A 124,929-nucleotide genomic window follows, 5' to 3' on the forward strand; every position below is an offset into this window, starting at 1 on the left:
TTAATGAATGTTAGAAAAATGATGGAATGAAGTTATATGGCTTTAGCAGAAATGTTATAAGGAATTAGGTACAGACAGATTGTAAATGTATTAAAGGGAAAAAACAAGGTTAGAATATGTTAAGATAAATTACAGGGCAGAAAACAGAGGAAGATGGAAAGGAATTGCTGAAACAGTTAATTGAAGTGGAATACAAAAAGGGAGGTGTGAGGAGGTTGCAGAAACAAGTGAATGAAAGTTATGATATCGAAATTAATGGATGTGTTTTTAATTGTTTTTGTTTTGTTTGGTAGATTAAATGTTTTAGGGTTTGGGGTCTGTGGTGTTTTTGTTTTTGTTTTGTATTGTATTGTCTTGTTTCATTCTTTTTCTTTCCTTTTGTAATCTTTAAACTGCTAATAAATATTTTTTTAAAAGGGGAAAAAAAGATAATATGTGCAAGCTGGTTGGGAAAGAAGCATCCTCTGAAGGTTCTCAAAAGAGAGTCTTCCTTTTTATCTTACATGGGACCATGCGTACCACCGCGAGCAATCCTGTTCTTCAGAGTTAGAGACAAGGAGCAATCTTAGGAAGCTTGACAAGTTAGAGACAAGTAGCACTCTTAGGTCTTAACAAGAAGGTCCTTGTTCCAAGCATATGGAATGTCCCGACAATCACATCCACCTGCCAGCATGGAGGTCTCTGCACATCTCTCTGCCGGAACAGTAGCTTTGCTGGACTAGTGTGTGTTGCTAAGAGCTATCTGGAGGTAGAAGACGGATATTGATTGGGACTTATAGAATTGCAGAGTTGGAAGGGACCCCAAGGGCCATCTAGTCTAACCCCTTTCTCTCTCTCTCTCCCTCCCTGCAATGGATATATAATACCTACCTCTGCACTTGCTTCTGAATGCCTCCTCCTCATGTTCAGTTGTAAATAAAAAGGTGGCTGGCTGCATCATCCTGTCCAAAGGCTCCTTCGTACTTGTATGGGTGACTGGGGAAGGACCGTAGCTCAGTAATAGAACTTTTGCATGGAGAAGGTCACAGGTTCAATCCCTGGCATCTCCAGGCAATGCTGGGAATGTCTCTTGTGTCTGAAACATTGGAGAGCTGCTGCCAGTCAGTGTGGACAATTTTGTAAACGGCGTGTGAAAATGCCTATCCATCCTGGGGACTTAATTTTTTTTAAAAAAACATTTTTTATTATTAACAAACACTACATAAAATGAGCATCAAAAGCAAAGAACAGAAAGGTAGAAGTTACTGGGCTGTATTCAGCAAAATGGTCCTGGACCTTAGATTTGGCTCAGGAGTAGATGGGCAGCTAGTGCAAGTGGAAGGTCCTTGTGTGAACAGGATGAACTCACAGGATCCTACAGTAATGTCTAGCAACAGTCTGATGTTCTTCCCCCATCCTGCACCCACAAAGCATCACCTTTGTACAGTGGATGAGTGCAGGGCTCAGGTAGGCAGCTGTTCTTCAAGAACAAGTACAGTACCCAACTTAGTCTTTCCTATATGCAAAGAAAGAACTTAGAAAGATGACCACTCTGTCTTGCCAGAGTGGCACATGCATTGGTTTTCTCCTGCTTGGACAACTGCAATGCGCTCCACGTGGGGCTACCTTTGAAGGTGACTTGGAAACTGCAACTAATCCAGAATGAGGCAGCTAGACTGGTGATGGGGAGCAGACACCGGGACCATATAACACCGGTCCTCAAGGATCTTCACTGGCTCCCAGTACGTTTCCGAGCACAATTCAAAGTGTTGGTGCTGACCTTTTAAACCAGGCATAGGCAAACTCGGCCCTCCAGATGTTTTGGGACTACAGCTCCCATCATCCCTGTCCACTGGTCCTGTTAGCTAGGGATGATGGAAGTTGTAGTCCCAAAACATCTGGAGGGCCGAGTTTGCCTATGCCTGTTTTAAACCCTAAACAGTTTTGGCCCAGTATACCTCAAGGAGCATCTCCACCTCCATCATTCAACCCAGACACTGAGGTCCTCCTCCGAGGGTCTTGTGTTGGTTCCCTCACTGTGAGAAGCGAAGTTACAGGGAATCAGGCAGAGGGCCTTCTTGGTAGTGGCACCTGCCCTGTGAAACACCCTCCCTTCAGATGTTAAGGAGATAAAGAATTACACAACTTTTAGAAGACATCTGAAGGCAGCCCTGTATCAAGAGGTTATTGTCTGATATTTTTATTATATTTTAAAGATATGCTATAAGCTGCCCAGAGTGACTGGGGAAACCCAGCCAGATGTGTGAGGTACAAATATAATAATAATAATAATAATAATAATAATAATAATAATAATATCCTGAGACTGACTCTCTCTCCTCCTGGGGTGGGGGGTAAGGAAGCTGTGCTTGGTTATGTGCTGTACCCATGGAGGAAATGAGGATTTATTCCCACTTCCTGCGTGCAGCTGTGTGGCAGAAGAATGTAAAGCTCTTCCTTGCTGGAGATCTTCCAGCAAAGGCTGGGCAGCCATCTGTAAGGATTTGGGAATGCTCAATCCATCTGTGCCAACCTGGTGCCCTCCAGAGTTTTTAGACTACAACTGCCACTAGCCCTATCTTGAGGGCACTACGTTGGCACAAGCTGCTGTAGCTTCCATGGGGAGAGGCAGTATAGTGCAGTGGTTAGTGTGCTGGAATGAGACCTGGAAGACTAGGGTTCAAATCCCCACCCAGCCATGAAACTCACTGGATGACCTCAGGTCAGTCGCTGCTTCTCAGCCTGACCTCCCTCACAGGGTTAATTGAGGAGAACCACGTATGCCACCTGGAGCAACTTGAAGGGAAAAAGGTGGGATTAAAAATGCAATAAATGCATTAAATTTTCTACACTAAGAAGTAGGGATGGGGAGTTGGCCTATAAGGCACTTCTTCAGCTTTGGGTGAAGAGTGGCTGGGGAAACCCAGCCAAATGGGCGGGGTATAAATAATAAAATTATTATTATTATTACTTTGTAACTCTCTGTTCCTTAGCATTCATCCTTTGCTTCTTCTCCAAGCGGCCATCCAGAATCTGGACCCGTTTTGTCTCACCAGGAAATCCAACGGGATCATCAAATCGCTGGGTGAAAACAAAGGCAAAAAAGAAAACCAAACACCCAAATTCCTCCCAAGTGTTTAGGAATGGGGAGGAGGTGTGACCATGCCTCATTCCTTTCTCCCTCTCGCTCCTCCCCTTCCCCAGACGAAGAGCTGTCAAATTGGGGGAGGAGGGGGGATTCTTGTGGTTCAGGATGTGGCTGGATGTGGGATCGCCTTCCAGGTAGGCGAGCGAGCAAATTGTCCGCTCGGAATGGGGAATTATGTCATTGCCGCGGAGGGACGCCTTCCAAGAGCGCTTCCTCCGCTGGCTGATTGACAGGCCTCGCATGCGAGAGGAGCCTATATAAAGCAGGCGAGCCGAGCGCCGCTTTGAAAGGCAGCCCGGCTAAGAGGCGAAGCGGGGTTTTTTGCGCGCACCTCCGCGGCCGAGGACTTGCTGAGTTGGCTTCGCGCTCTCGCCACGGGACTTTGGGAACTCGCCGCCTGCTTGGAGTTGCATTGGGAAGCGGCAGCTCTCAAGAGCATCGCGGGGGATTTGCATGCCAGGTAACGACCCTGGGACCAGTGGGGACAGGTTGGAGCCGGATTGTGGGTGGATGGGTGGAGATCAACAGAGGGACGCCCCCGAGAGACCCAGGCAGCACCACCTCCAAGGACTGAAAGGAGACTTGCTCCCTAGGGTCGTCCTAATAATAAAGAAAATGGGCTGGAGCCAAATCAAGGGGGCGCGATCGCAGGACCTAAGTCCCGTTGATTTCAAAGGAGATTAAGCGCAAGCATCCTACGTATGCAGTTTTCCAACCTAGATGGGTGCCTAGGACCGGAGCCTAAGGCTGCAATCCTAACTGCGCTTACCTGGGAGTAAGGGCCGTTGAATTCAGCGGGTGGTTGCAACTAAATTTTACTCAGAGTAGGCTCATTGAAATGAATGGACCTAACTCAAACGTGAATTTCAGTGCGTCTGTTTTGAGTAAATCGTATGGGAATGCCATTCAATAGAATGGGACAATTAAGATTGCACTGGACCCAATTCTTGTCTTTTCAACCCCTTTCCTTGGGCAGTTTCTCCGATTTTTTTCCCATTCATTCCCTAATTCTTCCTTGTAAAGAAAGCTTTTTTTAAAACTTGGGCTCAAAAAGGGCATAGATCTTTAGGATGAAGAAAGGGCACCATCCACCCCTGGGAAGTTTTCCTGTGCAAGCCCCGATGTCAGGAATGGCAGCTGGGAACACACACAAAAAAGTAAATGCTCACAGCAGCTTGACAGGACAGGGGCCAATGTATAGTCTGATCAATATCTAGTGCATTGTATGGTGCAACCCTAGATAGCTTCCAAAAAAAGTGTTCAAGGCCAAGATGCAGCAACTCCTTTGGGGCACAAGGAAGTTCTCATGTACAAACTCCTGCAAGAGTGATGGGAACTCTTTCTTTTCACTGGAGTTTAAGCAGGACAGCAGAACTTCCTAAGGGGAACCTGGCCTTTGTCACTCTATATAGCATCACTGGAGACTTTCTGTGTCTAGGGATGGCACTGATTTTCTTATGATAAGGGCATGGGTTGATAAGGTGACTTCAAAGTACGGTGCGATCCTTGTAGCCCATAGCCCGTACAATCCAACCATAATTAAGCAGAGGTATTAATTATGTGCACAACCCCACTTCTGGAAATATTCACCTTGCACAAAAATACCCAGTTTTGGTGTCTTTGGGAAAGTGCAGCAAATAATGATGCAAGCTGTGGATGGGGGAGATTTACCCAGAAACAAATTCCACCTAGTTCAATGGGACACCTAGTGAATCTATTCTGGATTGCAGCTGCAAACCTATAATTTTGGCTGGGGCAGGTCGTGAGATTTAAATTTGCATCTCTTCAAGAAGTTTGGATGTATAGAAATCATCAAGAAATGTATCCAGCAGAGGGCTAGGTCTACTCTCCTGAGTCCATTCAGACACAGGACAGATGTGTAGCCCATTCCTGTGCTTGTTTACTCAGACGTAAATCCCACTGACTTTTCTAAGATCTGGGCTGCAGTTCTAATAGTGTCTACTCAGAAGTAAATGCTGCCGACTACAATGAGGTTTACTCCCAGGTAACTGGAGTTTGGAGTGCAGATTGGATTGGAGATGCACCATCATTTCATCCTGATGTAACACAATTGGTATAGAGAAGCAGGCTGTCTCTGTCTTTCCAGCAGTAAGAGAGTATGTATGTGTGAATGAGTGTGACTGAGACAGGGAGAGACTGGAATTTGCTATTGTAGCTTAATATATAAGTTAAATTACATGTGAAATGCTGCTGGAAATGCCATTATCTTTCAAGAATGTAGCTCTACGGCTTGCCAAAAGTGGATTTAAGAGATGCAATAACTAGTAGACTATCTGAGAGCCCAGACGTCTCATGGAAAACTTTTGAAGACAATTCTGGTTGTATCATATATATTTCCTTGAATTTATTAGGAAGGATATTAAACACTTGAGCCTCCCCCCTCCCCCTCCCCGTGCATTTAAAGTGTGTGCTTTCACTAATGTTATCATAATCAAGTCAGGATCAAGCATCTGGGTTCTCACACATATAGAGGCATTGTCAGAAGTAACAAATGTCCTGTTTGCAGGGTATACCAGGATTCATAAAAAATGCCTCAATGATGGGTTGATTTTTAATCTTTGTCTACCACACAACAGTGAAAGTTTTCTGGTTTGCAAGTTAAAAAATACAACAGTGAAACATAAATATAGAATGAAGGACGATTTAGAAATAGGTGACATAAACAATAAAATAGCATCTGACAGAACCAACATTTGCTTTCAAAATAGTTGTTTCTGTTGTAAGCTTGTGGGAGACATGGGAAAATTTAAAAACAGACAAAAGTATCAACAATTTGCACATCTTGCTTTGTTCCTAGGCATTATGCAGGACAGGAGCTGGCTGTTGTGGCTGACGATCTTGCTAGCTTTGTGGATTTTCTCAGAGGCTCAAGGTAGGTCTTTAAATATCTGTAGCATTGAGGCCAAGTATTTCCAGAGTGGACTAAAGCTCTGGCAACCATAGTCTGATGCTTAAAAGGAGCTTGGCTTCTGCTCACTCACTTGGCTTGGTCTTGAGAATAATTGCTCAATTATTTCTTTCCACAGCATGCCTGAAATATGAAACTAGCCTGCATAGATAATATACCTTACTATAAATGCATCAAGGAAAGTGGAGGGATATGTATGTAGATCAAATTGAGGGTTGGCATCAATTGGTCAACTTAATCTGTGGTGTAAAGACCTCCCCCCTCTAGAGCACCAACTACTTAGTTAATCTGTGGTGTAAAGACCTCCCCCCTCTAGAGCACCAACTACTTAGTTGGCTAAAATGTATTTATATTTTGGTTCTCCTTGTTGGAAATTAGGATTCAGCTAGCAAGCTGAAAAACTACAAAAAAATGCTTTGTTATTATTGTTTGTTGCATTGATACCCTACTATTCCCTAAGAATATTCAGAGCAGCTTATATATGGCATCCCTATGGCATCCAGGTTCTCACTTTGGATATTTGCAGACAGTTTGATCTGAAATTTTATTGGACTGGATCCAGAGAAGAATCCTACACAGCCAGTGGGGTTTCCTGGCTCCCTTCCAACTACAGTAGGGTTTCCTGCACCCCTCTTGCCCACTCTATTGTATCACCTCTGCTCCCCAAAATCAATCCTGAGAGTTGAGGCACATGATGGGGTCTGGGAGTCTGCAGCAACACATAGAAATTAGGAGAATTTGTTGGGGCAGTCATGCACAAGTAGAAATGTATATTTCAACTTGAGCAAGGCATCTCTGGATCTAAGCCATTCAGTTTCATGAAGGATATTTTCCACACATTTTCCAAGAAGCAGTACCAAGTAGATGGAGTCACTGAATTTGGTGTTTCGTGCCAAATGAACAGCCATTATTCACATCCCATTAGGAAGAAGTAATAGGCAAAGACACATAAGAGCCACCATTTTCAGATTGCCAGCATCTCAATTGGATGGGGGCTTCAATGGTAGGACTCATAAGATTGCCTATATGTGGTCCCTGGTTCAATCTCAGATAGACGGGCTAGGAGAGAATCTTCTACAAGTCCCTTAAGAGGACTGTCAGGCTAGGTGGACTGCCAAGTTTGATTGATCACTCATCTGCATGGACTGCTACTACTGTTTCTCTATAATGTTAGATGGTTCCCTGAGCATGCATCCACCCTAAGCATCAGATCATTTTCTTCATCATTTAAGTCAGTGTGGCTCATTGGAAGTGTGTTGGATTTTGATCAGGGAGACTCAAGTGTCCATTTCCATTTAGCTGGCTGGCCTTGAACAAATTAACTCCATCTGTGAAAATTGGAGTATCTGTGACCTGCCTTATAAAGTGAGGGTGATAACCCCATGCCTTACATTTCTTTGTTAATCATGTTCCTTCATGTTGTTGCCTTCGCAGATGACGGCAAAGAGGACGAGTCCACTTTTGACTTGCTGCAAATAAGCAACATAAACAGGAAGACAATTGGAGCAAAAGTATTTCGGGGCAACAATTCCAGCCTCCCAGCATACCGCTTCATCCGGTTTGATCACATACCTCCGGTTAACTCAGAGAAATTAAAGCAGATTATTAAACTGATCCAGCGAAACGAGGGCTTCCTTCTTGTAGCCACCTTCAGGCAGGACAGGCTGGCCAAGGGCACCCTCTTGGCACTGGAAGGCCCTGGCACCGCTCAGCGCCAGTTTGAGATTGTTTCCAATGGCCGAGAAAATTCGCTCGAACTTTCCTATTGGGTAGATGGCTTCCGGAAGAAGTATCTTTTGGAAGACGTGGACCTAGCCGATTCACTATGGAAGAACATCACAGTACAAGTAGCTGGGGAAAACTACAGTCTCTATGTTGGTTGCGACCTCATTGACAGTGTGAGCCTGGAGGAGCCTTTCTATGAAAACCTGAAAGCAGAGAAAAGTAGAATGTATGTGACAAAAGGATCTGCCAGAGAAACTCACTTTCGGGTAGGTAACCTACAACACCCGTGAGGTCAATGACGTGCAGTTCAACCCCTATGCGTATCTACCCAGAGGTTGTAATGAATTCAGTGAGGCTTCCTCCGAGGTTGGTGTGAATAAGACTGTAGCCTTAGAATGCGATCCTGACAGAAGGCAGCCCACATAGTAGCCCCACTGAGACTTTTGTCTTGGACTGTACAATGGGAAGGGTGGCAGATTTGCGCAGCAGAGGGATAAATCTGTGGGCACGGGAAGAATGTGGTGAAATGGTGGCTGCTCTGCCTCAGACAGCAGAATGTCTTGTGCTTGTCCTGGATCCTGTTTATGTGGATGAAAATCCAATTGAACTCAGTGGGTCTTAGTTTGCCTTTTGTATGCTTAGCAATATAAACTCTTAGACCAGAATTAGAGGGGATTCAATTGGCACTTTTGGAGAACTAGCTTCTCCCTTGACTTTGGTGCAATGACAGTGCTGTCCTCTTTCTGACAACACACATACTTAGTCTAATTGTAAATAGATGCAGGAATATTTGTCCCAAGTGAGGAAGGGGTATCTCTGTTTGATTCATCTTCGCTCTGTGCCAAGGTCACAGAAGTGAAAATGGAGATGTTTTCCATAAAGGTGGGTGAGCGCTATGCAACAAGTCTCTTCAGCTGTTTGTCCAGAAGCCACTCCAAGATGGGAGGAGGAGCTGTCTAAAACCCTGACACTTTTTGGCCCACTTGCTATATCCAAACCTCTGAATGTCCACCAAGAGTTGTAGATTGGCAGCATGGAAGCCATATAGGCTTCAGTCCTCTACACACTTACCAGGGAACAAGCTCCATTAAAGTCAGTGAGGCTCGCTCCTGAGGAGAAGTGTATAGAATTGCATTGGCAGCTTCTGTTAAGATTTGCTGCTCTAACATCTACACCACACTGGCTGTCATGTCTGGGGTAGCATGGGGGAATGACTCAATAATATCAGCCACACATTTTGTTAGCTACACTTGTGAGGAGAGGAGGGAGACACGGGGTTGCTGTTTTTGGCAGGAAACCATTGTTCTGCACTGCATCTTGTTCTGGCCTCAATGGCAAATGTCATGGTCAGGTAAAAATAAACCTGACCATGGCCACTCTATCTTTTGGCTATTAGAATGCTACCTTTGCTTTTTGTTCAACTGGATGATTCCTCAGAGCATGAGCCAAGAGCTCCACTTTCTGATGGCTAAAGAATTAACTTAACCACATGCAGTAGGGGCCGGTGTTCGTTGGGATGGCAAGGTGGAACCAATGACAGATGGAGCCAGCAAATTCTGGTTGTGTTCCTCTCTTTTGCTTTTCCCTGATGAAATTTTCCAAGGCCAACACTGAGGGGCAGTGGGAGGAGGCTGACAGGCAGTGTCATCCCATGGCCTGGATGTAAGGAAGGAAGCAAACAGGTGGGGGCTGGCTGAAGACAGACTGAAGCTGGTGGGGCAGTGGCTACTTTGTCCTAACATGCCAACCTCCACTGCTCACCTGAATTAACCAGAGTTCAGGTGGATAGGTGGATGGTTTGGAGTGCTTTTACTGAAGCTCACTGGCTGATGCTCACTGGCTGCTGAACACTGGGATTTGGTTTTCATGTGACACTAAGCCAATCCATGTGGGTTCCCACAGCAAAAGTCATGACTGTTGCACTCTTCCAGTTCTGCTGCTGCCTTGTTACTCAGGACCAAGTCAAAGTTTGGCATAGCATTGCATTCAAATCTGGGCTCATGGTTTGTCTCACTTCAGGCAAATTATGAGTTGTAAACAAGGTTTGTTCTTCGTTTATTGCCTTTGGTTTGACTGGAGCAAAGGTGTCATCTTGAGGAGGCCCGTGTCTGATGTTTTTCAATTTTTTTATGTGTTGTAAGCTGCCCAGAGTGGCTGGGGAAACTGACAATTAGAACTTCTGGCAATGCTGAAGAGAGCTGGTGGAATATTTCATCCCATGCTGAGAAATTACTGCCCTGAGCCAACATATTAGCTACAAACAATAGTATTTATTCTAGCAATTTGGATATGTGGTCACTGTGCCCCTGTGCAGGGATGGAGGACCTATTCGGATTGTCTGTGCTTGAAGACTGGTGGAATCTGATGGAATCCTGAATGCTCTGGGGGATTGTGTCATCGAGTACTGTCCAGCAGAGCTTTTCTGGGTGGTGGAACTTTTGGAGCCCTTGTAAACCTACCTTGAAAAGCTGCAAAGCACTTTGAGGGCAAAGTCACACACATTTGGTCTGACCTTGACACCACTGTTAATGCAATCTGCTGGAGGCATCTAGAGCACTGTCTTGGCTGGTTTGAGACATGGGAACATGGATAAGGAATTTGAGTCTTTGGCCAATACATCCCCTTTCCAAAGACCCTCATTGGACCCTAAAGACACAACTGTCAATTAGTAGCAACTATCCTGGTTTTGGACAAGTTGCTGGAGAGGGTGGAGGCTGAGCAACTGCAGGCGTGCTTGGAGGAAGCCACTTATCTTGATCCAATTCCATTATGCTTCAGGCTTTGTTTTAGCAGTGAAGTAGCTTTTGGCCACCTGGATTGACAAGGGGAGGACAAGGGGAGTACAACCATATTGATGCTCCTCAAATCTCACAATGGCTTGTGACCATAGTCTCCTCCTGAACTGACTCTGTGAGTTGGGAGTAGGAGGTGGGGTTTTTCAGTGGTTTCTCTGGTTTCAGATATTACTATTAGCATTAGGGATCCATAGGAAACTTTTCAAAGCAGTCATTAGAAGATTTGAGGGAAAGTGTCATCACTATGCAGATGACAGATTTCTCCTTGACATTGGCCTCAGATGAAGCTGTGAAGATGCTTGACCAGTGTCTGAAGGCAGCACTAGGTTGGATGAGGGCCAACAAACTAAAGCTGAATTCTGACAAGACAGAAAGGTCCCAGGTTCAGGAATTAGGAAGGTGGCCTGTTCTGTAGGGGGTTGCATTCACTCTGAAGGACCAGGTGCAAAGTCTGAAGGAACTATTGGATTCAAGTCTGAAACTTGAGTTCCAGGTGATCACAGTGACAAGGAGTGCTTTTTTCCAGCTATGACTACTTCACCAGCTATGGCTCTTCCTGCACAGGGATTTCCTGGTCACAGGGACCCATGCTCTAGTAACCTCCTGTTTAGATTCCTGTAATTCACTGTATGTGGGGTTGCCCTTGAACATGTTCCAAATACTGAAACGCTGCAGCCAGATTTTCGAGGTGTCTGTGTGAGTTCATGATACAGTTGTTCTTAAACACTTGCACTGGTTGCTGATTAGACACTGGGCCAAATTCATGGTTTTAGACTTGATGTAAAAATCCCTAACTGACTTTGGACCCATCTACCTGAAAAAATGCAAGGTTTAAGGTTGTCTCTGGCAGTCCTGTTAGCAGAATTATATTTAAGGGAGGCTCATAGTTTGCAAGAGGGTCTTTTCAGCAAAGGCACCCTGACTGTGGAATACCCCCCCCCCCACGACGTGTGGCTGGCACCATGGTTTTCATTGCCAGCTAGAATCCTTTTTCTTCTGCCAGGCCTGTGGGTAATGTGACATCTGACCTGTTTTGATGACAGCGTTTGATTGGTTGTTATGCAGGACTTTTTTTTTTTGCTTCATTTCTCTGTTTAATTATGTGGTGATCAGCCCTGGGGTCTGCTGAAGAAGGGTGGAATATATGGTATTTAAATGAATAAAACAAACAAACAATTTATGCATGATTAAATTCAGTCAAGGTTGAAGAAGTTCTGAAGGAGGTGGGAAGTAAACTAATGATCTGCTGTTACCTTAAATGATACAAACATTTTGTGTGTGTGTGTCTTCTTTGCAGGGTCTCCTCCAAAATATTCATTTAGTTTTTGGAACATCAATAGAGGATGTCTTGCGCAGCAAAGGATGCCTGAGGAGCCAGTCCGGTAAGAAGAAGAAAAAATGCCATTCTTATTGCTCGCAGTAATTTGAGGGAGTGGCCACACATACCAGTTTCTATTGGCTCCTTCCGATAATATGCAGAATGAAGAAACCAATTAAAATCTGTACTGACAGAGAGTTCTGCAAAGGCTCAGTTTCATGCTGCTGTCAGATGAGCTTCACCAACTGGGGCGACAACCAATCACGTCTACAGATGACCTCTGTGATGGAGCTTAGGATGGGTTTAGACCAGGCATCCCCAAACTCGGCCCTCCAGATGTTTTGGGACTACAATTCCCATCATCCCTGACCACTGGTCCTGTTAGCTAGGAATGATGGGAGTTGTAGTCCCCAAACATCTGGAGGGCTGAGTTTGGGGATGCCTGGTTTAGGCTGTCTCTAAGGTACAATGGACCTAAATTGTTCAGGGCTTTGTATCTCCTTTGTACTATAAAGAATGATATTGCCAGGTGACTCTTTTGTATGAATGCTGATCTTTAAAGAAGCATCATTTATCCTTGACACACATATACAAGAGAGGATTTTAGGTCCAAACATCTCCCCAGACATGTTATTTATTACTTATTTTAAAAGGCTAAAGCTTCCCCCCTTTTTTGCCTCTCTCTTAAGACACAAAGCCTGAGACAAGTGAACGTAAACATTTGTGATCAAATGTGAAGTATTTGGTGAGCTGCATTGAAAGGCCGGGTTCTACTTTTCAATATGAATAAATAAAATTGCTCATTAGTAGTAGCATTTCCACTTGGAACCATTTTGACTTTCAGAGTAAATCGTGTTTACTACCAGGGGAAAAAAACCAGAAAGTGGAAAGATGCAAGGCTCCCATCATAGGCTGGTCCCAGATGTTGCCTTTCACTTCCACAGGCTGTCTGCCCTTATTGCTTCTGCCATAGCTTGTGCCAACAAAGCTACTGCACTGACTTTAGTAATCTTAAAAACATTCAGTTCAAAATCTGAAATTAATGATCTCAAAAGTGTCACATGTGGGACTTACATAATTTTTCATGGCAAGAATACGTCTTTTCATTGAGTCAAGATGACACTCAAACAAGTGGCATTTCATGATAAATTACTTTATTGTGCTGTGTTGCATTTTTAGAGTTTCCGGTCTACAGCCAAGATATTTAAAGTTCTTAGCTCTGGAAACAATTCATTATAAACTTTTGGAAAATGTTTACTTAACTGTTGTCACCATGTTTAGATTGATTAGCTCCATTAGCTGCAATTAATCATTTCCCTGCCCAAAGTTTTTTGTTGATTCTTTAGCTGTATTTCTATGTCTTTGTTTATTTTCAGATCTAATATGCAGTTCTGCCCTTTATAATATTATTTGCTGTCCTGGAATCATTCCTGATTTACATTAATACATCAAGTCAGATCATGACCTTCTTCGATTATTTTTGTTACCGTGCCATTGATAGTACAAGCAAAGGAATAGAGTGACAGATTTATGAGCAAGTTTTAAGGGCCACCCTCGAGTGGGCTCCTCCCTTTGTTGTAATACTGAAAAATAGAATGGCTTTGGCAGGGTTTGCATGACATGGTAAGCCAAACTATGGCCACATGGATGTGTAGGCTCCTCAAGAGAAGCTCTCAGCTGCTTTGCTCCTTCCTGGTCTTTTTTGTTCCTCATCCCACACTGTGATAAACTAAGCCGTGGTATGGCATCCTGTGTTGTCTGAACCAGGACTTGTGGTTAAGCTCTCTCCTAACTAAGTCCAAGGTATCATCAAGGTTTATTCTTAGCTGCAGCTCATGGGTTGCAAGGAGAGAGCTAAACTATGAGCCTGGGTTTGCCCAACATGCTAAGCCAAACCTTGTTTTAGCTCAGCAAAGTGCAGGGCTAAAAAAGACCAGGGATCAGCAAGGTAGCTATGAGCTCTTCTCTGGGAGACCACACTTTTGTGTGGTCCTGGTAATCCTTACTGCGAATGAGGCCTTTATAATGCAATGCCATTTGGTAAATGAGTTTGTATTCTGTTCACCACCACTAAACATATGGCTGCTTTAGTATTTCTTGAGGGTACCTAAGGAACATTAGTTTTAGTGAAAATATGTGAGGTATGATGCACAGATCAAGCCTACATGCTTACTCAGAAGTAGATCCCAGTGGGTGGAAGCCAATATAGTGCTAAGTCTCTCCTTCCGTCAGGGCAAAGATTTCTCCTTGGAAAGTGGGATGTTTCTTGCTTTCCTCCCCCTGTTTTCCCCTAAATTTGTTCTAGGGGTTCCCCTCTGGAGCAAGCATTTGGGGAAAGCATGGGACACGCTGGGGGGAGGAGAATGCAGAAAGTCTTGTTACACAAATGGAGATCCTTGCACTGATGGGACACAGCAGTTATATACCACACACCAATTTCAGTAGGACGTCCTCTCTGGTACATATGCATAGCATCTACCTGACATCATAGAATGGGGATGGCCATGCTTGCCTGTGGCCTATGAAGTATTCAATGCCCTCAACCTGATGAGTGGTAGGAGCGCAGCTTGCTCCAATAGCACAGCAGGGGTGGCTTGCCAGATGTGGTTGGACTCCAGCTCCCATAATCTCTGGTCATTGGCTATGTTGCCTGGAGCTGATGGGAGTTGGAGTCCAGCAACACCTGGAAGTCCAGCAACATCTGAAGGTCCACAAGTTCCTGATCCCTGATTTTATTTCTGCTTGTGATTTAGTATATAGTATGCTGTACCTGATGATGTGCACTCCATTTACAGCCGAATTGTGCCAATTTTATTGTAGGGTCTCTCCACTCCTGAGGGGGTTAGTTTGTGCAGCAGAATAAACTTTCAGCCCCCAAACTGCTCTCTGCAGTGGCTCCCAAGAATGTGGGAAATCACCACCTCAACAATAAAAGATGAGCTCCTATAAGTCATACTGAAAGTTGCCCAAAATCATAATGATGTAAAGGTATCAGAGTATTGTCTTGCATATCTACAATGAGATGCATGTCATCTGAATTTGCACTATTTTTAAATATGTGGCTGAGATGCCAAGAGGATGACAGTAACACAGCTCCGTGCGTGCAAAGGAAATGCTTGCTACTCTTTCCCCATTCAGTGATCTGGTTTTGGCCAAGAAACATAACAACTAGGGGAGGAAGCGTCCCTGAGTTTACAGTCTGGTTATGTTGTCAGTACATGCTCTTTTGGCATAAGCACTGTGCCAGCAGCAAGTATGCTTTGACTGACGTATATTGCTGCTTGCAAAAGCATCTGCTGCAAATGCGTCTGCTTAGAAAAAGCTATGCTGCTTGGGCTTCTTCATTCCCTTCAGACACACATTTAAAATAAATTGTGCTGGGTAGGGCTATGCTGAACCTTTACTTCCTTGATTTTGGAAGCCAGAAAGTAGTGCTCGGAGAGAATAACATTCCCTGAAAAAAGAACCTTGCAAGGAAAAGCCTATGCACATTTACTCAGAATTAAGTTGCACTTGGTTTAATGGGCCTTACTCGCAACTAAAGGTGTATAGGGTTGCAGTCTTAATTCATCCTTTTTCGTGGCTTCTTGCCACTGCTTATATCTATAGCTATTGCTTTCAATTAATCAAGCCAAAATGTTCCTCTTATCAGCACTGTGTTCTTATAATTCTTTGGGACTAAAATGTCAACAAGCATTCAACCCATTCTTGCCACCGTGCCAGAGTGATCATGAAACCCTGGGAACATGTGATACTACATCATCATCATCATCATCATCATCATCATATTTGTATACAACCCTTTATCCATAGATCTCAGGGTGGTTCACAACATAAAATTACAATATAAAAACCACAAAATACATAATAAAAATAAGAACAAAAGCAAACTAATAATCCCCCTTCCCACAACACATTTAAAAGGGCATCAGATGTCAAACAGTTAGACTTAAGCTTTTAAGTGGATAGTATTTAACATTGCATATGTTCAATTGCCCTGTCCTGTGTTCCTAAAAGACTTTTCCATTGCCTCTAAACCTGCAGACCTCTTTGAGAGCTGGAATCTAAACTGTGAAAAGGAATGACTATAATTGGAAGGGGCCGACATCCAATCCTTCTGTTATACCCTTGAGTATAATTTGGCATCAAACTTGTTCCAAGAGAGATACAGTTACAATCCACCTTTAGTACCAATGTATAATTTGAGCCAAAAGTTGTAATCAGGGAAAAGCTGTTGCATATACGTAATGGGTTTTATTTTACTTCCTCCCTTCCAGCTGAAGTGAACACAATCAACGAGAGCACCGAGATCCTTCACCTTCCTTCTGTCATGACAGAGTATGTTGGTGAAAACACAGAGAAAAAGGCAGAATTCTGTGATCGCTCTTGTGAAGAGCTGGGGTCTATGTTTACGGAACTCACTGGACTGCGTATTGTTGTCAACAGCTTAACAGAAAAGTTAGAAAAAGTGGTAGGTATCCGGGCAGGGGTACCTTTACCTTTTATCACAAGTGTATTCTGCTCTAGATGTCTGCTCATTCATTTGCAGCGATTGCTCCTCAAGATCAGCAACAACAAATGAACAGTCAAGTCACTGGCACTACAATAAATCCTTTGTTTGGGTATCTACCAGACATTGATAAAGAGAACACTTATACATGTTGGAAACATACCAAAATATTGTATGAAAATTGTCTGAGAATAGTGGGATGGTGTATTAGTTCTGATGTCACCTCAGGAGATTCCCATGTTATGGGAGGACACACTAGGTAGAAAATTCTGAGTGCTGTGAAAGGGTGGAGTGGCTTGTGTTCTAGGTTCTAGCCATCCAGCCATGCCCTTCTCAAGGATGTTCCATTCCATTCTCTCTCCCTCAGCTTTCCCTTCTCCCCCCACCCAACAATCAGTTAGCAATCTTCAGCCAGTTAGCCTGCTGGGGCTTTGAGTGTGTTTGTGTGCTGCTCAACACACAAGTTGAAAGACATTGCAAGGTGTACCAATGTACACAGGTAGATCTCAGCCATGCAAGGAGGGGGACCTTCATTGGGCAGGGTCCCTGTTCACGAGAAGGAGCTCTACCAGTTTACATCTGTAGGCGGAGAGAACTCCTGTCATCTGTTGAACAAGCAGACATCCATAGAGCATGGCAATGATGAGTTAGACTGCTGGGCTCCGCAACCGGCTTCCATATGTTTTTTCAGCACATGGAATGATTCGTGTGAACCACATTAAGGACAGCCTTGATGCTGCTTTGTCGTGGGAGACAGCTGGATGATATTTTGTTCCAGTTGCCAGAGAAAGGATGAACACACAGGCCCCAGGGTTTGGGGGGCGGGGAGAGAAAGGGTGGAGAGAGAGGGTGACAATTGAGAGGACTAGATTTGCCTCCGTGCTCAAATGGTGTGGTTAGGTTAGTGCCAGGTGATTTGGCACCATCTAGATACCTGTGTGACACTGGCAAAACTGCCCTCTCCACCACATGCAGGGTACTGTTGCACTTGCTGGTGCAACTATTGCATTACAGCAACTGCATTTAGGAGTCTGATTACTGGGATGCAGGGACTTGCTGGTAGGTAGCTGTGCCTTCTGGGACAATGTCACAGGGGCAGATGAGGGAAGGATAAGTGACCCCCCTACCCAGTTCCATGCCTACCCATCTCCTGGAAAACCGTAGTCCCTGGAAAGGCTCTTGGTGGCTAATCCTTAAAGTATTTGTGTGTTGCACATACTACCACTGCCAGGGGTGACATGTCCCATTTTGCCACTTGAGGTGACATGGAACGTGCCTGCTGCACTGCGCCACTGCCACTGGCAGAGAAGCAGCATCGACATCAGCATCAATATCCAGCGAGATCTCATGAGAGTTCACTGAAAATCACCAGATCTCTTGTGCTCTGTGAAATCTTGCAAGCTTTTGGTGAGATCTCACAGCAAATCAGCACTGATGCTGCACACCACTTCTCTGCCAGCGGTGGAAGTGGTGGGGCAGGTGGGGTGCCTTCAGGGGCTCCCACCTTTTGAGGTGGCTGCTTCACCCTACCTCACGAAGTCATCAGGCCAGCCCTGATCATTGCACGGTGTTAATGCATATGCAGGCACCCTGGTAAATCATATAGAAAATACATGAATGTGCCTTGTTTGTCATTGCCTGTCTTTTGTTAATAATAATAATAATAATAATAATAATAATAATAATTTATTATTTATACCCCGCCCATCTGGCTGGGCCTCCCCAGCCACTCTGGGCGGCTTCCAAAAGAATATTAAAATACTATGATACATCAAACATTAAAAGCATCCCTTTGTTCCATTGTCTGCTTTAGTCTGTGTTATGAATCAACTTCACATATTTGAAAAAGTCCTGAAGTAGTCTAGCACATGTCTCAAGAGTGAAATCATCTTTCAATTTGAGGAAGATGAGTGATACTCTACAATCTCTTCAGTAGAATTTATGGAGATCTGTGTAAGTGCTGCAAGCCCAGATTGTAACATTAGCTGGGACGTTTGCGCCCAGAGGAACAGTGCACTCACTGAATTGTTTGCTTCTTTTCTGGCTCAGTTTAGCTGGGTGAAAGAAGGAATCTGTTCTGAGCAGCTTAGCTTCCTATGCTGAGGGTTAGTGAGAGTTTCACCCTTCCCTGACTATGGTGCATTGCAAAAAGGCCAACTCATTGCTACCTGTTTCATTGTACAGTCTGAGGTGAATGAGAAAATTGTGTCGGAACTGCTTGGCCCCAACAAAACACTCAAGAACCAGTCGGCTTGTTGGCAAGATGGCCGTGAGTTTATGAATAATTCACATTGGGTTGTGGACAGCTGCACGAAATGTCACTGCCAGGTAAGGCATCAATGAATCATTTACCCTTCCCCACCCAATCACACGGAGTTTTTTTTCAGCTGCATCCAATCAAGTGTACATTGGTACTTTGGTTCCCAAAATCAATCCATTCTGGAAGTCTGTTTGACTTTCAAAACGTTCGCAAACCATCGCCCCAAAACGTTCGCAAACCAAGGCGCAAATTCTGATTGACTGTTTGGCCCCGGAAACAATGCCAACAGCTGAAATAGACATTTGGCTTCCAAAAAACTTTTGTAAATTGGAACACTTACTGGGTTTGCGACATCCAGGAGCCGATTTGTTCAGGAGCCAAGCTGTTCGGGAACCAAGGTACCACTGTAATGGGTTATTTTAATAGGCATCTATCTCTTTCTGTTGGGCTTTGCACTGCCCTATAATTTCAATTTATTATTATTATTTATTTGGCAGGTTGCCTTTGCTAAACTGTTATGATGGACAGCCACATATTCTTGGGGTTGAATCAATGGATTGCCACTCATGCAGACTGCCACTCACGCAATGGGATTTCCCCTTCCTCTTCCATAACCCTCCAGAGCAGATTTTGGAGGAATGTAAGGAGCTGCAGAGTGGCGAAGAAGGGCAATTCCCATTGTGTGGATGGAAATCTGCTCACCTCACCCCAAGTTGAATTCCTTGGCCTTTAGTAGCCAGGGCCGTCCTCTCTCCCTCATGCTGCACCACTAACTAAATCTGGCGTCATCAACCCTAATGGGGATGCAGCTGTATAGTTTGGCCCACCTGCTGTCACTGATGCAAAACTACAAGCTTTATTATTGATCGACTAGAGGGTGTTATAGCCCGTTCTTCTGTGTGACATCTCATATTGTCAGCTGCATAAGTCTCTGATGGAAAATAGCATGGTGCCAGTTGCACTTTTTGATGTGCATTTTTTGTCAGTAAGGTAAACTTAGGTACTCAAGCCTAATTCCTGCAATGAACATTTTGCCTTGCAGAGGGTTGGCCTGGAGAACCCTTGGATCCCTCCCAACTCTGCAATTCTATGATTATATTACTTTTTCCTTCATTTGAAGAATGTCCTGCCAAAAGATAGGGTATTTAGATTGACTGATATTGGAGTAATGGTTCCATGTGTTTTTCCCCCCCTTTGCCCATACAGAACTCTAAAACGATATGCAATAAAATCACATGCCCAGCTGTTCACTGTGTCAGCCCCACTTTTATTGATGGCGAGTGCTGCCCTGTCTGCTCTCACTGTAAGTATGGCATGCAAGGATAGCTTATTGTTAAAAGCTTGCATAGTAGGGAAGTCTCAGCTTGAATACCTCTTGCTGGGTCTACAAAGAGCAAGGCTGCAGATGATTCCAGCTAGACTTCCTTTGTCAGTGTTGCACACTCAACTAGCTATACACTATGTGCTGTTACTGCTTGGGTGATTCCTGAATGTTTTGCCATCTGCATCATTTTCTTCATTTGAGGAAACTACTGCAGGGAATAACATATGACAGAAGGAGGAGCAGGAGAGGTGCAAGATTCTGACTTCTGGGATGATTGCCATTTTGCTAAGGCAGGGACCCTGTGACCCTCCAGTTATTGCTGAACTGCAACTCCCATCAGCCTCAGCCAGCATGGCCAGGAGTCAGGGCTGATGGGAGCTGTAGTCCACATTGAAGTGATCATCTTCACACAGGGATTTCCCACTTCAGTTTTTACAAGGGGAAGAGGTTGCCGGTTTACTGCTGTGTGATGCTCACGTTCCATGTGAACAAACCAAGTATATCAGTGAGAAGCCTTGAGAAACTACCTTTCTCTCAGAGAAGAGAGATTTGCATGTGGAGAGCAAATTTTCAAATGGGACACTTAAAAAGAAGATGTTATTGAAGTAAATCAAACAAAAATAACAGAGGTACAAAAAAGCAACACAGTATATCAGAGAAACTTACTATTAAGTTGGTAGAGTACTTAAGACCATTAGGAAATCTACATATCACATTGCACTGTGCAGAGGGAGTCCTTTGTGTCTATCTTGGTTGTATATAAAATAAATTCCCACCAAACCACATAGAATTTTTCCAGGGTCCATCAAGCCTTTGGCAACATGTAATTTATGAGTTGTTTTCCCCCCAGTTAATGCTAAAATCCATGTATTATTATACTAAAGCGAATATCACAAGTCCTGTAAGGATTTCCATTTGGGGGCAACTGAGGTTTTGGCAGCCACTAGTAGCCACGTCAAGAGGTCCTGAGAGCTGAAACCTTTCAAATTGTTTGCCCCATAGATTTTGTAAACAAAGTGGCAGTGAGGCTGGAATGTGATGTTTGAGTATTTTGGTCATTTCTTGACAATTGTCCAGAATTTGAATACTTGTGAGCAGCCCCAACACAGAACACTATTGGAGCACATAGCTCTATAGACCAAATGGACAATATGCTTTGATAGTGATGTGTAAGTCAAACAATGCCAACAATAATAATGTGCAGCTAGTTGGGCTGTGTCTATTCAGTGCTTCAGGCTGTATATGGGCTTAAGCTTTGAAGAGTTAACCCAACAGATGCATTGGTTCACCTGTTTATTTTGGCTTATTTTTTGGCTCCCTAATGTATCTGCAAATTCCAGCAGGCTTTTACATGTGAACAAGACCGTTCAGGGCACCTCTATGATTCTTCTGATTTGCAGCTGACGACAGTGAAGAAGGCTGGTCACCCTGGTCTGAATGGACAGAATGCTCTGTCACTTGTGGATCTGGAACCCAGCAACGAGGAAGGTCATGCGATGTCACCAGCAATACCTGCCGAGGGCCCTCCATTCAAACAAGAACCTGTTCCCTCGGGAAATGCGACAATCGCAGTGAGTGTTTGTAATGTCAAGCTTTTATCTTTGTAATTTCTCCTTTGCTTCTCAAACAAACAAATGCTACTCACCTGGAATCAATCTTGTATGCAAAAGAAACACATCCACGCATGAAAGAGCTTGTGTGACATTTTTTTTTAGATTCATCAGATGTTTAGATGTGACCTGAACTACTCTCCTTACCCACAAGTCAAAGAGGTAGATAATAGATAATTGACAGGTGAGGACACCTCTCTTTGTGTCCCACATAGGACTATTCAGCTATGGTTAGCATATGGGGGCAGTAAACATATGGCCACTTTGACATTGATAGACATGGCTGAAAGTTGGTGTGAACTGTCAGATAATCACAGCTTCTAGTGGTATTTGTACTGCAGATACAGTTTTCCTTACGTTGCTAGGCATTAAAGGGGAATTTCCATTAGAGCCTTTGAGGATTTAGGGACAGGGCCTTGAACTGTGATTCTTTTTCTCTCCTTGATCAGTACGGCAAGATGGCGGCTGGAGCCACTGGTCCCCTTGGTCTTCCTGTTCTGTGACCTGCGGGGTAGGCAACATAACTCGCATACGTCTCTGCAATTCCCCCATCCCACAGATGGGTGGGAAAGGCTGCAAAGGAAGTGGAAGGGAAACAAAAGAATGTGAAGGAGTCCCATGTCCGAGTAAGTGTTTTGGTTTGCATTCAGCCTCTGATAAGGCTGCAGTCTAGATGTCAACATTACTCAAGCTGAAATAACCTAACCTATACATTTGGGATCAGCAACTGGGGCTCTGTTAGTCTGAATCCACATCTACTTGGCCCTTCAGATAAAGTGATAAAAAGTATGCAAGCCATAAAGGAATCTATGGCAGTAGAACTTTCTGGCACACTATTTTAGAGGGTCTGCCTTGAACGGGCAACTTTTTACTCACTTTTCAAAGAACCCCTTCTGGAAAGCTGGTTGCTGTGCAAGGCAATAAATAAATTAAGTAACAGGTGGTGTGGGTGGCATCACTCATCTGACCTCTGGTCTACCAGGAGGTAGAGGGGGAAAGCATGAGTTGGCATGGTGGAAATGCACCAGTGAGAACACCAGATCAACTCACTCTACTGCCTCCAATTCCTGGTAAGAGGTAGTGATGCAGAAGTCAGGTGACTGATGGTGCTCCACCACATGGTCCACTGCTGAATAGAATATCATAACATTCTACTAGACTTAGGCTGCATTTCTGTGCACATTTATGAGGCAGTAAGTCACACTGAAATCAATGGAACTCACCTATGCAGGGGTCCACTATTTGCTCAGAGGTTTCCTAGGTTTATATTGGTTAGTGTAGATGTTCTATAATTGATGTTCTATAATGGAAGCCTAACATTATTCTCATTATTTGAGTTTAACATCTGCATGAAAAGCATGTTCTAGCAGGAGAGTGAAGTCTACAGTTTCATATGTAACCAGTAATGAAATTCAAATAGAAGAACCTCAGTCTTATATCATGAAATTTGCATCTTCCTATTATGTTTATTTCAATGAAAATGGGCTGAAACTGCTATCGCCTGAGGATGTGCAATGTTTTCATAAACTGATATCTACCTTTCAACTACTAATTGCTTCTTCACAACCTATTTGTTGATCATTCTTCCTGATTTGTTTGCCTACAGTTTTCAGGGAGGTTAGACAATGTCAGCTTTATAGTGAGCATTCATTCTGATTAGGAGGCTATATAACAACATCTTCCAGATCTTTCCTCCATCAATTTCTGTACTGCAAAATGTATTGGGTTTTTTTTTTTTGGGGGGGGGGGGGTTTGGATGCGAGGGTAAAGCAGATTTGTTGTGCAAGAGCATCAAATCTTCTTTGATTGTGCAATCTGAATTTGCCAGGGTACATCTGAATCCCACTTGCAAAATCACACCCAGTCTTTTCTATGAAAATGACATAATTCAGATTTATTGCATGTATTTGTATATATGCATGGGCAAAGTCATGTGGAGAGAAACCTGGGGTAGATTACTATGTGGGCAAAAATATGCATTCTATCTTGCACTGAAGAAGAAGAAGAAGAAGAAGAAGAGTTTGGATTTGATTTCCCGCTTTATCACTACCCTAAGGAGTCTCAAAGCGGCTAACATTCTCCTTTCCCTTCCTCCCCCACAACAAACACTCTGTGAGGTGAGTGGGGCTGAGAGACTTCAAGGAAGTGTGACTGGCCCAAGGTCACCCAGCAGCTGCATGTGGAGGAGAGGAGACGCGAACCCGGTTCCCCAGATTACGAGACTACCGCTCTTAACCACTACACCACACTGGCTCTCACTGCATTTTCCTACCAGAGTGCCAGTTGTCTTATTGGATTCAGGGGACTGAAGAGGCTGCCATCTACAACCCTTTTGTTTTAGTTACCCCACTGAAGTGAATGGGGTACTTCTGAGTAGGAGGATTGTGGATTATGGCCAAAACAGAATTTGCAGTTTGAGCAGATTCTTTTCAGGTTCCTTGACTAGACCAGAAAGACAATTTGTATTCATTGTACAGTGGTGCCCCGCAAGACGAACGCCTCGCAAGATGGAAAACCCACTAGACAAAAGGGTTTTCTGTTTTGGAGGCGCTTCGCAAAACGAATTTCCCTATGGGCTTGCTTCGCAAGACAAAAATGTCTTGCGAGTTCCTGCGGGTTTTTCCCCCTTTCCCCCCTTTTTCTAAGCCGCTAAACCGCTTATCAGCTGATCCGCTAAGATGATAAGCCGCTAAAAGCCGCTAAACCGCTAATAGCGCTAATCCGCTAAGATGTCAATGGGCTTGCTTTGCAAGATGAAAAAAGCGCTATACGAAGAGACTCACGGAACGGATTAATTTCATCTTGCGAGGCACCACTGTACTAGTGAAGTGGCCAGGTGAAATAACTTCTTGACATCACTGAATGACACCACTCTGTGTGGTCAGTGTTTTGTTTTCTTAACTGTACTGTGCTTGCCCATGCTAATTTTTCCTGTTGCCTGTCCTACTCCAGTCAATGGTCGATGGAGCCCTTGGTCTCCTTGGTCTGCATGCACTGTTACCTGTGGCGGAGGCATTCGGGAAAGATCTCGTCTCTGCAACAGCCCAGAGCCTCAGTACGGTGGAAAGGCATGTATGGGAGATGTCATACAGCATGATATGTGCAACAAACAGGATTGTCCAATAGGTGAGTGTGGAATGTGCTGGATAGTTAGCTGTGTTCTAAACAAAGATACCCAAGTATACTTCATGCCTCACATGGTACTCCAAACCATTCTGCTAGACCAGCCTACGATTGTTGGAGCAGCAACTGCACAGTGGCAGAACATAGGATTTGTATGCAGCAGGCTTTGGGCTGGGTTCAGCTAATGGGTCCTGCCTGTGGAAGCTCACACAAGGACTTGCCAGCACAATGGGGCTTTCTCCCCACTCCCACTGATTGGCTTGGGATGTGTGTGTCAGAAGAACGCCAAGAACAGTGCACAGGGGAAGGAGAGGAGAGATTGCTCCTCTAGCACAAGCCTGACAGAACAATTTCCTTAATGCTATATTGAATTCCTTCTCTGAGATTCAGTCACTGCCATCTCCAGTTAGAAGGATCTTGGCTGAGAGTGCTAAGAAAGGCACCTGCCTGAAACTGGAGAGTGGCTTCCAGTCTGGAGTAGACATTTTGAGCTGGCAGTTTCAGACATACTCCATCCTTACTGCTGTGCCTTTGTATACAACTTGTCCTTTGGGCATCGTCGATCTGGGACTGGTATAAAATATATTTGTAGTAAATTTTAATACAGTTGCTTCGAAGTGGGTGGGGAGATTTAATATAGAAATGATGTAAAGCTGTTTTTCTTCCTCTGTATTCAGATAAGGAGATTGGCTTAGTACTGGCACAATTAATGCTCTTTCCCCTTGCTTTGGCAGATGGATGTTTGTCAAACCCTTGCTTTCCTGGAGCAGAATGCAACAGCTTCCCGGATGGTTCTTGGTCCTGTGGTGCATGTCCTGCTGGTTACCTAGGAAACGGAACAGTCTGCGAAGACCTTGATGAGGTAGACACAGTTTTGGTTCATACAAATTGCTGTTTTGACCCCACCCAATGGAAACACTTAGCCAACTTCATTGGAGGTTCCTCAGTGATATAACTCAATACTTCTTTCTGGTTGTGTGTGTGTGTCTTTGTTTTTTGCAGTGTGCAGTAGTGCCAGACGTTTGCTTTAAGTTAAATCAGAACCACCGTTGTGTAAACACCAATCCTGGATTCCATTGCTTGCCATGCCCTCCTCGCTACAAAGGAAGTCAGCCTTATGGGGTGGGCCTAGAGGCTGCCAAGAAAGAAAAACAAGTAAGTGCTGTTGAAAGAAGGCCAGTAACGGGATGGAAAATGTGATACATCTGCTATAAAAGTATGGCACAAAGAGGGTGATGAAGTATCAGTCCTGAAGACTTCATTGTCTTGGAGCATCTCGAAATGAGCAAGAGTGCAGCTTGCATGTTTAATAATGTACTCCTTAGATTGGAAACCTGGCATTCAAAACCACTCCAAACTTTTAAATAAATTGATCTCAAAAGTCATTTCTTTATATTAAAAAAAAAAAAAAATTAGGGCCAATTGAAAAGGGCCAAGAAGGTGTAACAGTGCATAAGAGGCGAGGGATTAATTCTTCACATAGCACAGGATGTAATGATGGCTGCTAACTTGGATGATTTTAAAATGGGATTAGAGAAATCTATGGAAAGGCTACTAGTTGTGATAGCTATACATTATCCCCAGTAACAAAGGCAATATGCCTCTCTGACTGAACACAAACAGGGAGAGTGCTCTCGCGCTCATGTTCTGTTTCTGGGTTTCTCACGCTCATCTTGTGAGAACAAAATACTGGAGCAGATGGGTCTATGGTCTGATCCAGAAAGCCTGTTCTTATGTTAGCCCTTCAGCCACAGGTTCTTCACTAACATATTCTTAATGCATTGCACTTGAGAACCAGCACAATTAATATAAGGGATTGTTTGACACACTCTGTATGAAATAGGTCACTTTGGGGAGATCTTTATTCAGTGAACACGAGAAAATGCAACTAAATTAGATTTGATAAAAAGACATTCCCCACCCTCATTTTAAAATAGTTTCATTGGGTTTTACTCAGTCCCTTCATAGTTCTCCATGTTCTGGCTGACACGGTTTGTGAAGTCTAAATGTGAAACATCCGTTAATGTTAAACTACTCTAGCAAAGCTGTCAATCAAAACAATAGCAATACAGAAGTACCAGTCAGGACTTGTGGAAAAGAAATCACAGTCCATTAGGCTGTCTCTCTATGTAAAAACAAAAACAAAAACCCAAAGGCAGCTAAATAGCTGGTTTGGTGCTACATCCTGAAACTGCTGCAAAGGAAATGGGTGGGGTTGATTTACGTTAGTTAATGACATCCAGAATCAGCAAATGTAAGAGAATTTTTGTGAATTCTGCTTAAGGCGACTCTTTAGTTAAATAAAGCATTATTCATAATTACTGCATTGACAAACGTGTGCAGCTAATTAGCTCAGTCAGCAAGGAAATGTTCCTTGAGGCTCTGCCCAGGATTTTAATAAAAGGTTGTTAAATCTGGGCCCAGCTAAAGAATGTGTGGCTCAAAGCTCAACAATATTATGGGAAACTAAAACTGCTGTTTATCTACTCTTCTGAATAATCAGATATTTTGGATGCTTCATGTGTCATTTGAGGGTAGTGTGTTGCCTGCTTGACTATCGGTACTGAAAACTGTTTAAAACAAGGCATTTGAAAAACAGACATTTTGGGCCAACTTAGTTGAATTCAAATTTGGCTTTGAATGGTTTTTCCAGCACTATGTGGAACTGAATAGGTCTTGCCATCCTAAGCATCTCTTCTCTTGTGTTGTTAGCACAATTCTCACCCACAGATACCGTTGTGGTCCCAGCCATTCCAGGCAGGTTTTCCTGGTCCCAGCCACCATATATTGTCCTGTTCCTAAAGTCACCTGTACTGCAGAAAGTATCCTGCAAATTCTTTTCAAGCATTGTAAGTTGCTATGATGAGGATGACATCAAAGCAAATATATAATAAACAGGCTCATGTCCCTGTAGCTCATAATAAATTTATTTAGAGAAAATAAAATGGGATACCTTGCATCAAAGCATCACTGTCTCCTCCTCCAATTTAGCTGGGTCTGGTGCTGCAGTTATTTAGCTTAATTTAGCCCCAGACCCTTATGCCCCTACAGAAGCATGGTCTGAATGATTATGATTTGCTTTTTCAGGTATGTGAACCTGCCAATCCTTGCAAAGACAAGACACACAACTGTCACAGGTCAGCCGAGTGCATCTACCTTGGGCATTTCAGTGACCCCATGTACAAGTGTGAATGTAGGACAGGCTATGCTGGTGATGGATTCATTTGTGGTGAAGATTCTGATCTGGATGGATGGCCCAATCATAACTTGGTCTGTGCTGCCAATGCAACTTATCACTGCATAAAAGTAAGTAAGAAGCAATGGAAACACCATAAATGTCTCAATGAAGGGCAGTTGATGAAGGGCAAGTCTAGTGATAGCCTCCGGTGACCATCATTTTCTGAATGATTTGTTAGGCCACTGTTGAAATAAATATTTTTCCAAGGTTGGTAGGTCTCTCAGTTTAGAGAATCTGTCCATTTTGGGCTCCTAGTCTACCAAAATTATATTCCTCTTATGATCCACCAAAAAGATATGACTGGATAGACATGTCAGAATTGGGATCATTCCACTGAAATAGTTGAATGCACAATGTATTGTTGTTAGAATTAGAATTTATATACTGCCCTATACCCGGAGGTCTCGGGGCAGCCCATTGCTTCATGCAAGGGCAGTGCTTCTGTCAACTTGCTACACCATCCTTTCATCACAAAATACGGCTTAGTCAGGTTACTGATAACATACCCTCTCAACAGGTTAACCAAATAAACCAGTGAAAAGCAGATGAGTAAGTGCTGAAGACACCCTTTATCAGACCAATACAAAGTATATCACACCCCAACAGCAAGTGAATTGAAACAAACCAGAATTTTGTGCCTTAATTTAAACTTACTTTAAACTGCGAGAAATGCTTGTAACTTGAAGCTGAATGTGACTTTATAAGCGTGGGGGATGGATCTAGTAATGGATTTCTTTTTTCCTGCTTTTCCATGAACAGGGAGGGAGTATTAAATGTTCCTTGAGCATACAATTGAGATGTCAAATTCTTTCTGCCCTGGCTAATGTCTGCTCATTTGTTAATGTGACCAACTCAGCATATATGGTTCATTCTTTCTTTCTTTTTGGTTCCTGTCACCAGGACGTACTTCATTTGATTCAAGAAGAATCAAGAACTGCTTTCATTAAAAGACAAAAAACCAAACTCAAACATGCGGAATTCATTTAGGGGAGGTTCTTCCCAAAAGCCAAACCCATTATTTTTGTAGTACATATGTTGATTTAATAAAGGTTAAATGCTTTCCTTTAAAGCAATCTAGCAAAAATATAAGGTGGTAACCATCATCGGATATCATTCCACTTTAGCAATATAATCCAACACAAACCAAAGGCTGCCTAAAAGTGTGTGAAAATTAATTGAATACATATGCATGTTGACTTTAGAAAAGACTTCAAAATTCCCGTTTTGAATTTGCCCAGTGTCGTATTTTAGTCTCCGGAGAGGCATACAAACATTTAGTCAGAGTTTGGCATTATTATCAATTTGTGAAATAGAAGCGTGTGTCAATCTGGGGTTGTCTGTTTTTACAGGATAACTGTCCTCTTCTGCCTAATTCTGGACAAGAAGACTTCGATAAAGATGGAAAGGGAGACGCCTGTGATGAGGATGATGATAACGATGGTGTTGAGGATGATAAAGTAAGCTTGTTTTCATTAACCCATTTTCTCCTTTCAGAGGAAATAAATATGGACACCATTAAGAAGTTGTTGGTATATTTGCTGCATTCTCATTTCTCTACGTCTGTTGTCAGATATCAGAATTTAAACTGTACCATTTGGGATACCACTATTGCTTACAGATGTCGCTGATCATTACTTGTTCCACATTTCAGACCAACAGAAATTCTCAAAGAATGGCACACTCTATGGGATTTTTACAGCTGTTTTGTTGGCTTGTCGTATTCATATGGGGAAAGGTTGAAAGACATTGAGTCTAGCAGAGTGTGTGAGAGAGTGATAGTCTTACATATGCCTCATTTGATGCTAATTTACTATTATTAGCAGTATTTACATGAAACCCTTGTGAACCCCAGTAGGTATATGCTATTTGATTTACAGAAAGGGAAAAGGTTGATTGGAAATATAATGGTCTCTGAGCTATGCTTACACATCTTTTCTTTAATCTTTTCCCTTTTTTAGGACAACTGCCCCCTGATTTTTAATCCCCGTCAATTTGATTATGACAAGGACGAAGTTGGTGACCGCTGTGATAATTGCCCCTATGTGCACAATCCTGCTCAGATTGACACTGATAATAATGGAGAGGGTGATGCATGTGCGGTGGATATTGATGGCGATGGTAAATTCTTATTCATTCTCATATATTTTGTTTCTGTTCAACGTGGGAGAAACAGGTTCAAAATAAGCTATTGCTCTCACCCTTGTGAAAAACTGTATCAAATCAATCCATGCATTGAAGGCAAAGGATAGGGTTGCCTCATTTGCAAAAAAGAGGACGCTATGACAACTCTCATTTTAAACACCCCTCCTATATGTAAGTGATAAAAGCTGTGATATATTGCTGAGGGGGGCAGGAGAAGAGAAGAGGAAAGCAAGCATTTTCAACCACCAGTTATGTTTATGAAGGATTTCTTAATCAAACGAAATCTTAGTGGTGTACCTAAAACTTATGGTTTGGTGTGGTTTACTGGGCAAATAATTTCATGGTAAAGTTTTTGCCATTTCCTCAAACCAGTTCTGGAACAGAATGGACTATTTGCATAGTCTCTCTGACAAGTCTTTAATGATCTTATAACGGGAAAGGTACTCTTTAAGAACCCAGGTCCCATTTTTAAGAATATAACATTCACTTGATATAATAATTTCAGAAGTAATGAAAATTATGGCCCAGCAATACCCATATTCTTTCTAATAATTTATGCTGTCAAATATGCTCGCATGAAGAGCCACACTTGAATCGCCAGCCAAATCAAATGTCTTCACCCAATGTGTTTGCCAAAACGCCTTAGGAGAAAAAAGGAAATTTCTTTTGGATGCTACAATAATAAGGATCCCAAGTTACATTTTTGGCTCAGGAAGGAGGAAAAAACCAACAGTGACATTTCAGGTTATTAAACTGGCAAACCTGACCTGAACAGTAGCCCAGTACTGAAAAAACCTACCAACCTAAATATCTTTGGTGTTTTTGGAATGCCTCTAGGCTTGTGGTTTTTGGCATGACTTGGAAGCAGAAGCTTCAGTGTCCTTAGAGGGACGTTGCTGCTGCATTTCCTGGCAGTTTTCAGCACTGGAGAAAAAACCCTGTTAAGCCTCAGATTTGATTCAATAAATGTGTAAAATGTTGGGTGTGTGTATCAGTAGATATCTAAAACCCTTGAAGGTTTTCCATAGTATGGAGTTTCCATTAACACTCGTGGTTATTTATTTAGACATATCTAAATATCCAAGGCAGCTTACAATCAAAATATATATCATTGCAATAAAAATAAAAAATATATAAACCAGTATTCCTGGAAAGGGTTTTCTTCTCATCTCCTCCAAATATTGTAAGAATTAGCAAAAACTTTTATTACTAAAAAATAAATGAAATCTGAAATCTAAAACAAACTGTATAAACCTCAGGTCAGCTCAGGGGATACATTTCATAGTAAATTTTATAGTATTGATTTAGGACATTTGTTGACCGCCTAATCAACAGATTCCTCTGGACTGTTTACACAGAGTTCAAACAATAAAAATATTCTAGGGGACTGCACAAACCACAAGATTTGGATCAGACCTCATTTTGCTGCTTCAGGAAACTGTTTGCCTTGGTCCAAGTTGTTTCATAAGCTGCCCATCAGAGTATTGCTCTCTCCCAATCACTATTGGATAAAATCTGAAAAGTTGGACTGCCCTATCTTGAAAGGTCTGGATGAATCGACTACCTTCAATTGAGAATGGAAGCTCATAGGTCATCAATTGATTTGTCACAAAATAGAGTGGTTTTGTTCTTACCTTCTCACTGTCACCAGAAAATGTGCCAGGCAAATCTTTTATGTGACCAAGAGTTGGGCAGAGAGGGGTCACCACAGAGCTGAATTAGGGAAAGAGCCATCCTAAAAGTATTTCACCAACCATGGGACCAGCTAGTACAACCCTACAGACTTTATAGTATATATAAAGGTAAAGGTACCCCTGCCCGTATGGGCCAGTCTTGACAGACTCTGGGGTTGTGCGCCCATCTCACTTAAGAGGCCAGGGGCCAGCGCTGTCCGGAGACACTTCCAGGTCACGTGGCCAGCGTGACATCGCTGCTCTGGCGAGCCAGAGCCACACACGGAAATGCCGTTTACCTTCCCGCCAGTAAGCGGTCCCTATTTATCTACTTGCACCCGGGGGTGCTTTCGAACTGCTAGGTTGGCAGGCGCTGGGACCGAGCAGCGGGAGCGCACCCCGCCGCGGGGATTCGAACTGCTGACCTTTTGATCGGCAAGCCCTAGGCGCTGAGGCTTTAACCCACAGCGCCACCCGCGTCCCCTATATATAGCCTTGTATAAAAGGGGTTGTAACTTAGGGAAGGCACAGCAAGACAAGTGCACCCCAGTTAACAAGCAAAGGACAAAGCAGTAGTGCTATCAGTTCAAGATATAATGTGTGCCACCTAGCATGGAGAGACCAGGCTTAAATACAAAAGTTCACTGGGTGAACATGGTCCCGTCATTGTCTCTTGGACACACTTAGTTTCCAGTGAGAATGAAATGGGGAAAATTCTCATTCATGGTTGTGCTAGTTTCTTGGAAACCAGTGCATGTTGCTTGATGCAAGTGGAATCTGAACATAACGCTTTTGTTTGAATTGCTTTTTTCCCATCCTGGCAGATGTTTTCAATGAACGCGATAACTGCCCATATGTCTACAACACAGACCAGAGAGATACAGATGGAGATGGAGTTGGTGATCACTGCGATAACTGCCCACTGGTGCACAATCCTGATCAGGTTGGTAGCATATACATGGGGGGGACTGTATGGATGTGAAGAACCTCTGCCTTCACCCTTGTAGAGGTACCACTACACCGTACTGTGTACTATTAACACAGGCTGCCTTTTGCCTGCTTTGAGGGATATTTCAGCAAGGCTTGTTGTTCCTTTCTCCCCTTTTCAAGATCTAAATTCATACCTGGTTGGATTTAGGGGTAAATAAGGTTTTTGTTATTGCAGAGATACTCAGTGTTCCAATTATATGCTTTTGGGGGTAGATTGTTTGAAGATGCAGGAAAGCTAGAATAAAGAAGAGCTTTTGTTCATGAATAGTCTTCCATCCCTCTTCCTAACAGGGAGTCTTCTAGTTTGAGTTCATACATGCATCCAGCAACCACCCTGTGAGGTGATGACTTGTATGTGTGACATCATACATCCAACACCACATGTGGAGATTCCACTCCCAGCCTGCAATATTTTCAATGAAGGCAGCTCACACATTCAGTTCCAAGTCATCCACCACCAGAATCCTGTGCATGTCAACTCAGAAAATCTGACTCCCAGTTTCACCCCAGGAACATCTCCTGCTATTTTCTCAATTAAAGGTAAAAAAAGGACCCCTGGACGGTTAAGTCCAGTCAAACTTGACTATGGGGTATGGTGCTCATCTCGCTTCAGGCTGAGGGAGCCAGCATTTGTCCACAGACAGCTTTCAGGGTCATGTGGCCAGCATGACTAAACCACTTCTGGTGCAATGGAATACTGCGACGGAAACCAGAGTGCACAGAAATGCCGTTTGCTTTCCTGCCACAGTGGTACCAATTTATGTACTTGAAGTGGTGTGCTTTCGAAGTGCTAGGTTGGCAGGAGCTGAGACAGAGCAACGGGAGCTCACCCTGTCACGGGGATTCGAACTGTCAACCTTCTAATCAGCAAGCCCAAGAGGTTCAGTGGTTTAGACCACAGTGTCACCCATTTCCCTTTCTCAATTAAGCCCCAATATATACAAGAGATCACCCCTTTCTGATTGTCACTAGTTTCTCGCCAGGTTGGTTCTGATGAAGGAGAAGGTGGGGAGCACATGAGATTTATGTGTGAAACAAACTGTGTGCCTCTGGGAGAGATTATGTATATGTATGTGCTTTTTTATTTGGCCCACCAGGCACTTTAAAATGGGTAACACAACTCCCAGACCACAATGGGCTTTCCAGCTCTGCATTTCAGAAATGCTACGTTCTAGACTTACTTGTAATTGTATTCGGGAAGTGGGAGGGGAAACCACCCAGTTTACGTAGAATTAATATGGTTCTGTTCAGTCACAGGGCACATGTTTATATTAAAGGCAAATGTTGGTGGCAAACTGCATAGTTTGAGGTAAATTGAATGCCCAGGTTATTTTAAAAAAGAAAGAGTTCAGCTTTTCAAGTTTTCAAAGCTCTGACACAACAGCTTTGCCTTTGATTTGGATGAATGGTCTGGAATTTCTAATTGCGCAAAGTTATTGCCGTTGGCTTCTCGGGGCATATATATACATAAAAACCCTGAAAGCAGCTGAGGTCAATAGCAGTCACTCATAACATAAGAATGCTGCCTAGGCAAGAGAAGTTTCTCACGAGAGCAGCGCCACTTTTCTCATCTGCAAAATCTTACAAAGGGGCCTAAGGCTAGAACTGAGATCTGTTGAGGACGTCAAAGGTCTTCCTGTGTGTTGGCACCAATTTCATTCATTAAAATGCCTGCATTGCATTTTCATCTTGCACTCTTCTTAACAGATACTTTGGGGGCAGATGCCAAATGCTTACAGTATGAAAACAGATGCAAAAAAGAGAGAAAAGACCACGATTCTGGAAGAATTAATGTTATGTTGGAAAAAGTTGTATGAGTTAAAGATCAGTTAGAAAACATCTCTTCAAGCATACCGCCACCTACCCTGATAATCTACTTTTTCAGCTTAGTCAGCCTCTGTTCTATGCAAGAAATCACATAGAAACCATGCTTCTCAAACTTCTGATAAATGACACATTTCGTCCTTCCATTAAAATTGGAGGGATCCTATAGGGCTTGCATCTGTTTGCTTTTAGGACTAAAAAATGTAAAGGTAAAGGGACCCCTGACCATTAGGTTCAGTCGGGACTGACTCTGGGGTTGCGGTGCTCATCTCGCTTTATTGGCGGAGGGAGTCGGAGTACAGCTTCCGGGTCATGTGGCCAGCATGACTAAGCTGCTTCTGGCGAACCAGAGCAGCACACGGAAACGCTGTTTACCTTCCCACAGGAGTGGTACCTATTTATCTACTTGCACTTTGATGTGCTTTCGAACTGCTAGGTTGGCAGGAGCAGGGATTGAGCAACGGGAGCTCACCCCGTCGCGGGGATTCGAACCGCCGACCTTACGACTGGCAAGTCCTAGGCTCTGTGGTTTAACCCACAGCGCCACCCGCGTCCCGTAGACGTGCTTTCGAACTGCTAGGTTGGCAGGAGCAGGGACCGAGCAACGGGAGCTCACCCCGCCGTGGGGATTTGAACCGCCAACCTTCTGATCGGCAAGTCCTAGGCTCTGTGGTTTAACCCACAACGCCACCCGTGTCCCAGGTGGGATATAAATTTGTTGTTTAGTTGTTTAGTCGTGTCCGACTCTTCGTGACCCCATGGACCAGAGCATGCCAGGCACTCCTGTCTTCCACTGCCTCCTGCAGTGGGATATAAATACAACAGATAAATAAAAGTAAGTAAGTAATTAAGGGTATCGGCTTAAGAGTCAGTAGATTTAAATGAGGAATTTGAAATAAGAATCTATTTTGCAAGTTTGGGATATCTCAGTATGTTTATAGAATATTACTTTTCAGATTGCCTTCATTATACATAAACATTTCTGAAGGGAACCATTAACAGTGTGATCATGTGGTTCCCCCGCCTTTTTTGGTTCACTGTTTCAAAAATTCAGATCTTGTTTCCTGTCCCCACCTTTAGACTGATGTGGACAATGACCTGGTTGGAGATCAGTGTGACAACAATCAAGACATAGATGAAGATGGCCACCAGAATAACAAAGACAATTGTCCGTACATTTCCAATGCCAATCAGGCTGACCATGACAAAGATGGTAAAGGGGATGCTTGTGATTCTGATGATGACAATGATGGCATCCCAGACGACCGGGACAACTGCCGACTCACATACAACCCTGACCAGAAGGATTCTGATGGTAAGCCTATGGGCACTTTAAAGACATATACGGTGGCATATCCTTTTGTGTACTACAGTCACCTTCAGGCATACAATGGTGTGCTCCAGGGATGGAGAACCTATTCCCCTCCAGATGTTGTAGACTACAACTCACATCATCTCTACCATGCTGGCTGAGGTTGTTGGGAATTGGAAGCTGACAACATCTAGAGGGCCAGAAGCCCACCTTCCCTGCTGCAGTCCATGAAAGCTTATGCCATGGTAGATTTGTTAGTGCCATAGACTTGGGGGTTTCTTGAGTGAAGACTAAAGATGGTGGTGTGGTGCCCTTGATCTCTCTCCAGCTGAGTCGGTGCTGCGTATTGGGACTGAGAGCAAGACAGGGGAGGTGGCGGCGAGGTTGGCCTAGTGAAAACATGCCAGCAGAAATGCCAGGTTGGCTCAGCCAGTGTATTTGCACAGTGTTTTTGCCTTGTTCTCCATCCATCTTGGATTGCAGCAGTGACTCATCCACAGGGAGTGGAGGTCAGCAGTGCAGCCCTACCATAGCATCTGCTACTTGCTTGGCATATGCGTTGGAAAGCTGATCAAAGTTTGACTTGTTTCTATCACAGATGAGTCTGTCCAGGTGTGTTCGCACCCAGCTGCTGGCATGCCTGTAGTGTTGCATCCAGTTCTGAAAGTATTCCTAGGTCTGGAGAATTCACAGGTGGTCTCCTTTTAATGGTGTACTTCTTTTAAGCGCAATGGCATTAGCAAGTTGATTTTGTAGGTGATCAAGCAGGAGGGCCATGACTGTTTTGTGATGCTCAGAGCATCCCTTTGTAGTAGAATCTGACAATACTGTAATGAAAAACATCCGTACAGGTTGTTTATGAGACATCTTCATAAAATATTCTTTGAGAAGCTAAGAAAGAAAACTGGGATTAATAACTTCTGCAAAGAATTATAGCTTGAACAGAGTACTGAAGTGAGATGACTAATAAAAGTAGCAGCAGCATTATTATTATTATTATTATTATTATTATTATTATTACTATTAATAGCCACCCATTTGACTGAGTTGCCTCAGCCACTCTGGACGGCTCCCAACAAAATATTAAAAACACAATTAAAAAAAAACCATCAAAGGTACACCCAAACACATCTGTTTGCTGAAATCTTTATGAGGGTTTTCTGCCTGGAGTAATCTTACTAAATAGTTTGAATATATTTGAAAGTAGTGCTTTGAAAACGAGTGAGCCAATCCATAAGCCAGCTGCCTCAAGGTCATCCAGTGACCTCATAGCTGAGTGGGGAATTTGAATCTGGCTCTTCCTGCTCCTTAGCAGACAGTACACAACACTGGCTCTCGGGTTAACACCACAGCAGATCCTGCCCACTTACGTATTCTGCCCAGTTACGTCTCTAATCACACAGAGCAGGTGGAGCTTAGATTTCTCACCAGTTAGCTGTTCTGTGACAGATACTCCGCAGTGTCATTTGAATCTAGGGTCAAGAAATAAGGCAGAATTTTACTGTGTCCTGAACAACCATCTTCCAGAAAGCAGACCTCCAAGGAGCCTGTGGTCATGGCTGGTGGGGCAGATGCTTTCTAAACTTTTTGATGAAAAAACAGCCTTGTCAGCAATCAGCACCACAGGGAACGTAAGAAACATATGTGGTGAAAAATTAAAACCTCATTTGGACAAAGAAATTGCTTCTTTGATGTTGGCAAGAGAATAAAACTGGGAACATACACTTTCCCCCTTAAGTGTAAAGATAAACACGTTCAGGAGCATACAGCTGGTCAGAATTTGGAGTTCAACTTGGCAACCAGCCAGCCAGTCAGTCCGTGGAATGTGGAGCCATTTTCTCACAGAGATGAACTACAAAAAGCATCTGAGATGCTTGACTCTGTATTTTTTAAAAAAACTTTTTTGGCAGTTCCATAACAAAGTCTGTCCTTGAGGATTAGAATAGAAGATTGGAGTAGAGAGACAGTGTTCTAATGAAACATGCCTGTGAAACATGTGGTATGAGTCTCTACTGATAAGAGAAATGAATGCAGACAACAATAAGTGAATCTGCATAAACATAATTGGCTGAGATTCTCATCATTCTCTCCCCCCCCCCATCCCACCAAGTTCAGTGTCCTCATGATTGGAGAGAAACACAGGAATTGTATTTCCTTATCAAAAAAAGTTTGGGGAAAATGTTGTAGAATGTGTGTGCGCGCCTTTAAAAAGGACTTGTGGAACAGGATTTGCATGCTGTCTGTGAACACAGAAAACATATTTCATAGAATCATAGAATCATAGAGTTGGAATAGACCACAAGGGCCATCGAGTCCAACCCCCTGCCAAGCAGGAAACACCATCAGAGCACTCCTGACATATGGTTGTCAAGCCTCTGCTTAAAGACCTCCAAAGAAGGAGACTCCACCACACTCCTTGGCAGCAAATTCCACTGTCGAACCACTCTTACTGTCAGGAAGTTCTTCCTAATGTTTAGGTGGAATCTTCTTTCTTGTAGTTTGGATCCATTGCTCCATGTCCGCTTCTCTGGAGCAGCAGAAAAAAACCTTTCTCCCTCCTCTATATGACATCCTTTTATATATTTGAACATGGCTATCATATCACCCCTTAACCTCCTCTTCTCCAGGCTAAACATGCCCAGCTCCCTTAGCCGTTCCTCATAAGGCATCGTTTCCAGGCCTTTGACCATTTTGGTTGCCCTCCTCTGGACACGTTCCAGTTTGTCAGTGTCCTTCTTGAACTGTGGTGCCCAGAACTGGACACAGTACTCCAGGTGAGGTCTGACCAGAGCAGAATACAGTGGCACTATTACTTCCCTTGATCTAGATGCTATACTCCTATTGATGCAGCCCAGAATTGCATTGGCTTTTTTAGCTGCCGCGTCACACTGTTGGCTCATGTCAAGTTTGTGGTCAACCAAGACTCCTAGATCCTTTTCACATGTACTGCTCTCAAGCCAGGTGTCACCCATCTTGTATTTGTGCCTCTCATTTTTTTTGCCCAAGTGCAATACTTTACATTTCTCCCTGTTAAAGTTCATCTCGTTTGTTTTGGCCCAGTTCTCTAATCTGTCAAGGTCGTTTTGAAGTGTGATCCTGTCCTCTGGGGTGTTAGCCACCCCTCCCAGTTTGGTGTCATCTGCAAATTTGATCAGGATGCCCTTGAGTCCATTATCCAAGTCATTGATAAAGATGTTGAATAAGATGTTGAATAAAGATGTTGAATAATTTGTGACATTTCAGTTTTGTTGTTTTGACATTTATTTGAATGTCTACTGTTCTTCAACCCAAATAACTCTTTAAACCAAACCAGTATAAATATTACATTCTAGGACACACAGCTTGCAAAGTATTTACCACATTGCCAACATCAGGGCTTCCTTATAACAGATCTGGTGGTTGCAGTCTCTGTTCACTTGAATGACTCTGTCTTAAATACCACATTAATCACTCAAGATTTCATTATAGCCACATTCCAAGTTTTAGGGGGGGAAATGATTATTTATCCCATAGCTCCCTCCCTCTCTCACAGTCTCTCATAAATAAAGAGTAGCCAAGAGCTGTTTTAATATGATTTACTGTAATGCCTTCTTCACTCATTTGCTACAGATGTGACAAAAGTACAGTGGTGCCTCGCAAGACAAAATTAATTCGTTCCGCATGTCTTTTCGTCTTGCGGGTTTTTCGTCTTGCGAAGCATGGTTTCCCATAGGAATGCATTGAAAATCAATCAATGCGTTCCTATGGAAACCGCCTTCAGACCAGGTCCGGGGACAGTCTGTCCCCCGACCTCTTCTGAAGGCCGGCGGGGGGGGGGGGCGAAAGTCTTTGCTTCCCCCCGCCTGCCTTCCCGGGACAGCGGATGAATTCTCCGCTGTCCCAGGGTGATTTAAAAGCCCCCGGGAAGGCAGGCAGGGGGGACAAAGACTTTTGCCCCCCGCCAGCCTTCAGAAGAGGTCCAGAGGGCTCTCCAAGCTGCGGATAGCAGCCTGCTGCCCCGCGCGAGGGGCGCTCTTAAGCAGAGCGCTCCTCGCGCGGGGCAGACATTCGCAGCTTGGGGAGCCCTGAAGGACTTCCCCTGCAGGGCTCCCCAAGCGGCGAATGTCTGCCCTCGCGCGGGGCAGCAGGCTGCTATCCGCAGCCTAGGCGGGAACTCTTCTGAAGGCTGGCGGGGGAGAAGGGCTTTTCTTCCCACCGCCAGCCTTCAGAACAGCCTTCTGAATGTTGGCGGTGGGGAGGAAAAACCCTCCTCCCACCGCAAGCCCCGGGAACAGAGGAGAAGCCCTTTGCGCCTTGTCCTCTGTTCCCGGACCTCCCACCCAAGCCTTAGGACAGGTCCGGGAACAGAGGAGAAGGCGCGCTGCGCTTCCCCGCTGTCCCCGGAGATTTCCCTATGGGCTTTCGTCTTGCGAAGCAAGCCCATAGGGAAATTCGTCTTGCGAAGCCGCTAAAAAAATCGGAAAACCCTTTCGTCTTGCGGGTTTTTCGTTTAGCGAGGCATTCGTCTTGCGGGGCACCACTGTACATGGTCACAGTCTTAAGTATTCATGACAGAACAATGCTGAAGGCATCTGATGACATGGAGATAATATGGAGTTTTAAAATTCCAAAGCTCCTTTTTAATATTGTGGTTCTCCTGGCTTGTTAGGTTATAAGGGAGTCATTTGTTTTTGTCAGCAACTGATTTCCCAGATGGCCTAGGCCCATCCCCAGATTTGCACAGTCCTGTCTGCTCTGCAGATCCCATCTTGCACAGAAGGTTGGAGTAGTCACCCACCAAGGTCCCTTGCAACGCACCCACTGCGGTATCCATTCCATTCCCCTGGAATGGAAGATGGTAGCCCTTCTTCCCTTAAATTTAATTCTGTTGTCTAAGAAGGTGGCATGGCTGCTTCCTTCCTTCCTGTCAAACATGGCTTCTTCCTACAGAAAGAGAGATGTGTGAATATAACGTGAAAATCATTCAATGTTTTGTGTGCTTTTTAGGTGATGGCCGAGGTGACATCTGCAAAGATGACTTTGACAATGACAAAGTCCCAGATATTTTTGATGTTTGCCCTGAAAATGATGCCATTAGTGAAACTGATTTCAGAAAGTTCCAGATGGTCCCATTGGATCCTAAAGGAACAGCTCAGATTGACCCAAATTGGGTTATTCGACATCAGGGCAAAGAACTGGTACAGACGGCTAACTCAGATCCTGGCATAGCTGTAGGTGAGTATGATTCAAATTAATCAATTGATTAATTGATGATATGAACAGAATTACACCAAGAGGACATAGTTCAGTGTTTCACAAGGGCTTCCATGACCCCAGTAGCTTTTTGGACTTTGTTTTCTTGAAACAGACCCTCATAGCATATTATGAGGCAGTTTATATGTTCAGTTTAAGAATCTCTTTCTAAACTTAACATTCTGAAATGGATTTGGAAAAGTTGGAAGCACAGATAACGTCTGAGGAATGTTTGGCAATAATAAAAAGCTGCCTAATAACAAGTTAGCATTCATAGATGATTTACATTGGAGTGTGTGTGTGTGTGTGTATGACTGGATGGAATGTATTAATCTTTCTGCATCAGGCTGTAGGACATAACCCATAATATTGCTCTTGCATGTGGTATACAGGCATTTCAAAAGCATTCTGTAATTGTCACTTTTTTCTTTTTAAATATTTTGAAGTTTTGTTTTTCATGGCTGTAGAACTGAACTGAAAAATGTGAAGGTCCTTCCTATATCAAGGTCCATATGTGCATCAATAAATATGCCTATTTAAAAATGATTTCATTATAAAGCAAGTATGAAGTAACAGAAAGGGTAGTAATTGATAAAGCCTAGAAAAAGAACTGATAATATGATTGGAGAAAGAAGAGGTGAACCAAATCAAATAGCATCAAAATAGAAAGTAATGGCAAGTGCCTGAGACTAAATGTCTAGCTTGTTTCTGCCCAAATTCTCAGCAAGCTGCAATCCCTTTGGGAACTGAACACCTACCGTACATTTTCTACCCTGCTCCAGGTTATGATGAGTTCAGTTCTGTTGACTTCAGTGGTACATTCTATGTCAACACAGACCGGGATGATGACTATGCTGGGTTTGTCTTTGGCTACCAGTCCAGCAGTCGCTTCTATGTCCTGATGTGGAAACAAATTTCCCAGACATATTGGGAGGACAAGCCCACCAGAGCTTATGGTTACTCAGGGGTATCACTTAAAGTAGTGAACTCTACAACTGGCACTGGCGAACATTTGAGAAATGCCCTTTGGCATACAGGAAACACACCTGGACAGGTAAGAGGTATATGAGTCACATTCAGCTAAGTGTTCTTCGAATTGTCCCCTTCTCATATACCATCATGACATAGCATTGGAAACCATTGTTTTGGTCCTATCTTTCATTATAATGATCAATCAATGGCCAAGTTTTTATTTCATTCTATTTCTTTTTAATTGGATATTGTCTTGGAAACTTTTGGCCGGGATTAAACTGCCCCACTCAAGAAGCCTCCACCTCCAGGTTTCACTTCAATAGTGACCCTGTGTCCAATTATTTTCTCCCGTATTAGTAAATTGTTGTCCCTTGCTCTTTGCAGGAGAAAGTACAGTTTGGTACCTTGGATCACGAACGCCTTGCAAGTCTAATGTTTTGGGTCCCAAACACCGCAAACCTGGAAATGAGTGTTCCAGTTTACGATCGTTTTTTGGAACCCAAACGTCCCAGGTGGCTTCCGCGGCTTCTTATTGGCTGCAGGAGTTTCCTGCAGCCAATCGGAAGCTGTGCTTCAGTTTCCGAACGTTTTGGAAGCTGAACGGACTTCCGGAATGGATTCCGTTTGACTTCTGAGGTAACACTGTACAGCGCTTGGGAATACTTTTGCCAAATGGGTTTTTTACATCCAACCCTGAGCAGCCCAGGGATCCCTTTGTGTAGAAAGACAGTGCACCCTTTACAGCTACCCAAAATATGCAACACTCCCTCTGCTCCCTGTCTAATCACAACAGCATTTATCTGGGAAAGCTGCAGAATGAACATCTCATATTAACTGACCAAACTGGAGGGGGGCATAGAAACTATGGCAGCGCATTTAAAATGTGGGTTGTGGTTTCTATCTAAAAGACAGAGTTTATAGGAATTGGATTTGCCCCACTTGTTAATGCAAATCACTCACTGAAGTGTTGTTGTTTTTTAACTTCTTCCACAGGTGCGCACCTTGTGGCACGACCCCAAGAATATCGGCTGGAAAGATTACACCGCTTACAGGTGGCATTTGGTCCACAGGCCTAAGACGGGATTAATAAAGTATGACATTTCTTGTAATACACTGTATTGCTTTTCCATCTGATCATAAATGAGGTTTTATTTAGTGGTTTGTAACCAAATTCCAGCACTGTCACTTCATTTATGGCAGACTTTCGGCACTGGAAGATTTGGGAGTGTTCCCCAGCTTTCCACACCATCAGATGTGTTCAATTTCCTTCGAATGGCTCATATAAACACAGCCATTATTAGATAAAAAAAATGATAACTCCAAATTTTTGGACTGTTTTTCTGTACTAATCTGAATTTTTGAAAAAAGAAAAGAAAAATGTCAAAACAAAGCTAAAATGAAGATTGGAAGAACTGATTTCCCCCTTCTTAGAACTAAAGGGAATTGAGATTAAGGCAACTCTAAATATTTTCGTAGACTTGTGATGTTAGCTCTGATTTGTCCATCTGAAGCCAGTCTTAGCTTAAATGCAGACATGCAGACATTTATTCACACAAATTATTTCAGTGAAATACCCCCATTCTCACATGTTTTTTTCATGATAAAATGCCTGCAGTGTCAGGACTCCCATGCAAATGTGACATTGTGTGAGAATGGTGCAGGCAATATGCCTATTCAGTAAATAAAACAGACATTCTTGTCATTGGTAAACTCAGTCACATGGGTCCTTTAGGCAAATTCAAGTTTTTAAGAAATAGTATATAGTTTGGGCCTTTGTGGTTTACAATATAAAAGCACAAAAATATATAACATAGTAACAAACAACCACTATAGCGCACCCCCCCCCCCCCCGTTTAAAAGGCCATGTATTGTTTAATTAGCCAAAGGACTGGGAGAAGAGGAATGTTTTCCCTGGCATCTGTACATGTAGGGAGCTTTTTATATGGGGGGGGGCATTCAAACAGGTAATTGTCTCATTTCCCACTAGAGAGCACTTGAGGGAGGGCTTTCTTATGCTATATATATAATGTGCCCAATAAGCACATTTGCCCGGCAGTGCTGTAGCCCATAGATTGAAGCAAAATACTGGGCAAATTTTCTCTCTGCAATGGTCTCATCATAGGAAAAAGCTGTCCCATGAGCTCTTGCTGCAGAGAGGAGGGGAAGTCTATATAAGGCTGCTTCCCCTGGAGCACAGAGCCATTTTGCTTTGAGAGCTTCCTGCCCGCACACCCTTTGGTTAGAACCTTCACTGAGCAATTTTGGGTCACTGGTTGACAGGGCTGGAAATTAATTCCTCCCACCCTCTCAACCTGATTGGCACTTGGTTAGGTTTTTTCCCACCTTTCCCTCAGTGAAATTATGGCTTCCTTGTTAGGTGGAAGAACTTTGTTTGAGTGTGGAAATGGCATTGGTCAGGATCAACATAGTATATGGGGGCCCCCATAAGGGGCCTGTGGGGAGGATTGACCACAGCAAACCTAAGTGTGGGTTTGGTATCTGCCTGGTTGGAATCTGCACCCTGGTCCCTCAGTGAGACCTTGCTTGCTTGACTTGCACCATGGCAAGGTTCAACCCTGGCCAACTCCCATGGTACAGGTTTGCAGTGATCCAAACCCAGTGGATCCATTCCATCAACATGGGGCTTGTGGAATGATGAAGGGGTCGTGGGACCCAGTGCCATGCCAACTCTTTGCCCTGCCTGCTGTTGTCAGTTAAAGATTTGGCCTGATTTTATCCCATCGCCATTGTACAGTCCGGTTGTTTTGCTGCTCTCATGGGTCACATAATGTCCCCACCTGGGCAACCACATAAAAGATAATTATGGCTCTGGTTAAATATCTTGGCACCTTAAAAGAACCTGTAGGGCACATATGGGTGGCTGTTAGCTATTGCGGTCTGCAGTTGAAGATGGGAACCTAGGTAGATTGGTCTAGCCCAATAAAGTGGTACCTTGGGTTAAGTACTTGGGTTAAGTACTGGAGGTCCGTTCTTAACCTGAAACTGTTCTTAACCTGAAGCCCCACTTTAGCTAATGGGGCTTCCCACTGCTGCCACGCCGCCAGAGCACGATTTCTGTTCTGATCCTGAAGCAAAGTTCTTAACCCGAGGTACTATTTCTGGGTTAGAGGAGTCTGTAACCTGAAGTGTATGTAACCTGAAGCGTATGTGACCTGAAGTGTATGTAACTTGAAGTGTATGTAACCCGAGGTACCACTGTACAGCTGTTGTAGTTCTGGATGAATATGTAGCCATACAGCACACCAGCCTACTTCCTGGATTTAGCTATATTGTTTGAGGATATAAGAGAAGATTTCTCAACTGGTTGTAAGATATAACTTATTGGGCATATAACCGCATAAGGACACAGCAGAAACTCAACTTCTCCAGGTTATAGCTGGATCATCATTCACACACAGCAAGGCTTCCATCTGTTCTTGGCACCGCTGAACAGTTGCTTATCCAGAACCTTTAAACTCGTAACATTTGTTAATTCATGTAGGTTTTTGCACTCTAATTTGACTCTTAAGAATAATTGAGCATTTTTCAGAAGTCAGATGCACACCAGATGCGTTCTGATGTGCATCCAATCTCCATGAGTCACACAGCACCCAGAATACACAAGTATGGACAACCAGTTCCCAGGAAAATTTGTCATCCCTTTGACCTTTTGGAGTTAGTGAAACTTAAGTTAATCATGGCTGAGTTTTAATGTGGCTCAAGCATGGTAACATTCTCTGGGTTGGTGTTAAAATCTGTCGTGGTGTAACCATTCTCTGGCAGGAATATATATATATATTTCTGTGAGTTTCTCTCACATTCAATTAGCCCTCCTTTGACAGCTATATTTTCCCATGCTCCCACATCTAGAAAGCAGTGCCACAAACAAATCCTAATAATTATGTTCTCAGCAAAACCTAGGGCTTTGAAATAGAACACGTATACCACTTATTTCATTGCATAAGCCAACCATTAACTGTCTGAGGTTAGCGGGAATGTTTCTTTATGAAAACAGGCTAATGTATTATGGAATATTTAGCAATTTCCGCTGAAATGCACAATAACATCAGCTGTCAGAGATCGCACAGTGCACAATGTGACCTCAAGACTATAGAGTTGTTTCTTCAACTTGTGTTCATGACAACAACAACAACAACAACAATGTTGGAAGCCACTCTGAGCAGCTTCCAACAGAATATGCATCTTACCCCTCCTCAGTATAGATTCACTTCATTGGACTTGGCTGGCCTAAATCAGAACTGGGAAATCTTTTTTCAGATGTGTCCATAAAACTACTTCTGTGAGGAGTGTTTGAGCAGACTGTGCGTTAGATAGGTAGAAGTTGTAGACAAACCTGGGTGTGAATCTGATGTCACTTTGTTTTTCTTATAAGAGCTTTTACTGCCACTAGAAAGAAAGTGTATCATTTCAAGAATGGTGTCTAATCTAGACTTTGTTCCCCTTTCAAAGGGTTTTAGTGTACGAAGGAAAGCAGGTCATGGCAGACTCTGGACCAATCTATGACAAAACCTATGCTGGTGGGCGATTAGGTCTTTTTGTCTTTTCACAAGAGATGGTATACTTCTCTGACCTCAAGTATGAATGCAAAGGTAAGTTAATGCATTCATCATCATAATGGTAATAACTACTTTAGTGTTTGCAGGGGGTTGCAGACTTTTTCAATGGGAGGGACCATGGACCTGATCCAGCAGGGTTTTAGGCTTTTATGGCTCATTCAAACTTGCAGGTCATCCGATTTTGCAGTATCAAGTGTTGGCCATGTATTTGTGAAGCAACCCTCTGAGTGCCTTTGATTCCTTTTATTAAACAATCTTATATATATGAATCTACATTATGAATGAAAATGGATTCAGTGGGACAGCTTTCTTAATAGCAAATGTGTATAGCAATTAATAGCAATTGTGTGTATCCAGCTTGAGGCGAGAGCAAGCATAATCAGTGCTTTTTTTCCCCTTAAAAAATGTTTAGGGGTACTATCATTTTCCTACTCATATTGAAATACTGCCCCTCAATGAGGCCAAACTTAGACTTACAAAATGTTTAGGGGTATGCGTACCCCTGCGTCCCTCTCTTCCGAAAAAAGCATTGAGCATAATTAATTGTCATAATCAGAGCCAGATTCCATGCAATAGGCAACCTGACTTCATGTGCCGCTCCTCATATGTGATGTTCCCCCCCCCAAGCAAATATGACCTATGACATAAGGCTAAGCATTTTCCCTGACCATCAATTAACTTAGGCATCCTCAACCTTTTCAGACCCAGGACCCACCTTTAACCCAAATATGCATTTGGGCACCAATTTCTGAATCGTTTACCCAATACTTGCATGGTGGTAGTGCTCTTGTCGTGATCACCTTGGGTCCGTCTGCGACCCAAGACCAGAGAATCAACCATATATTCTGTAGCTAGCAATATAGTCCAAAGGACTGGAGTAACACAAGTAGCAAGAGACAATGTAGTGGTGCGAGTAGAGTCTCAAACTTGGGAGACCTGGGTTCAAATTTCAGTACAGTCATTAATTTGGGTGACCCTGGGGCAAGTCACTATCTCTTAGCTCAACTTACATCACAGTGTTGTTGTAAGAATAATGAGTCAATACTGTGCAGGCCGCTCTGCATTCCTTGACAGAAGGGCAAGATGCAAATGGGATAAATAACAGCCCATTGGAACCCATTGGTTTTTACCTGATTTTTACTGTGCATATTTATTGCATTATAAAGTTTGCTTTTTGAAAGATGGGATTTAAATGTCCAAACACAAGTAACTCCCCCCCCCCATGTTTACTGCAATGCAATCCAAATGTGGGAATTGTACTTAGCAATTGCTTCTTTCTGTTGCAGATGTCTGAGGTAAAGCTGCTGCAAAACCAGCAAAGTACTGTAGATGCCGTTCAACTAGACACCTCTGTTCATCCTGGTACTCCAAATCCCTCACTTATTTTTCAACTCTGGCATGTTCCCCAGACCTTGTGCCTCCCTTCAGCCAGGAGAGATCCCTCCGATTCTACACCCCAGTGCCTTCTAAGAGCTTGGACTGACAGGGCCTAAATGTGACCATCAAACCCACCATGGAAGCAAAAACTGATTGACGTATAGAGTGAAAACTTGGCAGACACATTTATTCAGTCATTTGTTTAGGGTTGTTGTTGTTGTTTTTAAAATGACGTTTACATATAAAGTGTAAAAGTGTAATTACTTAATGTATTTATATGGATATAGATATGGAAGAATGTGAGGGGGGTATTCTTACATCAAGAGGGAGGAAGTGGTTGTAAGAAAGACCACTTCTTCAGGCCACATTACTTGCTCAGATCAGGGCTGGGCCTTGGTGACACAAAATCTGGGAGATATAGTTCATCAAAACTGAGAAGGACCAAACCGTAAATATCCTACTCATTTAAGAAGCCATGGAAAACTAAGGCAACGGCCACCCCAGAAGATGGCTCCACAAACTTCAAATGTTACTAATCTTCTAACAGCTTTTTAGGTAAGCCACTTGCTTGAAGTTTAAAATAATGCTTCTCTTCTAATGACAAATACTAGCACGTGAGCAGGCTGCAGAGAGAACGACGACAGCTTAACATCCAATGGGGCTCTTTAGATCTTGTATCCAATTCTGTTTTAAAGAAGTGAATTTGGAATTATTCTCCTGGGGGCATACAAATTAAAATGCCAGTTATTTCAGGGTTGTTCATTCAAAGTATGTGGATATCAGGGAATCTTGATACCTCATGAGAAGGAGCTGGCAGGCATCTAGTATCCTACTCACATATAATTTTGTGGGGAGTGGAGCAGGGCAGCTGCATCAACAACCCAACATTATTAAATGTTTATTTTGCATATGTCTCCAAAGTAATACTTCTAGTGGAAGTGCTGCAGCTCAGAGGTAAAGTATGTGTGTTACATGCAAAAGATCCCAGGTTCATGCCCCAGAATCTTTGGGTAGGACATCTGAGTCACTGGTGAGCAACCTACCAGTGTAGACAATACGGATGTAGATGGACTAATGGTCTGATTTAGTACAAGGCATCTTCATATGCTACACTCTGGAGGAAACTGGCATTATATGAAGCTTAGCATCCTATACTCTGGAGCTGTTCTTGTGACTTTAGGACTGCCCTGTAATAAATTGGGGAGGGAGGTTGTGGATGTCAGCCAAAACTTGTAGATGCTCCTTTTTATAAAATGGGTTCAACTACTTGATGACCACTTTTCCATATGAATTCAGCCTTTGCCTCAAAGACACACTCAGCATATCATTGTATACCATGCAGTGTACTATGAAAGGTTGTGTTTAGAGAAAGGTTGTGTTTAGAGACATTTTATCCATGAGTGTGCATTGGGAGCCATGGAGATGCATGCTAGTAGTCACAGTCAGAGCAGACATTCTGAAATTAATAGACGGGCACAACTATTGTAGTGGGTCCACTCTGAGTAAAACTTAGTTGCTTATAACCCAGAGGGTGGGAAAGTAGAAAGTGTGGCTGTCATATAAAGCGTATAATCAGCCCTTTGAATTTTGTCTAGGAAGTTAAGCAGTGGTGAGAACTTAAATGTGCACTAATTGACCTGATGGACAGCAGCGTGCTTAAGGTGTCCCATGAAAATGGTTCCTGGCCAGGTGAAACCTTTTTCCTGACGCTGTCGCAGCAAGCACTTTGAAACCCCAAACTTTGATCTGGGTTTCTGATAAGGTGGCAATGCTACCATTAAGAATCTGGTAACATATTACGGTTCCAGTTATAAGGACGTCGGTGCTATTTATTTATTGCGATGCGCGGCTACGTTCTCCAGTAATTTATTTGAAAGCATGCCATAGAGCACATTAGCCATGGAAGAACTCACAGAAGAGATGACTACATAATGCCTTTAATGGTCCAACCGGTGAATATATGTTATATATGTAATTATATGTCACAATAATCTTAAATTGATCTGAAAATTGCCAAATAATTAAGTAGCCCTCGAGACCTTCTAAGTGGAACCTTGATATTTACTATTGCCCACCATTTTTGTATTATTATTTTTTACGTATGTCTGCTGTATATAGGACTTTTAAAGAAAAGAATGCTGAAGGTATGTCAGCCTTTATCCTAACCAGATACAACAGTTATTCCATTATACAATAGTATGCACATATTTAACACTCTTTTTTTGTTATTTTAAATTGAATGAACTTTGCCCATGAGGTAAACTTGCTGGTGTGGTTTTGTTCGTGGATGAGCATTACTAAGAGAAGAGAACAATGGCCTTGTTGCTGAGTCCTCTGTGCACTCTGCTGCATGTATCTCTCTGGATTGCAAAAGAAGAATCTAGAAACCTGCCCAATCAGCTGTTGGGCTGGAGTCAGGAGGACGCAGAATCCATTCTCTGTCACAAACAGCTGCCATGTCAGAATCCACATTAAGATATGTATTAAAGCCTGGCTGCTTGGTGAGGCTGGGGAATCATGTGCAAACTTTTGCAGCCAGCCAGGGATATGCATGTGGATGTCCCAAGAAGGACTGTGGCAAAAGAATTCAGCCACAGATGAGTACTTCCAGTCACACAATTGTCAAAGCGTCTTCATGGATGCAAAAGGATGCAATTCAAGCTCAGGGCTGTCCCTACCGCTGCATCAGAATGAATGTGACAGCTTCTGTAGCTGAGGCTTCTATATTAGCATCTCAGCTGCTGCACTCACAGCCAGGCTTGTTTTCAAACCAATTTCTAAATCGATTTTGATGTTATATACCTTTATCAAGAATCCAGTGCTTCTGGCTTTATTGCACATTCTTAGTTTTGCCATATTAACAACCTTTTTAAAAGGCCTCTTAATGAGATTTTTTTTTTTTAAAAAAAAAAGCTTGTTCAGAGTGTTTTTTTGCAATTCATATTTTTAGTATTTCTAAAAGTGTAGCCCCAAGTCCCAGAGAGAAGTGAGGGAAATTTCATTCATGTAATAATGCTTATTGTATCCTTCAAATAAAAAGAAGACATCAGCGATGGGACTAAGATGTTAATATTTTGATTGTACCATATTTGCCTATACTATGTAAATTATTTATGACTGTTTCCTTTTTCCTTTGTATGTGTGAATGTGTGTGTGTGAGAGAGAGAGAGAAAGAGAGAGAGAGAAAGAGAAAGAGAGAGAGAGAGAGAGAGAGAGAGAGAGAGAGAAAGAGAGAGAGAGAGAGAGAGATGGTGGGGAGGGGAGAAAGAATATATGTGGATAAGCACAAGATGCCAACAAGACTTAACATTCTGTTTTGCCAAAGACTGTAAATAACTATTTATTTGTTTGCACGGATAGAATTTCACCATTTAATGTCCCTCAGTTATTCAAATCTTCATTTTTATACATTTTAATAATAGACAATAAACTGTAAAAAGGTTTTATTCAAAGTGTTCTCTTTACTTTCACATAGCTTAATATATATACCACAACCAACCAAACCCAAGAAACCCCTCTTTTGGAATTCATTGTTGAAACCAAACATATGATCTTAAACAGCCAGAATTGGTAGCAATAGAATTCAGTTTGATCCTATTATATATCCAGTGAGGATTGACCAATGTCAGAATTATCCTCCCGTGGAACCCCAGGCATTTGGAAGCAACTTGTGCTGGAGACATTCGTGGTGGACAGTATTTCCTTTATTTATTTTTCAGTGCTCAGAAGATTAAGAGCTTTAGCTGTTTTTATCAGCATCTGCACAATGGATGGATTTCTTCCCTAGGCTCATCTTTTCTGAACAGATACCCAGAAGCTGGCATGGTGCCATAGAGCTGCCCTTCTGACACAGGCATTGCTGCCGCTAGCTGGGCTGTGGTAAGGTTCAGGATGCATGGGTGTACTGGCAGAATCAGGACAGCACTTTTGCTGGTATATTCACATAGTCTGACCCTGGTAAGCAGCAGTGATACTGGCGTCAGAATGGCAGCTCCACCCCACCACCCCACCCTCTCCTCTCTATGACTAAGGTTTGTTGTTCACAGTATGAAAACTGCTCTCATTTGTGCACGTTTATCAGAATCCATTTAGCTAGACCTAGAATCAAAGAATTGTAGAGTTGGAAGGGACCGTGAAGATCATCTGGTCCAAACCCCTGCCAGGCAGGAATAGGCAGCTGTCCATAAATGGGGATCGAACCTGCAGCCTTGTGGTTTTCAGTGCCATGCTCCAACCAACTTTGCTAACCTCACAATCCACTGCAGCAGGCACCCCCAAACTCGGCCCTCCAGCTGTTTTGGGACTACAACTCCCATCATCCCTAGCTAACAGGACCAGTGGTCAGGGATGATGGGAATTGTAGTCTCAAAACAGCTGGTGGGCTGAGGATGCCTGCACAACACTAAAGTCGATGCACTATCAGAAACTAAACTCAGCCCGACACAGAAAAATCTTACGCTTTTGAAACATATACAGTGGTACCTTGGGTTAAGTACTTAATTCGTTCTGGAGGTCCGTACTTAACCTGAAACTGTTCTTAACCTGAAGCACCACTTTAGCTAATGGGGCCTCCTGCTGCTGCCATGCCACCGGAGCACGATTTCTGTTCTCATCCTGAGGCAAAGTTCTTAACCCGAGGTACTATTTCTGGGTTAGCGGAGTCTGTAACCTGAAGCGTATGTAACCTGAAGCGTATGCAACCCAAGGTACCACTGTATTGGTTAGCCAGGATTTGGCTGCCACCCTGCAAAAATCCTCAAATCTAGATAAAGCAAAACAATTTCTCCATTGGCATAGGATAGGGAAATTCATGATTCTTGCCCCACTAAGCTGAGTTGAGTTATACCAAAGACTGAAGCAACTGCCTGGACCTCACTGGGCTTGGCCTCCCAGCAATCTCTGCACATGGGTGTGGAAAGAACTGGGAGGTAGACTTGTCCACAGGATTCCTTGTACCACAAAGCAAGTTGTTTTCTTTCAGAAACTTTGTTTCTGGCTCTACTGTAGAACCAATACTGCCATAGACCTGATCCTGAAAAGATTCAGCAGCCAATCTCACAGCTACAGTCATACCTCGGGTTAAATACGCTTCGAGTTGAGCGCGTTCGAGTTGCACTCCTCGGCAACCCGGAAGTAACGGAGCGCATTACTTCCAGGTTTCGCCGCTTGTGTATGCACAGACGCTCAAAATGACGTCATGCGCTTGCACAGAAGAGGCGAAAAGCGACGCGTGCGCAGATGTGCCGTCGCTAGTTATGTTTACCTCTAGATGCGAACGGGGCTCCGGAAGTACCACTGTACTTCTACCCGCACAGTCACACTTATAACTTCAATTCTAGGAGAGCACAAATGGCTAACAGGTAGTCTCCCATCCATCCTGTTCTAGAGCCAGTCTTGTTCAGCTTCAACAATAAAAATGAAAACCCTGTTACTCTAGACTGATCACCTGAAAAGAGCTAGAAGTGGACACATATCCAGCTATCTGCTTTTTTAAAATGAATGAGTATTCTACTATGAGCAATCTTCTTCTAACCATTGGAACTCGCTCTGCAGATGTTCCAGATGTGACCAAGAATAACTTACATGTTCAACAGCTGAAGCAGCACTGTTACCTAAAACCTAAACAAACAATAATTAAGTATGTTGTGTTTGAGAATATATTTGTTAAAAGATATTATAATGTTAAAAATCTTGGCACACAGAGAGGGAGTCTGAAAAAAATCAGGACAATGTGTAGACCTATCATCATTGGAAATCATTAATATGCTTTTCTTTTCTTTGCTGTGTTCTTAATTGTCCCTCATGACATTAGAGAAATCCAAACGCATAGTTTATGACAATGCGGATAGGAACTGATAATGCAAGCATACTATTCTTAAAGTACAACATACTGAATACAGTAATGCTGTTTCTTGGCACTGTAAAAGTTATTACTATTGCAAATACTTGCCAAATTGGTTAGTGTACAAATGTTTGGCCCGCATAATTTTGGATATATGACAAGTATTAGTCATTATCACATACTGTCAGATTGTAGAGTACTAACCTCCATCATTCTTAATGGTCATTAGGGACAACAAATTCAGTGTAGTGTAATCCTTGTTAAAAAATATGAAACTTTGGAGAGCGCTAACACAGAATTATAGAAGAAACAACTTTCTCAGAGCACCTTTGCCCCCCTTTTGCCAATACACAATCATTACAGGTCACTGTTCAGAAACTTGAGTGATGGAATTCTCCCCCCCCCCCCACATCTGTTTTCATTTCACTGTATGAAAGTTTACATTATGAAACAAATGCAGAGGAGCTAGCCAAATTGGCGTACTGTATATATAGAGGCTTGTCAACTCATAGTTTGTCTCTGAGACATTGTCAATATATCACACAAAAAGAGAAAGGTTGAGTTAACCATTATTATCAGTTTAAAGTATCACAAGAAACCTTTGATGTAGGTTGCTAATACCATTTTCATTTTATATTCATGGGAAGCTGAGGTTGCATCAATTAGAGTCACATATGTTGCTCCACTACCTGAATCTGGACTGGGCAATAAACACATGCAAACATTACAGTTTTGCCTCATGGATTCTTGATGTATGAGTTACTGTTAGCTACATTCAGGATGGGATAAACTTCAACCCCTCCCATGCAGCTTTTTCTATTTGGTTTGTACATAGGCAGCCTACATGTCAGGAAGAAAAGATTTACAGTGGTACCTCAAGTTACAAATGCCTCAGGATACAAACTCCACTAACCTGGAAGAGTTACCTCAAGATGAGAACTTTGCCCCAGGATGAGAATGGAAATCGTGTGCTGGCGGCGCAGCAGCAGCAAGAGGCCCCATTAGTGAAAGCACCCCTCTAGTTAAGAACTGTTTCAGGTTAAGAACGGACCTCCAAATGAATTAAGTTGGTAACTAGAGGTACCACTGTACTTTCAGTGTATATCTCCACAGACCAACACGGCTACCTATCTGTAACTATCTCCACAGAGTCTATCAAAAAGCAAGCACGCTTTGGGTCTCCCATATAAGGGGGTACTTTCCTTCCGCTGCTCAGCAGAAAATATGGGAAATTCTGGACATCTCTTAAAATTCAAAATTTTCCCCAAGATGCCATTTTAGGCATCCAATTTCCTGGCATGTCCGGAATTTTCCAGACATGTGGCAAGCCTATCTATGATAGATTACTGCAACATGTTATACATGGGAGCTGACTCTGAAAATGGTTCACAAACATCTGTTGATGCAAAATTCAGTAGCCAGGATGCCCACAGGGGCAAGATGGTTTGAGCATATTAAACCAATCCTGGCCCAACTACCCAGCTGCACTGGCTGCCAATGAGTTTCTGGGCCAAATTCAAATTCAAAGTGCTGGTTTTGACCTATAAAGTCTTTAACAGCTCAGGAATCTCTCTTCATACGAACCAACCCGGACCCTCTCTTCATACGAACCAACCCAGACCCTGCACTCATGAGAGGTCTTGAGGGTGGCAACATGAGAATGGCCTTTTCTGCGGTGGCTCCTTGTTTGTGGAATACTCTCTCCTGGCACCTAAAGATATGTAAGGATATGCCAGGTGAAAATGTAGCTTGCAAATGTGTTTCTTTTTTGGGGGTATTGTTTATGGTTTCATTATTATATTATGCAGTGCTTTTTCCCCTAAAAAAATGTTTAGAGGTACTCTCATTTCCCTACTCATATTCAAATACTGCCCCTCAATGAGGCTAAACTTAGATTCACAAAATGTTTAGGGTTATGCATACCCCTGTGTCTCTCCAGAAAATCCCCCACTGATAATATGTATCTTGTGTTTTCATTTTGTATTTTTATGCTATAAATCACCCTGTGATTTTTGGATGAAGGGCAGTATATAAATTTAAATAAAAACTATTGTTTCACATCCAGCCTGCCACCACTTTCAAGCACTAGGCTAGCACCTGAACCACTTTGCCCAATTCAGATGAAACAGAGTGATTGAACTGGGAATTTTCCAGATTCTACCCCCTCAGCTCCTAAAACACAGAAGTTAATACAGGGTCCCTTTACCTTTGCCTTTTTTACCTCAGTTTTCGAGCATCTTAGAAGCTGAACGTTTTGGTTTTCAAATGCCGAAAACCCAGAAGTAATTGCTTCAGTTTTTGAACGTGCCTCAGAAGTTGAACAGCTTCCGCTGCGTTTCCCCCCAATTTTCTCCACTGACATTGCAACCAACCCTTTGTGCCTCGGTTGTCGAACGTTTCAGAAGTTGGACTGTCTTCCAGAATGGATTACGTTTAACAACTGAGGTACCACTGTACTGATGAAGCAGGGAGGATATTAGCAGGCATATACTTTGCAAACTGGTTTGGTAGAAGAGTAGCTTCAGTCCATAGCAACTGGTAGCGCCAAATGGTGGGACAGATCTGGCACCAGTACATTAGCATTCAGTGCAAGCATATAAATGTCCTTGTTTCCTATTTCTGAGCGACCACCTTGCAGGTGTCCCTTGTGTTCAGTGGAAAAGGACAGAAATGCTGAAGTTCTTCGTGGACTTAAGTCTGACCCACAGGAAGCAACAAAGGCTCTGTTGCCAGGAAAAGTACAGTAGCCCATCAAATTCCTGCTTGCCTTGGTTTCCACTCCATCTGTCAAGACAGGAGTCCTGCAAGCTGCCATATGGGCCCCTCACACATGGTGGCCTTATTTCAGAAGTAGCTGCAAACCAGAGCTCCCTTTAATACTTTAAAAGCACACTGTAATTCAAAAGCAAACCCACAGGAAAAGAACCCGATTGCAGCATATAACCAAATGTAGCACATATTCCATCTCAACAATAAACGCAGCCACTGAGGAACATTCCTGAGAAATTCTAGGAAAACAGGCAGGTCTTCAATAGAAAAACTGACGGTTTTATAAGAGCAGAGATGTGAAGCCACCAGGAGGAACGAGCACATGCATACCTTCCACAGATGAATTGTATATGAACATACACACGGCAGCCTATATCCCAATAAATACTATTTCCAATTTCCAAAGGGGAACTTTTAAAACAGAAGGCTGCAAACAATGTGTGTCCTGTTACTAACTGCACTATTTTCCACAAAGATGGACTAGAGGTTCTTCTTAGGCATGCGAAAGGACTGTCCACCATTATTATGATACAAGCCCACAAGCTGAAAATAGTGAACCAATATTTCAGGAGTGGTATTCAGTCAGTGCTTGAAATAACATGCTATACCTGGGCTGAAGATTAGCTCCAGCTATTTAATTTAAAGCACTGGCTGCTTTAATGGTTTATACATATTTTTTCCCTTAATGGAATAGAAATGCAACAAATTAATGTAAAAATTATTGTTAATGTTGGCGGCATTCGCCCATTCCAGGGCCTGGCACACAAATGCCTTCCATGGACTCTGATACTGTTCATTCTTCTATCTTAAACTCTGCTCTGCCACTGGCTTTTTGCATCCGTTTCAGGTGCCCCAAAGTTGATAAAATAACAAGTCAAATGTAGGTTAACTTTTCCGTTCCATGCTATCAAGGGTTGAACTTGCTTTGGGTTTTGTTTTGGATTTTTCATCTGCGTCCTCGCCCAAAAAGCATGTTGTGCTTGAATTGAGATGATGGAAACACATGCTTGGCACAGATTTTAATAATAATAATAATAATAATAATAATAATAATAATAGGAAATGTTGTTTGTTTGCCTTTGGAAATTCTGCTAAAATGTAAATTATAGAACACTTCAAAATTGCCAGTCATAAATATTTTTTATTGAACAGCTGTGCTTTTTCCTTTTGTGAGAGCTTTTTAAAATAATTGTTGAGCACTTTTTCAATTATTCTCAAAGCCAAGCCATGGGGGGGAAAAGTCTGCTATGGGCTTATAAAACAAAATTTCCAATATCAGATATCATTGACTTGATCTTGCAAGTCTTCCACATGTCAAACACTTTATTAGAGTCAGTTGGACTCCTGTGTGGAACTCCGTACAAGTTATTTAAGATGTGCTGAGTGTGTATATCTGACATTTGATCTATATAGAATGGATTTCTATGCCAAATGGACACTTGTGTGGTCCAGTAGCAAGTGTGCTCCCTTTTGAAGTAAAAGGCATTTAGTTCAAGCCCAGCTTCTCCAAGGGCTCACCATGGTCATGACAAGATCTGGGAACACAAACTATGCACACAAAATGGCGACACTTTGGGGGACGAATTCTGTGCTCGTTTTGTTGAAAGCCAAAAGGTGTTTTTTAAATGAAAGCATGTCTACTGAAATGTTGATATAGGTTGGAATGGGGAAAAACATTTATTTTGCTTAAGGGGGGGGGGGGGAACTTGTGGAAGCAGTAGGATTAATTTGAAGTGAAAATTGACTGAGGCCGATGAAGAAAGAAGGGACTAGTAAGCAGAACACAAAACCCGCAATCATTTAATTCTGCAAATTTATACAAACTTGCTCAGAGAACATCTGAGGTATTTACATATAACAGCTCCTGTTCTTTTTCATCCTTTCCCTCATCCCTTCTCTCTGTAGTGATTCTGGGAAGGTATGAAGAATGTTTATTCCCAAAATGTGCTTCTCTGAAAATGAAAAATGTCTTCTTGCAGTGCCTTTTTTTCCAGATCATTTTTCAGGCTTTAGGTTCCAGCTTTTTCTGCCTGAGTCTGTTTCTTTTTGTGGTCTAAGCTTGCTTTGAGTAGTCATGTAGCTTCTTCGGCCTGCTGAAAATATTACTGTTTGGATGCTTCTGTTTTGTACGAAGCACCTTTGTCTTTTTTGTATGTTATAAACTATTAAACCCAACTAAAATATGCAATCGGGCCACTCTTACATCTAGTAAGCATCACAGGATCCCAACTCACCATCCCTTGTCAGAAGAAAAGTATGTTCTGATTAGGGACAGATATATATAGGCACAAAATGTCCCTATTTTCCAGGGACAGTCCTGGATTTACAGAAGCTGTCCCGGTTTCTGATTTGTACCTGAAATGTCCCACTTCCTCCATTAATATTAATCATCATCATCATCATAAAATTTTATTTATATTCCTCCCTCCCCAGCCAAAGCCAGGCTCAGAGCGGCTAACAACAGTAAAATAAATGCAACATTCTAAAATCATTTCATTATAAAATTAATTCAAATTAGATTAATTCCTTAGGTTGTCCCTATTTTCATTGGAGAAATGTTGGAGGTTATGGATGAACCCAGCAGCTGCTGGTTCCTACTGCCAGTCATGGTTCTTAACAGCAGCTGCTGCCAAGATGTATTTATAGGAAAATATTCCAACAGTGCCTTGGTCTGGTCTGGTGCAAAGAGGCAAATGTGGGTGGCTTCTGTAGCACCCTGCTTGTGGTTAACGCTTAGCTGGAATGAAATATTCAACGCAGCAATAGAGAAATTAAAATAATAATTTATTTGTCAGACAAATAAATATGAGGCACAGTGGTATATGGTTACCAAGCTCTGGCCTGGCCTCTTGCCATTCTGGCCAGCACTTATATTTCCTTAATCCAGCCCCCTTGCTCCTCCTGTGGCTGCCTCTGTCCAATCAGCCTGGTTGAAATTCCTATTGGCTGTTTGCTAGAACCAATCACAAAAGATACACCCATTTCCTTCTGTCCTTTTATGGGAAACAAAAAGCTATATATTCTTCTATCTATAAATGACAAATAAGTAGTAATATATCTTACATGTGTCTCAACAAGGAACCTTAATTACCAGCTCACCTCGCCCTATTGCCCTCCAAAACAGATGGTTAATCTTAAATTTTTATCTTAAACAGATGTCAAGGATCATCATTGAAAGATCTCCTTCCTTTGGAGGTCTCTAAACAAAAGCTTGACAAATGCTCTAATGATGTTTCCTGCTTGGCAGGGGGGGCTGGGCTGGTGGCTGATGGCCCCTGTGATCTCTTCCAACTATATGAAATAAGAATCTAGCATAAGGATTTAACATTTCTTAGCTTCTAATTCCTTTGCATAATTACATTTAAGCCAATATATTTAATACATAACATAAATAACCTTTTAAAAGGAAAAGAAATCTTAAAAGGATCTCAGTTTAAGAAAGAAACAACTTTAGAAAAAGACTTCCCAAAATACTCTCTTCCTTTCTGCCAGCTAGATGCTTTTCCATTGCTCTTGACCTTTGAACCTTAGGAAAATATGGCTCAAGTTTAATGGGAGGCACATGGTTTTATTTTACTATTTACCCACTCTTAATTATGTTTATCTCTGCTTTTTTATCTTCTGTAATATGTAGGGTCAGTGTAACCTTGGCTGTCAGCCTCTAATTCCCTGTTTACGACTTTGAGAATTGTTTTCTGCTATAAATCAGGGGGCCCCCTTGTCTAGGAGGAAAAACATTTTGCCAAGGTTCTTAGGCAGCTGCTCTTCTGCCTGGCATGAACATTTGAAAATCTTTAAGCTCATTTTAAGATACAGGCCCTGATCAAAATATAAGCTTGATAAAAATGCAGGCTTATGATTAGATGCCTCACTTCCTTTTAATCATGGAATCATAGACTTGAAGAGTTGGAAGGAACCTCGAGGGTCATCTAGTCCAACCCCCTGCAAGGCAGGAATCTTTTGACCAATGTGGGGCTTGCACCCACAATCCTAAGATTAAGAGGATCATGCTCTACCAACTGAGCAATTTGAGCAGGTAGGAAGTTGCCTTGTACTAGGCCAGACTCCATCTACTCCAGTGTTGTCTACTCTGACTGGCAGAAGCTTTCTGGAGTCTCTATCAGAGGTATTTCAAATCACCTCCTTCCTCCCTCCCTCCCTCCCTTCCTTCCTTCTTAAAAATTCAAGATACAGTGGTACCTCCGGTTACAAACGTAATTCATTCCGGAGGTCCATTCTTAAGCTGAAACCATTCTTAACATAAGGCGCGCTTTCGCTAATGTAGCCTCCTGCTGCCACCGCGCCGCCAGTGCGCCACTTCCACTCACATACTGGGGCAAAGTTCGCTACCAGGAGCATCTACTTCTGGGTTAGCGGAGCTCATTACCCGAAGCATTCATAAGGAGGATGGTACGTAACCCGAAGTTCCACTGTACTGGGGACTGAACAAAGACCTTCTGCCTCTCCCCAGTCTGTGCATATGCAATCTTACTAAAGTTCTAGAGAGCCTCACTGCTAGCCCATTCTATAAGCTTTCAAATAAATACTGTATATAAATAGTAAGAATGTGCCATCTCAAGTACAGTGGTACCTCGGGTTACATACACTTCAGATTACATATGCTTCAGGTTACAAACTCTGCTAACCCAGAAATAGTGCTTCAGGTTAAGAACTTTGCTTCAGGATAAGAACAGAAATCGTGCTCTGGCAGTGCAGTGGCAGCAGGAGACCCCATTAGCTAAAGTGGTGCTTCAGGTTAAGAAGAGTTTCAGGTTAAGTACGGACCTCAGGAACGATTTTAGTACTTAACCTGAGGTACCACTGTAAGGGGAATAAATGACTATGAGATCTAGGATGGCTCCTTAGAGGATTTAGATAATTCTTGTTGCCTTGGCTGGTACCATCTCACTGGTAGCACCTTCTGCACTAGAATCTCATCTATTATCTGCTTCTTCTCTCCACTGCTGCTTCTCTGATCTCAGCGGTCCCTCCCCAAATGACGTTTCAAGTTTTAAAAGGGCCTTCGGGCTAGCTTACATGTATAATTCAGCCACATGAAAACCCTTGACCGCCTGAAAATGGGGGAAAGGGAGTAAAAGGTTGCTAAAGATAAATTTAGCTGTTACTGGAAAATTCTTCTGTGAAGGAAAACGTAATTATAAAACGGATCGTTTCACAGCTTGCTTAAAAATATTTGTGAACAGATTTATTTTTTACTCATTTTGTCACCTTCAAGCTATGAAACTCCGGCCACAAACATCCTTGTCAAAATTGTTGAGATAACCACAGAGGGTCCCAAATGTGCAGAGAACCTCAGAGAAAGGCAGGGATGTGCCAAAAAAAGGGAACCTCATTGCTTCCGCTTCTAGAGCCCTGCAGGCATGTGGTCAAGGATGAGGAGAAGGGCATTCTTAATTAGTGTGGATCGGAATACATGCTGCAGAACATAAATTAATAGGTTTTCAGTTACACTGCGGGACTGGGAAGAGAAGATGTGGAACAACTTGCACAGACATAAAACAGATTCTCTCCCTCTGTCTCTGTCTCTCTCCCTGGGTCCCTTAGGATGTGGTTGGGCAGATGGATAGATACATATGCACAGAAAGCCTCCGCAATACAAGGAAAAGAGCAAAAAGGAAAGTATGTTATGTAAGAGAAACGTAAAGCTATTCTAATGAGAAGGCCAGCATATGCATGCAAATTAACTAGACTATATAGCATACTTGATTTAATTGTATTTGGAAGCAAAGAAGCAAAATAGAAGTTTTTGGTTTGGCACTCAGTGTTTACATAGAAACACTTTCCTTTTAAAAAAAGGAAAGAAATGGAGACTGTTTCAGATGGAGAACAGCACTAATTAAAGGTACCACAACTATGTTTCCAATTAAAGCATTTGGCACAAATGCTATTCACCATCATATTTGTGTCTGTATGCTTGAAGGAAACTCGGCGGAATAATGGAGCGATGCAACTTTAGCGATGTTTACATTCCGAGACAGATCAGAATCTTCCTTGCTTGGAATGCAGATTGAGTTTTTCTTCTGCATTATCTCCCACACTGACAATATTAATATGCTGACAATATTAAAAGAAGAATCTTGGGGGAAGGAGGGAGAGGGAGAGATTTCAGATGTGCCTTCATTTTAAAATGGAACATATATGAGAGATTCGCAGGCTGAAAATCAAAAAGGTGTTCTTGTTGCGTGCAAATGTCAGCACGTATGCATTCACTCTTTTTGGCAGCGTCTAAAGCACAGGCCACTTATAATTGTGGTTTAAAATGTAGTAAACTGAAGAAGTAGCTGAACTTGCGTGTGAAGACCCCCAAACCCCCTCCAAAATAAATCACACAGGAAACAGAAGATTTGTTTAGGATTTTTGGCATTAATTTGGCCACAACTTTATTGTTTACAGCATGTGAGTGGCTGCTTAGGCATTGGTTCAGACTACCTGAACCTGCACTGGCAGGAACAGGACTGACAACTGGAACCTCCAGAGGTCAGTAAGGGAAAACATACTGGTGGAGCACAGAGGTGGATTTCCGCCTCTTAGTTCACCCCAGATGTTCCCAGGAACTCTGGCATGGGCCTACCCCAAGAGGGGATTGGACAGAGCAAATCGAGCCCCTGGATTCCTTTAAGGGGATTCCCTAGCAGCAGCAACCAAATTGAGGGGCAGGCACAGCCAATCCATAATCCCCTCCACCAAAGAATGAACCAATGCCTAACCCCCAACCTTACAAAGTTGTGACGATTTGCCACACGGTAGGCAAAAACCAAATGGCACCAGCCAATCAGCCAAGTGGCAAAATTCCTACCGGCCCCTGCTCCAAAAACAGATGACCCCTAGACGGGCATAGCAAGGTCAAAAACACAACCTAAAATTATAGGGAGGGAGGGCAGGAGATCCGCTGCCCGATGCTTCACCACGTGCAGCCCCTTAAATAGCCCCTTATGTGCCAATCAAACCCCAAGTGACAGAAATCTGCCCCAGTAACACAGGGGTGAACAATGAGGCAAGGAGGTCATCCAAATGAGCCCACCCCAGCAACAAGAAGGCAGTTTGGTGATCTCATCGCAACACGTGGCTCTCCATGATTTGGAGGACACAATTTATGGAACTGTCACATACTAAGGCAGGCTATCTAAAGGATGTAACTCAGCAGCCTCTTATAGCTCTGTTACCTGGAGATGCAGCTGTCAGCTATGCCTGAGACTTCATAACATGTACACTACTGCTTGATCTATGGCTTCTTCCCTAAGAGACCTTCCCCCTCAAAGGGACATTGTTCTTCACATGGGACTTGAGCCCTTCACTTGGAGTTGGACACAGCTGAATATCAATAGCCTAATGTGAATTCTGCTGAAAGACAATAGATTTCCCCTGAAACTTCTTGTAAAATGTTAGCCTTTTAGCTGAGGTTTAAAAAGAGATCAGGTGCTTCAGAATCTTCTGGCCGTTATGGAAACCTGTGTGATTGAAAACAGCTCCAAGAAGACGACAAAAGACCATTTCGTTCTCACCCAAGGCAAAATAGAAGGCAAATAATGAGAACCAGAAAAAAGAATAAACAATCCACTTTGTCAGTATTTGGAGTGGATAAGGTTCTAATCCAATATGTTTCAAGAAGATTGTTAAAGAATTGGCCATGGGCACATTTCTAAATACGGAGAATGGAAAAATAGACATTATTAAAAGCTCTTCATTGTGCAGAGTTCCAGCCGGCAAGATTGTGCTCACCAGGCAGAAACTTCACCCCAAAACTGTTGGAGTCAACAATTTCTGCAGTGAATTAGCTGTGAATTAATTAACAGATGATCCAGATTCACGTTCTGAGCCCTCGAGGCAGCCAAACACTTTGCATAACCACAGAATGAACGATATAGAATGTCTTCAACCACAGTTACACCAAAATGGCTCTTCAGGGATATAGCCTGTGTTGAGGCAGGTCTGCCATATCAAGGGGCTTTGGGGGTTTTTTTAATCCTTAGAATATATGTAAAGCAACAATGTGAGTCCACAATGAAGGTGAGTTATCTGTGTTCCTCCTCTTCTGTCCAATGAGAAAAATCAACTTCACCTTGTAGATTCAGAAGGAGAGATGAGACCAGAGCGGACTGCCCATTGTCCACATGCAGTGAATGTGGGATCATGCCAATGGGCTCTGCTGGCCCCACCACAAATGACAATATCTGAAAATTAGAACTCATGCTCATTCTGTAGTCCAGTCACAGGCTCCCCTTTACAGATGCTGTGCTGAACAGCTGGATTGTAGGGGTAGGACCAGAAAAGTGTGCATCATCAGTCTCCCTGCGCATGTATAAAGAGATTATGGCAAACACACACACACACACACACACCCTATTGGCTCAGGTAGGACAAACTATCATTTGGAGTCTTTCCTCTCAAAACAGTTGCCAGAAGGCATCAGCTTGCCTCCATTTTGTTCTGACTAGCCTTTGGAGTTCTCAGCTTTGGGTGCCTGTCACTACCCTCCAACCCACTTCTCCAGCAATCCTTGCCTGGCAAAGCCTTGCCATGGCTGGGAAAAGGCCCGTTCTGCCTCTTCTTGCATTTACCATGACAACAACGAATACACCTTCTATCCCCTTGTTTCTCTGGCTGCATATTCACCATACTTGTAAAGTACATTCAAAGTACTCTGCTTCCCTCAAAGAACCATGCTTTCCGCCTCACAGAACTACGATTCCTTGGGGAACTGGTTGTCAAACAGCAGGATATAATTTGGAATATGGACACACGCACACACAGAGCGTCATCTGAGCTTTCTGTAAACACCTCCAAACCTCGCTATGCCTGATGCAAAAAGTCAGGACGAATACCGCCTGTTCTGGACTGGAGCAGGGGCTCATTTTTCTTCATGGCACACAAAGGTGAAGACTGTGGAAGAAGGCAAATGGCACCCTCTCCGGAACATTTTGTGGCACTGTCAGAAATCCTTCTTTCTCACTGAAAGAGGATTTTCCTCCCAGCTGTATCTTTCGATTAAATCCATTAGTTTGGCTGGGCTGAGAAGCCAGGAAAACATATCAGGCTTTGAAAGTTTAAATCCAGGACTCAGTGTGAAATATTTTATAGTAATGGTGAGACGAGGTGTGTTGCCAGTTCAGACTGGGCCATGGATGTGTGGTACTCTGAACGTGCAATTGACTGTTATTTATTGTGTATTAGAGGGTGCAGCGTGTGGGGTATTTTGGCATCCCTTCTCCTTTGCTTTGCCGATCGTCTTATTTACTTGGATATGCTGAAGCGGGATATTTTTTTTTCTGCACTTGTTTTAGGTTCTTGTTACAGTGCTGCCTCCAGGCCCTTGATGGTGACGAAGCACCATAAAAAGTCAAAGTAATGGAATTATATCATTCCAATATCCCCTGAGGATCTCCTCATTGTTGTTGTGTGCTTTCTGCCACTCTCTAATGCTCTTCCAGGATCTGTAATTCATGTCAGCTTGGAAACGGATTTCATTCTCATTTCCTCTGCCTTCTAATGCCAGAGAGAACAAGCCAGACCCCTTCTTGGGTGTTATACCCATCCAACACAAAAAAGGAGGAAAAGAAAATAACACAATATACATTTCACTGATCACCCCCCCCCCCACCTCCCGACATTGAACTGAAAGTAATTATAGTGTCTTTTGGAGCTGCTGCTTGGTGTTACTAGCAGAACCTTCTTACAATGTTAGGGCTCCCTATCAAGAATTCAGGTTGTATACTGATAATCCTTAATTGTAGTCATGTGGAATAAGCACCAGATATACCCCCATCCCAGATTGAGGGTAGAGTGGTACCTCAAGTTAAGAACTTAATTTGTTCCAGAGGTTCGTTCTTAAGCCGAAAATGTTCTTAACCTGAGGCGTGCTTTCACTAATGGGACCTCCCGCTGACACCGCCGGTGCACGATTTCCATTCTCATCCTGAGGCAAAGTTCTCAACCCGAGGTACTATTTCTGGGTTAGCAGAGTTTGTAACCCGAAGCGTTTGTAACCCAAGGTACCACTCTGCTATTATTACCTCAGTTTAAGCTCACATGTAGTGCAGCATCACTATCCTCAATCATGCCTATGCTGTAGTCAGGCTAACTGCTGTGCGGTGCCAGTTATGGAGCCAGATCACTCCTGAGCTGCCTGACAAAATTCATGTTGTGACCTGACGACGTAGAATGCCTTCCCTGTAGCTTACTCTGCTTAAGTCCCTTGTTGCTATCAGAGAAAAACAGAGGCAAAATAAAACATCATCTGTTCATTATTATTTTTAGCCTACCCTACCTCCAAGGAGCTCAGGGTGGCATACTTTGTGTCCCCTCCCTCCATTTCTCACGACGACCTTGTGAGGTTGGTTAGACTGAGAAATAGACAATGGCAGTGGGCTGTAGGTGACCAAAGGAAGCCCACTGGTGCCAAGAGTTGCTTTTACTTTATCTTTAAGATGCCCATCTGGGAAAAAGGCAGGGAATAATAATAATAATAATAAATAAATAAATAAATAAATAAATTTGTGGAATGATATTTAATTTGCGGTTCTCTCACCTTTCCCTTTGTCATGTACACACAATAACTCCTAACCATTCTTACTTGGATATAACTTCCATTGTTTCCATGGGGTTTACTTACTTCCATGTGTGCTTACTAAGGCTTGTAGCCTTTCATAGAATCATAGAATTCCACCTTGCTGCAATGCAAGCATATTTTGCCCATGTCACCTGCTGCCTTAACTTCATAGCCCTCTAATGTGTTCTGGATATCCCCAAACATTTTCTTTTCAAACACGCCTGGCAATTCTAGTCAAGGGATAAGGAGAGCAAGCAGGTGAGCCTGCAGGGTTATAACCAACCTCTCATTTCCTAATAATCCTAGAGATGCTGAAGGCAATATGGCAATAAACTGCTCTCCTCCACGTTTCAGCTGAAATTGGCACTGTGGAACATTTAAGGATGGCAGAAGCTTTCTGAAAGAAAATGTTCTTAAATTATTATTAGACATTAAATAAACACTTCTCTTTCCACACATGGAGGAACGAGCGAAGGAGAAGAAAAATTGTGCCAAAGAATGCAACTATGTAACTGATTTAATTTTCCCCACTTAGTTTTTCATTTTTTTAAAAAAAAATGAAGTGAGGTTCCCAGAATCATTTCTTCCCCCCCTTTCTTCTTCTAAAAGATGTTTCCTGTATCTGTGGGACCCAGACCAAGAGACAGGAGGATTGAGTTTGCCCTGGGAGATGCGGCAGAAGAAAGACCCCTGATATAGAACTTGTCTGCATTTGAGCATCATTTAGTTGCTAATCCACTTTTTCCTGTTCAAATTAGACTAGAGTAGTCCACACCTGCATGTATTTGAATTTGTATATGGGGAGAAACTACAGTGGTACCTTGGATTACAAACACCGGACCCCGCTAAGCCAGAAGTAGTACCTTGGGTTAAGAACTTTACCTCAGGATGAGAATAGAAATCGCGCGCTGGCGGTGTGGCAGCAGCAGGAGGCCCCATTAGCTAAAGTGATACCTCAGGTTAAGAACGGTTTCAGGTTAAGAACAGACTTCAGGAACAAATTAAGTTCGTAACCAGAGGTACCACTGTATGGCCTTTGTCATTCACACCAGAAGGTGTACCATTTTGTATTTGTCCCTGCCTTCTAATTTGATGGTTTTATTGTGCTAATTAAGTACAGGTTTAATTCATGTAGATAGACTTTTTAAAAAAGGAAAAACATTTCCCCACACAAGAAATGTGCAACAGCACACAATTTGCAAACTGTGAATTTGCTTGTGCAGTTTTCTGGTTTGTCCAAATCTGAGGGATCAAAAGCAAAAAACAAAACAAAAACTCCCTTCTACTTCCACGCCAGAAATTCTTAGCAGCACAGCTGGAAAAGAAAGGGCCCCAAATGATGATTGCAGGGTCCCGATCAGTTCATAGGTTGAGAGAGGAATTCCACCATGGATGCACAACTGAGTTCCAGACTGCTGATTCTGTGGTAACAAAATATAGCTAGAACAGGAGTAGGGAACCACAGGCTGGAGGCCACATGTGGCCTTAAAGCCCTCTCTATCTGGTCTTTGGGACTCCCCCAAGGCTGGAGCCTCTCTTTATCCATCCCCGTCTTCCCAGATCAGAAGTCTGAGGAGGAGGACTAGAGGGGATCTGCAAACCCTCCAACATTTCTCCAATGAAAATGGGGACGTCCCATTCCATACTGATAATTTTACTATTTTACTATTTATACCTCACACATCTTACTGGTTTCCCCCAGCCACTCTGGGCAGCTTCCAAAATATATAAAAACATAATAAAACTTTAAACATTTTTTAAAAAACAGGATTGCCTTCAGATGGTTCGGGGGTCAGATAACTCCATGCCCTCCAATATTTCTCCAATGAAATTAGGGACATCCTAAGGAAAAGTGGGACATTCTGGGATCAGATCAGAAACTGGGATGGCTTCACTAAATAGGGACACTTGGAGGGTCTGAAACAACAGGAGAAGGGCCATCACATTTGGGAGCCTGCTGCTGAGCTTCTGGAAGGATGGGCTTGGCTGCTAGTGACAAAAGAATGCCAGATTACTTGGGCCTTGATCTAACCCAGCAGTGCTGTTCTTACAGTCTTACACTGGAAATCCCTTGAACTTCACAAAGGCAAATCTTACTGTAATTAAAATAACCTGTTTCCAATAGGAATGGTGGCTTGCTGTTTTTTGTAAGCTACAATATTTGACAACGCTTGAAATTAATTTTTCCATCCCAGATTTCCTTTGCAAGTAGCTCTTCAAAATCTGATTTAGCCATCACCATTATCCCAAAGCTTTCTTGTATCCTGACATTCAGCACCGGCGACAAGATGACAAGAAAAGGGAAATATTCATGGTTTTGTGAATTGCTGGAAGGGAAGAGAGGATGCTATGACAATATACAAACCGGCCTTAACTAATGAAACCAGTCACTTGCAAGACAAAAACTTGTGGTGATGTTTCTTGATACTGATCTATGGAACAGAAGAAAAGGAAAACAATGTAATGTTCACTGAAAGAGCCAGGAAGTTCCAGTCTTAACTAATTGTATATATTTTTTAAAAAACTGAACTCTCCCTTTCTTATTTTCCTCTCCCTGTCTTTCACAAATTAATCACTATTACGGAAGACAATAAAACTTGGTTACTAGCTTAGACAAATCAGAAACAGGGAACATTCTCAGCAGCTTGTAGGATAAACTAAAGGGCATTTGAGGTAATTAATTCAAGGACAGATGTATTAGTCACTTGCAGCAAAAGCAGCAAAGAGTCTTTTAAGTGCCTTAACCTTTAGGGTTTAAGCCACCGCAGTACTTTTTTTTTTACTGTTTTTAATTCAAAATGTCTGGCATTATTCAATTTCAGACGAAAATGTTTTAAACTGGAATGTACAATGTTGCACCTCAAATTAAAGCTGGACTTAATTCTCCCTACACATTTCACGAAACTACTGACCCATGGTGGGGAAAATGTAAAGGATTTATGGGGGGCGGGGAATGGTCTTACCTTTAAGTATGAGGTCATCAAAGCCTTGTCTGACCACATTCCTGGGGCGGAATGCCCCATTGGAATGACACTACAAAGTATGTAGTGCCATTCCCATGAGGCCTTCTGTCCTAGGAACACATCAGGGCTGCTAAGGGTAGTCAAGCTCCCTCTTCAAGTTACAACAAAAAGAAAAGAAAGAAACACCTTGTAAAAAGAAAAGATTTAACTTCTGGCTGCTTTCCACATTTTTTTCCATTCTTGCTGCTCATCACAAGGTATTTGTGATTAAGAATTAGTTCTGGAGCTTGCTTTTCTCCTCCTCCCTCCCAGTCCCTTTACCTTTTGTGTTGTGTCTCAGGTGGTGAGCTTGTGAGCAGGCATTGTTTCCACATTGATATTCTCATTGATATTAGTAAGCCATTTCATGGGCCTTATTTGGATGAAGATGATAAAAACGCATCATAATAAATATTTGCCCACCAACTGAAGACCAAACAATCTTCAAGGAGTATTTTTACCCACACACCCTCACTGAAACTTATTAAAATTGTTGGATTGACTAGTTTGATTCAGCTCTATCTGGAATCCTTGAGGATAAGTTCCTCAACCCATTTAAGTTAGGTTTTTCACTGACATTCAAAGGGCAGAAAAGTACTCTGAAGATTGCAATAAGTATTCCATTGTCCCCCTAAACTATTGTTGTGTTTGAGAGTGAGGAATACTTTGTGTCAATCACCTTAATGAAAAATATGTCTTTGATGAAATGTAAGCCACATATGGCAAACCACGCTTTTTGTTCCATAAAAGTTAGGAACGTATTTTGGCTGAGATATTGGCAGTTTGACCAGCACTTTACAAAGCTCTGCAGTGTACCTTTCTCTTCAGCTTTCTTCATCAGCTTGAGGATATGTCTAAACTTACAAACATCAGGAAAACGATGACGTTACACTGTCTTCATACTGCTACTTCCCATGGGGTGGGGAGATAGCAAAACTGGCTGTATGTAAAAAGATCCCTTTGTTCAGCCAGACCCAAATCAGCATGCTTTACTGATTACTGAAAGGATCTTTCCAGATGCTGTGGTTTTCCTGGGGTGACATCACATATGTGACTGAACCAGCCCTGGGATATGCTTGTGCTCCTAGGAAATCCACTTCCAAGTAGTCAGACCAGCAGATATGGACCTCGGACAATAGTATTTTACTTTTTTCTCCTCAGCAACTATTTTATATGTCGGTGTCACAGGCATGTCATATAAGGAAATGCCTCTTGATATTAGTACTTGAGAAGTGATGGAGACATGGATGTGGTGCAAACACAATGGCGGAGCCAATCTGGCACTCCTCTGGTGCGTCTGCACTGCGCTGACCTCCCTGCCACGCCTCCCCCTTCTCCTTCCCAGTAAGCAGCAACAACTCAGCTGTTGAGAGGTTAGGAGAGCACTGCCCCCCCCATCCTACCCACAACCCACTGCTGGAACTGACTCATATTTAAAATGAAAGGGAGAGTATTTGCAAGCGTGAGTGATCCAAGTGTGCACTGGAAAATCTCACAAGCAGCAATTGGATTAGGCTAAACTGGACTTCATAATTCCCTGTAGACATTTACCAAGGGGGGCACAGTTTGCTCCCAAATTACCAGGCCAAATTGTTTGTCTCTGGACCCAGGCTTTATCTTGCAAACCAGACACTCAGATCTGATATTTCTTGTAGACAGTACATGATTGGCATGTTAGATACCACACTTGTTGGGTTTTTCAGCCGTGAATATTTGTTGCTGTTCCACCACTTGCTGTTCACAGCAGTGGGTGGAGTTTCACAGAATGGATCTGAACTTGGTGCCTCCTTCCCTGCCCTCCATGAACCTTTTATGTTCTGGGGACGGGCCCATGTACTTCCTACTAGTTTCAGCAAGAGAGTAGGGAGGAAGTGATGAAGGCAGAAAGTTCTAGAAGAATTCCAGACTGATGCCTGGAAAATCTGGTCAGTCTATGTTTCTCAAGCTGAACTAAAGCAGCTTACCCAAATATTTCCAAAATTCACAATAAATCTTTATTAAAACCTTCTCTGGCTTGTCAGTCTTCCAGCCATCCAACATTAATTTACAAAAGCAGACTGTTCTTTTAAAAATATATAAAAAAGCCATCAGTGAATACACTCTTCTTTAAATCTGTTTAGGAGGCCTCATTTGCATAGCATTCCAATGATGTTATTGATAATCCCCCTGTCAAATGTAGTCCAGAACACTTCTGAACCAAACAGATAATATTCTTCTGACAGGCAATTGTAAATTGTGAGGGACTCATGTTCGGGCACAGCAAAGCCCACCCACAAAGTGCAAGATATAGAAATTGAGGCATAACAAATAGGATTGCTTTCGAAACTGTGTATAAAAACAGCCCCAATGTCCACCATGCTGCACAGAATCAAAATAAGAAACAGGCTCCCATTCTGAGGATGTGCCAATTTAAGGCCCATCCAAAAAGCTTAAACAAATAGATTTTACTCTTAACAGATTGCGTGGGATAAAAGGTAAAGGTAAAGGTACCCCTGCCCGTACGGGCCAGTCTTGACAGACTCTGGGGTTGTGCGCCCATCTCACTTAAGAGGCCAGGGGCCAGCGCTGTCCGGAGACACTTCCGGGTCACGTGGCCAGCGTGACATCGCTGCTCTGGCGAGCCAGAGCCGCACACGGAAACGCCGTTTACCTTCCCGCTGGTAAGCGGTTCCTATTTATCTACTTGCACCCGGAGGTGCTTTCGAACTGCTAGGTTGGCAGGCGCTGGGACCGAGCAGCGGGAGCGCACCCCGCCGCAGGGATTCGAACCGCCGACCTTTCGATCGGCAAGTCCTAGGCGCTGAGGCTTTAACCCACAGCACCAACAGTGTGATACCTTGTCCACACATAACCAGTGATGGGTAGACTTGGTGCAGGAAGATGCTTAAAGTTGTTAGGAGACCCCCTGTTCTGCTCAGACACCTACAATTCCCAGAGGGAAGAGGGATTGATTGTTAAACCACTCTGGGAATTGTAGCTCTCTGAGGAGAACAGGGGGTTTCCTAACTATTCAGCATTCCTAACAAACGACAATTCCAAGGAACCTTCGCGGGAAGCCATGGCTGTTCAAAGTGGTAAGATGTGGCTTTCAATGTATAGTGCATATGGGACCCAAGTGTGTGAAGAAACTATCCTTGCTGTGCAAAGGTGGAATTTACATCATTTTCTCTGCCTGCTTTTACCTCTGCTTCCACCCATCACTGGCATTTGGCCCCCAGAATGGAATGGGGCCCCCACCCTGAAAAAGTTCCTCCATCCCTGACCTACACCGATGTTGGAGCCCATATTAGCACAGATGGTGGGAGTCAGCCCTCAAAGAAACATCCCACCACCCTGATGCCAATCTCAAATGGGGAGTGCTGGCAGGCTTTCTTGGGACCACCGAAAAAGACAATGAAGGTGTTAGCATGCTCAGGAGGGTAAAACAACAGCCAATTGTCTCTCGGGGGCCTCTTTAAAAGCTAAATCCCATTGACACACAATCATTTTCTTTAACAAGAATGCCTTTCCTCTGTGCAGAATGGGGAGCATTTTGACCTTGAGAAAAAGCACCACGAGCTATTTCTGAAAAGCAACTTTTGCTCTTCCTCTTATCTATAATGGTATTTTGATTTGGAAAAGAACTCAAATGAAGATACATTGTAAAGATCTTCCTGGACCTGATAGAAATGTGGCCACCCAAAAATTCTCACTGATGTCCAATCTAGATGAGATGCTTTAGATCTTTGGTTGTTGTGTCTTTTTAAACGTTTTTAAAAAGGCGACTGCAGGGTTGGAGCAATCTGGATTGGGGTTCTGGTACTGGGAAAGATTTTTTTAAAAAACCCAAACCTTTACTGATGCTGGATGAACTGACTGATGCTTGGAAGTTTTCTCTTAATGGAACAAACAGCAGCTGTTCACAATTTCTATATTACAATTTTTATGAGGAAAGCAGAGTGAGGATTAAAAAGTTAACCCCTCTCCCCCAGGACTCACACTCACAGAAATGTGCTCTCGCCTGTTCAAGCCACTTTGGAATGAGTTAAAAACAAAAGCAATGTCATGACAGCCCTAATTCCCACATATGCGCAATGTTGACTAGAATATTTCTAAGCAAGAGGAATATCTTGACAGGAAAACAGGAAAACACCTGTTTTCTTGATGAGTTTTGGAAGCTCATTCCAATTAGCTGTGGATTGGGCTTTTATTGTTCCCATGAAGCTTGGAGAAGAAAACATTTCAGAGTCTCTTAAATGCCACACCTGATTTTCAATTTCCACTTTTCAGTTGTTTTTTTCAACGTTGGTTTTTAAGAAAGAAAAAGCTTCTTGTATCACTTTGACTATGTTTTTGTTTGACAAAGTTATGAGGACATTAGCCAAGATGGAAAGTAGTCTAATGGCCAATCAAATGGATAACTGCACTTTATTATGTCACTGTGACTGAGTTCAGTTATGATGGGGGGGGGGGGAGAGAACATTGTACAATTGTGATCTGAGCATTCTTCTCACATCCTTTCATGCCTTTTATGGCAAAGTAATTTGTAAAAAGAAGACTTTAAAGTGTTATTTGAAATGGACTTGAAAATCTGAAAATTGACATTCAAGAACATTACAGCGAGATGCCCAATCTTCACCAAAGGTCAGTATTCATTCACTATCCTGCTGTATCAAGAGAAGACTGCATACTCTTTTCTAGCAATGAGGAACCTGTGACTCTCTAGACATTGCTGGACTTTAACTCCCATCATCCCTGTCCACTGTCCATTCTTGCTGGGCCTGATGGGAGTTGTAGTCCAGGGCTACAGGTTCCCCATCCCTACACTATTCTAAGGATTCTAAAGGGAAGCTTTCTGTTCAAGGGTCATTGTTCTCTGATTATATTTCTTATCAATACATCTAGGAACAATTTGTGATATGTGTGGGGGCATTTGTACACCATGATGAATACATATACATATACATATACATATACATATACATATACATATACTCATCATGGTGTGTACACACACCCCTACACCATGATGAAAAGACAATCAGGTTTGTTGGTTTGTTGGTTTGCTTTTTAAAAAGTTGTCCAGCATGTGTTCCTTAATATGATCATATTAGAATTTATTGCAAAACAATAAAAATATTAATAAATAATCCCCCAAACAGATTGGTGGGCTAGACAGTGGGAAGAGGAGGAAGTTCCATTGTGCAAGTGGAAATTCTTGCACTGGCGGGATGCATTCATTGGATACCGCCCAGAGCTTTCAAAATGCTGCTGCCATTCTCGTGTCTGGATGGGTCAGAATTTTATGAATAGTGCAAGGTCAAGGTCAATGAAGCATATATAGAGGAAAGCATGAGTGACATACCTGAATCTGGCCTTTGTACTTAATATTTTGGGAAATGATGTCAAGGCAGTTTGGACTGAGCTTTTTGGCGACTTCAGAACTTAAGCAGCAGGTCTGTCAGCTTTGTATTAGTAAATATTTGTGGACCAGAAGTTTGGAATTTTGCTGCATGTTTTGTTTGTTTACCTCCTCTTTACTAGTCCTCCACCCCCCAGGTGTCATAATAGTAGCACATCTCTTGAAGGCAGACTATGTTTCTTTCTCAGACAGTGTGACCCACATTTATTACTAGAACCATACGGACTCAACCGACAACCCAAAATTCCTACCCAAAGAAAGCTGGGAAATTCAGTCCTTCACCCTGGATCAAAACACTGAGTCACAAAGTTATAATCCTTCCTTGTTTTTCATTTGCATTCTAGGTCAATGCATTATGTTTTGGCATGCATATTGAGACTGAATGACTTTTGACAAGCCTGTGCTTTTGCAAAAGTAGTGTCACTACCAGGCTGGAAACATTGAATTGGCCAATAACTCTTCTCTTTTCTTATGGTGACTGTTGCCAGATAGGAAAGAGAGTGGGGGCTGTTCCCCTTCCCATCGCTGGCTTCCACCACCAAATATTTCCTTTGTTCTGTTTTAATTATATTTTTCATTTTTACACATGCTGTGCATTTTTGTGCTGTGGGATGAAGGGGCGATATGAAGATTTACTAACACTAATCTGCCCAGTGTATTGATTTTCCTGGTACTGATTATAGTTTATAGATTCCTTTGCCAGCTTCTTCTTTGTATCTAATTCCATTCTGCTTCTAGTTAAATGGGGGGGGGGGAGGGGGTGTTTACCGGCAGCTCCTTCTTGTAGCTTGATGTTTATGGGAAATAGAAGACTGCAGTCATTGTGGCAAATTCCCTCTCTAGCCAATCAGTGCAATCCGGCCCACCCCATGTACTTCAACTAGCCAATCCTCTGTGCTGCTTTTCAGATTGGATGAGACTGAGAAAAACCCTTCTAATTTGCATGTAATTTTACATAGATTTCTAAATCCAAGAGAGTATTTTTTTTTTTAGTATTTTCATTTTATAGGTTATATAAAATAATTTGAGGGTATCTGCAAATAATTACCGTATACAGGGTCTAGAGTGGATTTTTGTTGGTAAATCCATATGGGTTCATTACTGAAAGGAGAGAAAAGTCTGTGAGAATATTACAGGGTGCACTTTGGTAACTCTGGTGAAAATGAAAGACTTTTAAAGATGGCCGAGCAAGGTTTTATGAGAAGTCTCCTTCCTGCTTTCCGCAGGAACTCCGCTGAGCCAGACTATTTACACAAACAATTCTTTAGTGAAATGACCATATTTCAATTATTTTAAAAATGGAGTGATTCAGACATGGTGTAACCTGAGTGGTTGTCTGGGAATGCTAAGAGGAATTTGGATTTATGATTATTGCAAAAGAAGAAAAACCAGAGGTTTTTCAAGCTTGCATCATCCATAAATCCAATTAATGTGAATTCTTGTTTGTGGCAAAAACCAAAATGTCTACTTGGTTACAGAATGACGATGAACAAGAAATCATGCAGCAACAATAGAAATGCTGTAACAGCCATTATCAATTCACATTCATATGTAATATAATATTAGGGTTTCTCTGGTGAAGAAGTTGGTAAGTGACTGAAGTCTTTGAAAAGTTGCTCTTGATGCTTTGCAACCTCCAGAGGCTCTCTCTTTTTCCAAGAAGTCCCTGGTGACCTGTGGAGAATATTTCAGTGGCTGCAGTGTAGGCCAGGATAACAGATGAGTAATGCAGCTGTTTAGGGGTAGAAGATGTGCAGGCAGCGTGTTCCTTCCTTTCTTCTCACAAGTATTTCTGAAGATCAGAAGTCTGAGGAGGAGGACTAGAGGGGATCTGCATACCCTCCAACATTTCTCCAATGAAAATGGGGACATCCCATTCCATAATGATAATTTTACTATTTATAACCCCACATATCTTACTAGTTTGCCCCAGCCACTCTGGGCGGCTTCCACCATTTATAATAACATAATAAAACATTAAACATTTTTTTAAAAAACACTTTCCTAATCAAGGCTGCCTTCAGATGCCACGGAGGTTGGATAACTCCATGCCCTCCAATATTTCTCCAATGAAAATAGGGGCATCCCAAGAAACAGCAGGATCAGTTCAGAAACAGGGATGGCTTCTCTAAATCTGGGATGTCCCTAGAAAATAGGGACACTTGGAGGGTCTGGATCTGATGCACCAATATCTGCCCAGCAGAATAGTGAAAGCGTGCATTGGGCAAGTCACACACACGCAAAAAAAGGTAATGGCCATTTTGGTTTCCCAGTGCAAGTTAATGGGAGGACCCAAGCTTTGGGTTTCTGAGTATTGATTCAGAATTGGGCTTCAAGTCATGGCAATCCTTTCCCCAATGCAATCCAAAGCAAATAAGGGTCTAATTTGAAGAGCCAAAGCAGAGTCATGTTTTATACGGTGTCACCGGCACTAGAATACAAAATATAATTTCCCAAATGATCCTTACTATAAGATGCATAAACTTTATCTTTGAAACACAATTATTACTTTCATTTTGTCCTCATTGGGGCCACCTTACTGGGACCACCAAAAGCTCACATCCTAATAGGAAATTAGATAATGTAGCAGTATCACCTGAAAGATCTTCGTATGTGCAGTTTTTTCATGGTATACATTTGAGTGTATATTTATGACATTATTTGCCTCTGGTACAGCTGTGTTGCTCGGAAATAAGAATTATGTTCTCTTTATTTTGTGGTTTAGAAACTCTGCTTTTGAAAACAATATCTTTCTGACCATCTCCGGCTTGGATGTCCCTAAAGCTTACATGTGCAGTTTATTTGGGATGTTCTAAATATCATTTTGAAGCAATTAGAGCAAGTGTTTTCAGTCATTATTATCTGCAGCCACTTAACCTTCTTCCCATGGAAAACCGCAAGACCGTGGCTGTCCAGTAAAGATTGTCAGTAAAGGCAACAGTGACTATGGTAGGTTTCTCTCTTATCAGGGACAAAAGAGAAGGAGATGAAGGCAGACATCCTCCCCCAGAAGCGGACTTCTCTCTTAGCCCTGATACATTCTAAGGCAGGCATAGGCAAACTTGGCCCTCCAGATGTTTTGGGACTACAACTCCCATCATCCCTAGCTAACAGGACCCGTGATCAGGGATGGTGGGAATTGTAGTCCCAAAACATCTGGAGGGCCGAGTTTGCCTATGCCTGTCCTAAGGTTTCTGGAACAACCTCCCAGTGACTATAGAATCACACCCACACCCTGATGTCTCCCTCTTATCTCCTCAAGGAACCCAGAAATGTGTATTTGAGGAGATTAGGTACATCTAACAGTGACCTCTCACCACAGTCTCATTAAACTACAGGGTCAACTGCCTGGTGGTGAAACCCACAGCAAAAGTGGTTTAAATTTGGAGAGTGTCTGTGCCTTTCTTCCATTTTGACCTTGGGCACTTATCTTGCATTCACATTTATTCTGAAATGAGTTGAATAATGGGAATTTTTCTTTTCTTCTGTTTGGAGGCACAGCCTTCTGGAAAGTTTTGGCACAGAAGTGCTTTTGTGCCCATTCATTTTGAATGCACAGGAAAACATCCAGGAGGATTCTGCCCTTGGTAAACAGAGCCAGTTGGCAAATAGATGTGGGCTAAGGAATCTTAAATTAGATTTCCCCAATCATCTGTCATTTTGTTCCAATTTAAAAAAGTGATAGTTGTTCAGTTGCCAAGCCTCAGATTGTTTAAGTTGTTCTGAGACTAATTTAATGTGTCTCAGGCAGTTGAGCAATAGTGTATATATTTTGTTCAAAATGAGGGCTGTAGAAATTAAACCGGATTTCTAGTGTTTTGGAAGGACCTCTCATGTCAAAAACATTGAATGAAACTTAAGCTTACGGAGCAGGGAGTTGCATGTGTGTGTGTGTGTTGAGGGAGTCATACAGCAGCTTATGAAGTGTTCCACTTCCACTTCATAGCATCCATTCTATACTCAATTCTGACAAGAGCAATGTGGATTTGAGGCTCAAACCGTTGGTGAGGGCCAGAGTATGCTGGGATTTTCAGGGCAAGGGTCATTTGAAATAGCAGGTGCAAACTGCAAAAGGTCCAGAATGCTCCCTGGGACTAGCAAATTAAAACACAATGTATAGAATATTGGAGCTTTTGGAAATCGTTACAAACTTGGCCATTTTCTTGCAAAGAAATGTCCATAGCTGCCAGCTGCTAAATAAAATCATAATGCAGAAGTTTTCTGTATTCTTCTTCTTCTTTTTTTGTTCAAGTACCAGACAGGATGAAAATAAGAGAGAATATAATGAGAGTTCCATGTCCATGGAAGAGTGAGCTTAGGCTTTATTCTCACACTAGCTGGTATAACACCAGGTATGGCACCTCATCAGCATTTACGTATGGTTCATGTTCCTTCCAAAGCTAGCCACAAGTGATCAGGTCAGAGACTCATCACATCCTGGAGAACATTTGGTTTCTAGGACATTTTTGAGGCATCAGATGTTGTGCTGTTTTACTTCATGGATCCTGCACCATGTGCTATGGATTGTTCCATCTGCATGTCGATCCCTTCACTGTACTATGCACAACTGATCCCTCTGGCTACTTTTTCCAATTTGTGGGGAATCAGCACAGTAGGCATGAACAAGTCCTCCAGGCGGATCTGTCCCAAAGGCCTAGTCTTTTGGGAACTCTTGTTGCAAAATGAATGGAAGTTGCAGACAAAGACACAGCATTGTTCATTTGAAGGGGGCTTTCACTGGAAAACTTCCCACTAGTTTATGACATCACTGTTCAAGGTGCATGGATGGAACCATGAACTAGTGGTGAAACAGGCTTTTGAGAAGAACCTTCAGTTTTGGAAGGAAGCAACTTCAGCTATCAACAAGCAGAAAGCGAGTAAAGTTCCAGTCAGGGCTCTGAGATGGCAGTAGAGATGTCAGGACCATGGACAGAGCACAGGGGCTACATGCCAGGCTCTAACCAGCAAACAGGTAGCCTCTTCAGGTTGCTCTAGTCAGGGACTGTCGGAAACACCTTGGAAGAGCGCTGTTAGGATGTTCAAACCTCACTTCCCTGGGAAATATTTGCTCTCAGTGTAATGGGGTGTTTTCTGTTCCAAAGTCAACCATGGTCATTGTTGCCAGTTAAGGATATGGCATGGTAGTGAAGATGAGATGGTATAGGAAGATGTTGGAAGGGCAGCGCTTTCAGTGTGACTCCTCATCATCCAAGGAATTAATAGAAGGGTGTTGTATAACCAATTATTCCCAGAATTGCTTAGGGAGGTAGTACACAGCCATCATGACTAGTAGGCATTGATAGCTGCATCCTCCATGAATTTGTGTATATAAATGTGTATATCCAACCCCTTTTTGTAATGATTCACATCGGTGGTCATCACTGCATCCTTTGACAGTGAATTTCATTGTTTAACTAAGTGGTTTGCTAAGAAGTACTTCCATTCTTGGATCTCACACCTGGTCTGTAGTATTATAAGTTCTGCTTTTTCCACACAATGCATACCTGCATACACCTCTGATAATGCCCTCCTTACCTTTTCTGCACAAACTAAATAGCTCAGTTGAGAAATATTTAGGTCAGGATGTGCCAGGGCGGGCTGCTGATTTGAGGAGATCTTTCATGACTTGTTATGTTGATGCATGCATGCAAATAGTGTGGTGCACATGTGCCTTATCATATTGGCTTATGGTAATTGTAGTCTCCAGCTCAGCTGCTTGGAAATTCAATCATGCATTTATCATCTAGACAAATGCAATCCAGGGAAAACAATATTTGAGATCTGGAAACAGAAATGACAGAAGGTGTTTGCAAATAATTATTGAGCACAGCCTTTCTTGGACTACAAGTTCCATAATCCCTGGCCATTGGCCATGCTGCTTGAGGCTGATGGGAAATGTAGTCCCCTCCCCCCCAAAAAAATATAAATGGAACAAAGCTGGAGAAGGCTGATTGAGAGCATTAACCCTAACAGAGAGAACAGTGGTGCAGAAAACAGTCTGATCAGCTTTAAAAATGACTCCGTTTGTAACACAGCCAAGCAGTGTGAATCAAAATTCATATTCTAAAGCAGGTAATGATGACCCTCTTCTCTAAACTGGAGCTAAATTTTAATTTACTGGAGTCCAGGTGTGCACCCAAGGCAATTCCTCCTATTTTTTTGAATTTAGAAAGCTTAATCCATTAAACAGGGTAAATGAGGGTTGGGGGGACTATAGTGTGATTGCCAATTATACTTGAGACTTCAACTGCCAGCATTTTTGGATGAAGACAACTCTGGATAATTTTCTGCAACATCTGCAGTTGATTAAATGTATGTTCCTAGACACTTTCCCTCCATGTCAATATATTTTAAAGCAATAAACAAATACAACATGTTCCAAAGCTATGGGAAGCCACAGTTCTTTATACTGGAGGAAGGGAACAAGAGAAAGATGTGCCTACATTTTCTCTGATGACACACACACACAGAGGATTCAGAAGGTCGATAAATGTGGAGATGGTAGTAGTCCAAGGTACTGTGGTTATGACAGAGAGAGCTTGCTAAATCTATCAAAGCATACCAAAGTTGCAATGGAAAGAAGCAGGATAATTGGAGTTTGACATGGTTGAAAATGGGATTTGGTTCTTTTACCTACAGTATTCTCCTTCTGTCATTGTTGCTGAATTGATTGGCTAGGAAAGAAGGGGCAGTTTTCATGCCCCTCTCATCAGGAGTGGTGGTTCCCTGGATGTTTCATTGCCTTCATTTCCACTGTTGGCCCTGAACTGCTCAGGGGTTTGTTAAAAGCTCACTGGGGATTGATTGAGGCTCTTGAGAGTCCCATGGACTGCAAGAAGAACAAACTTATCCATTCTGAAGGAAATCAGCCCTGAGTGCTCACTGAAAGGACGGATCGTGAAGCTGAGGCTCCAATACTTTGGCCACCTCATGAGAAGAGAAGACTCCCTGGAAAAGACCTTGATGTTGGAAAAGATGGAGGGCACAAGGAGAAGGGGACGACAGAGGACAAGGTGGTTGGATAGTGTTCTCGGAGCTACTAGCATGAGTCTGACCAAACTGCGGGAGGCAGTGGAAGACAGGAGTGCCTTGCGTGCTGTGGTCCATGGGGTCACGAAGAGTCGGATACGTCAAAACGACTAAACAATCATATCGCTATGCCACTTTTCAAAGGAATCCCAAAGTGGTTTGCAAACAATAAATAATAAATAAATAAATGATGGTGACATGATAGAACATCACAAATGCAGCATAAATCCTATAACATAATTAACAAATCATCAGTGAAACGATGACAATTTATACAACACTGTTAACAATGCAACACAGATGGACATAATGCCCATGGCAGCAACTCCCTTCTGGAGGTTTAGCCTGGTAAAGAGGAGACTGAGAGGAGATATGATAGCCATCTTCAGCTATCTAAGGGGCTGTCACATGGAGGAGAGAGCATGCTTGTTTTCTCCTGCTCTGAAGAGTAGCACCTGTACCAATGGGTTCAAGTTATAGGAAAGGAGTTTCCGACTAAACATCAGGAAGAACTTTCTGACAGTGAGAGCTGCTCAACAGTGGAACCAGCTGCCTTGGAAGGTAGTGAACTCTCCTTCATTGGAGGCTTGTAAGCAGAGGTTGGCTGGTCTTCTCTCATGGATGCTTTGGGTGAGATTCCTGCATCACAGGGGGTTGGACCAGATGACCCTCAGGGTTCCTTCGAACTCTACAATGATATGATTCTATTAATGTTTGATTGTTGTTCTTATTTTATCTGTAATCTGCTTTGAGTCCCTGTCAGGGAAAAAGGCAGGTTATAAATAAATATAACAGCAAGAACATGCCTTCATTAAGAATGTCGAAACATCCTGGGAAGAAAGAATACTGCCAATCCACTCCTTCTCTTACCACCTACTGCCTGACTTTATGCATGGCTTTTTTTTTTTTGGAGGTTAAGTGTCACTGTTTTCTAAGGAACTCTTCTACTAATCTTCCTTCTTTCTAAGTCTCCCAAGATGCCCTTCAATATACAGTTTTATGGTAGCACAAGGAAGCTGTGAATATATATCAAAACCTAAAAAAAAAAAAAAGTATCAATGTCTCATTTATTTCCAGGAGCACACTGTGTTCTAACTTATACCCTGTTTAAAGAACAAGATATAATGGATTTATAAACATGAAAAGTGGAAAATATTTCAAATAACCTCAGGAATAGGATTGTTTAATAGATATTTTTCTTTTCGCATGTCACTTTCTGACATGATGGTTTTCTGGGTGATAAAGACCTTCAGGCAGGATTTGTGTGGTACTCTGTGTTCTGTACATGGAGAAGAATGTCAACATAAAATAACACAATTAGAGATTAAGTGATAAGTGTCACCTGACCATTGTCAGATGTCTTCGGTTAAAAAACCTTTCTATATATGTAAAATATTTCTCTCAAACATCTCATTTCCTATTACGGTAGTCTTACCACAGGTATGTTAGGGCCATTAAACTAGCTTTTGTCATGCTCCATACCATGTTTTATGGTTTTCAGTAACCATCCAGGGATAAATACAACATATTCTTTGTCATGTTTCATGCAAGCATTGAAAAAGAAACTACTTGGATGTTAATAATTCCCTGTGTTTCCAAAGATTGGAGCTGAGTGTGGATCCTTATGTAGCTAAAGTAGTACTTTCCATGCATGAGAGACTTTGGAGAATCTCAGAGCTTGCAGTACATAGTACAAACAATCTTGGAGGAGGGACACTTTAAGGTGGAAGAACCACAAAACAACCCAACCAGGACTGTGTCTGCACAGAGAAGGCTGACACTGAATGATGGTGGGAAACTGGGGGAGAGGAAGGATGAAATAGCACATGGGGGCATGGCTGAATGACTGGAAAACTGAACAGGAGCTCTCCACCCTGCAAAATTTTGTTGCAGGTCCCCTTCCTTCTATGGGAGAGATTACTGGCGGTGGGGTGGCAGTGCAGTCACTATTTCAGATACTTTGGTTGCTAGTGATGCTGTATTGTTGGGAATTACTGTATTTTTGTATTTGATTTTCATCTGTAATATCTTTATGTCAAAGATAATACCCCCCCCCCAGTTAATCTTGCTGCCTTAAATGTACATTTTGTATAGGATCTTCTATTTGATGCTGAAAATTGCTTTGATGAGTCTGCAAATCCCTTTGAGATTCCTTTCCTGAAACTGAAAGCATTGTTGAAATGATGTCATCGCTTAAATGGAGACTTTGGAAGATGTCATCCTCCACTTTGGGATGGATTTTAGTCAAAGGGGCAGGCAATTGTATCCAGCTGTCTCCATCCATTCATGGAAGGGCCGCAGGAATTGTGAAGGGAAAGAAGCAGCATGGGATGTGCTGCAGGAGAAAAGGGGGACTTTGCAACAACAGCAACAAACAAACAAACCACTTGTTGCAGACCACACTGAGGAGGACTGCACTGAGCAGGAATGGTGGGAGCCTCCCCCTGCTCCTGATCAGGAGGACAGTATAGATTTGGGACAGCGGTTTGCAGAGGGACATAGTTCAGAAGGCAGAAGCTGGGAAGTACTGGATGGGGAACAGCTAGGAGAAGATGCGCTGGGAGAAAGAGAGTTAACAGATTCACTGTCTCTGGAAAGCATCCATCTGCTCAGCCCAAAGTCAAGAAGAGCTGATAAGGTGGTAGCACAGAAAGCATGGTGGTTTAGAGATCAGGTTACAAGATGCAGTAGTGACTAGGGAAGAAGTGGGTGGAACCCTTAATTGGGAGCACCACCATTTCTAGGAAGGGATTTCTTTGTTCTCTTGCTGTGATCATTAAAGATTCTAACTGGTAAGAAGACTCCTTTTCCTTTCTTCTGCTTATCTACTGCCAAAGGGAGGAGGAAGCTGATTCCCTGAAGCCTAACAGCACCTCACCTTCCTCTCTCTTTCCAGGAAGCCTCCAGTGGCACAAAGAGCCTTCCATGAGCAGAGGGACAGGGTCGGATATTACTCAGGGTGCAGAGTTTCTATGGGCAAGAGAGTTCTCACACTGAGCCCTACTGCAATGGAGCAGTAGATCCACGGAATGGACGGAAGGACATTTTTGTTTTCCGAGTTTGCTATTTAAAAACAACTTAATGCTGCAGGGATGCAAGGAAGGCAGTGAGAACAAGCAAATAATTTTAACGAGGGAGCAATCCTATAGAATTTTTGGCCAGAAGTTATATATGCATCTGTCAAGGGGAGCATAGGTGCAGCTGCAGCTTTATGGGTTATTTAAAAATAAAATACAGCAATTCCCACTGTTCAACAGATTATTTGCTTCTTGGCCACTGAGTTATTTACGGGGGCAGAATGAGGACTATGTATAGCCTGAGAAGCCAAGCAGAGGGAAACTAGTTACTGCAGGTTGAAGACTCAGCAAGCCACAAACCTTTGCAAACTTTTATCTGTGTGAGCAAACTTTGCTCCTGGCTCCAATAGCTGGCCACCTGCAGAGACCTCATATTTGGGGAAACATATTTTATAAACTGTTTCGTTGGGTATTTCAATCTCTATGCAAGCAAGCACATGCATTTCACCAGGGTAAGAGGAAACCATTCATTAAAATAACATTTCAGCTGTCAGGTGAACAATCACATGCTAGCTTTCATAGCAACTGTCTTTTTCAAAGTATTGATGCTATTGAAGAAAATGGATTTCCCTTAATTTCACCTGGAAAAGCTCTCAAACACACCTGTGAACTTAAAATCAAGGACAAATCCACACACATGATAGTATTTCTAGACTGCATTTGATTTAGATAATATTGTTCAGAGGCTGTATTAAAAAAAGAATATAAGTTCTCTATGTAGTAAGTGTATGTAAGTTATGTTTGCATGCATCCTTTTAGTGGCTTAATTGATGCTTCACTTAAGAGCAGTAGACCTGGGTTTTGTTTTGTTTTTTAAAAAAGCTAAAATTCTCAAATGACACCAGTCTTCATGAAAATTTGTCAGCTTTTTAAGTGCCAATTTCTCTTAATATACTGAATTTTGTATGCAATTTTGCTTAAGATACACAGTTTTGAAAGTATCTTCCCTGAATATATGCAGTGTGTTGCACATTTTCAAAAATAAAGATTTTATTAAAGCTTTTTCATAATAAAACAAGATAAAAGAAACTAATCTAAATAAAAACAAGCACATCGAAAGAAAGAGAAGATGAGAATCCTCTCTCAAAGGTAGCTCTTAACCCTTATCTCACACAAAAATTGGTGGACCCTCCCAGTTCTTACCTGAGAGCCTTCTTTTCTTCTTCTGACCTCTCACCTTCTCTGCCTCTCACTCAATTGCACAATTCTTTGGTTAGAGAACCGCCTCACATAATTTGGGGAACTGCAAATTTTGAAGACTTGTGTTTTGATTCACATATTATTTCAGAAAATGCAAACTTGGTAGAGTCATATTAATTTTTTATGAATTAATTAATTAATTAATTAATAATAAGGCAAGCCAAACTGAATTTCTTCCCCATCCCTAGCTAGTGTCAGGATGCTGTTAGCTGCTCCTGGTTGGTTGCCCAGGAAAGTATAAAGACAAAGAAAGTTTCTCACCATCCATTTTTATTTCAATCTTTACAGAGAGAGGCTATAGAACCCAGCCTCTTGGATAATGGCGTTGTCCCAAATGAATCTTCCCCCGCATCTGTCTCACTTCCTCATTCACCATCATCATAGCCTCCTCTACGGGTGCCACTAAGTGCCCTCTGTCTTTGAGCTCTTTGCTCTCCTACTTTTAAGGCTTGCCGGGTTCTGTAAGATGGAGGATCTGGAATGCTTTCTAATGACAACTTGTCAGCTGGGTATTGTTCTGGCTGTCCCATGATTTCCCAGCTTTACCCCTCATCTGCCTCTGAGCTGCTACCTCCCTCAAACCCCTGTTGTAAATCTATACTGTCTTCTTCCTCCCCCCTGGAAGGGTCAGGATGCGACGGCGGTCTCCACTGTTCCTCCTCTGCCTCTTCCGTGACAGCTGGTGCCAAAATTGGGCAGGACCCAAACCTAAAGGGCCAGTTCCTTTTTCTCTGTCTTTCTGTCATGACTCCCTGCCACCCCCCAACTTCTTGTAAGACATGTGAAATTAGGCCAACAGTTGTACATTGCCCACCCCTGGGCTAATAATACCCATGCCCAATAGCAATCACAAAGCAAGCATTCTACTGCTGAGCTGAGGCCTCTCGCTGAGAAGCGACTGAATAAGATTTTCTGTAGTAGCTGGGTCTCAGAGCTTCCCTGCATGGCACGGCTCCTCTTCCCTCCCTACTGTACAAAACCAGAAAGAAGCATGCAAAATAACAACAACCTGCAGCGTAGACTTCATGATGCAAAACAAGGGAGATGACGCAAGTCTTCTCAGCTTGCCTAATTTCCACTGTTTTGCAGAAGGCTGCTTTTCTTGGCATGTGTTTTTGCATGCCTGGGCAGGTCACTCACATTGTGTTAGCATGGAGTGCACAGAGCCCTCGCAGACGAGGTGAAGTCATCTTCTGTGTTGTCCACAGAGAGCCCTTTGAGCATTGTCAGGCAGGTGGAGCTTGCAACGCTGCAGCTTTTGTAAATTGGGGACACCCTGCAGTATTAGGATTCCCCTTCCCCTGCTCCCTGCCCAACCCAAGGTGTCCCCACTCAATTTGAAAGGGGGCTGTAGCTCTCCAGTGCCCACAGAGCAGGCCTGAAATCCCCTGACCAAGGATTTACACCTCTGCCCGGGCCAAGAACCCCTGCCAGCAGCATCCTCCCAAATGTAATTCAAAAGGCATGGAAATAAACTGAGCATCACTGACAGACAATGATGCATTATCCCTTTTATTGGCCACAGTTGCTGCTTTGCTAGAAAGAGCAGTCTGGCAAATGGAATAACAACCCAAAGAACAGCCCAATAAAACAGTGGAAAATATCTGCAGATGTAGTGGTGATGCTGGTATGGCTAGGACAGAACATAGGAATGTCAGCAGAGTCCTCGTGTAAAGGTAAAGGGACCCCTGACCATTAGGTCCAGTCGTGACCGACTCTGGGGTTGCAGTGCTCATCTCGCTTTATTGGCTGAGGGAGCCGGCGTACAGCTTCCGGGTCATGTGGGCAGCATGACTAAGCCGCTTCTGGTGCACCAGAGCAGCGCACGGAAATGCCGTTTACCTTCCCGCCGGAGCGGTACCTATTTATCTACTTGCACTTCGTGCTTTCAAACTGCTAGGTTGGCAGGAGCAGAGACCAAGCAACAGGAGCTCACGCCATCGCGGGGATTCGAACCGCCAACCTTCTGATTGGCAAGTCCTAGGCTCTGTGGTTTAACCCACAGTGCCACCCGCATCCCTTCGAGTCCTGATGAATCAGATCTAAAACCCATTTAGTTCCATATCCTGCTCCTAGGGGCCAACCAGAGGCCTGTTGGAAGCCTGCAAGCAGAACTTGAGTGCAATAGTGTCCTTCCCATATAAGTTCCCCAGCAACTGAGTTTCAGAGATGTGCTATTATTTTTTCTTCATGATGTTGGCCATTGACAAGCCTACCACTGTTTTATATTGCCTTACTTGTTAAATTTGATTCTGATCTGTGGAAAATGCAAGCATCAATCAATGGGGAAGAGGCCATAGCTCAGTGGTAGAGCATCTGTGTGCAGAAGGTCCCTCCCAGATTCAGCCCCTGGGGTGTCCAGGTAGGGACAAAGGTCTGACACAGGATAAGGCAGCCCCCTAGGTTTTTATTGTTATTTTGTATTGTAATGTACTTTTCTTGTATTATTATTATTTTTTGTATCAATATGCATCAATGTTGTTCACTGTTGGAGGGCCTTATATACCAAGTAGTATATAAATAAATCAAACCCACCATATTTCTTTCCTACACTGGAAGCAGAAGGTAGCCATCATGGCTGGCAGTCACTGATAACTTAACCTCCATGAACTTTCCTAAGCCCCCTTTAAAGCCATCCAGGTTGGCGGTAGTGAATCTCAGAGTTTGACTATGTGCTTCATGAAGAAGTTCTTCCTTTAGTCTGTCCTGAATCTTCCAGTGTTATCTGGTTAATCTTGCCCTGCATAGTCCATAGGATACAAAAACAATATTGGAGCTTACAAGTCCTTCATCTTCTCTTCAAAGAGCTAAGATGAGCCTCATGATAAGTTTCATCGACACTGAACTTTGCTGAGCTTCCAGAATGACTGGCTTGTTTACATGCACATGAAAGAGAACTACGTAAGTAACAGAGCCACAAAACCAGGATTAACAAAATTTATATGAAAATATAGTGAAAAGGCTAAAAGACAGGAGCTACGGATTGCAAAATCCTTCATCATATGAAAGCCTTCGTCCACTTTGTTCTTTGTTTTAGGGTCCAAAGAAAACATGATGCCATCCACTAAATTAGCAATTACATGAATAGCTTAAAAAAATAAACAGCAGTTAGGTTCCCAATCCAGTTTGGCAGGGGGAGGGGAGGGGAAGTGAGGCTTTAACCCTTTGTCTACCACTGCAGTCCTAATTTGGGTGGGTGGGGAGGGGGTCCCACACCTGCTCTTCACTTTTAAAAAATCCATTCATACATTTGCTAGTTTTATGAATTGGCATCATGTCCGATTTCCCCTCCAGAGGTCAGAATTCTGGAGCTGACTGTGGAGCTAGAGGAAGGGAGGCAAGTATGAAATAATACCTTAGCTTTGGGGTGATTGTGAGCAGTGTCCCATGGTGTCAGCTGGGTCTAGCTCAATATCTGCTGATCAGTTGTGGGAGCAGGGACTTGTGGGGGGTTAATGTGTGGACTCAGGCTACATATGGTTCATACATCTCTCCCATGCGAGTTTTCTGTTGGATTTTACAGCGGGGATCAGAAATAACACCACTGAAGTATAATTCACTCATGGTTAGCTCAGCTTCAGTGGAATCACATCTTAGGTGAATGACCACAGGCAGCAAAGAGCAGCAGCCTGCCCTCCAGTCTCCTTCTCACTTCGAATAACTGGCAATTCTATTTGTGGCATACCTCAGTTTTTATGTTGTATTTGGGGGTGTGGGGTGTGCAAATGACCCTTCCATCTCATGATGGAAACACGAGATGGTATAGGCTTTGTTTTAATCTACCTTTCTCTAAAGCCTTTCCAAATGCTCCTGCAATTACCTTAACCATGCGGCCCTTTCCAGACACCGGTGGCTCACCAGAGCGGATTATAACACCTGAAGTGAAGTTTCACTTTTCAGCCACCCACAAAGGTGAAAAGACTGGCGGTGGGAGAACACAACCCAATAAAAACAGCCGCTGTGCTCGAAACCATTCTATGGCAGACTTTTAAGCGTTTGGGTCTTTAAAGAACCTAGTTTGGATAACATTTCTAACTATGCCTTATGGCTACCAAGAGTTATTAAAGTTTCCTTAGTGCTGGTGTTTTACTGAAACACTTTTCTTCAGGTTTTTTTTCTTCCTCTGTGGAAGTGGCTTCCATTTTTCAGCCTCATTCTCAAGGCACTTTAGCATTTTTTAGAATTTCGGAAGGTGCGGGTTTTTGACTTTACTTTATTGTTGCAAGGTGGCCCCCTCGGCCTGCCTGACTGCCTGTGGATCCTGACCTGAGAAGGTCCCATGGAAGTTGGTATCTCATGCCTTCTCTTGGGTTTTAATTGAAGCACAGGAAGGCACAAGCAAATCTGTCCATTTTGGTTTCTCTCATTCTTAAGTCCAGTTCTCCAAATTTCCACAGCCGTTTGAGAATAATGTTCAGGAAAATTCACCAGCATCTTACTGCAATTTATTGCCTAACATACCCATCGTTTGTATGCCATTTTGTCCAAGATACCCATTTTTGAAAAGCACATTTCCCCTAATATTTATATTTCCACTAACATTTTGTAAGCTAGTTTCACAAATGCATATACTTTTATACACACTTTACCTTAGCACATGCATTTCTGTATACAGTGGTATGTCTGGTTACAAACGCTTCTGGTTACGAATGCTTCTGGTTACGAACGCTTCAGGTTACGAGCTTCGCTAACCCAGAAGTAGCTGCTCCTGGTTGCAAACTTTGCCCCAGGATGTGAACGGAAATAGCACGCCAGAGGCGCGCATAGTGGGAGTCCCCATTAGCGAAAGCGCGCCTCAGGATAAGAACGGTTTCAGCTTAAGAACAGACCTCCGGAACAAATTAAGTTCGTAACCAGAGGTACCACTGTACATTACTTGGTTGTAGAAATGTGTTGGAAAAGTCAGAGAAGTGTGAATTACAAAGGATGACTGTGTTTCAGGTCACATATTGTTTCAGAAACTGCAAATCTGGTAGATTCACATTTAAATTAACTGAACTGAATTTCTCCCCATCCCTAATTGAGCAAACCGCCCTGTTCACAGGCATTTGGCACCTGAAAGGCATTGATTCTGGCAACTTTGAAATGATAGTTGTGGTGACAACTTGTTTGTTTTCATTTGTATTGTTTTTCTTGTTTACTATCCTGGGCTCCTTTGGGAGGAAAGATGAGATAAAATAAATGATGATGATAGAATCAAAGAATTGTAGAGTTGGAAGGGACCCCAAGGGCCATCTAGTCCAACCCCCTTTTCACCCAATGTGAGGCTTGACCCTGAGATTAAAAGTCCCATGCTCTACTGACTGAGCTATCCCAGCTCAGAAAAAATAGTAATAATGATAATATGCCATTCAAGCTGGAGAAAAAGACATGCCACTATGTTTCAATGACCATGCATATCATCCCTCAGAATGAAGCCAGAGCTGGATTTCAGAGAAGCAGCCATCACTGGCAATCTCTACCGTTTCATTTTGTTGGGCTGCAGCATTTTCACTTGTAAAGCTATGCCCCGTCCAACAGAACATTCAGTGAATGTCACCATTCTTTCCCTAACTTACTGGATTGGCTGTAAATAATTTTGCACCTGCTCGTTGAGAGGAGCTGCAGCAGTAGGGTTGCCAAAGTATCATCCTAACAAGGCAACAGATTTGAACACTTGAAAATCTATTGCATTTTTTATTATATTCTTCAGGGATGACAGAGGGGGGAATAATCCTTTTTCTAGAAATGTAACAGGCTGAAGACAATCCACAGGCCCTTCAGAATGTGTCTCAGCTTCTTTCCACATTCCTCCCTAACATCTTTTCTTATCTCATATTTGTCCTAAAGGGTTTTGATTATGAATTGAGATTTCGTTTATTAAAGCCATAGACAGGGGCTGCTCTCATCAAACACTAATCCAGATCTTTTCCTGTTGATAATCCCAAAGGGCATATCCATCTCTGAAAGACCACATTTCCCAAATATCATTCCATAATATGAACATACACTGAAACCACCCAGTGATATTCATACTTATTCTACAATCCTGCGGTTTTAAAAATGATGGCTCAAACTGATAGTCACCTGATGTCACCATAAGTTGTCACAAAATGGAACGGTGGTCAGTCAATTGCAGCACTGTAATGGTGATTTGATGCTTTTGAATTATGGTGCTGGAGGAGACTCTTGAGAGTCCCATGGACTGCAAGAAGATCAAACCTATCCATTCTGAAGGAAATCAGCCCTGAGTGCTCACTGGAAGGACAGATCGTGAAGCTGAGGCTCCAATACTTTGGCCACCTCATGAGAAGAGAAGACTCCCTGGAAAAGACCCTGATGTTGGGAAAAATGGAGGGCACAAGGAGAAGGGGACGACAGAGGACGAGATGGTTGGACAGTGTTCTCGAAGCTACCAGCATGAATTTGACCAAACTGCGGGAGGCAGTGGAAGACAGAAGTGCCTGGCGTGCTCTGGTCCATGGGGTCACGAAGAGTCGGACATGACTAAACAACTAAACAACAAGAACAATGGTATTTTTAAAAATGTTGCACAATACAATGACAAATGTTTTGTGAAAGTCACTGTTGTTGTTTAGTCATCTTAGTTGCGTTCGACTCTCTGTGACCCCATGAACCAGAGCATGCCTTGGAAACGCTCACTTTTTTCTCAAAGCTTCTCCTTTTTTATGTCCATGGAGTTTTCTTGGCAAAATACTGGAGTGGATTGCCAGTTCCTTCTCCAGGAAAATCACTGTACATGGGTAATATAAAGAATTGTGAACTCTAGAACTCTGGTGAAAAGTTTTGTGGTGTCACCAATACATTGCCAATTGCCAATGCACGTTTGAAACTCTGCCCTAGTAACTTCAGTGCTGGACAATGCTCAGCAAATAGAATTCAACAAGCACGGCACATTCATTGACCGTGGGGGATATGAGGAAACCTCTGCTCATTCCAGAGTTCCACATGTGCAGTGGAACCTCTGTTCATATCTTGGAGTATTCCTGGAGTATATGTCTCTGAACCTGAGGCCGTAACAGATTTAGATACTAGCTGAATGGCCATGGCGTGCAAGACAGAAATTCAAGCATATGTGCTTGTTGTCATCAGAATGTAGGTTCTGTAATTTGAGTATATGGCAGTCGCAAAGTCCATGTCAGAAATGGCCAGCACATTGAAACACTAATAACAACATCTGCATTAAAGAAGGTACCATAAAGCTGTTTCAAAAACAAAACAACTGAATATCAAATCACTACGGGGTGGTCTTTCAGTTCTCTTTTGGGCCTAAGGGTACAAGACTCCAGAAGTTGAAGGTAGTGGGGAATTTAATGTGCTTTTACTTAAAGCTTAGATTTTTCAGGGAGCCTTTGAATTTCATTGAATGAAAAATGAGACCATTAAAATAATAAATTCAAGTTAGCAAATGATAGTAATAATCATGCTGTCAAAGGTACATTTGTTTCTACAGCTGTAGACCGACTCATATTTTTTTTATTATACTTTAAGCTACTTCAGTAGCACCTTTTATCGCCAGACCAAAAATATGAAAATTATTCAAGTCATTTATTTATTTAAGCAAGTCAATTTTGGATGAACTCTTCATTCCAGATTTTGAGAATTTTATATGCACATGCAAACTATATATACAGTAAATCCTTTCTTTTACTTTTCTTATCCATGCTGCTTAAGCCGTCATTTTCACACATAACTGAAAATGTATTAATTTTAACTCCTGAATTGTTCCCATCCAATTGCATAATCCTGAATGGCAAAATGCCAGGTTAAGATGTGATATGGTCAAGAAATAAGCCATTCTCTTAGTACTTCGAATGCTTCTTTTTCATCTCCACCTTCCTTTAGAGGTCCATCTCTTTCTTCTGGGCATGGTCGGCCAATTGGTGTTAAAGAAAAATAGAACTTTTTTTATGTATGCAACAACAGCAGCAAGAATACTTATCGCGAAGTACTGGAAGACGCAAGATCTACCCACTCTGGAAGAATGGCAGATGAAGGTGATAGACTATATGGGACTGGCAGAAATGACCGGCAGAATCCGAAACCAGGGAAAAGAGACGGTGGAGGAAGATTGGAAGAAATTCAAAGACTATCTGCAGAGGCATTATAAAATTAATGGACATTAGTGTGATGTTGGATAAAAATTAAGTGGTTACCAGCTGTAATGTAGAGATTGAGTAATAAGTTACAATAAATTATAACAAGTTATAATAAGGATTTGCTGAATTAAGAATTTGAACGGGAATACAAAAGGGGGAGGTGAGAGGAGGTCTGGGAAATAAGTTAATGGAAATGAGTAATGGAAACTACATTTGTTTTAACTGTTCTTTTTTGCTTTTGTATTTTTGTGTTTTTATTATTATTTTTTTGTGTATGTTCATTTTTTGTATTAATTGGAAACTTTAATAAATATCATTAAAAAAAATAAAATAGAGGTCCTTCTTTCCAATTTCATTTGCAGAACCAAAAATGGTTTCCCACTTCATTGTTCATTTCTTTTTCACGCCCCTGTTCTTTTGCTGTGAACAATGTAGTAGTAGTAGTAGTAGTAGTAGTAATAATAATAATAATAATAATAATAATAATAATAATATTTTATTTTATTTATATCCTGCCCTCCCCAGCCAAAGCCGGGCTCAGAGCGGCTAACAACAATAAAAATAACACAGCATTTTAAATCAATTCATTCTAAAATCAATTCAAATATCCATATTGGGCCCTTCTCCTCCCTACTCCCAAAGTAGGATGTGTGTTATTTTTTGACTCTCTAAAAGGAATCTGCTGGAAGGAAGGCTCATTGTGAGCTCATTCATTTCACACAAGGCTGGGGAATCTGTGGCCCTCCAGATCTCGTTGGACTTCAATGCCCATCAACCCCAATCAGCATGGCCAATGGTAACAGATGGCGGTTGTTGTAGTCCTCTCATATTTGGAGAGCCACCAGTCCCCCGATCCTGCTTTAATGTATTGGTAGTAACTGGTTCCACCTTAAGAGACAGGCATGAGACTGTTGTGTGTCACATGTCTGTTTACACTCCAGCACAGCTTGCTGGGAACTTCCGTTTGTGTATAGCTTTCGCTTTTCGCTCCTTGCTTTGGACGCGAAAGGGATCAGACATGTTTTCCTTTTGTCCTGATGTATGCTGAATAAACTGCTTGTAAATATGCTGACACAACCTCTCCTGCCACTTCTGTTTGCGCATTATCTCTGCTGAGTTGCGTGCTCCAGCTTTTGAAGCTGTGAGTTGCAGATGCTGCAACAAGGACTGGAGATCGCCTGGCACACCGGCCAGTGGGCTGGAGCCAGCTGGGGGCCTGCCAACTGCCCCCGTTTCCTTGGTTGTATGCCAACAGTTGTAGTTCTCTAATATTTGGAGAGCCACCAGTCCCCCAATCCTGCTTTAATGTATTGGTAGTAACTGGTGGGGATGTATTGGTAGTAATCAGTGGGGATGATGTGGTAATTGATTCCCCACTCTTCCACATTGGAAGAGGAAAGGCTCTTTCTGCTTCCATGCTTCTTCACTCTGTAGCAGGCCAAGGAGTGTTCGTGTTACAAGAGATACTGTCTCTGGGTAGCCTTTTTAGGACTCCTATTGGGAGTGAACTTGCTGAATCCACACAAGGACCCACCATTCATCTCCAGAGCACAAAACCCTCCTTTCCCTTGCCGCCTGTCCACCTGCCCTCTCCAAGAATGTGGCAAGGGACAAGATCATAGAGATGGAGGACCAGCAATCTCTTGACTTGATCTCCTGGGCAAGTGGACCCAGAGGGAGGGGACAAGTGAATAGGCAGTGATGGGCAATGGGAAGGAGAGGAAAGCACTTGCACAAGAGCCTCCCCAAATCTAGAGCCAACATGAAGCCTCCCCTGCTAAGTCCATCCCAGAGTCTTGTTGGGCCTGGCACGAGACTTCCCCCTCCGAATATGCTGATGCAGCTATTTACGGAGACTGGGTAAGACGGCAGGCGTTTTTGAAAAAACCATAGCTGCCAGAAGAGAGGCCTCAACAAGGAGATCAATTCTGAAGAAGCTCTGTATATAATATTTACATTGGAATCTGCAGCTCTCTATTCCAATTCTAATCCAATACAAATATTCAGCAGCGGCCCCCAGCTAATTCGCACATTGAGCTAAGAAACAGATTTTTATTTTTTTTTAAGGTGAAGAATTAAAGCCAACTCCATTTTCCATGTCGATCATCTCTGCCTTTGATATTTGAACTTTTGGAAATTTCATATTGGTAGTTTTCCTCATTTAGGAATCAATTGCACATGACTGAGAAGCCCGAGGCATCTGAAAAATGCAGCATTTTAACTAGGTAGGGTTTGCAAAGATAGATATATACCTTTGGTAAATTGAGATATATGTTGTGCATATAGCTTTCATGGATACCATAGCTCTACACTCACTGTTTCTCTGCTTCTCTGTTAAGAACCATGGTATTACAGCCTTGTTGAAGTCCATGCAGCTAGTTGTCTCATCTGCTCTGGATTTCTGAGTGCCTTCTGATGATGAACAGTCCTAAACCTTGTAAAAAGAAATGAGTTCACAGCTTCCTCAGTGGCAAGTAGCAAAGAGTATGATGGCTTTCAATATGACTGGATTACATTGTAGAACCATCACTCCCCCCCCCCCGAACTCTTTTCAAAGCAGGGGTGGAGGAGGAGTCTGTTAGAGAGCTATGGAAGAGAGATTCGTGCCCTCCAGTAGCAGAGTAAGCACAATGGAGATTGCTCCAAGCACGTTTAAACTTGGTTAGATTTGCATCTGCCCTCGTGAAACCTGAGACTCCACCATTGCAGGCCCGGGCACTGCAGACCCCCTCTCTGGCTCATCGCGACCCGCCCTCTGCCCGCACAAAAACTCTCTCTCTCAAACGCCTCCTCTTGGCCCCACCCCATGTCCCACAATAAGTTTCAGCTCCCTTCCTCATGGACCCAACCTCTGCCTGAACAAACTCCCACTCAGGCTCTTGCTCTCCTCCTCCTCCCATTGGATCCACTCTGTGTATGCACAGATTTCAGGAAGAGGAAAAAAGGCAGGGCAGGACAGGATATACTTTTTGCCCCCAAAAAGGATGACCACATTTTTCTAGGGATGGACAACAACCCTATTCCCATTGTAAAACGTAAAAATACTGCATCCAGCTGCTTGCAGCCCGAAAACCTTAATTTTGTGGGCACCTTGCCACTGTGCCTTGGATGTGCAGAAGGAGCGATGGGACTTGATTATGTTCCATTGCTCTTGGGGGGAATTGCATGGAAGGGAAACATGGCTGCCTGCAGTGTTTACATATTTTGCTAAGGTCTCTTTGACTGTCTTCCTCACCCTGCTCCTCTCCAGTGCTTCTGTTCTCGTGATTTATCTGTATCAACCCGTTTCAGACCTATTTTGTCATAAGGCAAGACAACCTCGGTTTCTGGATCCAAAATTTAAATCTTTGGGGGACTTACTTTAGGAATGCTAGTGTCTTCTTTCTGAGCCATTACTTCTCCAGATAATAAATTATAAAGCCCTGGCAATCGCTGTGTAATCTGGATGAAATCTTCTATAGTAGGATACAAGTTTAAGAAAACATCCAACTTTTCTAGCATTCAAAATTGAGAATTAAATCCATATGATCCCATTCTTTCTGAGCTTACTGAAAGTTCTCTAGTTTCACCAGGAAGTACCACTACTTGCATATTAAATACAAATAAAGCTCAGCACTAATCTGTGGGACCCTTAGCCCTTGCCTACTGATTGTTTCTCTGTTCAGCGGCAGTTCTGCATAGTGGGGAATACCATTGTCACACTGCACCACTAGCACAAGGTCCTGGGTTAACTCAGAATGCTTCTCAATTTTGCAAATCTTAAAAGCTGCTTGGGATGCAGTAGTTATTTCACTTTATCCCTCTTTGCTCGTGCAGCATCTTATAGAACTGGAGCAAAAGTTTACACATGGACAGATGATTCTTTTTTAATCACTGAAGGCAAGGATGCAGTTCATGCAAGACTTCAAACTACATAGTTCTGAACATATGGAATGCATTACCAAGAGCATAAATACGTTTAATAGAGAACTGGTTGAGTTTCTTAAAATAAGTTGAAATGATTATATGGAAACACAGGATGAAACGAAAGATTATATATCTATCTGCCTTTTTGTATGTCTTTTTTTTTTGCAGTCAGCTACTTTGCTGAACATAAATTGAATTATGAGCCTTTGCTATTGTATAATTACAAGTATGGAGAACCGAAGTGTTCCATGCATGAAGCTCTTCCCGAGAAAGAAAGGACCTTGAATGGCAGTCATATCATGTTCATACACTCTCATTAAAAGTGGCTTACACAGTTCTTCCTAGTGTTAAGAACGTCACCGCAATGCAAACCTTTCTGCTTGCATTTTCGCTTTTTGTGTGTTCAGTGGGCTCTGGGGAGCAGTTGGATTCACTTGCCGAGTTCCACAATCTCAGCAGATGGAGCTGGAAGAAAACTCTGAAAGGGCTGAATCCATGAGCGAGGCCTCAGCTGTGCAAACCAAGGTCAGTACCAAGGTTCAGTCCCAGAAGAGACTGAATGAAGAAAAAGTGATGCGCAGTGTGTGTGCTGAGTCCGGCTGCCTTTTTCTCACCATATGACCACAACAGTAATGACAATGGAGCATTAATGTACCTACTACATATGAGTTATCGACCCAACTGAAAAAACTCACAGTGCAGTCAAATCTAGCCTTAAAAAAATTAATCTGCCCATTGTAGATTGTGTTAAGATTGCGTTAAGTTTTAATAAATAAAATTCCAGGTTGCAAAAGCAATGTGGAAAAATGCTAAAAATGTCAACTTCTCCACCTACTGAACGGCAGAGGTCAGTTGCACTGAGAGATAGTGGCATGCTCAAGGTTACCCAGTAAGAAGGCTGGGAGGGCAAATTTCACAGGGGAAAACCATGAACAATGCCAGACATAGCACCTACTCAGGGCCTCTCAGATTTCCTTTTGTGAACTCATGGTGATTTTTGCTTATGATGGTATTGGGGTGGTTTTGGGGCAGAAATACTGTTCCATTTACATGGTGCATGTTCCTTCACTTCCTGCTCATACCGCAAATGTCCCCCCCGCCCCCGTATCCCTTAGTTAAACTATAAAAGGTAAAGGTATAGGACCCTTAGACAGTTACCGTATGTCCAGTGAAAGGCGACTATGGGGTTGCGGTGCTCATCTTGCTTTCAGGCTGAGGGAACCGGCGTTTGTCCACAGACAGCTTACTGGGTCATGTGGTCAGCAGGACTAAACCGCTACTGGTGCAACAGAACACTGTGACTGAAGCCAAAATGCACAGAAATGCCGTTTAACTTCCTGCTGCAGCGGTACCTATCTATCTACTTGCATTGGTGTGCTTTTGAACTGCTGGGTTGATGGGAGCTGAGACAGAGCAATGGAGCTCATTCCATCGTGGGGATTCGAACTGCCCAAGAGGCCTGCGTTGAACTATAGCACAAGAATGCCCCTCCAGACAGCAATAAGGTGGTTTCATTTGGGAAGCATCACAGAACAACTAACAAAGACAGTCCAGTACAAATCTACTACTAATGTACTGTTGTTGCACCAATGCCATAATGCAGCCACCAAAAAAACCCCAGTCTAGAGGGGTCCTCAGGACACTTTTTGCAACTTAAAGCTGGTCTTTCGAATTCCTGCTTTGTACGTGGTTGGAGCACATATGAATTAAAGGAGATGGGTGTCTTCTGCTGCCATGATGTGTACTGTGGGGCAGGCCTCAGGTTCTAACCTCACCCAGGTGTATCAAAAAATAACTGGGGGGAAACCCGGCACCCTCACTTACAGCTCACCTGAGCTGTTCATCCTTACTTTACGAAAAGCACGGTGACAAACGTGAGTAAGGCTTGGGGAGATGACTGTGTCATACAAAAATATACTTGCCAAGCCAAAAGAGTCGGGTAAGACATCATTAAATTAATACTTTGTGCTGTGTATGTTCTCTCTCTGAAAAAACCAGTCAAATCTATAGCTGGAGGCAATGCAAATAGACTGTGTCAGGGTGCTACTGTTCTGCCACCTTGTGGCCAGCCACTATCATACCCGTTAAAACTGAGGGACTGCTTACTTTTACTTTGTTGGAATTAATTGGATGGAACTAACATTTTTTTGACGTCAGTGCAGATTATAATCTGCCTACTTAGTCTAAGAAGATGAAACAAAGAGATCTTGTGAGCCAGGGCAGGGGGAAGGAGATGAATATGTTACAAGGATATAGGGACATAGAATCATAGAATTGCAGAGTTGGAAGGAACCCAAGGGTCATCTAGTCCAACCCCCTGCAATGCAGAAATCTCAACTAAAGCATCCATGACAGATGGACATAGGAAGCTGCCTTTTACTTGGATGGGATTTGCCCTTTAATTAAGTTTTGCCAGCTGTGACTGGCAGTGGCTCCCCAGAGGAAGGATTTTTACATCAGCAGCTGTCTGGTGCTTTTTAAAACTGGAAGCATCAGAGATTTACAGTGCAATCTGAGTCCCAAGTGCGGCTGGGTTGGGAGGGTTTGAATTCAGCCGATCTTGGGCTTTCACAGCTCCAGACCCTCCAAGTTTCCCTATTTTCCAGGGACAGTCCTGGATTTACAGAAGCCATCCTGGTTTCTGATTTGATCCCAGAATGTCCCGCTTTTCCTTAGGATGTCCCTATTTTTATTGGAGAAATGTTGGAGGGCATGGAGCTATGTGACCCCCCCCCCCCCAGCCATCTGAAAGCAGCCCTGTATAGGGAAGCTTTTTAATGTTTTATTATACTATTATATATGTTGGAAGCTGCCCAGAGTGGCTGGGGCAACCCAGTCAGATGGGCAGGGTATATATAGTAAAATAGTAGTAGAAGTAATTAAATAATAATAGTAGCAATAGCAGCAGCAGAAGAAGAGGGCGTCCCTATTTTCATCATAGAGTCGGGCCTATGTCAACTAAGTCCTTCACCCTGGCTCTCCTCAGGCTCGGAGTTGTTGCTCACCAGGCCAAAGCTGGAGTGAGACAGCAGCAAGGTGTTGGAAGCTCTGTCAAGACTTCAGGGAATTATGATCCCTGTGGCAGTTAAAAGGCAGATAACCGAAAAGAGTTTTTACTACGTAATTTATTCTGTATTAACAGAGAGACAAAGGAACGCTATTTCTATTAAATAATGGTGTTGCTCCAAGTAAAGTCCCACCTCTTCAGTCCCTCCTAATCTATGTCACCTCTGTGCTGGTCAGTGCTTTCTGTCTCTGATATTTCTGTTCCACTACTCTCACAGTCCGTCTGGTTTTCGGAGAGGGGGGATCAGGAATGCTTTCAAGAGACACTGAATCTGTTAACTGTCTCTCCCCTGGTGCTTCTCCTTCCTGCCGCTCCCCCAATATATCTCAGCTTTTCCCTTCTTCAGCCTCTGAACTATGCCCTTCTGCAAACCACTGTTCTAATTCTGTCCTCCTCTTCCTGGGAAGGTGCAGAGAGGGGCCGGGCAGCTCCCACCATTCCTCCTCAGTCCAGCCCCTGACACTCTGGATTGGTGGCTGCAGCAGCCTGCAAGTGTGTTCACACCCAGTGCATTTTTTAAAAATAATAATAATAATAATGTTTAGGGATACTCTCATTTTGACTCAAGAAAATACCATTTGGACAAAAGTACAAAGATTCACAAAATGTTTAGGGGTATGCGTACCCCTGTGCACCCCCAGAAAAAAGCACTGTTTTCACCTGTGAGCTCCTCCCTGTCCAGACTCCCCCCATATTTGCTACTGACTCTCATCCTATCCAGTGCCGGATTTACATATAAGCTAAACAAGCTATAAGGGACAAGCTATATAAGCTATATAAGCTATATAAGGGACAAGCTATATAAGCTAAACAAGCTATAAGGGACAAGCTATAAGGGATTTACATATAAGCTAAACAAGCTATAAGTGGCACTGTGGGTTAAACCACAAAGCCTAGGACTTGCTGATCAGAAGGTGGTCAAAGGCCTGGAAACGATGCCTTATGAGGAACGGCTAAGGGAGCTGGGCATGTTTAGCCTGGAGAAGAGGAGGTTAAGGGGTGATATGATAGCCATGTTCAAATATATAAAAGGATGTCACATAGAGGAGGAAGAAAGGTTGTTTTCTGCTGCTCCAGAGAAGCGGACATGGAGCAATGGTTCCAAACTACAAGAAAAAAGATTCCACCTAAACATTAGGAAGAACTTCCTGACAGTAAGAGCTGTTCGACAGTGGAATTTGCTGCCAAGGAGTGTGGTGGAGTCTCCTTCTTTGGAGGTCTTTAAGCAGAGGCTTGACAACCATATGTCAGGAGTGCTCTGGTGGTGTTTCCTGCTTGGCAGGGGGTTGGACTCGATGGCCCTTGTGGTCTCTTCCAGCTCTATGATTCTATGAATCCCCACGATGGGGTGAGCTCCTATTGATCAGTCCCTGCTCATGCCAACCTAGCAGTTCGAAAGCACGTCAAAGTGCAAGTAGATAAATAGGTACTGCTCCAGCAGGAAGGTAAACGGTGTTTCCGTGCGCTGCTCTGGTGCACCAGAAGCGGCTTAGTCATGCTGGCCACATGACCTGGAAAAACCATCTGTGGACAAACGTTGGCTCCCTCGGCCAGTAAAGCAAGATGAGCGCCGCAACTCCAGAGTCGGTCACGACTGGGCCTAATGGTCAGGGGTCGCTTTACCTTTACTAAACAAGCTATAGCTTAGGGGCCCACTCTCTTGGAGGCCCCAAAAAATGTAAAGGGAAAAAAACCTGAATGTACATTTCCAAAATATAAGATAAAAAACAAATAAAATAAAACCTACATACAGCAACAGTGTTTTGTGTTATGTAGGTTCCTGTGATGTAAGTCATGGGCCCCGCCTGCTAGCCTGCTCCCTAAAACATCACTGGTTTGCACATTTCTATATATAGGGTGCCTACATTCTTCATGAACTTTGCATTTTGCATGGACTTTTCAACAATTACAGTGGTACCTCCGGTTGTGGATGGGATCCATTCCAGAGCTCCAGTTGGATCCCAAGGTTTCTGCAACTGGAGGTGCCTGTTCTGCACATGCGTGTGGCACGATAGAGCACTTCTGCACATGCTCAAGTGGCAAAACCCAGAAAAATACTTCTGGGTTTGCCACTTTCGCAACCCAAAGTTTACGTTACCCAAGGGTAACGCAAGCCGAGGTTCTCCTGTACTTTGATAAAATACATATTTTGTTATGTGCAAATATCTATTAGGTCCATAAATTACCATATAACTAATAATAATAATAATAATAATAATAATAATAATAATAATAATAATGATTTATTATTTATTTTTACCCCGCCCATCTGGCTGGGCTTCTCCAGCCATTCTGGGCGGCTTCCAACCGAATATTAAAAACAATACAGCATCAGACATTAAAAACCTCCCTAAACAGGGCCGCCTTCAGTTGTCTGTTAAAAGTAAAATAGTTGTTTATTGCCTTGGCATCTGGTTGGAGGGCGTTCCACAGGGCAGGCGCCACTACTGAGAAGGCCCTTTATTCAACACAAAAAATAGTGACAATTTGTTGTTGACAAAGGACAGCTGGACATATAAAGGGCCCCGTTACCGTCAGTAGCTTAGGGCCTCATCAAACCTAAATCTGGCCCTGATCCTATCCCAGCCCAGTTCTGATCAGAGGCAGCAGCAGCTCCTCTTGGAGAGTCTTGTGGCTGTCCCAGCCTCCCCATGTGACTGCAGCTCAGTGGCTCACCGTCTTGTCTTTAGCAGGAAAAGGTGCCATTCAACTTAATGAAGGGATTCGAGCCTATTTATATAAGCAGCCTTTCGCTATGTTTCCATACATAAAACCACTTCTACCTATATATAGATATTGTCAGGGTTGCTTTTTTATTAGGCTTACATAAAGTCTTTTTGATTACAGCTTACGTTTATGGAGTCTGGATCTTTTTCATTACTTACTTATTTATTTATTTATTTAAAGGGCTTTCCTTTTATTCCACAAATGTTCAACGAAAACTCGCCGGCTATTAAATATTTTTTACTGTTTCCATTTTATATTTGCTGCACTGGAAAACATTCAACATCCTTTAACTGAAAATTGGCGACTCCGTCATTTTGGTCTTAATATAGTTATTGGCCTCTTGGGCATCATCAAAGGTTATGAACTTCAAATGCTTTGCTTTCATGGAAAAGCTTTGCCAAAACCAAAATGAAACAGAGGCAGCTACCTGAATATATATATATATATATATATATATATATATATATATGCCTTGTACCTAACTCGAGTGCTACAGTACTAGCAACTTAATAAATTGGCCCTGCCGAGAGCATGAGACTGGAAAAAGTTATTGAATAACAGCTTCAGTGCTTGGTGTTCTTCAAACACCACCCCTAACAATTTGGATGGTTGTGAAGCAGCAAATAACATTTGCGGAAGGGCCACAAGCTCAGTGCTAGAGCATCTGCTTGGCATGCAGAAGAACATAAGAAGAGCCTGCTGGATCAGGCCAGTGGTCTACTGAGTCCAGCATCCTGTATTTGCAAGCAGACCTGTGAGCAAGCAGATTTTGAGCACCAGAGCTCATGTGGTACCCAGCCACTGGTATTGGGTAGCATTGCTGGGGACAAAGCATAGCCATCATTGGCTTGGGAAGATTCCAGGTCCCATTTCCGGCATCTCTAGGTAGGACTGGGAGAGATACCTGCCCTCAACCCTAGAGAGCCTCTGCCAGTCTGTGTGTGCAAATATATATATATATATTTAATTCAAAATTATAACAAGACATATTATCCAAAAACATATCATCCTTGTTTCCCCCCCCCCCCATTTTTCCTCCCACACAAAACCCCACCCCACCCCCTGACTTCTCTCAGTTCCAGTCTTTGGTTTCTCTAAGAATGCTGTTTTCTGCATGTTACAAAGTTGTATAGATCCTCAAACTATTTAGCTGATTATTATCAATAAAAAGTTTGTTAATGTTTATTCAAAACCTGCCAAGGAGTCCAGTTCGCTTTGTTGCGTCTTCAGATACTTTGTGAAGGGTTCCCATTCTTCCTTAAAGTCACAGTTATCCTTGTCCCGTAGCTTATATGTCAGTTTTGCCAGTTCTGCATAGTCCAATATTGTGTGTGAAATATTGAGCTATGTAAAGCACTTTCCTGTGTTCCACCGGTGCTTAGGTAATTTTAGACTCTAGACTTAGTGGTCTTACAGGTTCCCTGTCTCTAAGGCACCGACACAATAAGCTGCTACTGGACTTCCAAACGATGCTCAGTATTTAAAGATGGACGGGCCACCAGGAGTCAGAATCCAGACTCCTATTAAGTCAGAAAGAGGGAAGTGGGACAGAAAAAGCTAAGCTGCAAGGCAGACTTCATGGTGCTATGCCACGGAATACAGGAGGAGGGGTTTTGCCTGGAAAGGGTTGAAAAAGGCACCCCTTGGAAAAGAATCCCGACGAAGGCCATTCATTTCGCTTCCAACAAAAAGAATCCCAGGCTCTTTCTCACATCTCCAATTTGCTTTTTAACACGGGTGGAGTAAGCTTGCAAACAGTAGCTGCCAACTGGGCTGAGATTCTTGCAGCTCCCTCCAGAGATCCATATTTTGACAGGTCCCGTCCTTCGTCAATTTGGCACCAGCGCTCTTTGTTTTCATTCAACGCCTCCCGTCCTGCCCCCAGCTCAGTTTTTTTGTTCTTCTTTCTGGAGCCAAGAAAAACAAGGAGGAAGTAAAGCACTTGGGGGGGGGGGGGGAGGATTGATTTTTTCAAAAAAATATACCACTGCATTTGTTACACCACTAAGTAAACATTAAGATTTTTCTAGGGGAAAGTATATATCAGGATTTCAAGAAAGACTTCTTCAGGTTTTAGCACACAGACTGTAGCATGTAGATGTGAATTATTATAATTATTATTTTGACTGGATGGTAAACAAAATCCATATGACATTGCGGCTTCATAATTTTCCTCCTTCAAAGAACAGCTCCTAGAAACTAATAGTTTCATTTGGGGGTTTTTTTCCTCCCAGAGCTTTGTAAATGATTTAGTAATATCTTTTCTTTCAGTGCCTGACACTGCCTTGACCATACATCACAGTTCTTTGGACACAATCCTGCTTGCTCTATGCAGGCACAGAGAGCAGCAAGATGCATGCAGCAGGGTCATTTAACTCAGAATGGATCGTCCTTCCATCCCTTTGTCATCTCAGCATAGGGGAAGGACCATAGCCCAATGGCAGAGCAGCTGCCTTGCAGCCTCACAGATGAAAGGTCTCATGTTTGGTCCCAGGTGTCTCCAAGTAGATCTGGTGGAAAACCCTGACTGTAACCCTGGAGAGCCACTGCCAGTCACAGTAGACAAGACCGACCTAGATAGACCACTGATCTCACTCAGTATAAGGTAGCTCCCTATAGTCTTAGCTATACTGTCTGCCACTGGTGCCCTTCGCATTCACTAGGTCACAAGCAAGAGCCCCAATCCAGCTCAACTTAGTTCTGCATGTTTGCATATAAGGGGTGGCAGGAATAGGAGAGAAATTTTGTATGCTTCCCATTTTAATGAGAACCTGCCTAATTCGCACTTCACAAAACAATGCACGAAACAAAATGCAGATATCGTTTGAAATTTGCGCTTCTTGAAATCTTGCGGTGCAGTTTTCCAACCCGAAAGATGTGTATGAGCATGTACATACTGGTTACATCAAATGCATAAGTGAAAACAGCATAAAAAATGCATTGCATTGGGGGAAATCGCTGTGCAAAACAGTGCATATTAGGCAAAATTCCAATTGAAATTGCATTTTGAAAATTCTATCTGTCCTGAGGCCTTTTTACAAAGGGCCAGCAACCAGTTTTATAAATAAATAAATTAGAAGAAGTACATCCTGAAATGCCTCTCTATGAGAGGGAGCGGTCACTGCCTGCTTGAAGGAGGCAGTGGTGAAACCAGTCCTCAAGAAACTCTGTACAGTGGTACCTCAGGTTAAGTACTTAATTCGTTCCGGAGGTCCGTACTTAACCTGAAACTGTTCTTAACCTGAAGCACCACTTTAGCTAATGGGGCCCTCCCGCTGCCGCTGCGCCGCTGCTGCAGGATTTATGTTCTCATCCTGAAGCAAAGTTCTTAACCTGAAGCACTATTTCTGGGTTAGCGGAGTTTGTAACCTGAAGCGTATGTAACCCGAGGTACCACTGTATTCAGAAGATCTAAGTAATTCCTGGCCAGCTACCACTCTCCCCTCCTTGGGCATGGTTCTTGAGTGGGTGGTCACAGATCAGATCCAAGTGTTCTTGGAGGAAACTAATTTTCTATATTCACTTCAGTAGGGAGTTAGGCCCGGTTTTGGCACAGAAACTGCTTTGGTTGTCCTGTATGATGACCTTTCTTTGTCAGGAGAGACAGGGGAAATGTGCCCCTGTTAATTCTCCTCGATGTCTCAGCAGTGTTTGATACCATTGACAATGGCATCCTTCTGGAGTAGCTGTCTGAGTTGGGGGTAGGTGACACTGCTTTGCAGTGGTTCCAGTCCTACTTGGATGGTTGTTTCCAGAGGGCGATGCTTGGAAAGTGTTCTTCTACCCCAGGGCGCCTTCATGTCGGGTTCCCCGGGGTTTAATTTTATCCCCTATGCCATTTAACATCTACGTGAAACAGATGAATGGAGTTATCTGGCGGTTTGGAGTATGTTGTCAGCGATATGCTGATGACACACAGCTCTACTTTTCCTTCACACCCGCAGATGTGGCAGTGGGGGTGCTGGACTGTTGTCTTGTCTCAGCAAAGGCCTGGATGAGAGCCAACAAATTCAAACTCAGTCCAGATAAGATGGAGGCATTGTTAGTGGGTGGTTCCCTATAATGATTGGGAGGTTGGTTGTTCTTCAGGGGTTACCTGAAGGAGCAGGTGCAGAGTTTGGGGGATGGGCCATCTCTGAGTAATCCCACTGGTCCATCCCGGTCCATGTACAATAAACACAACCATTTTTTTTATTCCTCTCATGCTTCTTTTCCCACAGAACTCCTGAGTGTTTTGCAAATATTAGTATGTCAGCTCACATATTCTTAAGATTCCCTGCCCCCACACTTAGGAAGTAAGTGATAATGACAGACGTTTACTAAAAGGCTAAATTAATCCCTGATTTATGGATTAAATCCAGAGCTCAAACTGGCTCTTGGTGTTTGTTCTAGGTCATAAAAGAAATCTGAGGCAGAATGGAATGGTTTGCAATCTGCCACACATGGTTTTGAGGGCGCGAGAGAGCACATCTATGATGGGGACCTTGACACTTGTCCCTACGGTAGCTGTTTTTGTTTTCACATGATACGATGCTCCTTGTGAGAATTCTCCATGGTTTGTGGTGGCCCCTCCACAACACTCATGACCTACTGAAACAAAATGTTGCAGTGGTGAGAAGAATATCCCTTGATCCCCATTACAAGCATTTCTACACATGGAACTTCAAGGAGTCAGCCATGACGGGTGAGAATTTTATACCTTTTTCCACATGACAGCCACTCCATGCATCCCAACTGTTAGAGCTCTACATCAGCCATGGGACCATCCTAATAGTAACAAGAAATAATCTGGATATCATATTAAAGCTAATGAACTAAAATATGAAATCTTTATACACTAAAAGGTGAATTATTTATACAATTTGAAGAGAATCCAGAGTATGGGAATGTATATATGGGAATATTGGTGCCAACATGACATATATTCTCACTAAATATGCCTATGAGGGGAAATGGTTGCAAATTAATGAGCAGGTGGTATATGGCACCAGTTTAAATACACAGAATTAATAAAAACTAATCAAAGATCTGCTGGAAATGTTAACAAGGAGATAGGAGAGTTTTGTCATACATGATCACAGTGTGATCATGCAAAAAGATTGTGAATTTATGGTACTTTAATTAATGGTTCTGGTCTTGTGGATTATGGATAATGATATAATGTAGATCTGGTTTGGTTTGTTCCTGTTACATATTTTTAGGGGGGAAATCTAATGAAATCTTTTGCACACTGCAACTTCCTCTCCATGTGTTGCTTAAGAGACATTCTTGCTTTAAACCAACAAGATGTTCTTTTAATCCCCCCCCATACTTAGGCTCAAAAGATCACTAGTATATACCGGGTGCATTGTCTTTAATATTTAAGGTAAAGGTAAAGGTACCCCTGCCTGTATGGGCCAGTCTTGACAGACTCTGGGGTTGTGCGCCCATCTCACTTAAGAGGCCAGGGGCCAGCGCTGTCCGGAGACACTTCCGGGTCACGTGGCCAGCGTGACATCGCTGCTCTGGCGAGCCAGAGCTGCACACGGAAACGCCGTTTACCTTCCCGCTGGTAAGCGGTCCCTATTTATCTACTTGCACCCGGAGGTGCTTTCGAACTGCTAGGTTGGCAGGTGCTGGGACCGAGCAGCGGGAGCGCACCCCGCCGCAGGGATTCGAACCGCCGACCTTTCGATCGGCAAGTCCTAGGCGCTGAGGCTTTAACCCACAGCGCCACCTGCGTCCCGTCTTTAATATTTAACTGCAATAAATTACCAGATGATGCTTGGAAAACACCAGCAGCCCAGACATACTTATTTGATTCAAACAAAATAGATCATGGGGGGGGGGGGAGTTGACTAAGGGCACACATTTATTCCAGCAAGTTGGAATAAATAAACATATTATACACAAGCAAGGATCAAGATAGGGTTCATTTTTATTGAGAAAGTGCACTTGAGGATATAGCTGGTTAGTCATCTTGAGAGCCTTTCCAGAAAACAACCAAATAAGGTTGCCCTCCTACCCAGATCAAATCATATTTGGAAAGAAGATAGTCTGTGAAAAAATTGTGAATACTTCCTCTTTAGGCATTCCATTCCATTTTTGCAAACCTTTTGAAGGCCGCATGAAAAATTTGTATGCATTTGCATGCACACATTGTTGCATGTTTGCCTAGTATAAATATGTATTTTTCCCAAGTAATTTTTTCCAAGTAATTTTTCCCTAAAAGACTTCATTTTGTACATATTTGTCGTGGATCTCTGTGTTCTTTGATTGGACAACAGCGCTGCAAAATTCAATGAAGTATAAATTTCAAAGGAGAGCTGCGTTTTGGTTCCTGTATTGGTTTGGGAAACACTGATTTGGTAGGTACACATCAAAATCTGAACTGCACAAATCTTTTCCCCATCTGAGCACTTAACACAGGGTTCCAGATCCCATCCAGCATCAAGGCTGCTGCATGTTCATAGTCTTGCTCAGATATTGGGTGGTAGTCCAATTACTCTGTTAAAGAAAGAAGAAAGAAAGAAAGAAAGAAAGAAAGAAAGAAAGAGAAAGAAAATCTAGGTAGCAATATTGGCATTACGTTTGCAGCTACCTCAAACCTCATTTGTCAAGTAATAACCACAGTTGCCTAAGATTTGTCTTTTCCTGATTTAGTCATCTCTAGTATATATAATTCTGTGTCACTTTCGGGTTTATGCCATTAGGCTGTGTCCTGCTGCCAGAGTAATTTATATGGGTTTGAAACAACAGAGACCTGATGATCTCAGAGTAAAGAGAAACTAATGACTTTTCCATGTGTGTTACGAAATTCATGGCGTAGCCACAATAATTTAACTCTGAAATAAGATGCAATGAAACACAAAAGCTGCACTTTTTTTTAAAAAAAAGAATATTTATCTGTTACCTAAGTTTAAAAATAGAAAGGCATTGATCTCTCCGCATGGGAGCAGGCGGGGGCCGTACAGTGGCTCCTTCCGCTGTCCTTGGTGGGCTTCAAATAGGCTCCTGCCTAGGCTACTTGTGTAGCATGAAGATCCAATTTCCTTGAGCTCATGTGATAATATTTTTTGCAAGTGATCCAGAATTACTAGTTCAAGCCCCACCATGGTGACCAAGAAGCTGTCTGCAAATCAGGCTTTTAAAGTAGACTTTGGCACATACTCCTTTTTGCCTGTCACTATAAAGCAACACATTTGCCTGCCAGGATGAAGCCTCCATTACCCATCAAGGAGTTTTACTTCTTGTTTTCAGAATGAAGCATGGGGCTTTTCTGTTGCCTTGTTGCAGTGAGAAGTCAGTTGATGAACTCTAGCATAGCAGAGGCAGAGTTTAAGATGAAGGGTGGGAAACCAGATACAAGAGATGTAAGAAGGTACTCTGCATTTGTTGCATGCAGAACTGTTTCCGTTCTGCTGCAGTTCCTGTTCTTGGCAAAAGTTATGTTGTTCGTTTCACTGTCCTCGGTGGCGAAATTACATAACTTAGGCAATTTATGTAATAAATTACACTTTATTATATTATTTTCTACAAACAGGAAATGGGGGGGGGGGAATGACCGCTCACCAGTCATGATGTGGGCGGCTTTTGTGACCCAGAGCAGCTTCCCTGACCCACGGGGTCACGCCACCCGTTGCTTCAACCCCTGGGCCGTCCCCATAGGCTGTAGGTCATCCAGGTGACAGACACCATCAGCCAATCGGCTGCAGCCCTAGGGGTGGAGCTTGGACCAGAAAAGGAGGCTGCCAGCAATGCTGGTCAGCCATACCATATTGTTTGCAATTGAGAGCAATAACAACAGTAAAAACCGATCATATCTGTGAAATTGATTTGCACTCCAGACATAGAAGAAATAAATGAACACTGGAAATTCTGCTCCCATTTAATTTTTCATTAGATTTCACCCTAAAAATACACTGATGTCCTTACTGGAGATACTGCTCTGTAAAATTAACTGTATACAAGAGAAAGAGTGACAGGTCTCTGGAGGGTCTAAAATGCCACCTCATTTCTATTTTTTGTGCATTCTGCTCTTGTTACTCTAATTCTGCGACTGCTTTCTGTTGCAGCCAGTGTGGTGTGGTGGTTAGAGTGCCTGACTAGGGACAGGGAGACCAGGGTTCAAATCTCCATTCAGCCATGAAGCTGAATGCCTCTCAGCTTAACCTACCTCACAGGGTTCTTGTGGGGATTAAACGAGAAGGTGAAGAACCATGCATACCACCTTGAGCTTCTTGGAGAAAAATGTGATGAAATAAAATAAGTATATTCTGACAGACACTTTGTCATGGAAAGGTTGTGTTAGGGCAAAAAAAAAAATAGTTCAGAAAGGTTGTGTCTAGGGCAAAAAAAAAAGTTCGGAAAAGGCAAAGAAACAAAGACAGTTTAATTTCCAGATAGAAAGAACAACAAAAAATTAGAAATTTTAACTCTCAGCTGTCTGTACCTGTCTGTATGTTAGACACTGCATTAATATCACTTCTTCCCAGGGTTCCCAGTACTTCCACTTCATTGATCAGTTATTCCCTCTTGGTGAGGATCAAGTCCAAAGTAATGATCTCCTTGCTGTTTCTTCGACCTTCTGGGAAATGAAATTGTCAATGAGGCAACTGAGGAGTTTATTGGAATGTTGATTCCCTCTTCTACAATTTTTATCCATATACTCTCAATTTGCCTTCCTTGCTCCAGGCCATGGATCTCTTCACAAGTCTACACATCCTTTACATACAATGCTCCTCCTCCTCTCTTCTTGTTTGGTAGACCTTTTGAACAGGTTATACCCCTCAGTTTCTGCATTCCAGTCATGAGTCTCAACCCACTAGTTTTCAGTAATGCCTGTTATTTGCCAGTATTTGCCAGTATTAAGAGCTCAATTTCATCTTACTTGTTCCCCATACTCTGTGTATTAGTATAGAGACAAATGAAACTGCAAGTCATTCCCTCCAGCTGCTTTCTACTTGTAGTTTCCTGTCTTTAGCAGGTTTCTGTAGCACCACCTCGGTTTCCAGTTTAACTATGCACTGTGTGAAGAAGTCTTGCCTTCATCCTCTTGAATTGATTTATGCCAAGAAACTCTGACTATCTTCCCCTCTTCTTTTCATTTATAGGAAAAAAATGCTGTGGCATCTTGTCTTGTTGTTCCATGGCAGTCATTCTTCCTGCTGCTTTAACGTACAGGGAATATAATTATTCATAGAGGGAATACTTGCATTCTGACCCTGATATTACCCCTATGGTATTAAGAAAAAAATTTCAACTAGGAATATGAGAAGGAGATACTCTGCAGGCATTTTCCAAAGGAAGCAACACCACCAGCAAACCACCAGCATTATGAGGTGCACACAGATGACCAAATAAGTGGGAATTAGTTTACTGTGGAATAGGCGAATATAAAATATTGCAATACCATATCTTGCAAAGACAAAATTAACTTTCCTTTGGCTTCTTGCTGGAGGAATATAATGAGTGGGATTGTTGGGCTTCTTTTTTATGAAAAGAAGGCTGACTTGAAAAGACATTAGCATCTTAACAGGTGTAATAACAGCCTGCGTTTCTATTTAGGGATATGATTAATGTGTCTTACATTTTGGAACAACCTCAAACCATTTCCCCATCCCGCTTCCTTAGTATGACCAATGGGAGAAAATGGAAATATAAGCACTGAAAGGCTTAGGCGTACAGTTTGGAATTTCTGTAGGTCAACCTCTTTGCTAAGCTTCCTACTGCCCTCAGCACTGGAGCAACTGTGACAGTACAGACCCCTTCTGAATCAATGCACAACACTTTTCAGTTTTGTTGGGTGCTATGTATCTCTACAAGTTCAGTGCTGAAGCATTCATGGTGTCTTTGTAAGGGGGGAGGAGGAGGGAAAACCCAGGACAACTCGCAGTGCCCCCATGGCTTCCTAGCATGGCCCTAAGGGGGTGTTCTGGCGGCTCCCTCACTGTGATAAGTAATAAATAAATTGTTGTTGTTGTTGTTGTTGTTGTTGTTGTTGTTGTTATTGTTATTATTAACCCTGTCAGTTTAGTGAACGTCAGCCACCATTGGCCTTTATTGACACAATCCTAAAAATTCTGACCTTTCCCTCACTAAAAGAGGATTACGGCCACAACCCACTTTCCTGGGAGAAAGCCCCACTGAACTTAATAGGACTTTCTTCTGAGTAGACTTCCTTCTGAGTAGACATATAAAGGTTTGCAGTGTTAACTATTTTCTAAGGTGGTTTCCTCCCCACAGGACATGCTGAACAGCAGATGACATATAGCACACAACTTTAGTCCAACCTGCAGGTTGTAAGCACATGGATAGCTGTGGCCAGATCATCTCTGTCTAAGCTCCTGGAAGGTACGCTGGGCCACAGAGATGAAATTTCTAACTGGTGAACATGAGAATTACAACATACATTAATATCTGGAAAATGTGCCATTACATGTCATAAAGTTGGTGACTACCACCCTCTGGTGGAATGATGTAAGCATTAAAGAAGATTCTGATTTTTTATTTTAAAAAATGGATTGATTCAATGTTGCTGTTTTTCATTTTCAGCATATTTTTGTGTATATTATTAAAATTTGGGTGGCAATTCTGGGGGTTTTTTTCTTTTTAATATTTGTGGATGTTTGCATGTGCATGTACAACTAATCGCTAACCTGCCTGACTAACTTTACATAAAGCCAAAACGTGTCTTTAAAAGCCTCGTGTGAACAAGTCTTCAGTGATTAATTAAAATACTACAAGCTAAATATCAAAAGGCTTTTTAGGCCACATGCCATGGCTATAGAGGCATGAGTAAGATGGTACAAGCCAGCATCTAGAGATAAATTACACACACACACCCCCAAGTATGATAAAACTGTATTGGACGTTTGGTATTAAGTTGTTTTAAGATTTGAAAGAAGTCACAGGAAGTTTAAAAAGTAGAAAAATATTGACAACTTCCTGGGCAACAGGTTTGTGTGCAAGCTATTGGTCATGCTGCAGTGATGTCACAGAAGCCTCGAGAATGGATGGGAGATCAGGAAATGGAGTCTAGCCCAGCCTTCTGGAAAAAGGGAGGTGTTTCTGTTTGCTCATAGGAATTTAGGAAACCGCCTTGTTATGAGTCAAACCACTGGTCCATTTAGCTCAGTATTGCCTACACTGTCCTGCGGCGACACATCTGGGGGTTCAGGCTGAGTTGTCTCCCAGCCATACAGCTGGAGGTGTCAGAGATGGAACATGGGACTATCTGCATGTGAGGGAGATACCCCACCACTTAGCTATGACCCTTGATAAGGTGACTTATATATTCTCTTTATATCATGAGAACTGGGCCAACAAATTAAGAGTAACTATGACCTGAATAATTAGAGATGTTTTAATTATGTAATTGTACATATCACAAATGTGAATCTGGTTATACGAATTATCTTGCCGCTTGTAAAAACAAAACAAAACTGGTAGGTTGAGTTTCTAAATTCAAATGATTTTCTATTTTAAAGTTGTTCTGAAGGCTTGCAATAAGCACTGGAGCTACCCCTCTGAATCTCTGGACACTGTGAGCTGCTCCCAAGACTTTTGATAATGGTCACACATGGAGGTTGTTTAATTTTAGACTGCACTTCCAGTTACAATACTACTTGTGCAGCTGAGCAGCAAACATTATTTGTTCAAAGCACAAAGCTTTAAACCCGTCAGTTATTTGTGTTGACCAATATAAATTATTATGGGGCCGAAAAGTGTCATGAAATTCTGCCATTCCCTTTGTGTGCTCAAGGCAGGAGAAATCCTATTCTTTCCAGCTAGTACTACTCCAAAGGCCAATTTTGAAGGTCCATTAAAATGAAGAAAAATAGACTGCAAACACACAGGGGTGGAGCAGAACTGTTCCAACCTTAGACCACCAGCAGAACCTTTGTGGTTTTGAACTGACTAAAATGCTGACTTCTTATTGGCAAAGTCTTCCCTACCTGCCCGCTCCCCCGCCCCCCGCTCTTTTTCTACTAAAATTTATTTTCCTGGCACAAGCAGATACGACTTTTGTTCATTCTTAAGAGCTCATAAGTCTCAGGAGCAAATAACATGCAGATCTACAAAACAGGTTTTTTTATATATTATAATTCTTATCCCTGAAAGGAAAATAAAAATTGGGGTGAAGATTTGGGGAGAGAGTTCACTAGCTGTCAGCAGCACATGGAAAACGTAACCTTCCTTCTCAAACCATAAACTGAAAAGTCAGGGTGTGCCAGATCTTAAATCAGCAAGCAGGTTGCAATGGGTTTGCTGTAAATGCAGTTATCGGTTAAAACACCATTAGAAACATCTCTTTTGGCAGTCAGGAAAGCAGGAAGCATCAGAAAACAAGCCGATTTGGGTGTTCAGAATGGCCAGTAGGTGTCAGAACACACCACAAGAAAGCAAAGGACTGACTCAGTCAGGTATGCATATAAACTATCTTTCTAGAGATCAAGAGAGAGAGAGAGAGAGATATGAAATGAAATGCATATGACACAGAGATGCAAATCAGTCCCCATACAAAATCCATTGAAGTTGAAAAGTGTCCCGGATTTATTGAAAAGAATCTGGTAACCTTAGTTTACATATTTGTATGTGTTTGCTTGGTACATTTATGAACATCTATTTCATATATATATATATATATATATATATATATAACCTTAAAATTGTTATAACATTATACATAAATGTATATTTTTGTAATATTTTGTTTAAGATGGGTGTTGCTTCAGGTCTAGAAATTAAATGATTAATCAATATTTGGACAGAGGATATGTATTTCAATGCATGTTCAGATATTATGAAGGCACATGTGTTTAGGAATTGCTCTTCTCCCCTTTAAGATGAGTACAGGAATATCCACATCAGTGTGGAGATCTGGCCACAGGCCACCTAGCAATAGTAGAAATCCTGGTGAAGTAAAAGAGAGAGAGAGAGAGAGAGAGAGAGAGAGAGAGAGAGAGAGAGAGAAGGGGGGGGGGGGGGAGAGTCGGATGCTGAAAGAAGATTCCCATGACAGCCAGAAAGAGAAGAAGCTCTTTAGCAGATTCTATAAATCAGCCAGACTTCTCATGTGTCCATTGGCTGCTCCCGAATTCCTGTGAAAAACTCCCAAGAAGCCTGTTGCTTGAGGTCTGCATTGTCAGAAAGTGTTGGCTTCCCTGCAGGGCTGGCAGGGGAAAGATGTCTCTCTCAGTTCTATAAGTGCCATAGGGATCCATGCCAGGATTATGTTCACAGAACCAGAGAACAGAAAAAGCAGAGGTAATAATAGGAAATGCCAACAGAAGCAAATTTTCGAAATGGGATGACATTTTTTGAGGGGTGTCAAAAAGTGTGTGCATGCGTGCATGTGCACACAGAGAGAAAGATGTGGTTGTTTGTGTAAAGTATTCTCTCCTGAATATGTCTTTTGTCCTTGTTACTGTACTGTACGCAGTAGGTCTCAACTGCATGATAACACAATTTAAATGAACACTTATTATAAATCCATATCTATTTAGCATCAAAGAGAAATAAAATATTCATATAGATCAGGCCCCAGTTCCAACACAGACCTTACTCCCTAGGCTGTCCACCTCTGATTTATGTCCAGATTGTAATTCAGAGTTCAGTTTGCCAAGAAGAGAATGCAGTTACACCAAAACAATAGCCATGACTCACTGAGGCAAGGCAATATTCACAGCGCTATCTTCCGCCAAAAAGGACAACAGTCTGGCAGAATGAGCAGCTTAGGTAAACATGCCTGGGGAGATCATCACTGTAGCAGCTCATATGTAAGCAAAAACAACCAGCTACATAGTGTGCTCTGTGACATGTATGGGGGAATCTTGATTGATCTGGACTATCCAATTAAACCTGTTTGGAGACACTGAATGGCTTCTTCACCTATGCTATGAATCTACGATCCATTGTAATGTGAACACTTCTAACTGGGGGATACTGAAATCTCTGAAAACAGATCAATTAACTAGATAGTTTTCAGTTAGATTTTATGGGATAAAAAAACCTAGAAAAGCTTGAAATATCTAAGCTTTTCTGTTTTTTTAACCCCATAAAATCTAACTGAAAACTAGGAGTAGTGGGGGAGGTCCTCCCATGTCAAAGTGTGTGGTCAATAAATCCCTCAATTTGGTCAGGGCCACCACAAAGCCACAGAGTGTTCTCTGTGTGTGTGTTTTCCCCATATAATATCTCTATGAGTCTCTAGGTTATTTGCAAGAAGTGGGAATGTCACAAATGTTGCCAGTGAAGCATGGAAGAGTTTGTGTTTGTTTGTTTGTTTGTTTGTTTGTTTGTTTGTTTGTTTGTTAAAGCACAGCAGGGGATTTTTTTATATATTAAAAAAGTAAACTTTCATTTAAGCTATTTAAAAAAATCATATTGATTTGCCTTAAGAAAAACAAAACCTAGAGCTCTTCAAAACTTCACAGGCAGTGAAGTTAGTCTCATGTTCTAGATAGTCTTATGTTGCCAGGCCTATTGGAGACCTGTAATATCCTCTAAAGCTCATCAGAGGATATAAGCAACCATCAGGAAGAAATACCAGTGTGAAGCTTTAAGCTATGAAAGAGACAAACCTGCACACACATATCCTTAAACTTCCCCCATAAAAGGTTCCTGCACCTATTTTTCTGCAATTTGGCCGACCTAACCCACTTGGAAGAGGCTAGAGTGCCTGTAAATTTCATCCACTTTGGCCAAAAGGGAAAAAGTTATGGCCATTTTTGGATTCCCCATTATAGTGAACACAAAGCTTTGTTTCATATGCAGCTGTCTGGCAACTAAATTGCAGACTGAAGTGTCGTATGCACAGAGGAACTCAGAAGCAGATCAGAATTTTAGAAGGCACACAGATATAAGGTGGAACTTGGGGTCTGTGCATACCCCTACTATAAACCTAGCAATGTGTTGTACCATGCTTCCCATCCCCATTTTTAAAGGGAATATCAAGGGATGAGGGATATGTGTGTAACGCCACATGTGTGTGTTTTTCCCTGGCATTTACATTTTTGAAGGCGCAAAAAAGGAAATGTTGACAGTGTGACTAAACTAACCTGTCATTAGTTGCTGGAAAACCAATCTTGAATCATAATGTATTCAGGTTATTTATGGATCTACTGTAATGCCATGTGGTGAAGTCTGTGAGGCGGGGGAGGGGGAAGGCAGAACTGGCTCCATTTATATTCCACAGGAATGGCCCTGACAGTAAATCTCAAAAAAGAACAGGTAGATTGACCGAGGTGGCGCAATGTATGGAGAAGCTGAGCTGTTGCCACAAACAAATGTCAGCAGTCATGATTCACTAGCAATGGGGTTACCCTGTTTTAACCACTAATTGATGAGGTGCCAGCAAACACCTTGTGAATATGACCTTGCCTGTATCCCCAGCAAACACATCCTGGAAATTCGACAGCCACATAGGTCAATTACAGAGCAACGTATAAATAATGGTCACCATAAATGTGCTTTGCTATTTACAGTCAATGATATTTCCCCCCGCAAAATGATAAATCCAGCCGTTCCAGTCAACAGCATCTTTGTTACTCAGCGACCCAAGTTCAGGATGAAGTCAGCGTCGTCATGTAAAGCAATGTAATAAACGACCCTAAATATAATGCTATTAAACACATACAAAAACAGGGCTTCAGCAGACCAAATGGCTGAAAAATACCTCTTCAGTGACATCAGTGAGGCTTTTCTTAACTGAAAAGTTGTTGTTTGCCGCACCAAGAATGTCAAGTAGTGTTGTCATTTTGAAAGGTGGGTTGTCCAATGGTTTATCAGCAAGAACAACACCCAGATAAAGAGGTGGACAGCGACTTTGTCTTCAAATGAAGGAAATGAAAGACAGGTATTAAAATAATTAAAAGAGTTCTAAAAAGAAGATAGGAATTAAAAGAAAGACAAGATTCCAAGCTACCTTATGGTACACTTCCACATTACAGTGGTACCTCAGGTTAAGAACTTAATTCGTTCTGGAGGTCTGTTCTTAACCTGAAACTGTTCTTAACCTGAAGCACCACTTTAGCTAATGGGGCCTCTCACTGCCGCCACAACACAATTTCTGTTCTCATCCTGAAGCAAAGTTCTTAACCCAAGGTACTATTTCTGGGTTAGCGGACTCTGTAACCTGAAGCGTATGTAACCCAAGGTACCACTGTACAAGTCTGTTTCAGGCATTAAGAGCAAAATGACTGCTAACTGCATGTTGACAATTGCTATTCTATTACAGAATATATATATATATATATATATTGTAAACTATTGAGAGAAAGCTGGATAGTGTATGCTAAGGGGATCGGGATAAACCTGTGAGTTGCCCAATTTTTCACTTTCCCTGGAAGAAGGGTACAAACACAGCATTTCTAAAATAAAACCCCTAAATTGGAGGCAAAATTTCTTAAGTGCAAACCTAACTAATTTGCACTTCTTAAAACAATTCACATACCAAAACAGTTCTCTTTGAGAAGAGCTCTTTGAGAACAGAAATCCTCTGATGCAGATCTCCAACTAAAGCATATGTACAATATTGAATCATAGAATCATAGAGTTGGAAGAGACCACAAGGGCCATCGAGTCCAACCCCCTGCCAAGCAGGAAACACCATCAGAGCACTCCTGACATATGGTTGTCAAGCCTCTGCTTAAAGACCTCCAAAGAAGGAGACTCCACCACACTCCTTGGCAGCAAATTCCACTGTCGAACAGCTCTTACTGTCAGGAAGTTCTTCCTAATGCTTAGGTGGAATCTTCTTTCTTGTAGTTTGGATCCATTGCTCCGTGTCCGCTTCTCTGGAGCAGCAGAAAACAACCTTTCCCCCTCCTCTATATGACATCCTTTTATATATTTGAACATGGCTATCATATCACCCCTTAACCTCCTCTTCTCCAGGCTAAACATGCCCAGCTCCCTTAGTCGTTCCTCATAAGGCATCGTTTCCAGGCCTTTGACCATTTTGGTTGCCCTCCTCTGGACACGTTCCAGTTTGTCAGTGTCCTTCTTGAACTGTGGTGCCCAGAACTGGACACAGTACTCCAGGTGAGGTCTGACCAGAGCAGAATACAGTGGCACTATTACTTCCCTTGATCTAGATGCTATATTCCTATTGATGCAGCCCAGAATTGCATTGGCTTTTTTAGCTGCCGCGTCACACTGTTGGCTCATGTCAAGATTGTGGTCAACCAAGACTCCTAGATCCTTTTCACATGTACTGCTCTCAAGCCAGGTGTCACCCATCTTGTATTTGTGCCTCTCATTTTTTTTGCCCAAGTGCAATACTTTACATTTCTCCCTGTTAAAATTAATCTTGTTTGTTTTGGCCCAGTTCTCTAATCTGTCAAGGTCGTTTTGAAGTGTGATCCTGTCCTCCGGGGTGTTAGCCACCCCTCCCAGTTTGGTGTCATCTGCAAATTTGATCAGGATGCCCTTGAGTCCATCATCCAAGTCTTTGATAAAGATGTTGAATAAGACTGGGCCCAAGACAGAACCCTGTGGCACCCCACTAGTCACTCTTCTCCAGGATGAAGAGGAACCATTGATGAGCACCCTTTGGGTTCGATCAGTCAGCCAGTTACAAATCCACTGAGTGGTAGCATAGTCAAGACTGCATTTTACCAGCTTCTTTACAAGAATATCATGGGGCACCTTGTCAAATGCCTTGCTGAAATCAAGGTAGGCTACATCCACTGCATTCCCTCCATCTACCAGGGTTGTAATTCTGTCAAAAAATGAGATCAGGTTAGTCTGACATGACTTATTTTTCAGAAATCCATGCTGACTATTGGTGATCACAGCATTCCTTTCCAGGTGCTCACAGACTGTTTGCTTAATGATCTGCTCCAGAATCTTCCCTGGTATTGATGTCGGACTGACTGGGCAGTAATTATTTGGGCCCTCTCTTTTCCCCTTTTTGAAAATAGGGACAACATTTGCCCTCCTCCAGTCTGCCGGGACTTCGCCTGTTCTCCAGGAATTCTCAAAGATGACTGCCAGTGGTTCAGAGATTGTATGCATTGGCATAAAGTGTGTGCAAAAAGGTGTTTATTAGTGAAAACAATATACAAAAACACATTTTATTAGAGGGGAATTACTTGCAAAAATGCATATGCTAGGAAAAAATGCATACAAAATTGCATGCATTAGGACAAAAGTGCATATCTGATGTATATGAATTTTCATGCAGACTTAAAAAAAACACTCAAATGTACGTGGAAATGGGTTGAACCCTATTTAAGATTAGAAAAATTAGAAACCGAGAGAAGCCAAAAATTGACAGATTTCTTCATCCCTATTTTTTACTCCATTAAAACACCAGAGGGCACCATCAAGTTGTGAAATGTTTTGTTTTAAAAGCGGTCAAAACTTTCTAATTTGTATAAATATATAAATGCTGAAAAGCAACAAAACTGTAGAAGATTAAAACAAGCTAAACTGTGCATGTATTCACCCTTTTTAAGTTACACTGTGTTGTCTTACTTCTATTAAATGGAATGCGACTACATAGCAACTAAGGTTTTAAATATAGCTATATTTAGGATGTGAAATATTTTTTCTCCCCTGAAGGTTATAACAACCTGTTCCCTAAACATCACAAGAGTTAGATGATTTTGGTATGTTTTGAAAATGCTGTCATCCAAGAGTCACCACATTATTATTTTTTCTTGTTTGGCACTATTAAATATATTGGAAGAGATGTTCTTGCTCAGAGTTCACAGTAGAACAGAGTAAATCATTATGTATCTAGCTCTTCAGGGGTTCTCAAATGACATGAGCAATACACTCGTAAGCTTATTTACTCAGAAGTCCTGCTGGATTCATAGGAACTTCCTTCTGAGCCAGTTATGAGGAGGACTGCAGACAGTATACTGTAGGTAGCACACTTATTTGAAAGTAAGCCCCACTGAACTCAGAAGCGTTACTTCTGGGGAGTGGGCTGTACGTCATGAGAAGTAGCATTGGATGGGCTGTTTTCCCTCAGTTGTGAATAGGATCCAAAGTGGGGTGGATTCAAAGAATCTGGGAAACTGAGATAATGGCATCCTTCAAATTTTAAGAGGGAGGGACCAAAAGAGGAAGAAGTCTGACATATCTATCAGTTTAGGTTTCTCTCAGTTTCTCACTTTTCCAAGCTCAGCTTGCCACATTTGTTGTACAGAGTTCTAATGAAAATAAATCCTAGTTTGAGGGCACATTTCTCCTAGTGAACTAATTTGTGCCAGCAGTTTTCCCTACTTTATAGGAAATTTTCAATTCCTATATACAATATGCAAAATTTTGGTGGGACAGCTCCATCCCGAAAATCTGGAGAAGTGCAAATTTTCAAAGGTAGCTGTGCTTTGTGAATTGTGTCAGGAAGTGTGAATTAGGCAGGTTCTGATTCAGATATGAACCATGCAAACTTCACATCTGCCTCCTGCACAGTGAGTCAACATAAGTTGAGGAGTAAGATAATGTTACTGCCTAGATCATTATTATTCATTTTACAAAACTTGTACACCGCTTGATTATAATAAATCATCTAAGTGGTTTACAAAATGTAGAAATGTTGTGCCAGGGGTGGTGGTGAAGTGGGGTGCTGCCATAGCTGTAATAGTCTGAGCTGAGGCATTCTCTATCAAAGCCTTGTCCCACCTCAAAGACACCCAACTCTGACCAGTAGAGTTTTGCCGTGGACCTCATTGAATCCATATCCTCAATCTACTTTTAGACACACACAGCAGGAACAACCAGTGAGGAGAGATGCTACAGCACACCTGATGGCCTGGTAGCCAAATTGCTGCAACCAAAGAAAAGAATGCCATGAGCATGAAGGACCTATGAAGGCGATAGAGCAATGTGTACAGGGTTTGCAATAATCAACAGGAACATAAACCATGTTTTTAACAAACCTGATAGAGAATGAAAGCATTTGCCAAGCTACACAGAGAAAAGGTAAGTAGTCAGGGTAAAAGCCAGAGGTATTTCCAGATAAACCCATGCTTAGCAAGGTGTGGGTGATGGTTGACATTTGTCCACCAGACGGCTTCAGAACCCTCTGGTCTGTAAACATTGTGATGGGAGCCATTTTGAGTGTGGATCACCATGGGAAAATGGCACACAAATAAACAGTGATGGTTATGATAACAACTTCTTGTATCAGAGTCTTGGGGCCAATAACATGCTATAGATCATGGGTGGGCAAACTAAGGCCCGTGGGCCA

At 42.5% G+C, this 124,929-nt stretch overlaps 1 protein-coding gene across 1 annotated transcript; it reads left to right on the forward strand.

The window, feature by feature from the left end:
• The first annotated feature begins 3,263 nt into the window (after positions 1–3,263).
• On the forward strand, positions 3,264–51,510 carry THBS2 (thrombospondin 2). Its single transcript, XM_079971325.1, has 22 exons — positions 3,264–3,587; positions 5,946–6,020; positions 7,491–8,047; positions 11,874–11,958; positions 16,172–16,365; positions 18,589–18,732; positions 19,871–19,967; positions 21,389–21,559; positions 22,048–22,224; positions 24,551–24,724; positions 25,456–25,583; positions 25,724–25,876; positions 27,809–28,027; positions 29,309–29,416; positions 29,918–30,077; positions 32,599–32,717; positions 35,669–35,903; positions 40,887–41,114; positions 41,915–42,186; positions 43,098–43,195; positions 46,575–46,714; positions 47,968–51,510. Exons 1-22 carry the CDS (start codon positions 3,581–3,583, stop codon positions 47,973–47,975), a joined length of 3,549 nt encoding a protein of 1,182 aa, XP_079827451.1. The 5' UTR covers positions 3,264–3,580; the 3' UTR covers positions 47,976–51,510.
• The last annotated feature ends 73,419 nt before the right edge of the window (positions 51,511–124,929 follow it).

Source organism: Podarcis cretensis (assembly GCF_951804945.1).
Source record: "Podarcis cretensis genome assembly, chromosome: 3".
Lineage (NCBI taxonomy): Eukaryota > Metazoa > Chordata > Lepidosauria > Squamata > Lacertidae > Podarcis > Podarcis cretensis.

Bases quoted from the DNA above. Each gene is read 5' to 3' on its own strand.
- THBS2 (XM_079971325.1), top strand. The intron at 8,048-11,873 runs GTAGGTAACCTA...TCTTCTTTGCAG, and splicing joins CCAGAGAAACTCACTTTCGG to GGTCTCCTCCAAAATATTCA. The intron at 25,584-25,723 runs GTAGACACAGTT...TGTTTTTTGCAG, and splicing joins TCTGCGAAGACCTTGATGAG to TGTGCAGTAGTGCCAGACGT.